The following is a 144,179-nucleotide window of genomic DNA, read 5'->3' as shown; positions in this document are numbered from 1 at the left end:
GTAGGATGACGGGGTGACAAGTGGACTGGATCTTTTATATATTTATTTGCTGCTCCTCCATGTATTCAAGCTTATTACTTACTCTTTCTTTTTGGTCTGATTGGTCTTGTATATTGTAATTGGATTGTAATGATGGCCTGTGTGCCTCTGATTTCATACTGTGGCCTAGCCCCTGGATTTTTCCTCACTTCTATAGCTCTGACATATTCCGCAGCACTGTACAGACATCATCATTACTCACTGTTCCCAATGGGGCTCACAATCTAAGTTCCCTATCAGTGTGTCTTTAGAGTGTTAAATAAAGATTGTAAAAAAAAAATGTCTTGAATAAGTGTTTATGACGTTTTAGTAATTGACTAGAGTTGAGCGAACACCTGGATGTTCGGGTTCGAGAAGTTCGGCCGAACTTCCCGAAAATGTTCGGGTTCGGGATGCGAACCCGATCCGAACTTCGTCCCAAACCCGAACCCCATTGAAGTCAATGGGGACCCAAACTTTTCGGCACTAAAAAGTCTGTAAAACAGCCCAGGAAAGAGCTAGAGGGCTGCAAAAGGCAGCAACATGTAGGTAAATCCCCTGCAAACAAATGTGGATAGGGAAATGAATAAAAATAAAAATAAAATAAATAAAAATTAACCAATATCAATTGGAGAGAGGTCCCATAGCAGAGAATCTGGCTTCACGTCACCCACCACTGTAACAGTCCATTGTCAGATATTTAGGCCCCGGCACCCAGGCAGAGGAGAGAGGCCCCGTAACAGACAATCTGGCTTCATATCAGCAGAGAATCAGACTGCATGTCATAGCAGAGAATCAGGCTTCACGTCAGCCACCACTGCAACAGTCCATTGTCATATATTTAGGCCCCGGCACCCAGGCAGAGGAGAGAGGCCCCGTAACAGACAATCTGGCTTCATATCAGCAGAGAATCAGACTGCATGTCATAGCAGAGAATCAGGCTTCACGTCAGCCACCACTGCAACAGTCCATTGTCATATATTTAGGCCCAGGCAGAGGAGAGAGGTCCCGTAACAGAGAATCTGGCTTCATGTCAGCAGAGAATCAGTCTGCATTTCATAGCAGAGAATCAGGCTTCACGTCAGCCACCACTGTAACAGTCCATTGTCATATATTTAGGCCAAGCACCCAGGCAGAGGAGAGAGGTCCCGTAACAGAGAATCTGGCTTCATGTCAGCAGAGAATCAGTCTTCATGTCATAGCAGAGAATCAGGCTTCACGTCAGCCACCACTGTAACAGTCCATTGTCATATATTTAGGCCCAGGCACCCAGGTAGAGGAGAGAGGTCCCGTAACAGAGAATCTGGCTTCATGTCAGCAGAGAATTAGTCTGCATGTCATAGCAGAGAATCAGGCTTCACGTCACCCAACATTGGAACAGTCCATTGGCATATATTTAGGCCCCGGCACCCAGACAGAGGAGATGTTCATTCAACTTTGGGTTGCCCCACAATATAATGGTAAAATGAAAATAAAAAGAGGATTGAATGAGGAAGTGCCCTGGAGTCCAATAATATATGGTTATGGGGAGGTAGTTAATGTCTAATCTGGACAAGGGACGGACAGGTCCTGTGGGATCCATGCCTGGTTCATTTTTATGAACGTCAGCTTGTCCACATTGGCTGTAGACAGGCGGCTGCGTTTGTCTGTAATGACGCCCCCTGCCGTGCTGAATACACGTTCAGACAAAACGCTGGCCGCCGGGCAGGCCAGCACCTCCAAGGCATAAAAGGCTAGCTCTGGCCACGTGGACAATTTAGAGACCCAGAAGTTGAATGGGGCCGAACCATCAGTCAGTACGTGGAGGGGTGTGCACATGTACTGTTCCACCATGTTAGTGAAATGTTGCCTCCTGCTAACACGTTGCGTATCAGGTGGTGGTGCAGTTAGCTGTGGCGTGTTGACAAAACTTTTCCACATCTCTGCCATGCTAACCCTGCCCTCAGAGGAGCTGGCCGTGACACAGCTGCCTTGGCGACCTCTTGCTCCTCCTCTGCCTTGGCCTTGGGCTTCCACTTGTTCCCCTGTGACATTTGGGAATGCTCTCAGTAGCGCGTCTACCAACGTGCGCTTGTACTCGCGCATCTTCCTATCACGCTCCAGTGCAGGAAGTAAGGTGGGCACATTGTCTTTGTACCGTGGATCCAGCAGGGTGGCAACCCAGTAGTCCGCACACGTTAAAATGTGGGCAACTCTGCTGTCGTTGCGCAGGCACTGCAGCATGTAGTCGCTCATGTGTGCCAGGCTGCCCAGGGGTAAGGACAAGCTGTCCTCTGTGGGAGGCGTATCGTCATTGTCCTGCCTTTCCCCCCAGCCACGCACCAGTGATGGGCCCGAGCTGCGTTGGGTGCCACCCCGCTGTGACCATGCTTCATCCTCATCCTCCTCCACCTCCTCCTCATCCTCGTCCTCCTCGTCCTCCAGTAGTGGGCCCTGGCTGGCCACATTTGTACCTGGCCTCTGCTGTTGCAAAAAACCTCCCTCTGAATCACTTCCAAGAGACTGGCCTGAAAGTGCTAAAAATGACCCCTCTTCCTCCTCCTCCTCCTCCTGGGCCACCTCCTCTTCCATCATCGCCCTAAGTGTTTTCTCAAGGAGACATAGAAGTGGTATTGTAACGCTGATAACGGCGTCATCGCCACTGGCCATGTTGGTGGAGTACTCGAAACAGCGCAACAGGGCACACAGGTCTCGCATGGAGGCCCAGTCATTGGTGGTGAAGTGGTGCTGTTCTGTAGTGCGACTGACCCGTGCATGCTGCAGCTGAAACTCCACTATGGCCTGCTGCTGCTCGCACAGTCTGTCCAGCATGTGCAAGGTGGAGTTCCACCTGGTGGGCACGTCGCATATGAGGCGGTGAGCGGGAAGGCCGAAGTTACGCTGTAGCGCAGACAGGCGAGCAGCAGCAGGATGTGAACGCCGGAAGCGCGAACAGACGGCCCGCACTTTATGCAGCAGCTCTGACATGTCGGGGTAGTTGTGAATGAACTTCTGCACCACCAAATTCAGCACATGCGCCAAGCAAAGGATGTGCGTCAAACCGGCTAGTCCCAGAGCTGCAACGAGATTTCTCCCATTATCGCACACCACCAGGCCGGGCTTGAGGCTCACCGGCAGCAACCACTTGTCGGTCTGTTGTTCTATACCCCGCCACAACTCCTGTGCGGTGTGGGGCCTGTCCCCCAAACATATGAGTTTCAGAATGGCCTGCTGACGTTTACCCCGGGCTGTGCTGAAGTTGGTGGTGAAGGTGTGTGGCTGACTGGATGAGCAGGTGGAAGAAGAGGAGGAGGAAGCTGAGTAGGAGGAGGTGGCAACAGGAGGCAAAGAATGTTGCCCTGCGATCCTTGGCGGCGGAAGGACGTGCGCTAAACAGCTCTCCGCCTGGGGCCCAGCTGCCACTACATTTACCCAGTGTGCAGTTAGGGAGATATAGCGTCCCTGGCCGTGCTTACTGGTCCACGTATCTGTGGTTAGGTGGACCTTGCCACAGATGGCGTTGCGCAGTGCACACTTGATTTTATCGGATACTTGATTGTGCAGGGAAGGCACGGCTCTCTTGGAGAAGTAGTGGCGGCTGGGAACAACATACTGTGGGACAGCAAGCGACATGAGCTGTTTGAAGCTGTCTGTGTCCACCAGCCTAAATGACAGCATTTCATAGGCCAGTAGTTTAGAAATGCTGGCATTCAGGGCCAGGGATCGAGGGTGGCTAGGTGGGAATTTACGCTTTCTCTCAAATGTTTGTGAGATGGAGAGCTGAACGCTGCCGTGTGACATGGTTGAGACGCTTGGTGACGGAGGTGGTGGTGGTGGTACATCCCCTGTTTGCTGGGCGGCAGGTGCCAACGTTCCTCCAGAGGCGGAGGAAGAGGCCGAGGCGGCAGCAGCAGAAGAGGCCGAGGCGGCAGCAGCAGAAGAGGTAGCAGGGGGAGCCTGAGTGACTTCCTTGTTTTTAAGGTGTTTACTCCACTGCAGTTCATGCTTTGCACGCAGGTGCCTGGTCATGCAGGTTGTGCTAAGGTTCAGAACGTTAATGCCTCGCTTCAGGCTCTGATGGCACAGCGTGCAAACCACTCGGGTCTTGTCGTCAGCACATTGTTTGAAGAAGTGCCATGCCAGGGAACTCCTTGAAGCTGCCTTTGGGGTGCTCGGTCCCAGATGGCGGCGGTCAGTAGCAGGCGGAGTCTCTTGGCGGCGGGTGTTCTGCTTTTGCCCACTGCTCCCTCTTTTGCTACGCTGTTGGCTCGGTCTCACCACTGCCTCTTCCTCCGAACTGTGAAAGTCAGTGGCACGACCTTCATTCCATGTGGGGTCTAGGACCTCATCGTCCCCTGCATCGTCTTCCACCCAGTCTTGATCCCTGACCTCCTGTTCAGTCTGCACACTGCAGAAAGACGCAGCAGTTGGCACCTGTGTTTCGTCATCATCAGAGACATGCTGAGGTGGTATTCCCATGTCCTCATCATCAGGAAACATAAGTGGTTGTGCGTCAGTGCATTCTATGTCTTTCACCGCTGGGGAAGGGCTAGGTGGATGCCCTTGGGAAACCCTGCCAGCGGAGTCTTCAAACAGCATAAGAGACTGCTGCATAACTTGAGGCTGAGACAGTTTCCCTGGTATGCATGGGGGTGATGTGACAGACTGATGGGGTTGGTTTTCAGGCGCCATCTGTGCGCTTTCTGCAGAAGACTGGGTGGGAGATAATGTGAACGTGCTGGATCCACTGTCGGCCACCCAATTGACTAATGCCTGTACCTGCTCAGGCCTTACCATCCTTAGAACGGCATTGGGCCCCACCATATATCGCTGTAAATTCTGGCGGCTACTGGGACCTGAGGTAGTTGGTACACTAGGACGTGTGGATGTGGCAGAACGGCCACGTCCTCTCCCAGCACCAGAGGGTCCACTAACACCACCACGACCATGTCCACGTCCGCGTCCCTTACTAGATGTTTTTCTCATTGTTATGGTTCACCACAACAACAAATATATTATTTGGCCCAATGTATTGTATTCAAATTCAGCGGGATATAAATTTGAGGCCTAGTATTTAGGCGCTGGGTGACCGGTATGGATTTAGTGACAGAATTAGACTTGGAAATGCACAGAAGCGTGTGTGTGAAGTTATTCTGAATGACCCAATGTGCACCTTGAATATTATATACCCTTTTTGGGATAGATTTCAAATAGCTCTGATATAGCAGAAACGACTAAATTATGAAATTGCTAAATTGGGAATTGTACTTCAACCCAGAACAAAAAATGTGCTTTGACGGGCACTAAATAACTTTCCCAGCTACAACAGGACAGCGGTAACGAGAGATTTAGCGGGATATAAATTTGAGGCCTAGTATTTAGGCGCTGGGTCACCGGTATGGATTTAGTGACAGAATTAGACTTGGAAATGCACAGAAGCGTGTGTGTGAAGTTATTCTGAATGACCCTATGTGCACCTTCAATATTATATACCCTTTTAGGGATAGATTTCAAATAGCTCTGATATAGCAGAAACCACTAAATTATGAAATTGCTAAATTGGGAATTGTACTTCAACCCAGAACAAAAAATGTGCTTTGACGGACACTAAATATCTTGCCCAGCAACAACAGTACAGCGGTGGGTAACGAGAGATTTAGAGGGATTTAAATTTGAGGACTAGTATTTAGGCGCTGGGTCACCGGTATGGATTTAGTGACAGAATTAGACTTGGAAATGCACAGAAGCGTGTGTGTGAAGTTATTCTGAATGACCCTATGTGCACCTTCAATATTATATACCCTTTTAGGGATAGATTTCAAATAGCTCTGATATAGCAGAAACCACTAAATTATGAAATTGCTAAATTGGGAATTGTACTTCAACCCAGAACAAAAAATGTGCTTTGACGGACACTAAATATCTTGCCCAGCAACAACAGTACAGCGGTGGGTAACGAGAGATTTAGAGGGATTTAAATTTGAGGCCTAGTATTTAGGCGCTGGGTCACCGGTATGGATTTAGTGACAGAATTAGACTTGGAAATGCACAGAAGCGTGTGTGTGAAGTTATTCTGAATGACCCTATGTGCACCTTCAATATTATATACCCTTTTAGGGATAGATTTCAAATAGCTCTGATATAGCAGAAACCACTAAATTATGAAATTGCTAAATTGGGAATTGTACTTCAACCCAGAACAAAAAATGTGCTTTGACGGACACTAAATATCTTGCCCAGCAACAACAGTACAGCGGTGGGTAACGAGAGATTTAGAGGGATTTAAATTTGAGGCCTAGTATTTAGGCGCTGGGTCACCGGTATGGATTTAGTGACAGAATTAGACTTGGAAATGCACAGAAGCGTGTGTGTGAAGTTATTCTGAATGACCCTATGTGCACCTTCAATATTATATACCCTTTTAGGGATAGATTTCAAATAGCTCTGATATAGCAGAAACCACTAAATTATGAAATTGCTAAATTGGGAATTGTACTTCAACCCAGAACAAAAAATGTGCTTTGACGGACACTAAATATCTTGCCCAGCAACAACAGTACAGCGGTGGGTAACGAGAGATTTAGAGGGATTTAAATTTGAGGCCTAGTATTTAGGCGCTGGGTCACCGGTATGGATTTAGTGACAGAATTAGACTTGGAAATGCACAGAAGCGTGTGTGTGAAGTTATTCTGAATGACCCTATGTGCACCTTCAATATTATATACCCTTTTAGGGATAGATTTCAAATAGCTCTGATATAGCAGAAACCACTAAATTATGAAATTGCTAAATTGGGAATTGTACTTCAACCCAGAACAAAAAATGTGCTTTGACGGACACTAAATATCTTGCCCAGCAACAACAGTACAGCGGTGGGTAACGAGAGATTTAGAGGGATTTAAATTTGAGGCCTAGTATTTAGGCGCTGGGTCACCGGTATGGATTTAGTGACAGAATTAGACTTGGAAATGCACAGAAGCGTGTGTGTGAAGTTATTCTGAATGACCCTATGTGCACCTTCAATATTATATACCCTTTTAGGGATAGATTTCAAATAGCTCTGATATAGCAGAAACCACTAAATTATGAAATTGCTAAATTGGGAATTGTACTTCAACCCAGAACAAAAAATGTGCTTTGACGGACACTAAATATCTTGCCCAGCAACAACAGTACAGCGGTGGGTAACGAGAGATTTAGAGGGATTTAAATTTGAGGCCTAGTATTTAGGCGCTGGGTCACCGGTATGGATTTAGTGACAGAATTAGACTTGGAAATGCACAGAAGCGTGTGTGTGAAGTTATTCTGAATGACCCTATGTGCACCTTCAATATTATATACCCTTTTAGGGATAGATTTCAAATAGCTCTGATATAGCAGAAACCACTAAATTATGAAATTGCTAAATTGGGAATTGTACTTCAACCCAGAACAAAAAATGTGCTTTGACGGACACTAAATATCTTGCCCAGCAACAACAGTACAGCGGTGGGTAACGAGAGATTTAGAGGGATTTAAATTTGAGGCCTAGTATTTAGGCGCTGGGTCACCGGTATGGATTTAGTGACAGAATTAGACTTGGAAATGCACAGAAGCGTGTGTGTGAAGTTATTCTGAATGACCCTATGTGCACCTTCAATATTATATACCCTTTTAGGGATAGATTTCAAATAGCTCTGATATAGCAGAAACCACTAAATTATGAAATTGCTAAATTGGGAATTGTACTTCAACCCAGAACAAAAAATGTGCTTTGACGGACACTAAATATCTTGCCCAGCAACAACAGTACAGCGGTGGGTAACGAGAGATTTAGAGGGATTTAAATTTGAGGCCTAGTATTTAGGCGCTGGGTCACCGGTATGGATTTAGTGACAGAATTAGACTTGGAAATACACAGTAGCGGGTGTGTGTGAAGTTATTCTGAATGACCCAATGTGCACCTTCAATATTATATACCCTTTTTGGGATAGATTTCAAATAGCTCTGATATAGCAGGAACCACTAAATTATGAAATGGCTAAATTGGGAATTGTATTTCAACCCAGAACAAGAAATGTGCTTGAACGGACACTAAATAACTCGCCCAGCTACAGCACTAGGGACAGATTTAGCTGGATATAAATTTGAGGCCTAGTATTTAGGCGCTGGGTGACAGGTATGGGTTTAGTGACAGAATTAGACTGGGATATGGCCAAAAAATAAACAGACTATTGCTGGTTAAATGCACTTGGTGTGACAGCTTCACCCTGATGTAGGCTTTAGCCAAAAAACAACCACACCATTGAGGGTTAAATGCACTTGGTGACAGGCGCAGCTTGCCCCTGATTTTGTATATGGCCAAAAAATGAACAGACTATTGCTGGTTAAATGCACTTGGTGTGACAGCTTCACCCTGATGTAGGCTTTAGCCAAAAAACAACCACACCATTGAGGGTTAAATGCACTTGGTGACAGGCGCAGCTTGCCCCTGATTTTGTATATGGCCAAAAAATGAACAGACTATTGCTGGTTAAATGCACTTGGTGTGACAGCTTCACCCTGATGTAGGCTTTAGCCAAAAAACAACCACACCATTGAGGGTTAAATGCACTTGGTCGCAGCTTGTGCTGGCGCACCACAAGACACAAAATGGCCGCCGATCACCCCAGAAAAATGAGACTGACAAACGGTCTGTGCAGCCTAAAAACAGTGAGCAATTGAGGATCAGCAGCTCAATGATCCACAGCTGCAGATCGATCAGTTAATCAAGTCCTTTGGAGGAGTTAATCTGCCTAATCTCGCCCTACTGTCGCAGCCGCAACCTCTCCCTACGCTAATCAGAGCAGAGTGACGGGCGGCGCTATGTGACTCCAGCTTAAATAGAGGCTGGGTCACATGGTGCTCTGGCCAATCACAGCCATGCCAATAGTAGGCATGGCTGTGATGGCCTCTTGGGGCAAGTAGTATGACGCTTGTTGATTGGCTGCTTTGCAGCCTTTCAAAAAGCGCCAAGAAAGCGTCACAAAAGCGCCAAGAAAGCGACGAACACCGAACCCGAACCCGGACTTTTACGAAAATGTCCGGGTTCGGGTCCGTGTCACGGACACCCCAAAATTCGGTACGAACCCGAACTATACAGTTCGAGTTCGCTCATCCCTACTAAATAGTGTAAAAGAAATTGTATTTATTTTTACATCACCATATTCTGACCCCCATAACTTTTTTATACTTATGTCTATTGAGCTGTATGGGGGCTCATTTTTTGCGGAACAATTGGGGATTTTTAAATGAGTTTGACTGTCAATTGCTAATTTCTTATATTGGCCTGCCATCTGGTGGCCAAAATAAGAATTGCAGCATGAATACTATCCTAGTCTGTGAGGCTGATAGTATTCAGAACAACTACTGACAGCCCCATTGCCGGTCACAATAATTAGCCGCAGGTCTCTGCTGTTTGAAACAGCTGAGACCTGCTGGCCATGATGCCTGCTGCACGTACGAGCGGGTGCCATGTTTGCACATCGCCCCAGCGCCGTGCATTTACAGCACTGGTAGAGAGAGGGTTAAAGAATTAAATGAATTTGGGCCAGTGATCTGGCACTGCCAACATATCCCAGCCAGAATTCATTTAACCCCTTAAAAACATCAGTTATTCAAATCAGCGAAAAGTCTGTGTGCCCGCTGTGATGCTAGTTTCCATGCCCAGAACCTGTTGAGGCCAGGCTGAACTCCACTGTATCTGATGCAGGGACGTCGCCCTCTGTATGATGGCAGTGCCAGATCACTGGCCCGAACTCATTTACTTCTTTAAATCGCACTTTTTAAAGTAAGAAAATAAAAATAGACCTATTAGGCATCGCTGCGTCCGTAATGATCTGCTCTATAAAAATTTCTAATGTTCTACTCTACAGGTAAATGCTATAAAAAAAATTAAAAAAAAAGTGTTAAAGTGTTAAATGTTAGATTTGTAATAGCAAGCCATTAAAAAGTACTATGTACCCCAAATGGTACGAATGAAAAACATCGACTCATCCCTCAAGCAGTGAGCCCCCACACAAGACGGCAGAGAAATCAAAATGGTATGGCGGTCAGAAAATGGTGACACAAACAGGATTTATTTTTTTTCAAAAATGCTTTGTGTGAAAGTGGTAAAATGTAAAAAAAAAATTAAAATAAAATGGGCATCCCTGTAATGGTACTGAAAGGCAGAATAAAGGTGTCATCTTTCCAAAGCGGTGTTTACTGCAATAATAAATCTGAAAAAGTAATGGCAGGGTTCTTTATCCTGCTTCCCAAAAACCTAAGTAAAAAGCGATCAACGTTGTATGTTCCCCATAATAGAACCAATGATAAAGCTCCTCTGAGAGAACAATACAATGTGTGGTTGTCAGAAAATGGCTGCACTGATCAATAACGTGGTGTCCGTAAACTGTGGCACTAAAATCTGCCCTCCAAAAACCATATGGCGCTCCTTCTCTTCTGATACCCGCCATGTGCCCATACAACAATTTAAGACTACATCTGGGGAGTTGTCGTGTTCAGAGGAAAATGCTTACCAAAATGTGTGGTGCTTTCTCTCCCTTTACCCCTTGTGAAAATGAAAAATGGGGTCTTATGCAACATTTTATTGGAAGAAATTAACATTTTCATTTTCACTTTCACACCCAAGTGTTTCTAAATTCTATTAAAGGCCTGTGGGGTCAAAGTGATTAGTACACCCCTCAATACATTTTTTTGTTTGGTGTAGTTTTCAAAATGGGGTCACTCTTTGGGGGATTCTACTGTACGGGGTACCTTAGTGTGCCTTAAAATGTTACATTGCACCCAAAAGTAATTCCGGCAAAATCTGCCCTCCAAAAACCATCTGGCGCTCCTTCCCTTTCTGCGCCCTGCCGTGTGCCCACACACCTGGAGTGCTGGAGGTTGCTGACCCCTGTCTTAGGCCATATAGCCTAGGAAAATCTGGAGAAGGAGCGCTGGTGCCTTCTTAAACAGCTGATGGGTGGGGGTCCCGGGTGTCAGACCCCCCTGATCAGATACTGATGACCTGTCCAGAGTTACATAGCGGTGAATGAGCTGACTCCCTTTAACTTTTTGACTTTTTATACCACTTTTAGAAGGTGGGGTGTCCAAAATCACCCCGATACTGACCCTTTTTTTTTATTTATTATTCTCTGTGAAGTTCACTATGGGGAATAAGTGGGGTGGTACTTTTAATCAATCGGTTAAAGGGTTGTGGAAGAATCGTCGGGGGTCTGCCCATTCATCCAGACCTGTAAAGTGAAGAGGACTTACCTGCTTCCCGCTCTTTCTCCAGGCCTGCGATGCTCCGCAGGGATATCTTGATGTCAGCATCCGGTTTGACATCTCCGCAGCCGATCACTGGCTGCAGCGGTGTCCCGATCCCCTTGCATCATGACAAATGGTCACATGACACAATGGGATCTGCTCTCCGCTGCGGCCAGTGATCGGCTGCGGAGATGTCAAACCGGATGCTGACATTGAGATATCCCCGCGGAGCATCGCAGGTCTAGAGAAGGAGCGGGAAGCAGGTAAGTCATCTATCCTTTACAGGTCTGGGCGACTGGGGGCGTTCTGCGTTTTTTATGGCAGATTTCACGCTTGCAACACAAAGGTGAAATGAGCTTTTAAGACATGAGCGCAGCGCGTCTGGATGTGCGCGCCCGTCCAAAATCACATGGGAATATTGATGTGACGGGGCGGCCTCTGACAACTGTAACAAAACCTCAGAACTGGGTGACGTGAGCTCTGTCTCTAAACAAATGTTCCAAGATCTCTGCTTAATTAGGAATTTTGACAGAAGTGAATCTTTTGATAGATGGGGGGCGCCCTCCACCGCCTGGTGACGTGTTCGCACTATGAAGTTGCTGACCGCTGTTATTACACTTCACAGGGTCGATGGCGGTGCCTGAAACGTGCGAGAGATCTGTGTCAGAACCGCCTGGTGCAGATGGCGATCAGTCTCATCATGGGCGTAGTCCTTGGAGGTATCTTTCCTGTTATCGGTGAGACTTTCTATGAATGTTGTACATTACATATCACCTGACACCTATGGAAATTAGCCTGACCACAGCACGTGGCTGCAGTGAGTCCTCCAGAGCGGGAGCTGCTCTTTCTAACAGAGGGGGCCCAGGCAGGAGTTACGATGGTACGGGTAGGAGTGGGACATGGTCCATAGACAGGTTTCTATTACTGACTAACCCCCCCCCCCCCCCGACCTTGTTGCACATCTTGTCCTAAAAATGGGTCACCAATGTAAAGTCCCACCATACTTTGTGCATTTTTCTGCCATCCCAAGATAAGCGTCGCCTGAGGAGGACCCTTACCTGATATTTGTCTCCTAGGCCCCTGCCCTCCTGAATCTCCCTCCTGCCCTAATAAGTGGACGAGGTCTGATGGGAAATGCTACTTTATATCCCAGGAAACCAAGGACTGGAACTCCAGCCTGGAATTCTGCCTATCAGCAGGAGGAGTGCTGCTGACCATGGACGATGAGACGCAGGTAACAGGAGACGTGGGGGGTTGCATGGAGTGATGACACTGCTGGACTCGACAGCCGGTTTCCGATGCTGTATTAGTGGCATTGCTGTGTGTACACATCAGTCTACAGAAGGTTCAGTTAGCGCCACCTTCTGGTGGTCATTTGTAAAGTCCTGCTGTACATCTCCCATCTGTAATTCTTTGTTGGGGGTTGGATATGGTGGCTGCCCTCAGAGCTGCTTGGCCCTTTTTCTGTTGGTGGGGTGGGTTGTTAGATCCTCATGACTGAGTAAGATCTACCTGGTCTCTTTAGTATCTGTGAATTAAGAGGGTCAGATGACCTTGGTTCCGCTTCTGCTCTGGGGGTAAGGGGCATCAGATCTGCTTGGACCATCTTTTGCTTGGTGGGCAGGGTGCATCAGATCTGCTTGGCCTCACCTGTGATGTGGAGAGGGGGGAGGTCAGATTCATTAAGCCTCTGTGGGTTGGGGGGGGGGGGGGTGTCAGAACCACTTGGACCCATTTCTGTTAGGGGGCCAAGAATGGATGAGGGGTGTTACACCACTCTGTATGACACGCTTGTTTTTCTTCACAGAAAGATATAAAGACTTTCTATGACCTGACTGGGGACTACTGGGTCGGCATGAAAAAGGAAAAAGGAGAGTGGAAGCAGATGGATGGTTCGGTGTGGACAGGACCCATAGAGTGAGTGACCATAAGAAGTGAGATGACTGCATCGTCTCGTGGGGTAACTGGCCCATCGCTCCACTTGACCGGCCCTGCTGGGGATAAGGAAGGCAGCACGCGATCTTGATTTGCGAGTGGAGGGAAAACCCTAATCCATGGTGATCATATCCAGTGGCACAATGTTTTGGCCTAAGTGAAACCTTGTCTCACGGGATGTCATCACTGTGGATTAAAGTTTTCCCTCTACTTGGTGATGAAGACCATGTGCTGCCTTCATTTACCTTTTTTGATTCTTCATTCGGAGTCAGTGGACCCGGCTCCATTGGGTGTACACCGGCCATCTCTAGGAGTACGGTCTGATTTGACTGTCTGAATATTTGGGGCTACTGGCGAGTCAGACCAAGGCCTTGTGCACGTGTCCGTGTTCCTGTGTCCATTCTGCAAATTGTACAACATGTCCTGTTCTGGTGTGCAAAATGCGAACCATGGAAGTCAATTGGTCTGTGAAAAAATGTGGACTGCACACGGACTGCATCCGTATTTTGCAGATCTTGAAAGCTGCCATATTGGATCAAGTGCAAATTTTCCAAATGGAAAGGGGGTCATGTAGCATCTCAAAGGGTTAACCCCTTCTCACCCTCATTTAATATGACTTTCCACCGAGCCGCAGTCCAGAACAATAATTAAATTCCCGCTCTGGACTGTAGTGGTCTCTTAAGACTGTATTACACCAGACGATTGTCGGCCAGATCATTGCTGACCAGGAACGCTCATTAGCGATGATCTGCCTGTGTAATACTGCCGCCGATTACCTGATGAATGAGCAATAGCAATCTTTCTGCAGGATTAAAAAAAACGTAATTTGCCGGTGGCAGATCGTGCTAATTGTGGTCTACTGCTGGCAATGATCCTGTATGAGATGGCATTAGCGATCGCTCCTCCCCATACTGTGGAGGAGATCGCTGCATGTAATAGCGGTTTCCTCCACTACGAGCAAGTGATTGCCAGGCAGTAACACTTCCTTTTTTACAATCGCCTAGATGGTCTGCCGGAGTAATACAGCCTCACCAGGAGTGCGTTTCTAGTAGTAGTTTTGGAAAAATATTTTCCACTCCTGATTGGTGATGGATCATGTTGTGTTACTGACCACATCTTCTCCGTCTCTCGTAGGTATGATGATCCCCAGAGGAGCTGCTGCTTGTTGAATTCTGGGAATTATTTGGCCTTAGACTGTACATCTTCTAGATGCTGGATCTGTGTGAAGTCGGTGGGATCAGTAACGCAGGGAGCATAGGCCGTGACCAATCTGTACAGAGACCGGCTGGGATCACTGCAATGACTTCTCATAATGGCCGCGGGGTCGCCTCTCTGTATGCTGACCGGCTGGGATCACTGCACAGTCAATGATTTTAGAGTTAGAAAGCTTATCTTGTCATGTGACACATCTTAAGGAATCGGGCTTTGGAGAGGAGGCAGGACCTCTTCTTTAGACTTTGAGGAGACGGCACATGTCCCCCCCCCCCCCCCATTCTGAGCCCTGACCCTGTTACAGCACTGAGCTCCTTGTAGGATCTGTGATCCAGAGAAATAACTGCACACGTTCTGTACGACCACGAGCTGAGTGCGGTCAAGATTTTATTCGATGAAATGGATTAGATTTTTTTTTATTAGAAGACTTTAACCCATTCATGATATCAGTCTTACATGCTGGGTCTTTAAAGATGGTGCCTGCTCAACAGTTGCCTGGTGCCTGCTATTTTACAATTGTTGAATAGATTTTTAACCCCTCAGAGGCCGTGTTCAATTATGATCACAGCATTTGTGTGCCTTTGCATTGTGCCTTCTAAAGACTTAAGAACTGTGCTGTGGCAGGACTATCTCTCCCTGCTTGTAGCGTACACCGATTCTCCCATAGACTGCAATAGTAAGTTGTAACGGATCTCCTGGCACCCCGACTGGGTACCTCTGTTGATGGATGCTCCTAGTGCTTCCCAAGGACTCCAAGCACTCCCCTCTACACCGTAACCACCACAAGAACAAGGAACAGGAACAGCTTGAGTGTCCATCAGTTACCCAAAAAACAGCCTCAACATGATGAAGGGTAAAACAGGAACTCTTTATTGAACACACAAGCATTGACTTATATACACATTTTCCAACAAGGGTACCACCCCCGTGGACCTGGTTGGGAACTGAGGACATAACATTGCAGCCAAACCTTTACAGTTTAAACACTAAAACTGTACATTCAACAAACACAATGGCATTGCCTGTGACACACTCAATAACAGAATAGGCATTGTCTTTGACGCAATCAACAAAATACAATTCCCAAAACACAATGGGCTCTGCCTGTGATACAATTACCAAACATAATGGGCTAACTTTATCACTCACAGGCAGAAAACACACATTTTTTCCCCAACACACAGAAACCACCTCAAAACGCCCACATATCCCCATAATTTATACATCCATGGATATCTCTGATCTGGGTGAACAACATATCCAAAAATCACCCAGATCTGAACAGGGATTCCCGAATTCCATGGAAGTCACATTTGGCCGACCGTAAGTATGGCTTTCCTGCCCAAAACAGTTCCACAGATTTAGGCTGTGCGGCTGGTCTGTCTTCTCCTTGAAAGTTAGTATATTGGCCATAATCCTGAGGGAAGAGGCTGGCAAACAGTCCCCTCCAAAACCCAGTGGCGAGGTTATTTTTGCCACACATCTCCCCCTCCTAGGGAAGACTACCCAGATACCTGACCTCACACCGGTCGGTACCTGAGTTAGTCTGGCAGCCCACACACAACCAAATACTGGACCTGTTGAATTTGGTAGCCTGTCTCTGTCCAGTGAGTCCACCAAGGTTGTGTTGGTAACTGGTACTCCCGGTCTCTGTGTTGCTCCCTGGCTTGGAGTGGAGGTTGCTTTGTGGGCAGGGATCAGCGGTACTCTGCCCTGGTGCGAGCGCATCAGCTAGGCTAGTCTGTGGGGAGTCAGCCTCTGGACAAGAGGATAAGGGGAGGGCAGAGGCCAACTGCGCTCTGCCCAGATGCCAGCTCTTCTGCTGGGATGGAGTCAGGGAATCCTACCCCCAGGATCTTGTTGCGGATCAGCTGTGGAGAGGAGGGATCGCTTACCTCCTCCTCCTGGCATTCCTGCGGGGTTGGTGGGGGGATCTGTACCGGCTGTCCAGCATCCCTGTAGGTCTGTTGCAGAAACCGCAGTCCCATCTGCCCCATTGGAGTTAGGGGTGCTGTCCCCCTGTGGTTGGGGAGAGAGACCGGTTGTCTCCTCTCCCTTCAAGGTACACTGCCGCTGGGGAATGGAGACGATGCTCTCCTCTCCCTGCAAAACATACTGCCGCTGGGGAGCTGGACCGACAGTCCTTACTTCCTGAAACTCCGGCTGCCTTTGGGGATCTGGGCCGACCGCCCAGCATCCCTGTAGGGCCGGTGGAGAGATCTCTGTCCCATCTCCACCTGCCATATGGGTTTCCCCCCAGGACCAGTCTAGGAGGTCCCCTACCTCCGTAGCTGGTACTGAAGCAGGGGATACTTCAGTCGGGTCTTTCCAGCTGTAGGGTTGTAGGTCTGGGACTGCCACACAGCTCTCTGGCAGTGTATATTGGGGCCAAATTGAGCTGAAGAAGTATTGGTAATCCTGCTCCAGCTCCCACTCTATTGTCACTAGAGATGCCAGGTCTTTTCTCATCTCTCTCGCTGTAGCCCAATCATGCATAGCCTCCCTGTAGTCATAGATATCCCAGAACCGGGACTCTCAAGCATCTCAGAACTCCGGCTCTGCGAAGGACTGAAACAGGCCAGGGCCATCATAATCCTTACCCTCGGGTCGGTCGTGTTCAGCCATCCAGGGTTAGTGCCAAATCACATACCACCAGAGTGCCTGGTAGGCATCAACTAGCCAAAGCTCCTTCCATACCAGGCTTTCGAGTTCTGTCACCCACTCATCCAGGGGCTGCTCTCCCAGAAGGGGCATTCGCATGGCAACTGCTGCTCCTCACTGGGGAGACTTTCGCCCCGCCGATGCTGTATATCTTCTAGGGCCTCGTGCCAGACGCTTTTCCGGACTGCATCCCTCCAGTCCGGGTCATCCTCCTCCTCGTAATGGAACGCTGTCCAAAGACTAGCCGATTCCATCCTGCTGTAGCCAGGGGCGCTTTACGGATACTAGCTTTGCCCTCAATATACTCCATGAACGGTGTCTCCGAGCTGCTTCTCCTCACACTAGGACGTCATCCCACCGCTGCCACCACTGTAACGGATCTCCTGGCCTCCCGACTGAGTACCTCCGTTGATGGATGCTCCTAGTGCTTCCCGAGGACTCCAAGCACTCCGCTCTACACTGTAACCACCACTGGAACAAGGAACAGGAACAGCTCTTACAAGAGCTAGTAGTTATAGCCAGGGGAGTATATAGTGTATAGCATTCCCCTGTGTCGGTCAGTTACCCAAACACCAGCCTCAACATGATGAAGGGTAAAACAGGAACTCTTTATTGAACAAACAAGCATTGACTTGTATACATATTTTCTAACAAGGGTACCACCCCCGTGGACCTGGTTGGGAACTGAGGACATAACATAGCAGCCAATCCTTTACAGTTTTACAGTTTAAACACAAAAACTATACATTCAACAAACACAATGGCATTGTCTGGGACGCAATTAACAAACAATGGCATTGCCTGTGATGCACTCAATAACAGAATAGGCATTGTCTTTGACGCAATCAACAAAATACAATTCCCAAAACACAATGGGCTCTGGCTGTGATACAATTACCAAACATAATGGGCTAACTTAATCACTCACAGGCAGAAAACACACATTTTCCCCTAACACACAGAAACCACCTCAAAACCCCACATATCCCCATAATATATACATCCAATATATTATACATCCATGGATAGCTCTGATCTGGGTGAACAACATATCCAAAAATCGCCCAGATCCGAGCAGGGGTTCCCAAATTCCATGGAAGTCACATTTGCCCGACTGCAAGCATGGCTTTCCTGCCCAAAACAGTTCCACAGATTTAGGCTGTGCGGCCGATCTGTCTTCTCCTTCAAAGTTAGTATGGGCCATAATCCTGAGGCAAGAGGCTGGCAAACAGGCCCCTCCAAAACCCAGTGTCAAGGTTATTTTCGCCACAAGTCATTGCAGTCTATGGTGCAAATGATTGCTTGTTAAAGTCTTCTAGGGGGACTTAAAATAGATGTATAAAAAAAGTTTTAAATATAAAAAATAAAGATCATTATCCTTGCCACATCGCAAAATGCCTGAACTATTAAAATACCCAAGTATTCATCCCGAACTGTATAACCGAAGGGAATCAGAATGGCCGATTTGCCGTTGTTTGGTTGGTTCACCTAGCACAAAAAAATTTAATAAAAAGTGATCAAGAAGTCACACACCCCAAAATGAATGAAAACTACAAGATCAGCACCAAAAAAATTAGCCTTCATGTAGCTCGTTTTAGTGGTCGTGGCGGTCTCAGCGCTCACACTCCTGATGATTGTGAGAGATTTTATTTCTCTATATATACAGCGCCTTGCAAAAGTATTCACCCCCTTGACTTTTTCCGTGTTTTGTTGTCTAACAACCTGGATTTAACATGGATTGTTTTAGGATTTGCATCATGTAATTTACAGAACATGCCCACAACTCTGAAGATTTATTTTATTTTTATTGTGAAGCAAACCACAAGTGGGACAAAATAACAGAAAAAGTCAATGTGCAGAACTATTCACCCCCTAAAGTCAGTACTTTGTAGAGCCACCTTTTGCAGCAATCACAGCTCCAAGTCACTTTGGATAAGTCTCTATGATCTTGCCACATCTCACCACTGGGATTTTTGCCCATTCCTCCCTGCCAAACTGCTCAGTTCCTTCAGGTTGGATGTTTGCGCTTGTGAACAGCAATCTTTAACTCTGACCACGGATTTTCTATTGGATTGAGATCTGGGCTGTGACTCGGCCATTCCAACACATTTACATGTTTCCCCTTAACCACTACAGGACCGCAGTACGCAGGATTGCGTCTTTGCGGCGGCCCTGTTATTCCGAGTGGACGCGCCAGATCCGTGGATCCGCAAAACACATACGGACCTCTGAATGGAGCCTTACAGGGGGGTGATCAATGACAGGGGGTGATCACCCCATATAGACTCCCTGATCACCCCCTGTAAGGCTCCATTCAGACATTTTTTTTGGCACGAGTTAGCGGAAATTGATTTATTTTATTTTATTTCTACTATTTGGGCATTGTAGAACCTCAGGAAACATGACAGGTGCTCAGAAAGTCAGAGCTGCTTCAAAAAGCGGAAATTCACATTTTTGGACCATAGTTTGTAAACGCTATAACTTTTACCCAAACCATTTTTTTTTTTTTTTTACCCATTTTTTTTTTTATCAAAGACATGTAGAACAATAAATTTAGAGAAAAATTTATATATGGATGTCGTTTTTTTGAAAAAATTTACAACTGAAAGTGAAAAATGTCATTTTTTTTTTTTTGCTAAAATTTCGGTAAATTTCGATTAATAACAAAAAAAGTAAAAATGTCAGCAGCAATGAAATACCACCAAATTAAAGCTCTGTTAGTGAGAAGAAAAGGAGGTAAAATTCATTTGGGTGGTAAGTTGCATGACCGAGCAATAAACGGTGAAAGTAGTGTAGTGCAGAATTGTAAAAAGTGGTCTGGTCATTAAGGGTGTTTAAGCTAGGGGAGCTGAGGGGGTTAAACCACTCAAGTGTTGATTTAGCAGTGTGTTTGGGGTCATTGTCCTGCCTCAGATCACACACAGAGTGGTACAGGTTTTGCTGAAGAATATCCCTGTATTTATCACCACCCATCTTTCCCTCCACTCTGACCAGTTTCCCAGTCCCATCCCCCCGAGTATGATGCTGCCACCACCATGTCTCACTGTGGGGATGGTGTTCTTTATGTGACGTGTTGGGTTTTGGGATTTTGGGAGTCTCCCACATGCCTTTCCGCAAACTCACAACGTGCCTCATTGTTTTTAGCTGAAAGTAATGTCTTTCTTCTGGCCACTCGGCCATAAAGTCCAACTATGGAGCGTACGGCTTATTGTCGTCCTATGTACAGATACTCCAGTCTCTGCTGTGGAACTCTGCAGCTCCTCCAGGGTTAACTTAGGTCTCTGTGCTGCCTCTCTGAATAATGTCCTCCTTGCCCGGTCCGTGAGTTTTGGTGGGCGGCCGTCTCTTGGCAGGTTTGCTGTTGTGCCATGTTCTTTCCATTTGGTTATGATAGATTTGATGGTGCTCCTGGGGATCATCAAAGATTTGGATATTTGTTTATAACCTAACCCTGACTTGTACTTCTCAACACCATTGTCCCTTACTTGTTTGGAGAGTTCCCTGGTCTTCATGGCAGTGTTTGGTTAGTGATGTCTCTTGCTTAGGTGTTGCAGGCTCTGGTGTGTGTATATGTAATGACAGATCATGTGACACTTAGATTGCACACAGGTGGACATCATTTCACTAATTATGTGACTTATGAAGGTAATTGGTTGCACCAGAGCTTTTTATGGTCTTTCTAACAAAGAGGGTGAATACATACGCACAGGCCAATTTTCTGTTTTCTATTTCTAAACAATAGTTTTATTTATATATGTTTCTTATTTCACTTCACCAACTTAGACTGTTGTGTTCTGATCCATCACATAAAATTCAGATTAAAAAAACATTGAACTTAAGGCTGTAATGTAACAAAATGCGAAAAAAGTCAAGGGGGGGGTGAATACTTTTTGCAAGGCACTGTATATTATGTGAACATCCTGTATTACTCTTTTCTGTCCACTAGATGGCAGCAAATTAGATAAGAGCCTTGTGTGCATTTCTTTGGTTTTAAGGACACTGTGAGGGGGAAGGGGAAGTTAGGTTGCTATTTTCAAATGTGCTAATGAAACTCAGGGATAAATTTGGCAAGCTACTCCCTTTTTGTCACAGAGCCAATAACCTTTCTTTAACCCCTTAAGGACCGAGGACGTACCGGTACGCCCTATTTCCCGAGTCCTTAAGGAGCGAGGACGTACCGGTACGTCCTGACTTAAAATCTGAATTCCGGCGCCGCGGGGGTTAATCGAAACGGGATTTCGGCTGAAATCATTCAGCCGGCATCCCGTAACAACGCAGGGGGGGGTCATTGGACCCCCCCGTATCGGCGATCGCAGAAAACCGCAGGTCAATTCAGACCTGCGGTTTTCTGCGTTTCCGGTCCATTCGGGTGTCCTGTGACCCGATGAACCGGAAAAAGACTGCGATCGGTGGCGTAATTTTACACCACCAATCGCAGTCCGAGGATTTGCAGAGGCGGAGCTGGCCCTGGTGCTGAACGCCGCTGTCCAGGGTGCTGATTGGTGCAGGGGAGAGAGGCGCGAGATTCAAACTTCCTGCGCTCCTCTCTCCCCTCCTCTTCCTGTCCAGCACCCTGACCGTGCAGCATCGTCCAGCACCAGCTCCTGTGTCCCCCTAAATCGGCATCCATCACCCTCCTGCACCCATCGCCACCCAGGTAGGTTAGGGTCAGTGAGGGAGAGGCACCTTTAGGCAGGGATAGAAGGGAAAAGTTAGAAAAAAAAAAAAAAAAAAAAAGCAAATTTATTCCAAACTTTTTTTTTTCAACTTTCAGACCCCAGACCCCCCCTGCCACTTGCCCCCCCCGCATCCCCCCCACCACCAGCCCCCCCCCCCCCCACCAGCCCCCCCCCCCCACCAACCCCCTCCCCCCACCACCAGACCCTTCCCCCACCACCACTTTTTTTTTTTTTCTGCGTGCGCTGACTGGCCGGCACTTTTTAGCGTCCGTCCACTGTTAGCGCATCGCCCGCCCCACCACCCCACCGACCGCTGATCAGCAAGTTTGAACTTTTTTTTTTTTTTTTTTTCCTAACACTTTTTTTTGCCTGGACTTTTTAGTACGTGAACACCCGTGCCCCCACACACACGCACATAGAATAAAGGTTTACACGCACGCACATACACACGCACACACACACACCCATGGCCCGCCGGGTGTTCTCGGCCGAGGAGGCATATGCCCAGATTGCCTCCGACTCTGAGAGCCCCAGTGAGGATGAGGATGACCCCACGTTCCTTTTGTCATCCGCATCCTCCTCATCATCATCGGATGACGATGAGCCACCAAGGCAGCGGAGACGCCGCCAGGCGGAGCCAGGGGCCACACATGCTAGGGATCCTGTGGCCCACCCTAGTACGAGCCGCCCTGGGGTTCGTACTGGTTTCCCGGCCCACCAAATAAGTTCACCGGAGCCCCCTGCCGATGAACTTAGCTGGTGTCCCCCAGTGGACTTTGAGCCTGAGATTCCGGATTTCGCTGGCAATCCTGGAATCCAGATTCCCACAGTGGGGTTTACTGAAATAGACTTTTTTAGTTTTTTTTTCAGTAACCCACTGGTGAATTTGATGGTGGAGCAGACGAATCTGTACGCCCAACAGTTCGTCGCTCAAAACCCAGGCTCAGTTTTGGCTAGACCCGGTGGCTGGACGCCGGTCAGTGCAGCCGAAATGAGGACATTTTGGGGCCTCGTGCTGCATATGGGTCTAGTCCAAAAACCCAGTGTCAGGCAATACTGGAGTGGGGACGTCCTGTACCAGACCCCACTGTACAGTATGGTCATGATACGTCACCGGTTTGAGGCCATCCGGAAATGTCTGCATTATTCCGATAATGCAGCATGTCCACCCCGAGGTGATCCTGCCTATGACCGGCTGTACAAGATACGGCCGGTCATCGATCACTTTGGGGCCACATTTCAGCAGGCCTACGTACCTGGAAGGGAGGTCGCGGTTGATGAGTCTCTCGTTGCGTTCAAGGGGAGACTCAGTTTCCGCCAATACATTCCCACAAAGCGGGCGAGGTATGGCGTGAAGCTATACAAAATTTGTGAGAGTACCTCAGGGTACACTTACAAATTTCGTGTGTACGAGGGGCGAGATTCCCGGATTCAACCACCAGAATGTCCCCCCACTCTGGGTGTTACCGGGAAACTCGTGTGGGACCTTATGTACCCACTGCTGGATAAGGGTTACCACTTGTACGTGGACAACTTTTATACCAGCATTCCCTTGTTCAGGTCCCTTGCCGCCAGATCCACGTTCGCTTGTGGGACTGTGCGGAAAAATCAACGCGGCCTCCCTGCCTACCCCCTCCAGGTACCTATCCCCAGGGGTGAGACCCGTGCACTTACCAGTGGAAACCTGTTGCTGGTCAGGTATAAGGACAAGAGGGATGTCCTTATGCTGTCCACAATCCACGGTAACAGCACCACCCCAGTCCCTGTGCGAGGTACCGCGGCAACGGTCCTCAAGCCCGATTGTATCGTCGACTACAATCGGTATATGGGAGGAGTTGATCTCTCTGATCAAGTCCTCACGCCATATAACGCCATGCGCAAAACCCGGGCATGGTACAAAAAAGTTGCGGTCTACATGGTGCAGGTTGCCATGTACAACTCTTTTGTACTATCCCGAAGCGCTGGCAGCACAGGGACATTCCTCCAATTCTATGAGGCAGTCCTCAAAGACCTGATCTTTTCGGACCGGGAAAGAGCAGGCCGGAGTACCTCGGGAACTGGAGGCGCCCGGATCGTCCCTGGCCAACACTTTCCAGGTGTGGTCCCCCATACTGGAAAGAAGGGACGAACCCAAAAAAAGTGCAGAGTGTGTCACAAGAGGGGGATACGGAAGGACACCACAACTCAATGTGACACGTGCCCCGATCATCCGGGCCTCTGCATTATCGATTGCTTCAGGGAGTATCACACTTCCATGGAGTACTAAATTTTTATAATCCCCAACAGTTCACTAGAGAACATAAAACACTATGGCTCTCAGACTTTGGAGACACGAAAACAATTTTTCTTTCCCCAAAAAATATTAGTTTTAGTGCAGGCATCCTCAAACTGCGGCCCTCCAGATGTTGTAAAACTATAACTCCCAGCATGCCCAGACAACCTACAGCCATCATCAGGGCATGGTGGGAATTGTAGTTTTACAACATCTGGAGGGCCGCAGTTTTAGGATGCCTGCTTAGTGTCTCCAAAGTCTGAGAGCCATACATATTGGGCATCGTCGCGTGCGTAAAAGTCGTCGCTATAAAAATAACTTTTTACCAAACGCCTCGGATGAACGGTGTTAAAAATATAAAATAAAAACGGTGCCAAAACACCTATTTTTGGGCAAAATTTAAATTTAAATCCATTTTGCCGGTAATAAAGCAAGGGTTAACAGCCAAACAAAACTAAACATTTATTGCCCCAATTATGTAGTTTGCAGAAACACCCCATATGTGGTCGTAAATGGCTATATAGCCGCACGGCAGGGCATAGAACGAAGGGAACTCCATACGGTTTCTGGAAGGCAGATTTTGATGGACAGTTTTTTTTTTTTACACCATGTCCCATTAGAAGCCCCCCCTGATGTAGCCTAGACTAGAAACTCCAAAAAAGTGACCCCATCTAAGAAACTACACCCCTCAAGGTATTCAAAAATTACTTTACAAACTATGTTAACCCTTTAGGTGTTCCACAAAACTAAATAGCGAATGTAGAAACAATTTTAGAATTAAATTTTTTTGTTACATTGCCTCAAAAAAGAGTAATATAGAGCAACCAAAAATCTAATTTACCCCAAAAATTGTCCCAAAACAACAACCACCTTATCCCGTAGTTTCCTAGATGGGGTCACTTTTATGGAGTTTCTACTCTAGGGGTGCATCAGGGGGCTTGAAAGGGTACATGGTGTAAATAAACCAGTCCAGCAAAATCTGCCTTCCAAAAACCGTATGGCGTTCCCCTTCTTCTATGTCCTGCCGTTTAGCCAAACAGTAGTTTACGACCACATTTGGGGTGTTTTTGCAAACTACAGAATCAGGGCAACCCATTTTGAGTTTTGTTTGGCAGTTAACCCTTGTTTTACTCCTGGAAAAAACTGATTATATTGGAAAATTTTCCAAAAAATAGAAATTTCTAAATTGTTTCTCCATCTGCCATTAACTCTTGTGGAACACCTAAAGGGTTAACAAAGTTTGTAAACCCAGTTTTGAATACCTTGAGGGGTGTACTTTCTTAGATGGAGTCACTTTTTTGAAATTTCTATTCTAGGGGTGCAACAGGGGGCTTCAAATGGGACATGGTATAAACAAAACCAGTCCTGCAAAATCTGCCTTCCAAAACCCATATGGTGTTCCCCTCCTTCTATGTGCTACCGTTCGGCCAAACAGTAGTTTACGACCACATATGGGGTGTTTTTGCAAACTACAGAATCAGGGCAACCCATTTTGAGTGTTGTTTGGCAGTTAACCCTTGTTTTACTCCTGGAAAAAATTGATTATATTGGAAAATTTTCCAAAAAATAGAAATTTCAAAATTGTTTCTCCATCTGCCATTAACTCTTGTGGAACACCTAAAGGGTTAACAAAGTTTGTAAACCCAGTTTTGAATACCTTGAGGGGTGTACTTTCTTAGATGGAGTCACTTTTTTGAAATTTCTATTCTAGGGGTGCAACAGGGGGCTTCAAATGGGACATGGTATAAACAAAACCAGTCCTGCAAAATCTGCCTTCCAAAACCCATATGGTGTTCCCCTCCTTCTATGTGCTACCGTTCGGCCAAACAGTAGTTTACGACCACATATGGGGTGTTTTTGCAAACTACAGAATCAGGGCAACCCATTTTGAGTGTTGTTTGGCAGTTAACCCTTGTTTTACTCCTGGAAAAAATTGATTATATTGGAAAATTTTCCAAAAAATAGAAATTTCAAAATTGTTTCTCCATCTGCCATTAACTCTTGTGGAACACCTAAAGGGTTAACAAAGTTTGTAAACCCAGTTTTGAATACCTTGAGGGGTGTACTTTCTTAGATGGAGTCACTTTTTTGAAATTTCTATTCTAGGGGTGCAACAGGGGGCTTCAAATGGGACATGGTATAAACAAAACCAGTCCAGCAAAATCTGCCTTCCAAAACCCATATGGTGTTCCCCTCCTTCTATGTGCTCCCGTTCGGCCAAATAGTAGTTTACGACCACATATGGGGTGTTTCTGTAAACTACAGAATCAGGGCAACCCATTTTGAGTGTTGTTTGGCAGTTAACCCTTGTTTTACTCCTGGAAAAAATTGATTATATTGGAAAATTTTCCAAAAAATAGAAATTTCAAAATTGTTTCTCCATCTGCCATTAACTCTTGTGGAACACCTAAAGGGTTAACAAAGTTTGTAAACCCAGTTTTGAATACCTTGAGGGGTGTACTTTCTTAGATGGAGTCACTTTTTTGAAATTTCTATTCTAGGGGTGCAACAGGGGGCTTCAAATGGGACATGGTATAAACAAAACCAGTCCTGCAAAATCTGCCTTCCAAAACCCATATGGTGTTCCCCTCCTTCTATGTGCTACCGTTCGGCCAAACAGTAGTTTACAACCACATATGGGGTGTTTCTGCAAACTACAGAATCAGGGCAACCCATTTTGAGTGTTGTTTGGCAGTTAACCCTTGTTTTACTCCTGGAAAAAATTGATTATATTGGAAAATTTTCCAAAAAATAGAAATTTCAAAATTGTTTCTCCATCTGCCATCAACTCTTGTGGAAGACCTAAAGGGTTAATGAAGTTTGAAAAAACAGTTTTGAATACCTTGAGGGGTGTAGTTTCTAGAATGGGGTCATTTTTGGGAGGTTTCTATTATCTAAGCCTCACAATATGACTGCAAACCTGAACTGGTCCATAAAAAGTGGGATTTTGAAGATTTCTCAAAAATTTCAAAATTTGCTTCTAAACTTCTAAGCCTTGTAACATCCCCAAAAAATAAAATATCATTCCCAAAATGCTACAAACATGAAGTAGACATATGGGGAATGTAAAGTCATCACAATTTTTGGGGGTATTACTATGTATTACAGAAGTAGAGAAACTGAAACTTTGAAATTTGCTAATTTTTCAAAATTTTTGGTAAAAAATGTATTTTTTATGCAAAAAAATTAACTTTTTTGACCCAATTTTAGCAGTGTCATGAAGTACAATATGTGACGAAAAAACAATCTCAGAACGGCCTGGGTAAGTCGAAGCGTTTTAAAGTTATGAGCACTTAAAGTGACACTGGTCAGATTTGCAAAAAATGGCCTGGTCCTTAAGGTGAAAATGAGCCTGGTCCTTAAGGGGTTAAGGACCACCCTTTTTGTCTACCTCACATCTCCTATATAAGTGTATGGTACTTGAATAAAGCATGGCATATTTTCCACGATACCAGCCTGTATGGTTTCATTGAAAAAGCTGTATGAGCTCATACTTACAATCCTAATTGATTTGGCACCACACAAAGAAGAAGAGAATCGCATGAATTGCGATAATTTGTAGCGATACCCCTTTGTAGCAGAAGGGTTTCACCGCCAGAGACGTCCTTTTCCCAATGGTGAGAGGTGCTGCAGGAACTCCAGGGTCATCCGTGAGGGAAGCAGGAACAGCTCTTACAAGAGCTAGTAAACTGTGATATAGCATTTTCCCCAATAAGAGACAGAACTCAGTATTGAGAGTGAAGATGAACTGCCTTTATTGATGCCACACTTGGCCTTATATGCAAGTCGCCATGCAAGGGGACCTCCCATCTGGACCTGATGGGGAACTGCATGACAAACACACAGACCAATGGAAACAGGACACACAATCCCTGGGCGATAATTAGGTCAGGGAGATAATTAGGTCAGATACAATTACCCAACACAATTAACAAAACACAATAGGCTCTGCCTGTGATACAATTACCAAACATAATGGGCTAACCTAATCACTCACAGGCAGAAAAAAAGGTTTTTAATGCCAAATACATTACAGAAGCCATAAAGTAAAGGGAACAGTGGGCATCCAATGAATAACAGGTGGGAAAATGAATAGTGGTGAAATCCAAAAGGCAGAGTCTGTCACAATGCTCCCTTTTTGTGGAACACCCGGCAGACCCGGATTGACCCTGTTCACAGTCCACAATCCACGGTAACAGCACCACCCCAGTCCCTGTGCGAGGTACCGCGGCAACGGTCCTCAAGCCCGATTGTATCGTCGACTACAATCGGTATATGGGAGGAGTTGATCTCTCTGATCAAGTCCTCACGCCATATAACGCCATGCGCAAAACCCGGGCATGGTACAAAAAAGTTGCGGTCTACATGGTGCAGGTTGCCATGTACAACTCTTTTGTACTATCCCGAAGCGCTGGCAGCACAGGGACATTCCTCCAATTCTATGAGGCAGTCCTCAAAGACCTGATCTTTTCGGACCGGGAAAGAGCAGGCCGGAGTACCTCGGGAACTGGAGGCGCCCGGATCGTCCCTGGCCAACACTTTCCAGGTGTGGTCCCCCATACTGGAAAGAAGGGACGAACCCAAAAAAAGTGCAGAGTGTGTCACAAGAGGGGGATACGGAAGGACACCACAACTCAATGTGACACGTGCCCCGATCATCCGGGCCTCTGCATTATCGATTGCTTCAGGGAGTATCACACTTCCATGGAGTACTAAATTTTTATAATCCCCAACAGTTCACTAGAGAACATAAAACACTATGGCTCTCAGACTTTGGAGACACGAAAACAATTTTTCTTTCCCCAAAAAATATTAGTTTTAGTGCAGGCATCCTCAAACTGCGGCCCTCCAGATGTTGTAAAACTATAACTCCCAGCATGCCCAGACAACCTACAGCCATCATCAGGGCATGGTGGGAATTGTAGTTTTACAACATCTGGAGGGCCGCAGTTTTAGGATGCCTGCTTAGTGTCTCCAAAGTCTGAGAGCCATACATATTGGGCATCGTCGCGTGCGTAAAAGTCGTCGCTATAAAAATAACTTTTTACCAAACGCCTCGGATGAACGGTGTTAAAAATATAAAATAAAAACGGTGCCAAAACACCTATTTTTGGGCAAAATTTAAATTTAAATCCATTTTGCCGGTAATAAAGCAAGGGTTAACAGCCAAACAAAACTAAACATTTATTGCCCCAATTATGTAGTTTGCAGAAACACCCCATATGTGGTCGTAAATGGCTATATAGCCGCACGGCAGGGCATAGAACGAAGGGAACTCCATACGGTTTCTGGAAGGCAGATTTTGATGGACAGTTTTTTTTTTTTACACCATGTCCCATTAGAAGCCCCCCCTGATGTAGCCTAGACTAGAAACTCCAAAAAAGTGACCCCATCTAAGAAACTACACCCCTCAAGGTATTCAAAAATTACTTTACAAACTATGTTAACCCTTTAGGTGTTCCACAAAACTAAATAGCGAATGTAGAAACAATTTTAGAATTAAATTTTTTTGTTACATTGCCTCAAAAAAGAGTAATATAGAGCAACCAAAAATCTAATTTACCCCAAAAATTGTCCCAAAACAACAACCACCTTATCCCGTAGTTTCCTAGATGGGGTCACTTTTATGGAGTTTCTACTCTAGGGGTGCATCAGGGGGCTTGAAAGGGTACATGGTGTAAATAAACCAGTCCAGCAAAATCTGCCTTCCAAAAACCGTATGGCGTTCCCCTTCTTCTATGTCCTGCCGTTTAGCCAAACAGTAGTTTACGACCACATTTGGGGTGTTTTTGCAAACTACAGAATCAGGGCAACCCATTTTGAGTTTTGTTTGGCAGTTAACCCTTGTTTTACTCCTGGAAAAAACTGATTATATTGGAAAATTTTCCAAAAAATAGAAATTTCTAAATTGTTTCTCCATCTGCCATTAACTCTTGTGGAACACCTAAAGGGTTAACAAAGTTTGTAAACCCAGTTTTGAATACCTTGAGGGGTGTACTTTCTTAGATGGAGTCACTTTTTTGAAATTTCTATTCTAGGGGTGCAACAGGGGGCTTCAAATGGGACATGGTATAAACAAAACCAGTCCTGCAAAATCTGCCTTCCAAAACCCATATGGTGTTCCCCTCCTTCTATGTGCTACCGTTCGGCCAAACAGTAGTTTACGACCACATATGGGGTGTTTTTGCAAACTACAGAATCAGGGCAACCCATTTTGAGTGTTGTTTGGCAGTTAACCCTTGTTTTACTCCTGGAAAAAATTGATTATATTGGAAAATTTTCCAAAAAATAGAAATTTCAAAATTGTTTCTCCATCTGCCATTAACTCTTGTGGAACACCTAAAGGGTTAACAAAGTTTGTAAACCCAGTTTTGAATACCTTGAGGGGTGTACTTTCTTAGATGGAGTCACTTTTTTGAAATTTCTATTCTAGGGGTGCAACAGGGGGCTTCAAATGGGACATGGTATAAACAAAACCAGTCCAGCAAAATCTGCCTTCCAAAACCCATATGGTGTTCCCCTCCTTCTATGTGCTCCCGTTCGGCCAAATAGTAGTTTACGACCACATATGGGGTGTTTCTGTAAACTACAGAATCAGGGCAACCCATTTTGAGTGTTGTTTGGCAGTTAACCCTTGTTTTACTCCTGGAAAAAATTGATTATATTGGAAAATTTTCCAAAAAATAGAAATTTCAAAATTGTTTCTCCATCTGCCATTAACTCTTGTGGAACACCTAAAGGGTTAACAAAGTTTGTAAACCCAGTTTTGAATACCTTGAGGGGTGTACTTTCTTAGATGGAGTCACTTTTTTGAAATTTCTATTCTAGGGGTGCAACAGGGGGCTTCAAATGGGACATGGTATAAACAAAACCAGTCCTGCAAAATCTGCCTTCCAAAACCCATATGGTGTTCCCCTCCTTCTATGTGCTACCGTTCGGCCAAACAGTAGTTTACAACCACATATGGGGTGTTTCTGCAAACTACAGAATCAGGGCAACCCATTTTGAGTGTTGTTTGGCAGTTAACCCTTGTTTTACTCCTGGAAAAAATTGATTATATTGGAAAATTTTCCAAAAAATAGAAATTTCAAAATTGTTTCTCCATCTGCCATCAACTCTTGTGGAAGACCTAAAGGGTTAATGAAGTTTGAAAAAACAGTTTTGAATACCTTGAGGGGTGTAGTTTCTAGAATGGGGTCATTTTTGGGAGGTTTCTATTATCTAAGCCTCACAATATGACTGCAAACCTGAACTGGTCCATAAAAAGTGGGATTTTGAAGATTTCTCAAAAATTTCAAAATTTGCTTCTAAACTTCTAAGCCTTGTAACATCCCCAAAAAATAAAATATCATTCCCAAAATGCTACAAACATGAAGTAGACATATGGGGAATGTAAAGTCATCACAATTTTTGGGGGTATTACTATGTATTACAGAAGTAGAGAAACTGAAACTTTGAAATTTGCTAATTTTTCAAAATTTTTGGTAAAAAATGTATTTTTTTATGCAAAAAAATTAACTTTTTTGACCCAATTTTAGCAGTGTCATGAAGTACAATATGTGACGAAAAAACAATCTCAGAACGGCCTGGGTAAGTCGAAGCGTTTTAAAGTTATGAGCACTTAAAGTGACACTGGTCAGATTTGCAAAAAATGGCCTGGTCCTTAAGGTGAAAATGAGCCTGGTCCTTAAGGGGTTAAGGACCACCCTTTTTGTCTACCTCACATCTCCTATATAAGTGTATGGTACTTGAATAAAGCATGGCATATTTTCCACGATACCAGCCTGTATGGTTTCATTGAAAAAGCTGTATGAGCTCATACTTACAATCCTAATTGATTTGGCACCACACAAAGAAGAAGAGAATCGCATGAATTGCGATAATTTGTAGCGATACCCCTTTGTAGCAGAAGGGTTTCACCGCCAGAGACGTCCTTTTCCCAATGGTGAGAGGTGCTGCAGGAACTCCAGGGTCATCCGTGAGGGAAGCAGGAACAGCTCTTACAAGAGCTAGTAAACTGTGATATAGCATTTTCCCCAATAAGAGACAGAACTCAGTATTGAGAGTGAAGATGAACTGCCTTTATTGATGCCACACTTGGCCTTATATGCAAGTCGCCATGCAAGGGGACCTCCCATCTGGACCTGATGGGGAACTGCATGACAAACACACAGACCAATGGAAACAGGACACACAATCCCTGGGCGATAATTAGGTCAGGGAGATAATTAGGTCAGATACAATTACCCAACACAATTAACAAAACACAATAGGCTCTGCCTGTGATACAATTACCAAACATAATGGGCTAACCTAATCACTCACAGGCAGAAAAAAAGGTTTTTAATGCCAAATACATTACAGAAGCCATAAAGTAAAGGGAACAGTGGGCATCCAATGAATAACAGGTGGGAAAATGAATAGTGGTGAAATCCAAAAGGCAGAGTCTGTCACAATGCTCCCTTTTTGTGGAACACCCGGCAGACCCGGATTGACCCTGTTCGGGTAACTTGGGGCTGTCCGGACTCGTATTAAGGGCTGAGTTCTGTTTGCCAGGATAATCCATCTGCATTACAGTTTTGTCTACCGGGACTGTATTGGATTGTAGAATTATATGGCTGCAGGGCAAAGCTACATCTCAACAGTCGTCCATTGTCCCCTGCGACCCGGTTCAGCCATACCAAGGGATTGTGGTCTGTGATCAAGGTGAATTCACGCCCATACAATAATGGAGTACGTTTTTTTAAAGCCCATACCAACGCCAAATATTATTTTTCCATTGCCGCATAGCTCACTTCACAAGGTAAGTTTCCTACTGATATACGCAACAGGGTGCTCCCCTCCATCTTCTCCAACTTGGCTTAGAACTGCTCCCAGTCCGAACATGGAGGCATCTGTGTGCACGATGAAACATTTGTCAGCGGCCGGGGCAGCCAAGACAGGACCATTTACTAAGGCAGTCTTTAGTGCTTTAAAGGCCTTTTCGCAGTCGGGGGACCACAGGACCTGTCTGGGTAGGTTCTTTTTAGTCAAATCAGTCAAGGGTTTGGCCATTGCACTATAGTCTGGGATGAACCGTCTGTAGGACCCTGCGGTCCCCAGGAAGGCCAGTCTTTGGGTCTTAGTACGCGGTGTGGGCCAGTTAGCAACTGCTTCGATCTTGGCAGGCTCTGGTCTCTGTTTCCCACAACCTACCCGATGTCCCAAATACTGGACTTCTGCCGTACCTACATTGCACTTATCTGGTTTCAGTGTCAGGCCGGCGGCCTGAATCTGATCTAATACTGTCCCTACATGCCTTAAGTGTTCTTCCCAGGAGTCACTGTAGACTGCAATGTCATCCAGGTATGCATAGGCAAATTCCTGGATGCCATCAAGAAGTCTATCCACCAAGCATTGGAAAGTGGCCGAAGCGTTTTTCATCCCGAATGGCATGACCTTAAACTGGTACAAGCCAAACAAGGTGACAAAAGCCGACTTGGGGACAGCCTCTTCGGCGAAGGGAATCTGCCAGTACCCCTTGCAGAGGTCGATGGTGGTCAGATGGTATCCCCTGGCGATACAGTCTAGCAGTTCGTCTACTCGGGGCATGGGGTAAGCGTCGGTCACAGTTTTATCATTTAGCCGCCGATAGTTTACGCAGAACCGGGTAGTCTCATCCTTTTTCGGGACTAGGACTACTGGAGATGCCCACGGGCTATCGGACGGCTCAATGACGCCTAACCTCAACATTTCCTGTATCTCCACTCTCATCCCTTTACGGACAGCTTCGGGTATCCGGTAGGGGGGCTGTCTAAGGGGACTTTGCCCGGGAGTTTCTACCTTGTGGCTGGTGAGAAAGGTACAACCGGGTTCTTGGGAAAACGTTTGCCATTTACTCGCTAATAAGTGGAGCATCTGCTCCCTTTCAGTGGGATTTAGTCGGTCCCCTAACTGGACTTGGTGGATGGGGTCACTCTGGGGTTGTCTCTCTAAAAGGTCGGATAAGGGTAAATTGTGTTGGTCATCAGTAGCTGGGGCACATAGGGCTGCTACGTCCTCCTGCCTTTCCTGATATTCTTTTAACATATTTACGTGAAAGGACCGACTTATCCTCTCATCTTTACAGCTAGCAATGACATATGTGGTGTTACATAGTTGCTCTACTACCTTATAGGGACCTTGCCACGCTGCCTGTAGTTTATCGGTCTTGATGGGTTTCAAGACTAACACCTTCTGTCCAATCTGGTATGTACGCTGACGGGCACTCCTATCATACCATATTTTCTGTCGTCCCTGGGCTGCCTGGAGGTTCTCCTTTGCTATCTGGGCTAATTGCTCCATGTGGTCCCTAAGATCTACCATGTACGATACAATGGGACTCCCTTCCCTCTCGGTCTCTCCCTCCCAGTGCTCACGAATCGGATCAAGGGGACCTCGTACCCTTCTCCCATATAACAACTCAAAGGGAGAGAACCCAGTGGATTCCTTCGTTACCTCTCGGTATGCAAACAAGAGGTGCGGTAGGAATCTCTCCCAGTCCCTGTAGGTGTCTGTGAACGTCTTCAACATATGCTTTAGGGTCCCGTTGAAGCACTTACAGAGACCATTGGTCTGGGTGTGATATGGAGAGCTGAACAAGGGCTTAATATCGCAGGTAGTGATGGACGAACATCGGCCCAGACGGTTTGCGAACGCTATCAAATGTTTGCAAACTGCAAGTTTGCGGCGGCCCTCATTCACTTTAAAGGCAGGCGAACCTGGAATACCTTCAGGTCATATTTGCAGCCACCAAATACTTACTAGAAGTGCACAAATCGTCCCACAACATGGACAGTGTCATACCAGATGGATTATTCGAATTTGCGATCTCCATTCATTATTTTTTTCAATGCGAAATATCGGCAATGTAATGTTCGCCTATGCACATGCGCAAAATATGCGCGGCCTACTACAGCAACTGGGTTTCCACCAGACCGAAGTTGGATGCGATCAGAAAAGATGGTTGGCAACAATTTTCGCGACGTTGAGGAAGAATTTCTGATCACTGTAAGTAATTTGACATTAAAGCAGTGTATTTGATTACATTTCATGCATGTTATAACAATCGCTGTATATGCAGATCGAGTGTTTAAAAAAAGCGCCAATGCAAAAATCCCTAATGATGCGATTTATTTTTTCGCTGTACACACTTCACATTTTATAAGGTCTCATGAGATATTAGTGATTGATGCAGTATTGTTGTGAGAACTTGCCACTCCAGTACAGACCCAAAAAATTTGCCAATAGGCATTCACCTGACAGCACACAACTTTGTAGGATTCTGTGGCTGGAGATACATTAGGCGTTCACAGAATAAAAATGTAACTGTCGGGGCCAGTACAGGCCCCAAAAATTAGCCAATAGGCGTTACCTGACAGCAAAGAAGTTTGGATTCAGTGGCTAGAGGTACATTAGGCGTTCACAGGATAAATATGTAACTGTCGGTCAGTACAGGCCACAAAAATTTGGCATTCAACGGACATAAAAGGCCTTTTTATGCTGCTGTATTTACCTAAGACAGGGACCATGATTTGTTCTGGGTGGTGGCGGATATTTGTGGGCTGGCATGAGGAATTTCAATCAAACATGGTCGACTCGTCACATGTGTTGAATTCCTCCGAGATCCATGCCTCATTTATTTTTAGAAATGTGAGGTAGTCCACACTGTCGTTAGCTAGGCGAGTGCGCTTATCGGTCACAATCCCCCCTGCTGCGCTGAACGTCCTTTCGGACAGGACATCGGACGAGGGGCAAGCCCAACAGTTCCATGGCAAATTGGGCCAGCTCTGGCCAGAGGTCAAGCCTGCCCACCTAGTATTCCAGGGGTTCATCGCTTCTCAGAGCGTCCACATTGACCGTTAACACGATGTAGTCGGTCACCTGTTGGTCTAGGCGTTCCCTGAGGCTGGATCCGGAGGGCGGCTGTCGATGGGTTCGCTGCAAGAATGATCTCATATCCGAAGTGACCAACACATCTTCATCTTTGCGCAGTTGGATTGGTACCCGCAACTGTTTCTCTGTGAGTGGAAATTCCTCTGCCAGCGCCCGCAAAAGCAGAATGCAGCATTTCTCGAAGCAAAGGCCTGCAAGTGCTGCATTCTGACAGCTTTCTGTGATGGTGGTAACATTTCCGCCATTTTGGGTTTGTACCGGGGGTCTAAGTACGTTGCCACCCAGTACTGGTCCTTGCCCTTTATGCTTTTTATACGGGGGTCCCTCTTCAAACACTGATGCATGAAGGCCCCCATTTGCACTAAACTGAAAGCGGTGGAGTGGCCTGGCTCCTGCTCATCATCCTGGATAATGTTGTCCTTGTTCTCCTCCCCCATCCACGGACAACACCAGGGATTCCAGAAACGTTTAAAGCATGCTCTTCTTGCTCCTCCTCCGCCCCGGCGCCATCGTTTTCTGACTCCTCCTCAGACTATTGTTGTTGACTTGTCTCAGATGGAGTAGTCCCCCCTGGGAATTCATCCATCCTCCTGCTCCTGCTCCTTGACTGCTTGATCAATGCCACAACGCAATGCATGCTCCAGAAAGAAGGCGTAAGGTACGATGTCTCTGATGGCGCCCTGGCTGCGACTGACCAGTTTGGTGATCTCATCAAATGGCCGCAGAAGTCTGCATGCATTGCGCATGAGCAGCCACTGGCGCGGTGAAAAAAAAACAAGCTCCCCAGAACCTGTCTTGCCGCAGAGTTCGTACAGGTAGTCATTACCTACACGTTTCTGCTGGAACAGCCTATTAAGCATACAGTCATGTGAAAAAATTAGGACACCCTTTGAAAGCATGTGGTTTTTTGTAACATTTTTAATAAAAGGTTATTTCATCTCCGTTTCAACAATACAGAGAGATTAAAGTAATCCAACTAAACAAAGAAAACTGAAGAAAAGTCTTTTCAAGATCTTCTGTAAATGTCATTCTACAAAAATGCCTATTCTAACTGAGGAAAAAGATAGGACACCCTTGCCCCTAATAGCGAGTGTTACCTCCTTTGGCTGAAATAACTGCAGTGAGACGGTTCTTGTAGCCATCTACCAGTCTTCGACATCGGTCTGAGGAAATTTTACCCCACTCCTCAATGCAGAACTTTTTCAGCTGTGAGATGTTTGAGGGGTTTCTTGCACGTACAGCCCTTTTCAAGTCACCCCACAGCATCTCAATGGGATTCAAATCTGGACTTTGACTTGGCCATTCCAGGACTCTCCATTTCTTCTTTTTCAGCCAATCTTTGGTTGATTTACTAGTATGTTTTGGGTCATTGTCATGTTGCATGGTCCAGTTCCGCTTCAGCTTTAATTTTCTAACTGATGGTCTCACATGTTCTTCAAGCACCTTCTGATACACAGTAGAATTCATCGTGGATTCTATGATGGTGAGCTGACCAGGTCCTGCTGCAGCAAAGCAGCCCCAAACCATGACACTTCCACCTCCATGCTTCACAGTTGGTATGAGGTTCTTTTCTTGGAATGCTGTGTTTGGTTTACGCCAAACATGTCCTCTGCTGTTGTGTCCAAATAATTCAATTTTGGACTCATCTGTCCAAAGAACATTATTCCAGAAGTCCTGGTCTTTGTCAACTTTATCTCTGGCAAATGTCAGTCTGGCCTCGATGTTTCTCTTGGAAAGCAAAGGTTTCCTCCTTGCACACCTCCCATGCAAGTTAAACTTGTACAGTCTCTTTCTGATTGTAGAGGCATGTACTTCTACATCAACAGTAGCCAGAGCCTGCTGTAGTTCTCGAGATGACACTTTAGGGTTTTTGGAGACCGCTTTTAGCATCTTGCGGTCTGCTCTTGGGGTGAACTTGCTGGGGCGACCAGTCCTGGGCATGTTGGCAGTTGTTTTGAAAGCCCTCCACTTGTAGACTATCTTCCGGACAGTGGAATGGCTGATTTCAAAATCTTTTGAGATCTTTTTAAATCCCTTCCCAGACTCATAGGCTGCTACAATCTTTTTTCTGAAGTCCTCTGACAGCTCTTTTGCTCTCACCATGGTGCTCACTCTCACTTCAACAGTCAGGAGCACACCAAACTAAATGTCTGAGGTTTAAATAGGGCAAGCCTCATTCAACATGCAGAGTAACGATCTACTAATTATGTGCACCTGGTGTGATATACCTGTGTGAGATCTGAGCCAATTTAAGAGGGAATACATGTGAGGGTGTCCTATCTTTTTCCTCAGTTAGAATAGGCATTTTTGTAGAATGACATTTACAGAAGATCTTGAAAAGACTTTTCTTCAGTTTTCTTTGTTTAGTTGGATTACTTTAATCTCTCTGTATTGTTGAAACGGAGATGAAATAACCTTTTATTAAAAATGTTACAAAAAACCACATGCTTTCAAAGGGTGTCCTAATTTTTTCACATGACTGTATATAAGGTGGAGTTCCAGTGCGTCGGGCTGTCACAAATCAGACGTCTGACGGGTAGGTGTTGTCGCCGCTGAATGTCAGCAAGGCGAGCCATGGCAGTGTAAGATTTTCCTGGCCTGCCGCAAGACGTCCTGGACCACTAAGTTTGCACGGCACGTGTGTCATTTTGCCCTGTTTCAGTGCGCTCAGCAGATTGGCACCGTTATCGCACACCACTTTACCAACTGTCAAATTGAGCGGGGTTAGCCACTGATCTGCCTGTGACCGCAAAGCTGAAAGGAGTGCAGGACCAGTGTGGCTCTTGGCTTCCAGGCACAACAGCCGCAGCACAGCATGGCAACGTCTCACCTGACACTTCGAATAGGTTCTGGGGATCTTGGGAGGCGCATCGGAAGAGACGGTAGCAGCGGAAAAGGAGGAGTCAGCCGAGGAGGAGAGGGAGGATGGAGTAGGAGGAGGAGAAGAAAAGGCAGGCCTGCATGCAATCCGTGGCGGTAACACCAAATGTACACGGGTGCCACTGGTTGCATGCTTGACGGCCGCCAGAAGGTTCACCCAGTGGGCAGTAAAAGTTATGTACCTTCCCTGCCCGTGTTTGCTAGACCACATGTCTGTGGTCAGATGTATCTTGTCACCGACACTGTGTGCCAGAGATACATTCACTTGCCACTGAACGTGGCCATATAGCTCTGGGATGCCCTTCTGAGAGAAATATTTCCTTCCGGGGACCTTCCATTGTGGTGTTCCAATGGCCACAAATTTTCTGAAGGCCTCTGAGTTCACCAGTTTATATGGCAGTAGTTGGCGGGCTAGCAGTTCTGACAAGCCAGCGGTCAGCCGTTGGGCAAGAGTGTTATCCGGCATCATCTTTTTTTCGCTCGAACATTTGGGGCAAGGAAGCCTGCCTTTTGCCAGATGAACGCGACAATGGTACGGTGGAGTGGAGGATAACTGGGAGGGGAAGAGGCAGGATGGTGAGCGCCGGGAGTGTGACTTTGTGGGTTCTGACGGTGTTGCTCCCACTGGGCTCAATGATGGGAGGCCAGGTGCCTTCTTAAGGCGGTCGTCCCTAAGTGAGTGTTGGGCTTACTGCGACTTAAGCGTTGACAGCACAGGCTGCAGATGGCAACACTATTGTCAGCAGTGGACACATTAAAAAAAGCCCACACAGCCATGTGCCGGCGTCCTGGGAGCGCCAGATGTGACCCTGCATAGTGGATGTTTTGTTCCAGATACATTTGTAGTCTGCTTTTTGCCTCCTATGCACTGTAAGTTCTGCCTGCTTCTCCTCCTTTTCCGCCCTATCTGCTGCTCCGTTTCTCCCTCTGAACTCCCATCCTCTTCCTCTCTTGTGGGCACCCACGTGATGTCCATCGACACGTCATCATCGGATTCGTCACCTTCACCACCACTGACATTAGAGATCTCGGAGTAGGCAGCAACAGCGGGGACTACCCTCCTTGGGCTGATCTGGGTACTGTCGTCATACCGCTGGGTGGCGACCGTTGATACCTCCTCTTCCTTATCCGATGCCAAGAATGGCTGCGCATCGGTAAGGTCTTGGAATGTATGGGAAAATAATTCCTCTGACTCGAGCGGAGGGGATATGGTGGTGTCTTTGGGGGTGCACACAACAGAGTGAAGAGGGTGCAGATAGAGAGGATGAGGAGGGTGCAGAAGCGGAAGGCTGAGTGAGCCACTCAACCAAGTCTGGTGCGTCCTTTGACGTAATCGCACGCACCTTCTGAAACTTCCCACTTAGGCTCCGGCCTGGTGCACCTGCCCGACCACTACCACCCCTGTGGAATGGCCTGCCTCTTTCTCTGCCTGTCATTTTCAAAATGACCCTGTGACAAAAGTCCCTATAGAAGAGCAGTATTTGTGGAAGAAGGTGTATCACACCCCTGCCTCAATCAGTTTTTTGGGGGGCAACTGGTAAATCACATCAGTAGAAATTATTTGTTTCAAAAGCGTTTGGCACTCTGTGTGGCTGCAGAACCGCACACAACTGCTGCACAATTCAATTGCACTATAATATACTTTCTAGGTTAGAAAGTATAAGTATATTACACCCCTCAGTATGTCACACCTATCAATAGCACACCTATACCAGTCCTTAAAAGGACTTTTGTGGCCCTATTAGCTAGCGATTTGTGTCCCTAAGGCCGAATGCACACGAGTGTATTACTGTAGTGCAGCGGCAGCATGAAGCGCACAACGTCATAGCAATCAATGAAGCCGTGCGCTTCTGCTCTCTGCAGGAATCCAGGCCGGGATACCACGGACTGCTCACTGCCGCGGAACACGGCCGTGTGCATTCAGCCTAACAGCCTGTCCCTGCTCCACACAGCAACCTCTCCCTACACTGGCAAAAGACTGAATGTAAAATGGCGGCCAGATCAGGTTTATTTATAAGGTAGGGGGTATGTCCATGGGCTGAAACGTCTCAATTGGCTGTCCTCTACCACCCGACGGATGTGTCATGGGTCAAAGTTCTTTACAATGTAAAATAATATGGTGCCGATAAACATCGCCATATGTTCGCATGTTCAGTGAATCGCGAACGAGCGAAGTTCGCCACGAACGACAGCCGGATGAACCGCAAGGCCATCTCTACTCACAGGCTTCCCATAAATGGCGGGTGAGGTCTGCGGTAAACTGCGTCTCTTGGTCAGATATGATTTCTTTTGAGAAACCTACCCTGGTGAATATCCCGACTAGGGCACTGGCCACAGTATCTAACCACTGTAAGAATGTACTGCTTACCGGACTGACTGGGTCTCTTGAGGGGTCCTATTAGGTCAACTGCTATCCGGCTGAATGGCTCCCCAATAACTGGCATAGATAGCAGTTGAGCTTTAGGGTGGTCTCCCCTCTTCCCTACTATTTGACATATATCACAGGTCCTGCAGTAGTGTCGCACATCCTTGGAGACTCCCGGCCAGAAAAAGTGCTGGTTATTCTCCCAGCTGTGCGAGATACTCCCAGGTGTCCTGCTAGTGGAATATCGTGTCCGATTCGCAGAAGCGCCAGTTGGTATTTTTGTGGTACAACCAGCTGCCGTTTCTGTGAAGGGACTGTCCCGTGGCTGCGGGTGACCGACACCCTATATAACTTACCCTGCTCCCACATAAATTTCTCTCCTTCTAACCCTCCCTCCCCCGTCTCTGCCCTATCCCTGTACTTGGTGATGATGTATAGTCTTGTGTACACGCAGTCTTACCCTTCGGGCCTCGATGCGCTTAGCTGGCTAATTCAACAAGGGAGGAAAAAAAGAAGGCATGACACTTTGCCGTGGGCCACAAAGGCCTAGAGAATAAGGCACCTATCCCAGAGACCAATTTCCTAGCACTTATCAAATGGAGAGTCAAGAAAAAGGGAGGGAAGGTAGGGGGATCTCAAGGTTCAAAGGATTCGGACGAGATATAGAGAGTGTGAAGAGAACAAAATTAATAAACGTGAGGAAAAGGTATCTTTGAAAATAAAAGAACATTACCAACCGTGAATTCATAGACTAAGATTTAGGAAAACCCCCAAAGTTACATAAACCAAATAAGTGTTATATAGGAAGATCAAACGCCGGTTTGAAAAGTAAGGTTTTCAGTGCACGTCTGAATGAGTGAAGACTGGGAATCATTTTCAGGGCCAGAGGTAGGTGGTTACAAAATCTGGCCCCTTGAGCCAAAAAGGATCTACCTCCACGTCTGATCTTGTTAACTTGCGGGATGTTAAAATTTGTTACTAGACCTCAATGTCCTCAACGTACGCCGGGGCGTACCTGGTGAATTTACGTCGCAGGTACAAGGGCCCCACACCATGGAATACCCTATGCATAAAGCATCCAATCTTGAACATCACCCGTTGTTGGACGGGGAGCCAGTGCAAGGCATTAAGAGAGGGAGTGATATGCTCTCGGCGGGCAACACCCGGCATTCTGCACAAGTTGAAGTCTATGCAAGTTCGTCTTAGGGAGTCCCATGTACAAGGCATTACAATAGTCCAACTGACTGCTGATCGCTGCTCCGACCAAGGCTTTCCCAAGAGGGGATTCGATGTATTTTAAGATCCTCCTCAGAAGTTTCAGCTGGTAGTGGCAGGTAGTGTTGATCACGAATATTCGAATTTCGAATTTTTATCGCGAATATAGGTACTTCGAAAATTCGCTAATATTTCGAATATAGTGATATATATTCATAATTTCGAATATTTGATTTTTTTTTTTATCAGTACACATGATCCCTCCCTGCTTCTAGCTTGTGGGCCAATGAGAAGGCTGCAGTATATTTGACTTTAGGAGTAGTGTTGTTTGCGAATTTTCATAATGCGAATTTTCATTGCGATTTTTTCAACTTACAACTATTAGACAAAGAAGATTATAGCACTATTTTAGCTAAATTGCTCTAAATTCGTTTTTTTTTTTCGAATATTTGCTATATTGCTATAACTTTGTTTTTTTCGAATATTCGTTATATTCTAAAACAAGAATATATAGCAATATGTCGAATATTCGAAAAAAACGAATATAGAGCAATTTAGCTAATATAGTGCTATCGTTTTTTTTTATATTCGCTATATTGCTATATGTTCTTGTTTTAGAATATTATGAATATTCGAAAAAACTAAGTTATAGCAATATAGAGAATATAAAAAAAAAGAATATAGAGCAATTTAGCTAATATAGTGCTATAATCTTAAAAAAATCGTAGAATATAACAAATATTTGAATTTGCGAATATTTGACGAATTTTCTACAAAATATTTGTGAAATATCGCGAATTCGAATATGACCCCTGCCGCTCATCACTACTCAGGATCTCCCAGTATTCTTTAAGGACTTCCAATACCTCCTCATGTGCTTGATTGTATGTGCCGATGGTTAATCCCTGAAGCCCAATGTTGGATTTGAATCTATCCTGGCATAGCAGGCCTTGTCCTCCAGGATCTGTAGACACATTCCTTTATAGGTATCCGTGTCTAGGATCACCACGTTACCCCCTTTATCAGAGGTTTTTATGACAATGTCTTTGTCATCTTGTCGAGTGCGTAAGGCCTCAGATTCTGCTGAAGTGAGGTTGGTCTTGTCCTGACAGTGTATACGTAACGACCTAAGTCTGTCCGTAACCACTGTTAAGAAGGCGTCAAGTGGAGAGTAGTCATTGGTAGGTGGATTTCTTCTTGAGGGCAATTTCAGTTCAGTAAAGGGGCCAGTACCTATTGCTCTCTGTCCTTCTTCCAGGAGGTCAGCTAGGAGTCTCACATCATTTAGCTCCTCCTCTTCAAAACCCAATTTATGGCACAGATCCCGGTCCATTTAAGTATCCTAATAAACAGGTTGATATCTTTGACCCAGTTAAAGGGATTGAATTTGCAATCCGGGACAAAGGACAGCCCTTTACGTAGCAGCAACCCCATCTCTGTGTCAGTCAAACTACGTTTTGAAATAATAATTATTTGGAGGTCGTCGGTGTGTTTAGTAAGGGTTATGGGCCCTGTGTGTTTCTGAGCTGGGAGTCTGACCCTAGTTGTCCTGTCCCTAAAAAAAACTCCCCTTGAGCCTCTGTCCCCTCTACCTCTATTTGATTGCCAACTTCACCCCCTACCCCTAGTTTTGGAGTTGAGACTGGTGGCTACTGTTGTGTCTGAGTCTGTATCGTACTATGCCAAAACTGTGCCCCAAACTCATAGAAATAAGTACTGAGTGAGTCCTTTGTGGGCATTACGGTTCATAGTCAAGGCTGGATTACAGAGAGGCCAGGCAGGGCCTCCACCAAGCCACCATGATCTGGGAGGCCTCCACCAACCAACCTCCCTGTGACTTTCTATACGAGTAATGTATACAGTGGAGAGGGCCTGGGTATATTCCCTCACCCCTCCTTTTAATTCTTTGCCTAGGGGCTTCCACCAACTTCAGTCCAGCCCTGTTATTCGGTCTTAGACCATCACTGAGTCCTATCACACGTTACCATATTGATCCAGTTCTCTAGATGCAGACTGCAGTGTAAAGAATGGAGGTTTTCTTTCTGGTTGTCATGGTTACAGTCTGGGTCATTCAACTGTGTATACTCGTTTCAAATATATATTTTTTTGCACTAACACAATCTTGCGTGTACTAACCATGTTTAAATCTTGTCTTTTTCCTACATTTTGGCAATACGTTAAGAAAAACAAAGTGTGAACAGGGCTTAATGCTCACCTGTGTAATCCAGTGGATGTCTGATAATCCGGCAGTTACTGGACGATTATCAGCAGAAATTCTGCTCGTGTACCGAGCTCCAGCCTGCTTTACAATTCTGATAGTCCGCTGCCTGCCCTGACCATTGCCAGTTCTCTGTTCTGACCCACTGATGCCAGCCCAGACCTCCAACTTGACTTACAGATACATATGAAATCTGCCTGCCCAGACTTTGGTTTATCTCCTATGAGTATTGGTGCTTCACACCAGTATCTCTGCCCCCTATGGGTCAGCTGTCAACCACATGGAACTACTCCAGGAGGTAGCGCCAGGCTGATTCCCTGCAGCGAAGGCCAGATCCCTGTATATGGGTTAAATGGTGAAAATCTGGGAACCGCCCTTAGGTTTGGCCCAAAGTCAAACTGGATAGATGGCACAGCGGGTCCACGCCCATTGTCCATTACAGCCAGCATCCTAAAGACATTTATATACTATAATGTGTAAGATGTCTACAGTCGTGGCCAAAAGTTTTGAGAATTGCATAAATATTGGAAATTGGAAAAGTTGCTGCTTAAGTTTTTATAATAGCAATTTGCATATACTCCAGAATGTTATGAAGAGTGATCAGATGAATTGCATAGTCCTTCTTTGCCATGAAAATTAACCCAATCCCCAAAAAAACTTTGCGTTGCAGCCATCATGCAGCCATCATTGCGTGCAGCCATCATTGCGTTGCATAAAAATGGCTTCACAGGCAAGGATATTGTGGCTACTAAGATTGCACCTCAATCAACAATTTACAGGATCATCAAGAACTTCAAGAAAAGAGGTTCAATTCTTGTAAAGAAGGCTTCAGGGCGTCCAAGAAAGTCCAGCAAGCGCCAGGATCGTCTCCTAAAGAGGATTCAGCTGCGGGATCGGAGTGCCACCAGTGCAGAGCTTGCTCAGGAATGGCAGCAGGCAGGTGTGAGCGCATCTGCGCGCACAGTGAGGCGAAGACTTTTGGAAGATGGCCTGGTGTCAAAAAGGGCAGCAAAGAAGCCACTTCTCTCCAAAAAAAACATCAGGGACAGATTGATCTTCTGCAGAAAGTATGGTGAATGGACTGCTGAGGACTGGGGCAAAGTCATATTCTCAGATGAAGCCTCTTTCCGATTGTTTGGGGCATCAGGAAAAAGGCTTGTCTGGAGAAGAAAAGGTGAGCGCTACCATCAGTCCTGTGTCATGCCAACAGTAAAGCATCCTGAGACCATTCATGTGTGGGGTTGCTTCTCATCCAAGGGAGTGGACTCACTCACAATTTTGCCCAAAAACACAGCCATGAATAAAGAATGGAACCAAAACACCCTCCAACAGCAACTTCTTCCAACAATCCAACAACAGTTTGGTGAAGAACAATGCATTTTCCAGCACGATGGAGCACCGTGCCATAAGGCAAAAGTGATATTTTGGGTCCATGGCCTGGAAACTCCCCAGATCTTAATCCCATTGAGAACTTGTGGTCAATCCTCAAGAGGCGGGTGGACAAACAAAAACCCACTAATTCTGACAAACTCCAAGAAGTGATTATGAAAGAATGGGTTGCTATCAGTCAGGAATTGGCCCAGAAGTTGATTGAGAGCATGCCCAGTCGAATTGCAGAGGTCCTGAAAAAGAAGGGCCAACACTGCAAATACTGACTCTTTGCATAAATGTCATGTAGTTGTCGATAAAAGCCTTTGAAACGTATGAAGTGCGTCTAATTATATTTCACTACATCACAGAAACAACTGAAACAAAGATCTAAAAGCAGTTTAGCAGCAAACTTTGTGAAAACTAATATTTGTGTCATTCTCAAAACTTTTGGCCACGACTGTATATACTGCCCCAACACCACAGAAAACCCCCAACCAGTGATGGATTGTCGGGTGCATCCATCCTGCTGGCCCTCCATCCACTAAAGAGACTTCACAAGTTCATAAAATACACAACTTCTCTTTATATAATAATGTAATAAAAAAAACGGTGTCTCCATGATAAATCTTCAGCCTGGGGGCCCCGTGTGGCTTCTACACACTTTCAAAATAATCCTTGAGCGGGGCGAACAGATGCCGGATGACCGGGACGCTCCATGACCTTCCCAGGAGCTTCTGTCGGGAGCAGCGGTTCATATCTGAGACAGCCGTATAGTGCGGGGGGAATCCGAAGACCCTACAGGAAGAAGAGTGGATGGACTGACTGGTGGTGATGACTGAGGAGGTTCTGTCCAAATGTTTTTACAAGTTTTATTGTCTACTTTTTATTTTTTTCCACAATTAGAGAAGAGGGAAGGGTCATATGACTGTGGCAGCCAATCAGTATTGTATACTTCGGTCATGTGATGTCTCGATGGACATGATGTCACTTCCTGGAGCACCAGTGATGGGGGAAGAAGCAGATCATCTGATGTAAATGAGAAAAGTTCATTTTATAAGTTCATGTGATGGTAAATAGAATTGATAATGCTGGCATCTCCGGTGGTCTAGTGTACTGGAGGGGTTAATGTCAGCATCCCTGTTGGGGGGGATTAATTCCTGTTTCCCAGGTGGTCTAGTGTACTAGAGGGGTACATGTTACTATTCCTGGTGGTCTAAGGTGCTGAAGGGGTTAATGTCAGCATCCTTGGTGGTCTAATGTACTAGAGGGATTATTGTTAGGATGCCTGGTGGTCTAGGATGCTGAATAAGTTCTATCAGCATCTCTGGTCACTTAGTGTACTGGAGGGGTTAATGTCTTCCTTCCTGGTGGTCTAGGGTGTGTAAAAGGCTAGTATGTTTCCCTTATGGTCTAGTGTCCTAGAGGAATTAAAGGGGTGTTGCAGGAATTTGATATTGATCACTGTCAATTTCAGATCAGCGGGGCTCTGACGCCATGCACCCCCGCCATTCTGTTACTAGAAGAGACCGCCGCGCTCCATGAGAGCTTAGGCCTCTTCCTAGGCCACTGACATCTTGTTCATCGGTCAAGTAAAGGCTGGACTGCAATACCAAGCAGAGCTGCTATCAAACGGATGGCGCTCCGGTGAGTGCTGTGGTCTCTTCAAACAGCTGATCAGGGGGGTGTCGGGAATCGGACTCAGATCTGATATTGACCATCAATATCAAATTCCCAGATAACCCCTTTAATGTTAGCATTCTTGGTGGTCTAGTGTCCTGCTTGCTTTCCCGGTGCCTAGCATATTACAGGGGTTCATTTTATCATTTGTTTCTTTCTACGGTGCAGGAGTGGTTATGTCAGCATCCCTGATGGTCCAAGATGATGAAGGGGTTATTTCCTGCTTCTCTGGTGGCCTTCTCTAATATACTACAGAGGTTAATGACAACATACCTGGTGGTCTAGTATGCTGAAGGAGATAATGCCTACTTCCCTGGTGGTCTAGTGTACTAGAAAGGTTAATGACAACATACCTGGTGGTCTAGTATGCTGAAGGAGATAATGCCTACTTCCCTGGTGGTCTAGTGTACTACAGAGGTTAATGACAACATACCTGGTGGTCTAGTATGCTGAAGGAGATAATGCTTACTTCCCTGGTGGTCTAGTGTACTACAGAGGTTAATGACAACATACCTGGTGGTCTAGTATGCTGAAGAAGATAATCCCTACTTCCCTGGTGGTCATACTAGAGGGGTTAATGCTAGCATTAAATGACTATCAAGCTGGGGAAAGAGAGGACTAGGCGGCTGTGCAGATTGTTATGGAAATGATCTGTGGGGTCAGTTGCCCACCTACCACCTTCCCCCTCATTTTAGATTATAAGGCAGCAAGATTTCTTGGTGAATCTTCTAATCTGAGACCTGATGTTTTCTCTCTATTACTTCTTGAGCAGTTTTCCAAATTCTGCTGGTTGGTCTTTGAGACCAAATTTAGCCCCAACCCATTAGTCGTATGACCCAACAGCAGAGCTCTGCCTTTTGTCCTCCCACGTGCCGCTTTGGATGTGAGAAGAGTATAATATTTTATGCAGTGTGGATCAGTACAAGATAAAGTATTCACAACGTTTCTCAACATTTTATGCAGATTTTGTCCCGTCCGGACACAATCCCCTGTAGGTGAAGGCTCAGGTGCCCGGTCACATTACCTCTCCATCTCCGTGCACCACAGGATGTCCTCCTTCCCATCCATCATGACTGGGAACTCGTGATCCTTTCCCTGACGAAGAGACCAGGGGCTGGTAGTAATGGTTTGTATCTTGGTGAACTGCGGGAGACATTGTAAGGGACACATATATTTATCCATGTGTAGTAATATGTGACAAAAAGGCCCATGTCTGCCTCTACCCAGAAATCCACAGCATCTATAACCTGGTGTAGATTTGTGCTCCAATCAATGCAATTTCTGGTGTAAAAATTCTAAAAGCTCCAAAAACTAAAAATAAATTGCCCCATGTGCTTGTGGCAGGTCCGTAATGTGCCCAAATAAATAGAATATTCCCCACTAGTACTGCTCTGACTGTAAAGAATCTGGATGGATGGAATATCTGATCCCTACTCTGTCTGCTCTAACTGTAAAGAATCCTCCTAGACATTAATAATGCCAATTTTAATAGTTCATATTACAAAAACTCAAGAAGAGGAAATCGCTCCACCGGACTGGGTGGTAGGTGGGTGGATCAAAGCATTGATCCCTACTCTCAGTCTGCTCTCACTGTAAAGAATCCTCTAATTATGAAGTTTTTAGGATCATAAAATTACAAGGATTTCAGAACTGGGAATTGTAATTCCAGACTAGGGGGGGGGGGGGGTGCAATCACTGATCCCTACTCTCAGTCTGCTTTACCCCCTTCTCCCTGTACGCATTTGGGGCCTTGGTGATCAGGCAATTCGTTTTCATTTTTTAATCGTTGTGTTTTAAGAGCTGTAACTTTTTATTTCAATGTCGATGAAGCTGTATGAGGGCTTTTTAATGGCACCATTTTGGGGTACACATGACTTACTGATTAACTTTTATTAACACTTTCTGGGAGGGGATGAGAAAAACAGCAATACTGTCATTGATTGTTTACATTATAAGTTTAGATCAGTGAGATTCCAGCTATACCAAATACATATAGTTTATTTTAAGTTTTATGACTTTTGCACAATAAAAACCTTAAAAAAAGAAAAGAAAAAGGTTTTGCATTGCTGCATCATAAGAACCATAACTTTTTTATTTTTGATTCTACTGAGCTATGTGAGGGCTTGATTTTTGTGGGACGACTTGTATTTTTTTATTTGGTACCATTGTGGGGTACATAACACGGTTTCATTGCTTTTTAGTCTTTTTTTGTGATGAATAGGCAAAAAACAGCAAATCTGGCATTGTTTTTTTTGTTTTGTTTTATTATGGTGTTCACCGTGTGGGATCAGTTATGTGATAATTGTATAGTGAGAGTCGTTACCAAATACATAGAAGTGTTTTTATTTTTGTAATATTTTCCATGGAATATCAATGGAAAATGTGTATTTTTTGAAGATTTCTTTTTTAAATAAAGATTTATTTAACTTTTTTTTTACAACTCATTAGTCCCACAAGGGACCTTTGACATGCAATCCCTTGATCGCTCACATAGTACACGGTACCACTTATGTAGTGCAGTGTACTATATACTGTCAGTGCTACACTGACAGGCACAGCCTAAAAGCATGCACTGCAGGCAGACCCGGGGGCTTTCATTAGGCCCCCAGCCATAGTGTACAGATATTCGCACCACACCATCTATGACCACGGAATCAAAGGGGGTTAAACGGCCTGGATCGGCACTTTGGCAGGGACGGGAGCACAGCTGTCATATGAGAGGCGACCTCTGCTGAGCTCATTCTAGCCGTAAAACGACGAAGGCCTGGAATAAAGCCCAGTATTGACTGCTGTAGAAACACATATCAGTGGTCATTAAGGGGTTAATCTGCTCTAACTGTAAAGAATCTTCAGAATATGTGAAATTCTATATTTAGTATTTGAGAAGAAGGAATCACTCACCGGACTGGATGATCCGGCTGATGGAACCATTGATCCCTACTCTCAATCTGCTCTGCTACCTTATCACTAATACACTGCTATAAAGCTCATCATGTCCTCCACCGTCACATTACTTCTCACCTTCGCGACTCTTCCGGGCTCCAAGCAATCTTGAAGCTTTGTCTTCTCTTGCTCTGTAGCTACTAGAGGCCTAGAACAACAATGGAGTTATTATCTATGGCACGATGGCACGGCTGTAGGTCCAGGTAACCCAACCCTCAGGAGGGAATCCTAATTCTCTTTTTTCTTAGCACCAAGACTTGTGGGAATAGTTCACACCATTAACAGTAGGGGCGCCATTCGGATTTCACCCCTCTTTTTCTAAGAGCAGTTTTGAATAGACAAAAAGAAGAGGTACCTGGATGTTTTTTAACTCAGTTTTAAATCTAGTTGCAGCCATGTCGGTGACCATGTGATCAGCCATGTGACCATTGGGACCAGTACAGTCAGTGGCACTGCTGCTATCTCTATTCCATACACAGGACTCAGCAGCTTGTACGTTAGAACTGAGAAGACCAAGGAGATGAAAACCACCACTATCTACTCTTCAGGTTTCGAGATGGCCGGGCACCTGATTGCCCACCACCCGATCCGTCAGGCATCAATATACATTTCCAAAGGCTTAAGGGTCAGGACCGTGTCCTGTTACTTTATTGTGGCTGGTTAATTTGTTGCTTCCTAACAATAGTGTTACGGACAATGGTTGTGGAACCACTGTGCCAACTAACCAGTTTGACGTTGGACTAGACCTGAGGAAAATCTCTTCTTCCCTTTACATCAGTATCATAGCATTAAATGTGTTGTCTCACTTTAGCAAATGGCATTTATCGTGTAGACAAAGTTACTACAAGGAACTTATTAATGCATCGTTTAAAATAGTCTTCGAAGATGTGAGTCCTTGACTACGTCCCCACACTCAGGGTGGAGATACAATAGACACAGAGTTATTCATTTGGATCTAAAAAAAATAGAGTATGCGCTACATTGACGATGTTTTTTTTGTTTTTTAAGATCTGTGACTAACCTGTTCATGCCAGGCAGGTTCCCCCAGAAGAATCTGGCTCGATGAGCAGCCGATACCACACTTGCATCAATCTTTACAGGATTTGTCTGAAAGAAGAAAACACGTATTATTATTAGCTCATGAGTGACACACCGCTGATATCAGCATAAAGTTGATGACAGGTTCCCTTTAAATAGGAAGTACAATAAAGTAAGTAAAGGTGTAACTGGGATGTGACTGCAGTGGATAACATGATGTGTACGACATGATATATGGTAAATTAATGTTAAAGTGGACCTCTGCTTTTAGTTTAACTTTAACCCAGTCCTACATGCTGCTTACCTCCAGGTGGAGAGAAATAGTTTTTTGGAAACCTTTCTCCATCGCGACCACGTTCTCGAATAACCAGAAGACTGGCCGATTCTCTCCTGTTTTAGGCAACACTTTATTGAGTAATCGTGGAAAGTCAAAAAACAGTTGTCCACTGCCCCCTGGTGGAGATGACCGTAAAAATATTTAGGTCCCTTCCCATAATGTCCTGTATATCACCTTTTATGGGATGAGAAATGTATTCTGATGGTTTACGTACCATAAAGGCCTTTCCGGTGCGGGTTAACCAGAGATAAGTCATTACAAGGACTGCCGCCAATTATCAGATCGAATTGTCCCCATTCTTCAATCTGCAGAAAGATTCACTGTAACGTTAAGGACAGATTCTATAAGATTAGAGAGAGAGAAAGAGGGATCGGGGAGGTATGAAGAATGAGCCCCCATAAAGAACTGGCAGTTGTAATGAGAATGATCTGACGACCATTCTCATAATTGTAATCTGTCCATAAGATCCTGTCGTCCTGGCTCTGCTATGTGGCTTAGTGACGTAGGGAGCCAAGAATGGACAAGAAGGATTCCCTCAGGATTCACCCTGTCTGAGGAAGATGATTACTGGATACCTCAGGTCATTCTCACACTGTAGTCACTTACATTACAAAGGGACAAATAATACCGACACCATATCATATCTATAGTAGATTGTAGATTCACGTGTGAGGACTAATAACAGCTCAAAGCTGAATGTGTATGACAAAGAAGTGCAACGCACAGCACTGCCAGGCGGTATACGAGATTAGAAGGATGTTATATTCCTTTATACAGGCTGTTATACAGGCCGTACACTGACTACTTTACACTGTTATACAGGCTGTACACTGACTACTTTACACTGTTATACAGGCTGTACACTGACTACTTTACACTGTTATACAGGCCGTACACTGACTACTTTACACTGTTATACAGGCCGTACACTGACTACTTTACACTGTTATACAGGCCGTACACTGACTACTTTACACTGTTATACAGGCCGTACACTGACTACTTTACACTGTTATACAGGCCGTACACTGACTACTTTACACTGTTATACAAGCTGTACACTGACTACTTTACACTGTTATACAGGCCGTACACTGACTACTTTACACTGTTATACAGGCTGTACACTGACTACTTTACACTGTTATACAGGCCGTACACTGACTACTTTACACTGTTATACAGGCCGTACACTGACTACTTTACACTGTTATACAGGCTGCACACTGACTACTTTACACTGTTATACAGGCTGTACACTGACTACTTTACACTGTTATACAGGCCGTACACTGACTACTTTACACTGTTATACAGGCCGTACACTGACTACTTTACACTGTTATACAGGCTGTACACTGACTACTTTACACTGTTATACAGGCTGTACACTGACTACTTTACACTGTTATACAGGCCGTACACTGACTACTTTACACTGTTATACAGGCTGTACACTGACTACTTTACACTGTTATACAAGCTGTACGCTGACTACTTTACACTGTTATACAAGCTGTACACTGACTACTTTACACTGTTATACAGGCCTTACACTGACTACTTTACACTGTTATACAGGCCGTACACTGATTACTTTACACTGTTATACAGGCCGTACACTGACTACTTTACACTGTTATACAGGCCGTACACTGACTACTTTACACTGTTATACAGGCCGTACACCATGGATGTCAAACTCATGGCCCTCCAGATGTTGCAAAACTACAACTCCCATCATTCCCTGATAGCTGTAGTATGCCCAGGCATGATGGGAGTTGTAGTTTTGCAACAGCTGGAGGGCCACGAGTTTGACATCCCTGCCGTACACTGACTACTTTATACTGTTATACAGGCTGTACACTGACTACTTTACACTGTTATACAGGCCGTACACTGACTACTTTACACTGTTATACAGGCCATACACTGACTACTTTACACTGTTATACAGGCTGTACACTGACTACTTTACACTGTTATACAGGCCGTACACTGACTACTTTACACTGTTATACAGGCCGTACACTGACTACTTTACACTGTTATACAAGCTGTACACTGACTACTTTACACTGTTATACAGGCTGTACACTGACTACTTTACACTGTTATACAGGCCATACACTGACTACTTTACACTGTTATACAGGCTGTACACTGACTACTTTACACTGTTATACAGGCCGTACACTGACTACTTTACACTGTTATACAGGCCGTACACTGACTACTTTACACTGTTATACAGGCTGTACACTGACTACTTTACACTGTTATACAGGCCGTACACTGACTACTTTACACTGTTATACAGGCCGTACACTGACTACTTTACACTGTTATACAGGCTGTACACTGACTACTTTACACTGTTATACAGGCTGTACACTGACTACTTTACACTGTTATACAGGCCGTACACTGACTACTTTACACTGTTATACAGGCTGTACACTGACTACTTTACACTGTTATACAAGCTGTACGCTGACTACTTTACACTGTTATACAAGCTGTACACTGACTACTTTACACTGTTATACAGGCCTTACACTGACTACTTTACACTGTTATACAGGCCGTACACTGATTACTTTACACTGTTATACAGGCCGTACACTGACTACTTTACACTGTTATACAGGCCGTACACTGACTACTTTACACTGTTATACAGGCCGTACACCATGGATGTCAAACTCATGGCCCTCCAGATGTTGCAAAACTACAACTCCCATCATTCCCTGATAGCTGTAGTATGCCCAGGCATGATGGGAGTTGTATTTTTGCAACAGCTGGAGGGCCACGAGTTTGACATCCCTGCCGTACACTGACTACTTTATACTGTTATACAGGCTGTACACTGACTACTTTACACTGTTATACAGGCCGTACACTGACTACTTTACACTGTTATACAGGCCATACACTGACTACTTTACACTGTTATACAGGCTGTACACTGACTACTTTACACTGTTATACAGGCCGTACACTGACTACTTTACACTGTTATACAGGCCATACACTGACTACTTTACACTGTTATACAGGCTGTACACTGACTACTTTACACTGTTATACAGGCCATACACTGACTACTTTACACTGTTATACAAGCTGTACACTGACTACTTTACACTGTTATACAGGCTGTACACTGACTACTTTACACTGTTATACAGGCCGTACACTGACTACTTTACACTGTTATACAGGCCGTACACTGACTACTTTATAGTGTTATACAGGCCATACACTGACTACTTTACACTGTTATACAGGCTGTACACTGACTACTTTACACTGTTATACAGGCCATACACTGACTACTTTACACTGTTATACAAGCTGTACACTGACTACTTTACACTGTTATACAGGCCATACACTGACTACTTTACACAGTTATACAAGCCTTACACTGACTACTTTATACTGTTATACAGGCCGTACACTGACTACTTTACACTGTTATACAGGCTGTACACTGACTACTTTACACTGTTATACAGGCTGTACACTGACTACTTTACACTGTTATACAGGCTGTACACTGACTACTTTACACTGTTATACAGGCCGTACACTGACTACTTTACACTGTTATACAGGCTGTACACTGACTACTTTACACTGTTATACAGGCTGTACACTGACTACTTTACACTGTTATACAGGCCGTACACTGACTACTTTACACTGTTATACAGGCCGTACACTGACTACTTTACACTGTTATACAGGCTGTACACTGACTACTTTACACTGTTATACAGGCTGTACACTGACTACTTTACACTGTTATACAGGCTGTACACTGACTACTTTACACAGTTATACAGGCTGTACACTGACTACTTTACACTGTTATACAGGCTGTACACTGACTACTTTACACTGTTATACAGGCTGTACACTGACTACTTTACACTGTTATACAGGCCGTACACTGACTACTTTACACTGTTATACAGGCCGTACACTGACTACTTTACACTGTTATACAGGCCGTACACTGACTACTTTACACTGTTATACAGGCCGTACACTGACTACTTTACACTGTTATACAGGCCGTACACTGACTACACTGTTATACAGGCTGTACACTGACTACTTTACACTGTTATACAAGCTGTACACTGACTACTTTACACTGTTATACAAGCCGTACACTGACTACTTTACACTGTTATACAAGCAGTACACTGACTACTTTACACTGTTATACAGGCCGTACACTGACTACTTTACACTGTTATACAGGCCGTACACTGACTACTTTACACTGTTATACAGGCTGTACACTGACTAATTTACACTGTTATACAGGCCGTACACTGACTACTTTACACTGTTATACAGGCCGTACACTGACTACTTTACACTGTTATACAGGCCGTACACTGACTACTTTACACTGTTATACAGGCTGCACACTGACTACTTTACACTGTTATACAGGCCGTAGACTGACTACTTTACACTGTTATACAGGCTGTACACTGACTACTTTACACTGTTATACAAGCTGTACACTGACTACTTTACACTGTTATACAGGCTGTACACTGACTACTTTACACTGTTATACAGGCTGTACACTGACTACTTTACACTGTTATACAGGCCGTACACTGACTACTTTACACTGTTATACAGGCTGTACACTGACTACTTTACCCTGTTATACAGGCTGTACACTGACTACTTTACACTGTTATACAGGCCGTACACTGACTACTTTACACTGTTATACAGGCCGTACACTGACTACTTTACACTGTTATACAAGCTGTACACTGACTACTTTACACTGTTATACAGGCTGTACACTGACTACTTTACACTGTTATACAGGCTGTACACTGACTACACTGTTATACAGGCTGTACACTGACTACTTTACACTGTTATACAGGCTGTACACTGACTACACTGTTATACAGGCCATACACTGACTACTTTACACTGTTATACAAGCTGTACACTGACTACTTTACACTGTTATACAGGCTGTACACTGACTACTTTATACTGTTATACAGGCTGTACACTGACTACTTTACACTGTTATACAGGCCGTACACTGACTACTTTACACTGTTATACAGGCCGTACACCATGGATGTCAAACTCATGGCCCTCCAGATGTTGCAAAACTACAACTCCCATCATTCCCTGATAGCTGTAGTATGCCCAGGCATGATGGGAGTTGTAGTTTTGCAACAGCTGGAGGGCCACGAGTTTGACATCCCTGCCGTACACTGACTACTTTATACTGTTATACAGGCTGTACACTGACTACTTTACACTGTTATACAGGCCGTACACTGACTGCTTTACACTGTTATACAGGCTGTACACTGACTACTTTACACTGTTATACAGGCTGTACACTGACTACTTTACAGTGTTATACAGGCTGTACACTGACCTCTGCGAGGGGTGCACTGACTTCTGCGAGGGGGTTTACTGACTTCTGTGAGGGGTGCACTGACTTACAGTACAGACCAAAAGTTTGGACACACCTTCTCATTCAAAGAGTTTTCTTTATTTTCATGACTATGAAAATTGTAGATTCACACTGAAGGCATCAAAAATATTAATTAACACATGTGGAATTATATACATAACAAAAAAGTGTGAAACAACTGAAAATATGTCATATTCTAGGTTCTTCACAGTAGCCACCTTTTGCTTTGATTACTGCTTTGCACACTCTTGGCATTCTCTTGATGAGCTTCAAGAGGTAGTCACCTGAAATGGTTTTCACTTCACAGGTGTGCCCTGTCAGGTTTAATAAGTGGGATTTCTTGCCTTATAAATGGGGTTGGGACCATCAGTTGCGTTGTGGAGAAGTCAGGTGGATACACAGCTGATAGTCCTACTGAATAGACTGTTAGAATTTGTATTATGGCAAGAAAAAAGCAGCTAAGTAAAGAAAAACGAGTGGCCATCATTACTTTAAGAAATGAAGCTCAGTCAGTCCGAAAAATTGGGAAAACTTTGAAAGTGTCCCCAAGCGCAGTCACAAAAACCATCAAGCGCTACAAAGAAACTGGCTCACATGCGGACCGCCCCAGGAAAGGAAGACCAAGAGTCACCTCTGCTGCGGAGGAGAAGTTCATCTGAGTCACCAGCCTCAGAAATCGCAGGTTAACAGCAGCTCAGATTAGAGACCAGGTCAATGCCACACAGAGTTCTAGCAGCAGACACATCTCTAGAACAACTGTTAAGAGGAGACTGTGTGAATCAGGCCTTCATGGTAGAATATCTGCTAGGAAACCACTGCTAAGGACAGGCAACAAGCAGAAGAGACTTGTTTGGGCTAAAGAACACAAGGAATGGACAATAGACCAGTGGAAATCTGTGCTTTGGTCTGATGAGTCCAAATTTGAGATCTTTGGTTCCAACCACCGTGTCTTTGTGCGACGCAGAAAAGGTGAACGGATGGACTCTACATGCCTGGTTCCCACCGTGAAGCATGGAGGAGGAGGTGTGATGGTGTGGGGGTGCTTTGCTGGTGACACTGTTGGGGATTTATTCCAAATTGAAGGCATACTGAACCAGCATGGCCACCACAGCATCTTGCAGCGGCATGCTATTCCATCCAGTTTGCGTTTAGTTGGGCCATCATTTATTTTTCAACAGGACAATGACCCCAAACACACCTCCAGGCTGTGTAAGGGCTATTTGACCATGAAGGAGAGTGATGGGGTGCTGCGCCAGATGACCTGGCCTCCACAGTCACCGGACCTGAACCCAATTAAGATGGTTTGGGGTGAGCTGGACCGCAGAGTGAAGGCAAAAGGGCCAACAAGTGTTAAGCATCTCTGGGAACTCCTTCAAGACTGTTGGAAGACCATTTCAGATGACTACCTCTTGAAGCTCATCAAGAGAATGCCAAGAGTGTGCAAAGCAGTAATCAAAGCAAAAGGTGGCTACTTTGAAGAACCTAGAATATGACATATTTTCAGTTGTTTCACACTTTTTTGTTATGTATATAATTCCACATGTGTTAATTCATAGTTTTGATGCCTTCAGTGCGAATCTACAATTTTCATAGTCATGAAAATAAAGAAAACTCTTTGAATGAGAAGGTGTGTCCAAACTTTTGGTCTGTACTGTATGTGAGGGGTGCACTGACCTATGTGAGGGGTGCACTGACTTCTGTGAGGGGGTGCACTGACCTATGTGAGGGGTGCACTGACTTCTGTGAGGGGTGCACTGACTTCTATGAGGGGTGCACTGACTTCTATGAGGGGTGCACTGACTTCTGTGAGGGGTGCACTGACTTATGTGAGATATATTCTTCTACATTCAGGTCAGATTATAGTGAGTCGCCTCCACTCTTCTATAAGTTACTATGAAGGTTTGTCGCTCACCTGTCTCCTGGTTATGTTCTGTATGTCGCCCACATAGACGATCTGCCCTGGATGGCGTACCCGTCCTATCGTGATGGCGTCCTCACACACCTCTGACGCCACATATTTTTCGACGTTGATTCTAAGCTTTTTGAGAACCAGTAATCCTGGGCGTCGTGTAGGAGAAATACAAGAAGTGAGGAGTTTTCCGGAGTCAAAACCACAATAAAGCTCCTGAATCCCCCCCCCCCCCCCCCTCTATGACCTCCAGCTTGTCTCCATCATGATACCGCCTGTCACATACCTGTCTGCCCTTTCCAACACAAACGGCACACTCCTGAAATACTCTGTGCTGCTGGGGACCCTGCTCGTTCCACCTTGTAACTCTTGTAAGTCCACAATCTTCAACAAGATCAGTACACTCCTCTCCTGAAATACTCTGCACTGCTGAGGAATCCTGCTCCTTTCACTCTCAGTGTGTGATATGCTACTCATCTTTAAAGAAGTCTTCGTGCAGACTTCCTGAAACTCTCTGCACTGCTGTGGCCAGCTGCCATTCAGTTTACCTGTTGCAATGCCATCAAAGAGGGACAGTACTCTGATTGGCTTCCTCCTGTCTGCAGGCAGTGGGGGGTAAAGCGGTGGCGGGTCCTGTAACATGTATAATGCAGAAATATTGTATAATAATCTCCATTAGCGCTGCAGCGGCCTCGTGTATGGGGCCCTGTGGCCCCCGGTGCACTCACATAGTCCTGGTCGTGGGTGTTGGACAGCAGGTTCTGCAGGTGGCGGGGCCAGTCCTCCCGTCTCTGCAGTAAGTCATGGACGCGCTCCTCTCTGCACATGTAGCAGCTCCAGGGATCCTCATCTATGGCGGCCTGAGAGGTTCCTCGTCCCACCAACAAGTCTACGCATTCCACACAGAAACACCTGGGACATAACGGGGGAGATGTTGGGGGTTATTCTTCAATTTTTCTTCACAGGAGTGAAAAATGCCAACAATCCGGATACAACCGGCAAAATCTGCAGACACTGAACGTGTAGAAGGTGCTGCGAAGCCTTCCGCTCGTCCCTGGCAGATCCTGACACGATCCATATCGCTGGTGCGGAAGAGACCTCTAAGTCCAGTCATGGCCAAGTCTCTTCCTACCCACCGATGCGGCTATGTTAATAAAACTGTCGCACGGCCCCATGCATCAATGACGAACGAGTGAAGCGCCGTAGAAAATAGACCAAATGTGTGACTAATTCTGCCAGAAAAAAGGCACAGATACATAAAAACATACACGACCCCTAAACCACGACCCCAAAGTCAGTGGAACCAGGAAAAAGAGACAAAAAAACAGGCGCAAAACGAGTAAAAAATAGAGTCTGACGAAAAAAACGCAAATAGGCGCAAATATCCATAATAAATGACCCCCCCCTTGTTTCTTCTTGCGCCTCGTCATACAGTAAATGAAGCTGATATGAGGCAGTTCATGAGCCTCAGGCCTCTTACACACGACCGAATGTAGTTTCCAGTCCGCAAAAAATACGGATGACGTCTGTGTGCATTCCGTATTATGCAGAACAGAACAGCCGGCCCCTAATAGAACAGAGCTATCCTTGTCCGTAATGTGGACAATAATAGGACATGTTCTGTTTTTTTATGCAGAACGGAAAGATGGAAAAACGGAAACGGAATGCACACCGAGTACCTTTTTTTTTTTTGCGGACCCATTGAAATGAATGGTTCCGTATACGGTCCGCCAAAAAAACCTGGAACGGAAACAGAAGGAAAATGTTTGTGTGCAAGAGGCCTTACAGAAAAACTACCCCCGCCCCAGGCTAGCCTGGCCTTTGGCCTCCATGTGTCCCTGTTTCCAGGACAGAGTCCCAGCTCCGACCCTCCCAACTGTCAAAAACCTTTCATCACCGGCCACGTGACCTAATATTGTTGCGCAGCCGGTCAAAAAGGGGACTATTTATATGTCTAAAATAATCACAAGTCCCTTGAAAAATGACCGTATGTGCAGTCTCTTCTCTGGTGCAGTCAGTGTGTGCAGTCTCTTCTCTGGTGCAGTCAGTGTGTGCAGTCTCTTTCTCCTGTGCAGTCTCTCCTCTGGTGCAGTCAGTGTGTGCAGTCTCTTTCTCCTGTGCAGTCTCTCCTCTGGTGCAGTCAGTGTGTGCAGTCTCTTCTCTGGTGCAGTCAGTGTGTGCAGTCTCTTTCTCCTGTGCAGTCTCTCCTCTGGTGCAGTCAGTGTGTGCAGTCTCTTTCTCCTGTGCAGTCTCTTCTCTGGTGCAGTCAGTGTGTGCAGTCTCTTCTTTGGTGCAGTCAGCGTGTGCAGTCTCTTTCTCCTGTGCAGTCTCTATCTCCTGTGCAGTCAGTGTGTGCAGTCTCTTTCTCCTGTGCAGTCAGTGTGTGCAGTCTCTTTCTCCTGTGCAGTCTCTTTCTCCTGTGCAGTCTCTTTCTCCTGTGCAGTCAGTGTGTGCAGTCTCTTTCTCCTGTGCAGTCAGTGTGTGCAGTCTCTTTCTCCTGTGCAGTCAGTGTGTGCAGTCTCCATCTCCTGTGCAGTCAGTGTGTGCAGTCTCCATCTCCTGTGCAGTCAGTGTGTGCAGTCTCCATCTCCTGTGCAGTCAGTATGTGCAGTCTCTATCTCCTGTGCAGTCAGTATGTGCAGTCTCTTTCCCCTGTGCAGTCTCTTCCTCCTGTGCAGTCAGTGTGTGCAGTCTCTATCTCCTGTGCAGTCAGTGTGTGCAGTCTCTTCCTCCTGTGCAGTCAGTGTGTGCAGTCTCTATCTCCTGTGCAGTCAGTGTGTGCAGTCTCTATCTCCTGGGCAGTCAGTGTGTGCAGTCTCTATCTCCTGTGCAGTCAGTGTGTGCAGTCTCTTCCTCCTGTGCAGTCAGTGTGTGCAGTCTCTATCTCCTGTGCAGTTAGTGTGTGCAGTCTCTATCTCCTGGGCAGTCAGTGTGTGCAGTCTCTATCTCCTGTGCAGTCAGTGTGTGCAGTCTCTTTCTCCTGTGCAGTCAGTATGTGCAGTCTCTTCCTCCTGTGCAGTCAGTGTGTGCAGTCTCTATCTCCTGTGCAGTCAGTGTGTGCAGTCTCTTTCCCCTGTGCAGTCTCTTCCTCCTGTTTGGTCCCTGCCAGCAGTCTTTTTCTTCTGTGCGCTTGCTGTATGCATTCTCTTGCTCCTCTGAGGTCACTGTGGACAGTCTCTTCCTCCCGCGTGCAGTCTCTTTTTCTCGTAGTCTTGTCTCTCTGCAGTGCAGACTTCACCTGACTACAGTTTTGGGAAGTAACTTTCTGACACCTTTCACTGTCATCTATATTAACTCTCCTGTGACTGTTTCTTCTGTTTCTGGGTCCTCCATAAGCCCCTCCCTTTCCGTCTCCACCCTCCCTGGCCCCTCCCCTTTTGACTCCACCCTCCCTGGCCCCTCTCATTCGGTCTCCACCCTCCCTGGCCCCTCCCCTTTTGACTCCACCCTCCCTGGCCCCTCCCTTTCTGTCTCCACCCTCCCTGGCCCCTCCCCATCTCTCTCCGCCCTCCCTGGCCCCTCTCATTCGGTCTCCACCCTCCCTGGCCCCTCCCCTTTTGACTCCACCCTCCCTGGCCCCTCCCTTTCTGTCTCCACCCTCCCTGGCCCCTCCCCTTTTGTCTCCACCCTCCCTGGCCCCTCCTCATCTCTCTCCACCCTCCCTGGCCCCTCCCTTTCTGTCTCCACCCTCCCTGGCCTCTCCCCATCTCTCTCCACCCTCCCTGGCCCCTCCCCTCACATGGCTGGATGTTTGCAGAGTGTGACACGTGATTTGGTGACAGAACTTTCACCATGGATGTGTCAGACCGGGCCGGGGCCTCATCTACAGTCTGTAGGTAATGCTGGGAGGTGTAGTCCAGGGTGACATCAGCGAGGGGGTAGCTTGCTTCTCCTCCTATTCTGTAGCTCAGCGGTCCCCAACCGCCGGGCCGTGGCCTAGGACCGGGACCTGGAGGATGGTTTGCCGGGCCACGGCGATCAGGGCAATCTTTAACGCTGTACTAATGAAGCCCTTCCATTATGGAAGCGCTTCATTAGTACAGAGGGACCAGGAAGCGGTGAAGGATCTGTACTCACCGCTTCCTGGTCCACAGCTCGGCTATCGGCTGTGCAGGGCTGCGCACAGCGTGAGGTCGCTCTGTGATCTCACACCGTGCGCCGCTATACACAGCCGACAGCAGAATGAAGAGGATCGCGATGGTGACCAGGAGCAGGAGAGGTAAGTGTTTATTTTAATTTTATTTAATTTGCACTAGGTGCTGATGGCTGACCCGGGGGACATTGGGCAGACATGAGGGGCTAACATGAGGGGCTGACATATGGCTGACATGAGGGGCTGATGGCTGACATGGGGGGCTTATGGCTGACATGGGGGGCTTATGGCTTACATGGGAGGCTTATGGCTGACATGGGAGGCTTATGGCTGACATGGGGGGCTTATGGCTGACATGGGGGGCTTATGGCTGACATGGGGGGCTTATGGCTGACATGGGGGCTGATGGCTGACATGGCGGGCTTATGGCTGACATGGGGGGCTTATGGCTTACATGGGAGGCTTATGGCTGACATGGGAGGCTTATGGCTGACATGGGGGGCTTATGGCTGACATGGGAGGCTTATGGCTGACATGGGGGGCTTATGGCTGACATGGGGGGCTTATGGCTGACATGGGGGGCTTATGGCTGACATGGGGGGCTTATGGCTGACATGGGGGGCTGATGACTGACATGGGGGCTGATGGCTGACATAAGGGGCTGATGGCTGACATGGGGGGCTGATGGCTGACATAAGGGGCTTATGGCTGACATGGGGGGCTGATAGATGGCTAAAGGTTTGGGGGTTGATCTGAGCCATTGGGGGTCTGATCTGAGGTCTGATTAACATTGGGGGTCTGATTGCTGGTCTGACCTGAGGTGTAATGAAAAATATTTTTTTCTTATTGTTCTCCTCTAAAACCTAGGTGCGTCTTATAGGGCGAAAAATACGGTACAGTGCAGCAGAGACCAGTGCATCAGAGACCAGTGCAGCAGAGACCAGTGCAGCAGAGACCAGTGCAGCAGAGACCAGTGCAGTAGAGACCATAGTCAGTTTACATAGTCGTTATATAGTGTTATATATTTTATTATGCACCTTGTGTTTTGTTATGCGCGTGAATCAGTCAGCCCCCCCCACCCGGTCCCTGGGAAAATTGTCTTGCATGAAACTGGTCCTTGGTGCAAAAAAGGCTGGGGACCACTGCTGTAGCTGCTGCCTGAGACATGACTGCAGGAGAGGAGACATCATGTGACCCAACATCTTATCTCTACCTGTGATCTGAGCTCCCACAATGCACTGGTCTCCGGTAACGGCAGAATTATGAACGCAGCTCTGGATAACTATCATTTTATGCAGATTCATCTTCTAAGTGGAGTAAAGATGTAACTTATGTTGTCACAAATTTTCTGCTTTTTTGCATCAATGATTTTCTTTCCTGGGAAACTTTTCTTGGTGACGGAGCGCTGCACATTGTGTGTGCATTCACTGTGAAAGAAGTTCCGCTTCAAATTCCATTAGGAGCCATTATCCATTATGGCCAGCGGGTGGCAGTAAAGCACCTCTTTACATTGTAGTAGTCTATAGAAAAATTAGGCTCTATTGCCACCTGCTGGCCAGAACAGGCACTACCTCCATTTTGAATCTTACAGTACCCTGTGCTCTGTAGTAACATGTCATTTTCTGCTAGGAGTCTGAACATGGACGTGTGTCCTTCTAGTGTCCACTGTCGTGTATTCCTGCATTTCACTCACCTCCAGCAGCTCCTGTTACTGCACATCAGAATCTCCTCCCCGGAGCAGCATATGCTGCAGTAACTCTGCCGCCCGTCCTCACCGACATGATACCCCCAGCTCAGGAACCAGCTCTACATGGGGGGGACAGAGGACAGATAGTCGTTATATGAGGATGGGCTCGGGACCAGAACTCATCTATCCCCCTCATACCACCTGATAACCTTTAAATTATTAATATTTGAAAGCTCCATTAATTCCATGGTGCTCTCCATGAATATATTAGATGAAGCTCCATGTCAGTGCAGTGAGATAATTACCTTGCATCTGCTGCACAGGCCCCCAACAAAGAGGGGGTGCAGGTCACTGATACTGAGGTCTCCACAGGCAAGGCAAAAATCTAGAAGAAACAGAAGAAGCAGTGTCAAGATAGAGAGGCCCTCACCATTAAACATAGAAAACTATTGTCTATCAGAGACTGAGACAACCAGACTTCCAGGATAGGACCACGTAGCATCTACCCCAGGGATGGCCACCTAGCTTTCCCAGAGTCCTTAACGGTGAATCTTAATTGCTGTGCGACATCTCCTGTTCCTGTAAATATATGATCTACCTAGAGACAGAGAGACACTGCTGTATCATCTATCTCCAGCAGAGGGAGCCTGGACAGAATGTGTGCAAAGAACACTGCTCCAGTGTGTGCAGGTGTGTGCTGAGGATACTGCTCCAGTATGTGCATGTGTGTGCAGGGAACATTGCTCCAGTGTGTGCAGGTGTGTGCCGAGGACAGTGCTCCAGTATGTGCATGTGGGTGCAGGGAACACTGCTCCAGTGTGTGCATGTGTGTGCCGAGGACACTGCTCCATTATATGCATGTGTGTGCAGGGAACATTGCTCCAGTGTGTGCATGTGTGTGCCGAGGACACTGCTCGAGTATGTGCATGTGTGTGCTGATGACACTGCTTCAGTATGTGCATGTGTGTGCAGGGAACATTGCTCCAGTGTGTGCATGTGTGTGCAGGGAACATTGCTCCAGTGTGTGCATGTGTGTGCAAAGAACACTGATCCAGTGTGTGCATGTGTGTGCCGAGGACAGTGCTCCAGTATGTGCATGTGTTTGCAGGGAACATTGCTCCAGTGTGTGCATGTGTTTGCAGGGAACATTGCTCCAGTGTGTGCATGTGTGTGCCGAGGATTCTGCTCCGGTGTGTGCATGTGTGTGCAGGGAACATTGCTCCAGTGTGTGCATGTGTGTGCCGAGGACAGTGCTCCAGTATGTGCATGTGTTTGCAGGGAACATTGCTCCAGTGTGTGCATGTGTGTGCCAAGGACAGTGCTCCAGTGTGTGCATGTGTGTGCAGAGAACACTGCTCCAGTATGTGCAGGTGTGTGCCGAGGACACTGCTCCAGTATGTGCATGTGTGTGCAGGGAACATTGCTCCAGTGTGTGCATGTGTGTGCAAAGAACACTGATCCAGTGTGTGCACATGTGCAAAGAACACCGCTCCAGTGTGTGCACGTGTGCAGAGATCACTATTTTAGTGTGTGCATGTGTGTGCAGGGAATATTGCTCCAGTATGTGCATGTGTGCAGAGATCACTGATCCAGTGTGTGCATGTATGCAGAGATCACCGCTCCGGTGTGTGCATGTGTCTGCAAAGAACACTGATCCAGTATGTGCACGTGTGGGCCGAGGACACTGCTCCAGTATGTGCATGTGTTTGCAGGGAGCATCGCTTCAGTATGTGCACGTGTGTGCAAAGAACACTGATCCAGTGTGTGCATGTTTGCAAAGATCACTGCTCCAGTGTGTGCATGTTTGCCAAGATCACCACTCCAGTGTGTGCATGTGTGCAGAGATCACTGCTCCAGTGTGTGCATGTTTGCCAAGATCACCACTCCAGTGTGTGCATGTGTGCAGAGATCACTGCTCCAGTGTGTGCATGTGTGCAGAGATCACTGCTCCAGTGTGTGCATGTGTGCAGAGATCACAGCTCCAGTGTGTGCATGTGTACAGAGATCACTGCTCCAGTGTGTGCATGTGTGCAGAGATCACTGCTCCAGTGTGTGCATGTGTGCAGAGATCACTGCTCCAGTGTGTGCATGTGTGCAGAGATCACTGCTCCAGTGTGTGCATGTGTGCAGAGATCACTGCTCCAGTGTGTGCATGTGTGAAGAGATCACAGCTCCAGTGTGTGCATGTGTGCAGAGATTACTGCTCCAGTGTGTGCATGTGTGCAGAGATCACTGCTCCAGTGTGTGCATGTGTGCAGAGATCACTGCTCCAGTGTGTGCATGTGTGAAGAGATCACAGCTCCAGTGTGTGCATGTGTGCAGAGATCACTGCTCCAGTGTTTGCATGTGTGCAGAGATCACTGCTCCAGTGTGTGCATGTGTGCAGAGATCACAGCTCCAGTGTGTGCATGTGTGCAGAGATCACTGCTCCAGTGTGTGCATGTGTGCAGAGATCACTGCTCCAGTGTGTGCGTGTGTGCAGAGATCACAGCTCCAGCGTGTGCATGTGTGCAGAGATCACTGCTCCAGTGTGTGCATGTGTCTGCAGGGAACACTTATCCACAGAACTCTTGTGTACGTTCAAGAGTTCCCCCCATGCCAAATTCTTGACCTAACCCCTTCCCTCCAGCCAGGGTGTAACTTAACCAGCATGCACTTTCTATAATACCGGTGTCTTCTAATGTGGCACAAAGGTCTTTGGGCCCCTTAAGGCTTCTGGGCCCAGTAGCGACTGCCACATCTGCACCCACTATAGCTATGCTCCTGAGTGTGTGCAGAGAACACTGCTCCAGTGTGTGCACATGTGTGCAGAGACCTCTCAGAGTTGGACCCAGGTACCATAGAAGAACCAGAACAACAACAGGAGAAATTATGACCTTGTGGTCCCAATGCAGAGTATCAGAACCGGTTGGCAGGAAGTACAAACCACAGTGCTGATGGAGAACAGGGGAATCCTCCGGACAGTCATCTCCGGTGGAGGCCACCGGCTGTATACAGAGGCTAAACACACTATTGTCCTCACAGCAGAGACTGATCAAGCAGGGTATTATCCTGACTGCCCCTGAGAGGGAGGTAAAGACTGTTTTAGCTGCCCCCAGCCCATCACATGTCACATCTGTATTCCACCTTCACTTCAGCAAAGAAAAGTTACCGTAATCGCACCCAGTCTGTCTGTCTGCCCGCACCTTACATGACTAAGATCTGAGATACACAGACACGTCTGCACTCGGCGTCGCGTATGTTCTGACTTCCGCTCTGTTATTAAGTTTGGCCGGACTAGGGCGCAGCTAAGGGTAGGCCAGCATGATTAGGTTTGGTTGTAGGGTCTTGGTGGTTAAGGGGTTAAGGTATTTGAAATGAATGGTGGGGTGGGGGGCGTTGCTTTAGTGGGGAGGAGGCTGGGGGGCTATTTATGGGGGTGTAGTAAGGCGAGGGGTGCCATTTTGTGGAAAGAAAAACTCCCACCCTCCCGTATATTGGAAGTAGTGGGGGGGGGGGGGGGGGCGGTGAGATAGTGGAGTGAATCAAACCAGGTTTTGTGGATGGTCAAAGGCGGTTTTGTTTGATAACGATAATATTAATTTTAATGGTAATAAGGCAATAAGAGGCAGTTATGGGGGATGTTTGTTGATGGTGGGGAAAAAGGTATGCCATGGCAGTCGAGGCGGTAGGAGGTACTGGAAGCTAGGACTACGGATCGGTATTTGAGGTTGAGAGGGCCCCTTATGGTGGGGGCTGGACTCTCATGGTGGGGCTTACCTGTTCGGTTTGGCAAGCCGTCCACCACCGGGTGTCTCCGAGCTTGTATAATGCGGCTGGAGGCAAGGTGGATTTGCAGTGTGGTTGTGTAAGTGGACAATTTGGGGCTTCCAGGACCTCCTTCGTCTGCGGTTATGTTATTTATGTTATGTATTTATATTAATAATAAATGGCTGCTGTGGCCAATTAAATCCATTTGATGAGTGGTGTGGTTATTTTGGGGGGATAATGGTGGGTAGACGGGTATGGGGAATGGTGGGATTAAGAGGTGGGTGAGACCTGGAGTATCAACCAATACCTTAATCATGTTGTCACACAGTCTGCTGGACAGAGTTGCAGACAAGAAGCTACAGAGGTTCTTCTCATTACTACAGATGGTTCCTTACCTTCCATGTGTCTCATCTCCTGCCTCACCTCATCGAAGAGAGCTTCTGAAAGACATAAAGAACCTGGATCGGTGCCCATGTTATACCAGGATATGTGCCAACATTATAATCAGTGCCCATGTTATAATCTGTGCCCATGTTATAGCAGAATATGTGCCAACTAGAGATGAGTGAACCAGTCGAGATTTTTTTCGGGTCTGATTTGCAGAATGTTTGAAAAAGTTCAGTTCGGACGTGAATCAATTAGATTCCAATTGCCCTGAAAGTCGGTATATAACTCCCTTTTAGGAAATTTTTTTGTTCATTTTGGATAAGTTTCTTCCCCCCCCTAGGCTTTTGGACACAATGGCAGCAATAGTAAATGATGTCTGAGGGACACTGACATACATAGCTGGGGGGAAATGCACGTTTGACGGCGGTAACATACGGCGTGTTTAATATCACACCGCGCCGCCACATGTGTTCTGCTTTCTCACATTCCTATGTTTCCAAAAACTGTCCCTTATTGGGGGCAGATGATGGTTAAACACACACACAGCTTGGGGAGGGGGGGGAGCAATTGTCTAAAAATTATGCCTTCACAGGGTCAGAATGGTGCCTACACGACACGCACAAGTGCTGATTGTCAGAAAAAAAAGTTTCTCATTATGAACGAGCCTAAAATAATTCTCCCTTTTATTTGGGAGCAGCAGCAGTGCAGTGTAGATGTGGAAAGGGTATGCTATGGATATAGTGGCATGCGGCTGCAATGGTGGCCGTCTATAGGTAGTAGTAGTAATGGTAGTAGTGGCAATAGTGGTAGTAGTAGTATTAGTGATAGTGGCGGTAGATGCTTTGCATAAATGGTGGTTGCAGTCGGGGATTAACAGGGAAGAGCAGCAGCCATATGGTACATGTTGTCAGAAAGGCAGCAGCATGATGGAAGATGATGGTCGGCAGGTTGCAGTAGTTGCTCGATGGAGGTGGCAGCAGCCATACAGAACGTGGTAGTAGTTAGGCAGACAGACAGGGGGGAAGGGGGAATGTGAGGGATCTCCCTCTCAGACACACTGTTGGCAGGCGTCTGTCAACCGCAAACTGCGACTAGCTGCGTACACAGTGTTTTCTGGTAGTAACGTAATTTGTCCTGCGAGGGGAAAATATTCCCCCATTTTGCTTTGACAGCGAAGGTCTAAAAGCATGGCTATCCAGTAACCATCAGACTGCTTGATGTCAACACTATGCCTGTCACTGCATAGGCAAGCGAGTCTACAGGTTGCCATTCTGGCCAGCATGCCCGAGGAGCCACTTCTTTCCAACTCCACCCCCACTGAGACGATTGGGTGTCGTGGTCAGTGAAACTATCATCATCATCCTCTTTCTCTTCCAACTCCAACGTCTCTACCTCCTCCTTAAGTGACAGCTTGCTGTTCATAGAGATTTATGGGGGTGTAGTAAGGCGAGGGGTGCCATTTTGTGGAAAGAAAAACTCCCACCCACCGTCCCGTATATTGGAAGTAGTGGGGGGGGGGGGGCGGTGAGATAGGGGAGTGAATCAAACCAGGTTTTGTGGATGGTCAAAGGCGGTTTTGTTTGATAACGATAATATTAATTTTAATGGTAATAAGGCAATAAGAGGCAGTTATGGGGGATGTTTGTTGATGGTGGGGAAAAAGGTATGCCATGGCAGTCGAGGCGGTAGGAGGTACTGGAAGCTAGGACTACGGATCGGTATTTGAGGTTGAGAGGGCCCCTTATGGTGGGGGCTGGACTCTCATGGTGGGGCTTACCTGTTCGGTTTGGCAAGCCGTCCACCACCGGGTGTCTCCGAGCTTGTATAATGCGTGTGCAATGTTGAAATTCAGCAGTTTAGCTACAGACCGTTCTGATGCTGCAAGTCTAGGAGAGCGTTCCTCACCACGTGAGAATGGTTGAAAAGAGGGACAGTCTCCTGGACATTGCCAGCACCTTGCCCAAGCCGGTGCAATGTGTTAGGTCATGCAGGGCACATGTGTTATTTCCCACAGGTTCTGGGAGGCCAGGATATTGCACCCAATGTTGCTGACCACCTTGCCCAGTTGGAGTCGGCGAGATGACAGCCAGCGGGATGCTTGCTGCTTGATGTACTTGAGCAACTGCTCGCCAGTGTGGCTACTCTCTCCCAGGCCAATCAGCTCCAACATGGCTGCATCACCAGATCCCGAAGCAGATGTGGCTCTGGCTGTTCTTTGGGAGGTACGTGGCCTCTGCTATTTTTTGCTGCCGGCACCGCTCTTCTCCACTGATGTTGCTTCCTCCTTAGCACCCCGATCCAGCTCCCAGGTCCTGTCCTCACCCTCCCTGCCGCTTTTTTCAGACTGGGAGATATTGTGGTTGGTTCCTGGGGCCCTCCTTCCCTGCTCTGAGTTTTCCCCGACTGCCACTGTCGCTGCCCCATCACCAATGATATGGGTACAGGGGACACTATTACCACCACCACCATCAACACAGGTATGCATGTACAGTACAGACCAAAAGTTTGGACACACCTTCTCATTCAAAGAATTTTCTTTATTTTCATGACTATGAAAATTGTAGATTCACACTGAAGGCATCAAAACTATGAATTAACACATGTGGAATTATATACATAACAAAAAAGTGTGAAACAACTGAAAATATGTCATATTCTAGGTTCTTCAAAGAAGCCACCTTTTGCTTTGATTACTGCTTTGCACACTCTTGGCATTCTCTTGATGAGCTTCAAGAGGTAGTCACCTGAAATAGTCTTCCAACAGTCTTGAAGGAGTTCCCAGAGATGCTTAGCACTTGTTGGCCCTTTTGCCTTCACTCTGTGGTCCAGCTCACCCCAAACCATCTCGATTGGGTTCAGGTCCGGTGACTGTGGAGGCCAGGTCATCTGGCGCAGCACCCCATCACTCTCCTTCATGGTCAAATAGCCCTTACACAGCCTGGAGGTGTGTTTGGGGTCATTGTCCTGTTGAAAAATAAATGATGGTCCAACTAAACGCAAACCGGATGGAATAGCATGCCACTGCAAGATGCTGTGGTAGCCATGCTGGTTCAGTATGCCTTCAATTTTGAATAAATCCCCAACAGTGTCACCAGCAAAGCACCCCCACACCATCACACCTCCTCCTCCATGCTTCACGGTGGGAACCAGGCATGTAGAGTCCATCCGTTCACCTTTTCTGCATCGCACAAAGACACGGTGGTTGGAACCAAAGATCTCAAATTTGGACTCATCAGACCAAAGCACAGATTTCCACTGGTCTAATGTCCATTCCTTGTGTTCTTTAGCCCAAACAAGTCTCTTCTGCTTGTTGCCTGTCCTTAGCAGTGGTTTCCTAGCAGATATTCTACCATGAAGGCCTGATTCACACAGTCTCCTCTTAACAGTTGTTCTAGAGATGTGTCTGCTGCTAGAGCTCTGTGTGGCATTGACCTGGTCTCTAATCTGAGCTGCTGTTAACCTGCGATTTCTGAGGCTGGTGACTCGGATGAACTTATCCTCCGCAGCAGAGGTGACTCTTGGTCTTCCTTTCCTGGGGCGGTCCGCATGTGAGCCAGTTTCTTTGTAGCGCTTGATGGTTTTTGTGACTGCACTTGGGGACACTTTCAAAGTTTTCCCAATTTTTCGGACTGACTGACCTTCATTTCTTAAAGTAATGATGGCCACTTGTTTTTCTTTACTTAGCTGCTTTTTTCTTGCCATAATACAAATTCTAACAGTCTATTCAGTAGGACTATCAGCTGTGTATCCACCTGACTTCTCCACAACGCAACTGATGGTCCCAACCCCATTTATAAGCCAAGAAATCCCACTTATTAAACCTGACAGGGCACACCTGTGAAGTGAAAACCATTTCAGGTGACTACCTCTTGAAGCTCATCAAGAGAATGCCAAGAGTGTGCAAAGCAGTAATCAAAGCAAAAGGTGGCTTCTTTGAAGAACCTAGAATATGACATATTTTCAGTTGTTTCACACTTTTTTGTTATGTATATAATTCCACATATGTTAATTCATAGTTTTGATGCCTTCAGTGTGAATCTACAATTTTCATAGTCATGAAAATAAAGATAACTCTTTGAATGAGAAGGTGTGTCCAAACTTTTGGTCTGTACTGTACCTCCTCCCCAACCTCCTCCTCAGGGCAGCCCAAATGGTGAGGGCTCTCACAACAGTTGTCATCAGGGAGACTCTCTTGACTATCTGACTTAGGATGTGGTGGGGTTTTCTTGCCACTTCTTAGGAAGAAGGAAGGCACCACTCTAGGAATGGGCAGCGAAGACTGAGAGGACTCAACTGAAAGCCTTCTTTGTTCTTTGGCGCTGCAGTGAGGAGGAGCAGGAGAAACACTGTGACCCCTGGCTTCATGGCATGGTGCCGGACTGCTTAAACTGAGAGGAGGAGTGAGCCATCCAAGCCACAATCTCATCCTCTTTCTCCTCAACTATAATGTTGCGTCTTTCCGAAGCCAGCAGGGACAACTGCGGCTTACCACTGCTACTACTTCTGGCCAGATAGTTGGTGCTGCTGCTACCCACATTCTGGCTCTGGGTCTTTCGTTTGGAATCCTCTCGTAGCCCGGACATTTTTGGACCTCTCAGATGTTGTGCACTACCCCGTGTATTGGTGTAGTAAACATTTATATATGCTGCTTAATTAAATTGAACCCCCCAAAAAAATAAAAATAAATTGCAACTGTGTGCAGAAATAAATTAACATTAACGGATGATTAAGGGCCAGGCCTCACGCTCAGTTTTAGGTTATCACTCACAGGTAGACTGCTGCTATACATTGTGTATTAATGCAGTAATTAGGTATATATACCGCTTAATTAAATAGAACGAGTCCCAAAAAAATTTAATATTCATTTCCAACCGTGTGGAAACTGAATATATACATAAACGGACGATTGGGGCCTAACCCTTAATATCACATTAATACTCCCTGGTAAATTGTTACCCTAGCCTGTCTTACCCTAGCCTGTCTACTGTTGTACTGATCACCTATATGGTGGTTTAATTAAATTCAACAAGTCCCCAAAAATTTTAATTGCAACCGTGTGGAGAAATAAATCAATGTTAAAGGATGATTAAGGGCCAGGCCTCACATTCAATTTCTTGCTATCACTCACAGGTAGATTGCTGCCCTACTCTGTGTTTTGTAGTAATCACATATATGCTGGTTTAATTAAATTAACAATCCTCTAAAAAAAAATAATATTCCAACCATGTGGAAATGGAATTCATGGAAACGAACGATTGAGGCCTGACGCTTGATTTATCCATATCACTCACAGGTAGATTGCTGCCTTACCCTGTGTCTTGTAGTAACCACATATATATGCTGGTTTAATTAAATGTAACAATGCCCCAAAAATGTAAATTGCAACTGTGTGAAAATGGAATTCACAAAATTGACGATTGAGGCCCGATGCTCAGTTTCTCGTTATGACTCATAGGTAGATTGCTGCCCTACCCTTTGTCTTGTAGTAATCACATATATATGCTGGTTTAATTAAATTTAACAATCCCCCTAAAAATGTAGATTCCAACCATGTGGACACATAAACACATAAATGGACAAGTGAGGCTTGATGCTCAATTTCATCTTCATACACACAGGTAGATTGATGCCCTACCCTATGACTTGTAGTAATCACAAATATATTCTGTTTTAATTAAATTTAACAATCCCCCCCAAAAAACTGCGACTGTATGAAAACTGAATATATGTAAAAGGACGATTGAGACTTGATGCTCAATTTCACCTTAATACCCACTGGTAGATTTATGCCACACCTTGGGTACTGCTGCAGTAATCACGTATATATGCAGCTTAATTAAATTGAGCCCCCCCCAAAAAATATATAAATTGCGACCGTGTGGAAACTGTATATACATAAACGGACAATTGAGGATTGACACTCAATTTCACCTTAATACACAGGTAAATTGCTACCACACCTTGGGTATTGCTGCAGTAATCACATATATATGCAGCCTAATTAAACTGAACCTCACAAAAAACGAAAGGATTTCTGTGAAAATGAGGGAAAAAATGGATTCCCTTGCAGGTAGCTGCTTTTAAAGTCTGCACTGCAGCAGCTGCAGTCCTACTAGAAGGCACAGCGGCCACAGCTTCACACTCTTTCATCCCTGGCTGACACCTTCCCTGCCTCCCTATTCTACACACGCTATTCTTCAGCTTTTTTGTAATCCTAGCCTTTCCCTTCACTCTCCCTGGCAATAATAATTGATTTCTGACTGTCCCGGATTGAGTTTTCACTGTCCCTGACTCCCTTAGATCATTTTTCTAGCAGACACTGTCACACCCAACCACCCTCATTCACAGCCTAGCACAGAATGACGTTGTGCTCGTTCTGCTAGGGCACCTCCCTGCCTGCTGCAGCACTGATTGGCTCATCCACGCTGTCTGTCAGCCTCGGAGCCAATCAGGGCAAGCCCTCCACCCCACTTCCTCTCAGGGTCATGAGAGACCCCTTCTTCTTTTTCCCTAGTGCTTTTTTTCCCGCCAACATGTGCACTACGTTCCATATTAGTGGATTCGACCAAAAATAACCTGAAAATATTCGGGTTCTTCTGCATTTCGAAAATGGCAGTTTGCTCATCCTTAGTGCCTAATTAATGCCTATGTTATTTCATAAATTGTGCCTATTGTATACCAGAATATCTGCTAATAATATATTATTAGTGCCCATGTTATATTATAATCAGTGCTCATGTTATAATCAATGCCTATGTTACCGTATGTCATAATCAGTGCCCAAATTATATCAGAATATGTGCCAACATTATAATCAGTGCTCATTTTATATCATATTCAGTACCCAGTATGTGATTTGATAATCATTGGCATACCTGGCACCACATACTGGTTTTATATACCAGCCATTGAAATATCTGGTGCCAGACACTTGTTTTATATACCTGCCATTGAAATACCTGGTGCCAGATACTGGTTTTATATACCAGCAATTGACATACCTGGTGCCAGATACTGGTTTTATGGACCAGTCAATGACATACCTGACACCAGATACTGGTTTTAAATAGCAGCCATTGACATACCTGGTGCCAGATGCTGGTTTTATGGACCAGTCAATGACATACCTGACACCAGATACTGGTTTTATAGACCAGTCATGGATATATCTGGCACCAGATACTGGTTTTATAGACCAGTCATGGATATATCTGGCACGAGATACTGGTTTTATAGACCAGTCATCGATATATAACTGGCACCAGATACTGGTTTTATAGACCACTCACTGACATGCTTGGTGACAGGACATTGCTGATGCCCCAGAGAGAGCTGAGATGTTGGTGATGTGAGACGGACAAACCTCGGATCTGCAGATCCCTCATTCTCCTCTCGGCCGCCCCAGGACACGATTCCTCATCAGACACATAAATGTAATCATCTATAGGAGAGAGGAGTAAATCATCCATTAGTGCCACACCTCCCCTACCGCCTGCAGCTGCCTGGATGTAATACATTATTACAGTGCAACATACATTCACTTTGTTGTCCGTTTACAGACTATTAGGCAGATTAGATGAGGAGAGACTAATGAAGACTAAAGCCGGACACATCAGAAGGCTACTGACTGACTGGATGCTGGTTTGGTCGACAGCCGTCTCTCCAAAGGTTGGAACTTATGCTCAATGGGCTTGGAGGAACATGCATGTCTTGAAAAGGACGAGAGGAGAAAGCTGCTGCCAGACCTTTCTGTCCCCTCCAGACCTCTCTGTCTCATCCAGACCTCTCTGCCCCTCGAGACCTCTCTCCTCTCCAGACATCTCTGTCCTCTCCAGACCTCTCTGCTCCCTCCAGACCTCTGTCCTCTTTGGGCCTCTGTCCTCTACAGACCGCTCTGTCCTCTCCAGACCTCTCTATCCTCTCCAGACCTCTCTGTTACCTCCAGACCTGGCTGTCCTCTCCAGACCTCTATCCTCTCCAGACCTTTCTGCCCCCAGCAAAAATATCTGTCCCCTCCAGACCTCTCTGTCCTCTGCAGACCTCTCTGCCCCCTACAAACATCTCTGTCCCTTCCAGACCTCTGTCCTCTCCAGACTTCTCTGTCCTCTACAGACCTCTCTATCCTCTCCAGACCTCTCTACACCTCCAGACATCTCTGTCCCCTCCAGACCTCTGTCCTCTCCAGACCTCTCTGTCCTCTCCAGACCTGGCTGTCCTCTCCAGACCTCTATCCTCTCCAGACCTTTCTGCCCCCTCCAAAAATATCTGTCCCCTCCAGACCTCTCTGTCCTCTCCAGACCTCTCTGCCCCCTACACACATCTCTGTCCCTTCCATACCTCTGTCCTCTCCAGACTTCTCTGTCCTCTACAGACCTCTCTATCCTCTCCAGACCTCTCTACCCCTCCAGACATCTCTGTCCCCTCCAGACCTCTGTCCTCTCCAGATTTCTCTGTCCTCTCTATATCTCTCTGTCCCCTCCAGACCTCTCTGCCTGCTCCAAACCTCTCTGCCCCCTCCAGACCTCTCTGCCCCCTCCAGACCTCTATGTCCCCTCCAGACCTCTCTGACCACTCCAGACCTCTCTGTTCCCTCTGGACCGCTCTATTTTCTCCAGATCTCTGTCCCCTCCAGACCTCTCTGCCCGATCCATACCTCTTTGCCCCCTCCAGACCTTGCTGTCCTCTCTATACCTTTCTGTCCTCTCCAGACCTTTCTGTCCCCTCAAGACCCCTATTTCCAATGCAGACCCTTTTGTCCCCTCAAGAATCCTCTGCCCACACTTTCCCCTCCAGACTCTTCTGTCCTCTTCAGATCTCCCTGTCCCCTCCAGACCTCTCTGACCCCTCTAGACTCCTATGTCCTGTGCAGACTCTTCTGCCCTATTCAGATTCCACTATTAAGACTCCTCTGCCCACACTGTCCTTTCCAGACTTTTCTCTTCCCTCCAGACGCCTCTGTCCCTTACAGACCCCTCTGTCCTCTCCATACTCCTCTGACCCATCGATAATCATCTGTCCCCCCAGACTCTTCCAGTCTAGATGCCTCTGTCTCCTCCAGTCTCCTCTGTCTTCTGCAAACTCCTCTGTCTTCTCCAAACTCTTCTGTCCTCTCAAAACTCTTCTGTCTTCCTCCAGACTCTTCTGTCCCTTTCAGACTCCGTGGCTATCATTGTGATGATGGCACTGTTATGGGGACAATCTGGATGTCATTAATATGGGGGGAACTGTCTGTGGCATTATTATCCATCTCCAGAAGTGCAGGTACAGGTGGTAGGAGCAGTGTCACCAGTGGGATTACAATACACGTGCCCCTTGTCTGTACAGTAGATGGTCTGACATCTTCAGACATCTCTAACTTACCAACAGACTTTGTGTTTCCATTGTCTGACTTATTCAACATCTGTGTATGCTGTCAGTGAATGGAAACATTGTTATAAGAAATCCTCCCTGATGTGATCCCACCTGATACACAATCCTTTTCATTTGTCGTCTTCTCCTTCTCTGAACTTCCAGCAGTAGAATACGACTCATCCTCATCATCATCATCATCGGACACCACATAAATATAACCTGTCACAAAATGAACTTAAAGTGAGCAGAAGATATGGAGGCACTGTGGATGTCACTGTTATGGGGGCGCTGTGGATGTCACTGTTATGGGGGCACTGTGGATGTCACTGTTATGGGGGCACTGTGGATGTCACTGTTATGGGGCACTGTCGATGTCACTGTTATGGGGGCACTGTGGATGTCACTGTAATGGGGGCACTGTGGATGTCACTGTTATGAGGGCGCTGTGGATGTCACTGTTATGGGGGCACTGTGGATGTCACTGTTATGGGGCGCTGTGGATGTCACTGTTATGGGGGCGCTGTGGATGTCACTGTTATGGGGGCGCTGCGGATGTCACTGTTATGGGGGGCGCTGTGGATGTCACTGTTATGGGGCACTGTCGATGTCACTGTTATGGGGGCGCTGTGGATGTCACTGTTATGGGAGCACTGTGGATGTCACTGTTATGGGGGGCACTGTGGATGTCACTGTTATGGGGGGCACTGTGGATGTCACTGTTATGGGGGTGCTGTGGATGTCACTGCTATGGGGGCGCTGTGGATGTCACTGTTATGGGGGCGCTGCGGATGTCACTGTTATGGGAGCGCTGTGGATGTCACTGTTATGGGGGTGCTGTGGATGTCACTGTTATGGGGGCACAGTGGATGTCACTGTTATGGGGGCGCTGTGGATGTTACTGTTATGGGGGCGCTGTGGATGTCACTGTTATGGGGGCGCTGTGGATGTCACTGTTATGGGGGCGCTGTGGATGTCACTGTTATGGAGGCGCTGTGGATGTCACTGTTATGGGGGCACTGTGGATGTCACTGTTATGGGACACTGTGGATGTCACTGTTATGGGAACACTGTGGATGTCACTGTTATGGGGGCACTGTGGATGTCACTGTTATGGGGCACTGTGGATGTCACTGTTATGGGAGCACTGTGGATGTCACTGTTATGGGGGCGCTGTGGATGTCACTGTTATGGAGGCGCTGTGGATGTCACTGTTATGGGGGCACTGTGGATGTCACTGTTATGGGGGCACTGTGGATGTCACTGTTATGGGAGCAATGTGGATGTCACTGTTATGGGGGGCACTGTGGATGTCACTGTTATGGGGGCGCTGTGGATGTCACTGTTATGGGAGCACTGTGGATGTCACTGTTAATGGGGCACTGTGGATGTCACTGTTATGGGGGCGCTGTGGATGTCACTGTTATGGGGGCGCTGTGGATGTCACTGTTATGGGGGCACTGTGGATGTCACTGTTATAGGGGGCACTGTGGATGTCACTGTTATGGGGGCGCTGTGGATGTCACTGTTATGGGGGTACTGTGGATGTCACTGTTATGGGGGTACTGTGGATGTCACTGTTATGGGGGCACTGTGGGTGTCACTGTTATGGGGGCACTGTGGATGTCACTGTTATGGGGGCGCTGTGGATGTCACTGTTATGGGGGTACTGTGGATGTCACTGTTATGGGGGCACTGTGGATGTCACTGTTATGGGGCGCTGTGGATGTCACTGTTATGGAGGCGCTGTGGATGTCACTGTTATGGGGGCACTGTGGATGTCACTGTTATGGGGGCGCTGTGGATGTCACTGTTATGGGGGCGCTGTGGATGTCACTGTTATGGGGGCACTGTGGATGTCACTGTTATGGGAGTGCTGTGGATGTCACTGTTATGGGGGCACTGTGGATGTCACTGTTATGGGGGCACTGTGGATATCACTGTTATGGGGGCACTGTGGATGTCACTGTTATGGGGGCGCTGTGGATGTCACTGTTATGGGGGCACTGTGGATGTCACTGTTATGGGGGCACTGTGGATGTCACTGTTATGGGGGCGCTGTGGATGTCACTGTTATGGAGGCGCTGTGGATGTCACTGTTATGGGGGCGCTGTGGATGTCACTGTTATGGGAGCACTGTGGATGTCACTGTTATGGGGGCGCTGTGGATGTCACTGTTATGGGGGCACTGTGGATGTCACTGTTATGGGGGCACTGTGGACGTCACTGTTATGGAGCACTGTGGACGTCACTGTTATGGAGCACTGTGGACGTCACTGTTATGGGGGCACTGTGGATGTCACTGTAATGGGGGCACTGTGGATGTCACTATTATGGGGGCACTGTGGATGTCACTGTTATGGGGGCACTGTGGATGTCACTGTTATGGGGGCGCTGTGGATGTCACTGTTATGGGGGCACTGTGGATGTAACTGTTATGGGGGCACTGTTGATGTCACTGTTATGGGGGCCTGTGGGTGTCACTGTTATGGGGGCGCTGTGGATGTCACTGTTATGGGGGCACTGTGGATGTCACTGTTATGGGGCGCTGTGGATGTCACTGTTATGGGGGCACTGTGGAGGTCACTGTTATGGCGGCGCTGTGGATGTCACTGTTATGGCGGCGCTGTGGATGTCACTGTTATGGGGGCGCTGTAGATGTCACTGCTATGGGGGCGCTGTGGATGTCACTGTTATGGGGGCACTGTGGATGTAACTGTTATGGGGGCGCTGTGGATGTCACTGTTATGGGGGCGCTGTGGATGTCACCGTTATGGGGGCACTGTGGATGTCACCGTTATAGGGCGCTGTGGATGTCACTGTTATGGGGCACTGTGGATGTCACCGTTATAGGGCGCTGTGGATGTCACTGTTATGGGGCGCTGTGGATGTCACCGTTATAGGGCGCTGTGGATGTCACTGTTATGGGGGCACTGTGGATGTCACTGTTATGGGGGCGCTGTGGATGTCACTGTTAGGGGGGCGCTGTGGATGTCACTGTTATGGGGCGCTGTGGATGTCACCGTTATAGGGCGCTGTGGATGTCACTGTTATGGGAGAATTGTCTTAAGTGTTAGTATCACTGATTGCTGGCAGTGTCTGGAAAAACTGAAAAGGACATTGTCCCTGATATGGATGTACCTGACGTGTGATCTTCATTCACTTTACTCCTCTTCTCTGAGCTTCCAGCAGTAGAATAAGGCTCATCATCATCATCATCATCGGACACCACATAAATGTGGCCTATTAAAATATGAATGTGAGGGGAGCAGAATAGAGATATGGCAATGTGGATTTCACAGTTTTTGGCATTGATATCACTGTTTGCTGTCAGTGGATGGAATTATTTTTTTTTATTGGAATTTGCCCTGATGTGTTTGTACCTGACATATGATCCTCTTCATCCACCTTCCTCTTCCTTAAGCATCCAGTAGAGCACGGCTCATCATCATCATCATCATCGGACTGTATATAAATGTAGCCTGCCATGACATGGACATGAGGTGAGCAGATGAGACACATGATCTCCTTCATCCTAAATCTGCCACTTCCGTGCCCCTATGTAGGAGCAGGGGCCGCATTTTTGGAGTCAAAGAGACACCCTTATTGCTGGGGGTGATAATGACCTAGGAATGTGACATCTGCAGCTTCATATCCCTCATACTGCCATCTATACATCAGGTACAGTCTCCTCCCTTACCCTGGAGGTACTCACCATCATTACTCTCCTTCATCTTCTCTCCAGAGTTCTCATTATCCGACTCCTCAAAGACGTGATCTTAAAACAGAGAACACAGTGGTTGTGAGGACATCTTGCCCTAACAATCCCCCCACCTAAGACCCTCTGAAAACTCTGACAGCTCACTGTATTACATGTGCCTCTATGTGCCCCGGTCCTGGTGGTAACTCTTCTTGTTACTAGGAACATCTTCTAATGACTGACGCCCTAATATCTGATTCTATATCCTCTATCCTCCTCTAGACCTCTCTGCTCCCCCATCCTCTATCCTCTCCAGACCTCTCTGTCCTCTCCAGACCTCTCTGTCCTCTCCAGACCCCTGTTGCTTGCAGACTACTCTGCCCCCCTTCCTGCCTCTATGTCCCATCCAGACTTCCCTGTCGCCTCCAGACCCCTTTATCCCTTCCAGATCTCTCTCACCCCAGATCTCGCTGTCCTCTCCCGACCTCTGTTACCTCCAGACACTTCTATCCCCTCCAGATCTCTGTCACTCCTACATCTCTCTGTCCCTTTCAGATTCCTCTGTCCCCTCCAGACCCATCTATCCCCTCCAGATCTCTGTTACCTCTAGATCCCCAGCCCCCTCCAGGCCTCTATGCCCCCTACAGATCTCTATGTTCCTACAGACTCCTCTGTCCCTCTCTGACCCTTCTAGAAAACTGTCTCTTTAAGATCTTTCTACCTCCCTCCAAACTTTTCGGTCCATTTCAGACCCCTCTATCCTCCTTTAGACCTCTCTGTCCCCATTAGACTTCTCTTCTCCCCCACCCTCTGTCCTCTCCAGGATCCTCTGTCACCTCCAGATCCACCTCCGGCATCCTCCATGCCACAGCTCCAGGGTTCTGTCCATTTTGTTGCACTGTCACCTCCATTCATGGTGCAGCTGTGTATGAAAACATTTCTGCTTAGAAACATCTTGTCCCCCAATGTAAAACATTGCATTACACTGCGACTGTGTATAATACAACACACACCCAACATCAGCCATAATACAACAAAGAAACAGTAATAGAACTCACATAGAGCGCACATATAATAGTACAGCACAAGTACAATAATACAACATATAAATGATACAGCACTGCTACGATAATACAAGGATACAATCATACAACTCACATACAATAATAGGACACATATATAGTAATATAACTATGAACAACATCAACTATAATACAACAAAGATACTTTCTACAGCACATAACTAATGCAATGCAGATACAAATCATACCACACATATATATATAATGATACAAGTACAATACTGCAACTCATATACAATACAAGTCAGCTATAATAACACTGCACATAATAATAAAGCATGGCTACAATAATACAACACAGATAGAATCATATCAGAAAGATACAATAATAGAACTGAGATACTATACATATATAATGATACAACACATAAATGATAACATACAACACATACTGTAACACAATACAAATACTATAATAAGTTACTATAATACTACAACACTTATATAGCACAGGGGCAATAATACAGTATGAGAAGTCAGATACAATAATACAGCTCACAGTTACAGTAACACATAGATAACTATAAAACACACAATAATGCCCAGAGTATATGCAGTGTCACAGCAGGTATATAATGGCACAACACACAATGCTGCTGCACAGATACAGTAATACAGGTGGTATTCTCAGTACTACAGCAGGGATATAATAGGACAGACACAGCAGATGCAGTAACACACAGTTCACATTGATGTGTATGGCTGCACCAGTGACTACTATCATCTCCATATCATTTCTGGGCATTTCTGGTACTTACTTCTCACTCCTCGGGAAGTCGATGCAACAGAAGGAGATTCCACATGTGACCAGCAGAGGGCGCTGTACCTGAGCTCAAAGTAACACCCTGCACTTCCACACAAGACCAGCAGAGGGCGCAGCCTGTTACTGTGCAGACTGCGAGGTAGGTGAGTGCTAGAGAATGTTAGAGACATCTCCTGGGGGCAGCACAGTCCCTGATGTGACCCCATAGTCCTGAGAATCACAGTAATAGTGAATGCTGGGGGTCATCACTGCAAACGGTGCTGGAAATATGGGGCTGCGCTAAATTTCTGGACTGGAACCAGTATGACCATGGGAAGGGTTTGCATTGGGACGCCATCCATGTGGCAGGTGTATCACACGGCCATTACATTATTACATCAAGCTCTACATAGAAGAACAGAACAGATATCTCATAGATAACTCCCATCATCTGCTTCATGGAGCCCACATAGCATTATTACTGTCTGGTTGTCAGAGAACATTACTGGCCTTGAGTTGTCAGATAACATTGCTGTTCTTTAGTAGTCAGGTGACATGACTGATAGTCTTTGGTGGTCAAAAATATTACTGGTCGCAAGTTGTCAGATAAAATCACAGATTTTTAGTTGTCAGATTACATTACGCGTCTCCAGTTGTCAAATAATATCCTTAATTGCAAGTTGCCACATTGGTGATCTCCGGTTATCAGATATAATTACTGCTTTTCACTTGTCAGAAAATATTTCTGGTCTTAGGTTGTCAGGTACTGTAGCATTACTGATATCTGTCTGATAGCATAGCTGGTTGTCAGATAAGATTACTGATCCTTAGTTGTCAGATAACATTACAGGCTCCAGTTGTCAGATAACTTTACAGTTGTCAGATTAAATGATTGGTTTTAAGTTGGAAGATAAATATTTTGTCTTCAGACATCACATGATATAAATGGTCTTCGGTTGTCAGACGGCATGATGTGCCTAGAGTTGCTGCATCATCTTATTGGTTTCTGGTTGTCAGATAAAATTATTGGTCTCCTTTAGTTGTCAGGGTTGGTGGGATGATTTTACATTATACAGACATGGACAAACTGGACTTAAATAACCACTGGAAGAACTTGTGAGAACATCAGGACTTCCAGATACGAGGGATGCCTAGAGGAAAGGTAAGTAAGTGACCCCAGACACAAGGGTGTGGTCAGTAATCCAGAGGCTCCAAATGGGGTTGTCTTCTACTGGACCTTTGGTGTCCATTATTGTCTCAGAGCCCAGAGGATCTTTTGGTTCTCTGGCCGACCAACCTTACTGGTAACCAGATATTTCACCCAGTAGAACCAGTATTGGCCGGTGACTCTCCCAATGAGTCATCCCAGCTGTAAATGCTGCAAATGATGATGGTGCCCCAGATGTGAGCAGGGTATAAGTATATTCAAGGACAAAATATCTGGAACCATAGTGGAAGGTTCATAGATATGATCATAGAGGAAGCGGCTGGACAGGTAACACCAAGAACAGATTATAAAGTAAAAGCAATGAATCTTGTACAATCCTCAGAAGATACATTACCATTCACTAAAGACAACCCTGTTACAATAGAATATTCCACAAAAATGCTGAAAAACATGATATTTTGCTACTGTAATCACCAGTGATTGGCTGTAATCTGTGGAGGACCCTGCAGTGCCTCCACAGGTGAAATTAAGCATTGCACATTGCTGTTCACATCAATGGATTGCATGCAGGTGCTGTGTTCTCCAAAGTGATGGAGATGTTCTTTGTAGACACTATTTGCCACGACTAATTGCTGAAGGTCCATTATAAGAAACCTCACCAACCCCACTGTGAACAGCATTTCTAAGCCTAAAAACTCCTTAAAAAATGTCATGAGGATTTATAGATAACAGCCAAACTAGTAGCATCTTTCCCAAACCTCCATGTCTTGTCCCTGAAAGACCTATAAGCCTGTTGACCCTAAGTTTCCTGAGTTTAATAATCACTGGAGTAAAGTAAAGGCTGACTCATACAGAGGCTTGCCAATGGGCTAACATAACTCCACAGTCTACTCCAGTAGAGACTGTGTGTTGAAGAATCTGCAACTTATGTGTTAGAATATGAAGATCCATGTCCTATCACTAAAGGACCTATAAGTCTGTTGACCCTGAGGTCCCTGGTTTTTAAAATGAAAACTTACTCATTCAGAGGCTTGCCAGTGTGCTAATGTAGCTCTATAAGCCACTCCAGTTGTGACTATTAGTGGTTTCTATCTAGAATTTGCAACCTATTTATCAGAATTTGAATTGAAGACTCGAATATTGGTAAAATGTATAGTTAATAAGATGTGGGAAACACTGTTTAAAGACAATCTTGATCACCAGTGATGTTATAAAGAGCATAGATCATGGGGCTTCAATATAACAGAAGTTCTCCATACATTTTGGATGGCACCTTGGACATCTTTATTTCTTAAGCTATAAATGATGGGGTTCAACATTGGGGTGACTAATGTATAAAACACAGCCAAGAGTTTATCCGATAAGTGCCCTGAGTGTTCAGGCTTCATATACATGATGATGGCCGAGCCATAGAAGAGAATGACTATGATAAGGTGGGACATACACGTGGAGAAAGCCTTGGATCTTCGAGACCGGATCTTCAGGACGGCCAAGATGATGTGACTGTAAGAGTAAAGGATGCACGAAAGAGGAATCAGGAGCAATATGGAACTCCCCGCGAGCTTGACCACATTGAATATGGAAAGGTCAATGCAGGAAAGCTTCATCAATAATGGAGCTTCACAGAAAAAATGGTCAATTGTGGTGAATTCACAATATCTTAGCTGTAACAGAAAGTATATGTCCACAGATGATATGATGCCTCCGATCAACCATGAAGCCCCTATCATTCTAACACAAGTCACTGTCTTCATAATCACACTGTAACGCAAGGGATTGCTGATGGCAACATATCGATCATAAGCCATGAAGGCCAGGAGAACACACTCTGTCCCACCAAGGAGAAGGAAGCCGTACACCTGAATCAAGCAACCGGCATATGAAATACTCTTCTTCACGCTCAAGAAATTGGTGAGCATCTTGGGAATGGTAATGGAAGTGAAACAGATGTCCAGAAAGGATAGATTAGCCAGAAAGATATACATAGAATTGTGTAGACGATGATCATGTCTTACAACCACTATGAGTAGAAGGTTCCCGGCCACGGTGATCATATATAGGATCAAGAAGACCTGGAAGAGCAGAACTTGTACAGTGGGGTCTGTGGAAAATCCGAGAAGAATGAATTCAGTCACTTGGCTGTAATTTCCTCTTTCCATGATGAGTAAAGTCTATTTATCTTGGATCATGTTGTGCCAGAATGGAATCTGCAAAGATCACACATAAGAATGTCTTAGCCATAAAATTAAACACAGAAACCTCTAGAAAGGGTCAAACTGTAAAGAGATTGTCAATTGTAGGACTAGTCTTCGTTGCGTTGGGTAAAAAATCTTCACCCAAAACATCATAACTTGGCTAATGCTGGTCATGCACTAGAGATTTAGATCATTTTATGCCTTTTTATGACATGAATGAACATGACAGATGTTAACTTAAGGTAGAAAGGTTATCCACCATGGTAGATTTTTATGGTAGTTGGGTGCTGTAGTTGAAAAGTCGTCCATGCCAAATGACAGATCTGCAAAGGGAAGCCCAAACCAGTTCACAGATCCTGGCAGAGATTGTGTGGTGATTTGTCATTTTAACTTATGGTAATGGCATCCAAGGAAACGATTTTCACAGACCAACCATGGAAAACATGTCAGAAAATGGTCATCTGAAATCCCTATGTATTTCAAGCTTAAGATTTTAAAAGGGTTTTCCAGGTTCCTCAGCATAGGTCATTAATATTTGATCGGTAAGGGTCTGACACCCCACACCACCACCAATCAGCTATTCCCTGCAGCCTCTGGAGCTGGTACTATCTCTGTGAATGGAACACGAAGCGGACAGCTCTGTTCAAAGTGTACTGGTCATGCAGCTCAGTTCCCATTCACTTCAAAGCCAGCATGAACACAACTTTTTGATCAGAGCTGTGCTTCCGGTTCCAACATGTGAGTATCCGAACACTGTCAGTCATATTACTTTGTAAGGTGAGAGCTGCCACCCCCCTACAGCTGCTAAGCCAAGATGCACCTAGTTCTGGTACAGCCAGATGGTCAGTTTTCCTGATGCAATTTTAGAAGCCAAAACCAGAAGTCTTGCCGCAAGTCCCTGTGGGAGCTTGTGTGGAGGATGGGAGTGGTAGTGGCCCTGATGTAGTGTAGTTGTGTTACGGTGTCCTACCTCAGGCCGTCGTTCTCTGGCATCTGTTGCAGTGAATGTTATAGTACTGAAGAAGGAGGCCAGAGTTGAACATAACAAAGTCCTTTTTACTGGGTGCAACGTAGAACCTTAAAATATAGGCAGTAGCGCAGACTTTAATGCAGTTCTTCTCTGGCAGCACTTGAGGAGGTATTGTGGCAGGTTAGATGGCTGCAGTTCTGTAATTAGATGTTGCTGGTCTTTATCTATAGTTCCTCACTTCACAACAGTGTCTGGAAATGATGTCACAGTTCATTTTGCCAACTTGGATCCCTTGGATATCTTGAGAGTGGGTGCTTTAGGAGCTGCTTTTTCACTCTATGGTAGGAGAGGGATAATTTGGATTCTGCACTTCCTCACAGGCCAAATTATATAATTCTTAGGAGTGTGTGCTCTATGAGCTGCTCCTCACTCTATGGCAGGAGAGGGATTATTTAGGTCTTGCACTTCCTTACAAGGGAAATTATATGGTTCTTGGGAGTGGGTGCTCTATGAGCTGCTTCCTCACTCCCTTACTATATGGACAGGACCTTCCTATCCTCTCTCCACCTAACTCTGACTCTAGATTACTAAACTACACTAGACTTTCCCCTCCTGGCTGTCAGTCAGACAGCCCTCTCTACCAGGAGTGGTGGAACAAGGTGGTTAAACCCAGTTACAGCCAGTCATTGCCAAATAATGTATCACAGAGTGCATGAGGCTCTTAAAACATAACTTTAAATAGCACTGATATAAAAGGATTACATAAAAAAACATCCCAGTCTAAAATTGGGCCAAATCAAACAAAAAATGTGTACACTAGGCGGATAGAGAGGATGGAGGAAACCACCAGTCAGGGATGCTGATATTTCCCTTAAATGTCCCTGCTTACTCCTCAGCACAAAGATGCACCCCAATGGTGGGTACACTTTGTCCATGTGCCTACCCCGAGTGGGCCCTATTGTACCCTACATCTTACTGACGCGTTTTCCCCATATTTGGGTTCCTCAGGAGATAATAGAAAAAGTGGGTATATACTGATATAAGAAATGTAAAAGTTTTTTGATGTAATCCTTTTCTATCAGTACTATTAAACGTTATGTTTTAAGAGCCTCGTGCACTCTGTGATACAATTTTTAAATAGCATGACCAAACATAACAATACCCCCCACTGCTGGATATTGACATACTGATAATGACATTGTACATGTGACATACAGTTGCAAGAAAAAGTATGTGAACCCTTTGGAATGATATGGATTTCTGCACAAATTATTCATAAAATGTGATCTGATCTTCATCTAAGTCACAACAATAGACAATCACAGTCTGCTTAACTAATAACACACAAATAAATAAATGTTTTTATTGAACACACCATGTAAACATTCACAGTGCAGGTGGAAAAAGTATGTGAACCCCTAGACTAATGACATCTCCAAGAGCTAATTGGAGTGAGGTGTCAGCCAACTGGAGTCCAATCAATGAGATGAGATTGGAGGTGTCGGTTACAGCTGCTCTGCCCTATGAAAAACACACACCAGTTCTGGGTTTGCTTTTCACAAGAAGCATTGCCTGATGTGAATGATGTCTCACACAAAAGAGCTCTCAGAAGACCTATGATTAAGAATTGTTGACTTGCATAAAGCTGGAAAGGGTTATAAAAGTATCTCCAAAAGCCTTGCTGTTCATCAGTCCACAGTAAGACAAATTGTCTATAAATGGAGAAAGTTCAGCACTGCTGCTACTCTCCCTAGGAGTGGCCGTCCTGTAAAGATGACTGCAAGAGCACAGCGCAGACTGCTCAATGAGGTGAAGAAGAATCCTAGAGTGTCAGCTAAAGACTTACAAAAGTCTCTGGCATATGCTAACATCCCTGTTAGCGAATCTACAATACGTAAATCACTAAACAAGAATGGATTTCATGGGAGGATACCACAGAGGAAGCCACTGCTGTCCAAAAAAACATTGCTGCACATTTACAGTTTGCACAAGAGCACCTGGATGTTCCACAGCAGTACTGGCAAAATATTCTGTGGACAGATGAAACCAAAGTTGAGTTGTTTGGAAGAAAAACACAACACTATGTGTGGAGAGAAAGAGGCACAGCACACCAACCTCAAAACCTCATCCCAACTGTGAAGTATGGTGGTGGGGGCATCATGGTTTGGGGCTGCTTTGCTGCGTCAGGGCCTGGACGGATTGCTATCATCGAAGGAAAAATGAATTCCCAAGTTTATCAAGACATTTTGCAGGAGAACTTAAGGCCATCTGTCCACCAGCTGAAGCTCAACAGAAGATGGGTGTTGCAACAGGACAACGACCCAAAGCATAGAAGTAAATCAACAACAGAATGGCTTAAACAGAAGAAGATACGCCTTCTGGAGTGGCCCAGTCAGAGTCCTGACCTCAACCCGATTAAGATGTTGTGAAATGACCTCAAGAAAGCGATTCACACCAGACATCCCAAGAATATTGCTGAACTGAAACAGTTCTGTAAAGAGGAATGGTCAAGAATTACTCCTGACCGTTGTGCACGTCTGATCTGCAACTACAGGAAACGTTTGGGTGAAGTTATTGCTGCCAAAGGAGGTTCAACCAGTTATTAAATCCAAGGGTTCACATACTTTTCCCACCTGCACTGTGAATGTTTACATGGTGTGTTCAATAAAAACATGGTAACATTTAATTCTTTGTGTGTTATTAGGTTAAGCAGACTGTGATTGTCTATTGTTGTGACTTAGATAAAGATCAGATCACATTTTATGACCAATTTGTGCAGAAATCCATATATTTCCAAAGGGTTCACATACTTTTTATTGCAACTTTACATAATATTGCATAGAATTCAATATAAAACATATAAAATGCAGTATTTAAAGGGCACAATAGTAATACCCGCAGGTCTGGGTTATTACAGTCTTTTCTGTCCTTTACATTTTCTCTCATTTTATGATCCGCGCCTGATTTTGGCTTCCAAAACTGCATGCAGAAAGCTGACCCTTAAATACCAGTGAGGAGCCCCTGAAGGCCCTGAGATCTGATGAGGCTGTAAAGGGCAGGCGCCTAGATCTCAGACCTGATCTGCCTCTGACTGAGTCAATGGAATGAGCGTTTTCCTTGGTAGAGGAGAATGTCCTGGATAGTGCAGGTGGCCTAGAGGTCTTAACTGCCTCCGGACCGCCTAACGCAGGATCGCGTTCTGGAGGCGGCTCATTCAGGCACAGTCACGCATTGGCGCTTCATCTCGCGAGACACAAGATTTCCTGTGAACGCGTGCACACAGGCACGCGCGTTCACTGGAACTGCAGGTAAGCGAGTGGATCTACAGCCTGCCAGCGGCGATCGTTCGCTGGCAGGCTGTAGATGCGATTTTTTTTAACCCCTAACAGGTATATTAGATGCTGTTTTGATAACAGCGTCTAATATACCTGCTACCTGGTTCTCTGGTGGTCCCTTTTGCTTGGATTGACCACCAGAGGACACAGGCAGCTCTGTAAGTAGCACCAATCACCACACTACACTACACCCCCCCCTGTCACTTATTAACCCCTTATTAACCCCTGATCACCCCATATAGACTCCCTGATCACCCCCCTGTCATTGATCACCCCCTGTAAGGCTCCATTCAGAAGTCCGTATGTGTTTTGTGGATCCGTGGATCCGCAAAACACATACAGCCGTCTGAATGAAGCCTTACAGGGGGGTGATCACCTCATATAGACTCCCTGATCACCCCCCTGTCATTGATCACCCCCCTGTAAGGCTCCATTCAGACATTTTTTTGGCACAAGTTAGCGGAATTTTTATTTTTTTATTTTTCTTACAAAGTCTCATATTTCACTAACTTGTGACAAAAAATAAAATCTCACATGAACTCACCATACCCCTCGCGGAATCCAAATGCGTAACATTTTTTAGACATTTATATTACAGACTTCTTCTCACGCTTTAGGGCCCCTAAAATGCCAGGGCAGTATAAATACCCCACATGTGACCCCATTTCGGAAAGAAGACACCCCAAGGTATTCACTGAGGGGCATATTGAGTCCATGAAAGATTGAAATTTTTGTCCCAAGTTAGCAGAAAGGGAGACTTTGTGAGAAAAAAAAAAAAAAAATCAATTTCCGCTAACTTGTGCCAAAAAAAAACAACTTCTATGAACTCGCCATGCCCCTCACGGAATACCTTGGGGTGTCTTCTTTCCAAAATGGGGGAACATGTGGGGTATTTATACTGCCCTGGCATTTTAGGGGCCCTAAAGCGTGAGAAGAAGTCTGGAATCCAAATGTCTAAAAATGCCCTCCCAAAAGGAATTTGGGCCCCTTTGCGCATCTAGGCTGCAAATAAGTGTCACACATATGGTATCGCTGTACTCAGGAGAAGTAGGGCAATGTATTTTGGGGTGTCTTTTTACATATAGCCATGTACGGCGATACCACATGTGTGACACTTTTTAGCAGCCTTGGTGGGCAAAGGGGCCCACATTCCAAAGAGCACCTTTAGGATCTCACAGGGCATTTTTTTTACACATTTTGATTTCAAACTACTTTTCACGCATTAGGGCCCCTAAAATGCCAGGGCAGTATAACTACCCCACAAGTGACCCCATTTTGGAAATGAGACACCCCAAGGTATTCCGTGAGGGGCATGGCGAGTTTCTAGAATTTTTAATTTTTAGTCACAAGTTAGCGGAAAATTATGATTTTTTTTTCTTTCTTTTATTTTTCTTACAAAGTCTCATATTCCACTAACTTGTGACAAAAAATAAAAACTTCCATGAACTCACTATGCCCATCACAAAATACCTTGGGGTGTCTTCTTTCCAAAATGGGGTCACTTGTGGGGTAGTTATACTGCCCTGGCATTTTAGGGGCCCTAATGCGTGAGAAGTAGTTTGAAATCAAAATGTGTAAAAAATGCCCTGTGAAATCCTAAAGGTGCTCTTTGGAATGTGGGCCCCTTTGCCCACCTAGGCTGCAAAAAAGTGTCACACATGTGGTATCGCCGTACTCAGAAGTTGGGCAATGTGTTTTGGGGTGTCTTTTTACATATACCCATGCTGGGTGAGAGAAATACATTGTCAGTACTGCTGCGCATGCGCACAGGAGTCCTCTCCACTGTGTTTGAGCAGCACAGCACTGTGTGTTTCAGTTCAGCTCTGAGCACTAACAACAGGGGAACGAGGGGGGCAGTAGACTGTCCAGTTACCATGTCAACTGACTGTGGACTATAGAGACAGTCCTGTTACCATGGCAACTGTCTGTGGTATACAGAAACTGTCTTGTTACCATGGCAAATGTGTGTGAAGTGCAGAGACTGTCCTGTTACCATGGAAATTCCTGTGGAGCATAGAGACTATCCTGTGGCTAGTGGTCACCGCCTGTTACACCTGTTGTGTTTGCACTATGAGTGCTGGTACTGTTTCTAGGGTCAACCGCCAGGTACAAGAAAGGTACAAGTACCCTGTGTGTGGGGTAGTGCCCTACGATTGATAAGAAGATTCTATTTGGCTATAAAAAATAGAAAGATCCAATTGGCCTCAAAATTGGTGTATGACACTCTGAGGTCTCATTTGTCTTTCTTTATTTTTTTGCTTTACACAGCAGAAACACAGAGCTAATGTCTGTGATCGGCAATAGCGCTGATCAGAAACATTTAACTTCTCAGGTGCTGTGATCAATTGTGATCAAAAAGTCATACACACTTCAAATGGTATTAATAAAAAGTACAGATCACCCCGCAAAAAATAAGCTCTACTCAGCTCCATAGATGTTACTATAAAAGAAGTTATGGGGGTCAGAATATTATGACGATGAAAAGAAAAAAATATTTTTTCCAAAGTCCTTTATTTTTTTTAAAGTGCATCTGTCAGCAGATTCGTACCTATGACACTGGCTGACCTGTTACATGTGCGCTTGGCAGCCAGGTGTGATGACATTTACACTGACACTGGTCATTTCAATCAAAGTGCAGATGCAGAGAGAGCAGAGCCTCTAGGAGTAATGGTAACGCCCCCGTTGCTCCTGGAGGCTCATTTACATATAGCAAAACTTCATTTTGATCATGGACATGGGACCAACACAGATGCCTTCAGCCAGTGTCATAGCTACAAACCCACAAGAAAAGTATAAATGTGGCATCCCCGTAATTGTACTGACCTGGAGAATGAAGGGAACAGGTCAGTTTTACCACAAATAGAATTTCATAAAAACCTTGCCTCAGCAGTCCTCAGGCTCTCATAGTAACCGAGCAGAGCCCTGCGATTTCACTGCAGGGGGCTTGAATGGTAAGGCAGAGTAAGCCGCGTCCCTCTTCAGTACCTCACAGATGCTGTAATCGCTTTTGAACACGGTATCTTAAGGGATTAAATGACGGAGTTTGGTCTGATTGCCGTTCCCCATCATTGTGGCCGGCACCCACCGTGTATAGAGCTTATTAGCTTATTAGAAGGTTGGCAACAGGTTTTAGAATAAAGGAGCTACCTCCGAGGCAAAAAATACACTGCCGCTGACCCTGGAAGACACTCTTATTGTGCAATTGAAGTTTCTATTAAGTAATTCAATCTACCTGACTAATTATACCTTCCCAATCCCTACCACTGTCCCCGTAAGACCCTAAACTGGCTGTGACAGAAGCATCCTTATCACGTCAGGGGCTGAGCTCAGAAAGGAGTCTCTGCTTGGGGAGGACGGGGAGAAAAAGTAAGATAACCTCGGTGTTCATTACTCTAAGAAGACTGTAAAAAAAACTGATTCTGTTGCACATTTTGCATCCATTTGAGCCATTTCTGTCTGAAAATCGTTTTTTTATACAGGGAAAAAAGTCCTGCATGCAGGACTTTTTTGACTTAAAGGGATGGAAGAACTGTTACGGGCTAAACATCCCTACACCTGTACCCCCTCCCCGTACCCACAAATGACACGGAGACCTTCTTGTGGTAAAACGGGCCGTGGCATAACTTTATTAATCAACATGATCACATGTTTCTTTTAATCAAACAATTATGCATTTCCATAACATATATATAACATATATATATATATACCCAACATAACATGACCACGGCCAACAAACCCGACACTGCAACCCCTTGCATTGTAGAAGGACCCCGGAAGGCAACCAATCAAGCTGTACTCTTACTCATCATTTCCACTTGTATCACCACCTTACCCCTGGCCGCACTCACCGACCCAAGGGCACCAATATTTCTTCGTTCCAGTAAATAACCCTGTAGGACCAGTTTCCCAAACAGGGGCACACAGCGTACAGCTTCAAAAACACATGAGTTGCACATTTTCACATGCAGTGCACCATTTTCACCCTTGAATTACCTACCAGGATCCTTCCCCCTGCCTGCCCAACGTAAAACCACAAACATCTCAACAAAAAAGAGGGAGGGTGGGCGGGAACTTCCCTCAGGCAACTAACTGACCAGATGGACCTCCCACTAAAACCCCTGCACTTTATACTGCCCGGGAAAAGTGCACAATCACCACACCCCTTGCCCTGCACCTGACCTCCCCAGCCCTACAAAATAATTAACCCTTTAATGCCCTTTTGTCTTCCCCCCAAGTCAAGCCGCACTTCACTACGGCTACGCCCCGCTCCGTTGCTTTTCTTCTGTCTAAAATTACGGATTAGAATAGAAAATCTCCCTTAAAGAGATTAAAACAAGGCACACAAAGCCTGGTCACTGACAAGTCTGTTCTTCTCAAGAAAGACTGGTTAGTGTGACCCATGTCTCGAAGACCGGTTATAGAGACAGATGAAACTGGAAAAGGCCAAAGCCCCGGGTGTCCATCGATCCACAGTTAATAACATTATCTATTAATGGGGAAAATTTAGGACTGCTGCTACTCTTCCTACGAGAGGGCATCCTTTTAGGATCACTCCAGAACTCCTACAAATACTCCTACTCCTACTACTCCTTCTCCTCCTGCTATTACTCCTCTTCCTCCTACTATTACTACTACAGCTGGTAGAATAAATAACAATGAACAGAATAAATAACAGCAGGAAGACACTGATACAAAAAGGAGGCTGATACCAGAGGCTGGCACCAGGCCTGATGCCCCGATGATGGCAGTTCCTGTGAGGATGGGTCTTAGATTTCCTTCTGCATATTTCTGGAGCCTGGAGAAAAGCTCCAGAGAACGTGGACACCTTCCATTTATATACTGCAAGTCCAGTGTAAACTCTCATGTTCTCTAAAATTAACCCTTACTCATCCCCATCTGCTGCCAAGAAAATGAAGTCACTGTAATTAATAGAAAAAGTTTCAGATCCCAGTAATTGATCTCCGGGGAGCTGGCACAGAATGCACCAGGTTTTCATGTATGGAATTGAACTTTTTGTGTGACCGACTGTATAGGAGGATCTCACTTTTTATGTACTTTATATATAGTTTGACATCTTAAGTTTTTGCTTATTTTACAGTTTTTATAACATTAGTTCTATAATATTCTTAGTAGATGTGACTTCAGTTCTAATTGTAAATACCAGACATCGGCCATACGTCCCCTCTAACCCCTCTTATCATGTATTCATGGGTCCAGTAAGCTGAGATAGGGGGCACTGTTTACAGGACTACTCACATTGTCCGGCCTCAAGAACATGGCCATATAATCCATGTATGGAGATGTAACATTACATGAAAAAGTAAGTGACTCCTTTGAAGGTACCTGGATTAACTAACCTCCAACTGCGCAATTAAAGACAAACACATTGCACAGTTGCCAACTGTCCCAAATTTGCCAAGACTGTCCCTAATTTACAGAGACAGTCCTGCCACATTCACACTGTCCTGGACTGAAAATGGGTGGGGCTAGCATAAACCCCACCTGCAAATGGGTGTTTCTAGGTTGGGGTGGGGTCGTGGCATTCTGAGTAGCAGAACTTATATGCCCTGATTATACCAACTGAAACGTTGGTAAGTATGACATTGTAACTATAGGAATAACATGTAAGGTGGTGTGGAAGTACACACATCTTGAAAGTGCCACCCCTATCAGGCATTTGAGGGGTGCGGCCACTCCAACACCATATAATCTGGAGTAGGAGACGCTGGTTCTGCTCATTATAATGAGTATGGACTGTAGTGGTGACCTCCGACCAGTAGATGGGGATGTTACACAAAAACTGGACTGCTCTATGGAGAAAGCAGAACAAGGGAATATGCAAGCTCTTCTCTGATGTCAGCCAGAGGAATGAGTCTGCATATAAGGACTAGAGGAGTGTTTTGGCACAAGCCTGCATGGTGTGAACTCACCTCCTTACTGGGGTTGGAAATAGAAAGGCCAGTGAAAGGCCTGCTGCAGCAGGCTAGTATAGTGGGCGAAGAGCCCCTGCTTCAGTGACAAGGGAGCAGACACATGAGAGAGTGCCCCTGCCTGAATGTGGCAGAAGAGTGCCGACAGATGCTTATTTCCCAGGCTGGGATACATCAACGGCAGTGCTGCAGACCATGTCTATGGCTAGGGACGAGTGGCAGAAGAAGGTGGCTTCATAAGAGAGACAGCCTAGGGTACTGCTGAGGATCCTGCAGATGAGATATAGTAGCTGTATTCACAACTGGCTACAGAGACCTAGAAAGTGACTGAAAGCAAAGTGAGAAGATCTAGACCCAGAGAGAGAGAGAGAAATTATAGGGTTTAGTTTGCTGGACCAAAGAGGAGCCAATGCCCTGGTCCATGCTTCAGCTACTTGTCCTGGAAGACAAAGTGTGATGGCTGCAAGCGAGTGGTTACAAAGAAGTGGACACTTGGTAGTCTTAAGGCCTAACATTGCAACTGCAACAGGGAAGTCCCTTTGGAACTAGTTCCAAGACTAGTTTTGTGTTTCTGCAAAAAAAGTCTGGTGCCTCCACCAGCTACTTTCTCACACCATTTGAAAAGAATCCATAAGGTTGCACTCTACCACTGCCTTCCCATAGTGGGTGTCCCATTAAAAAACACACACACACAGTTATGCTGTTCATGTCTTTTATTGACCAGATTGACTAAACACCCACAGTGTAGGAAGAAAAAGTAATAGCCCGAAAGCTTCCCCTTTAGGGGCAAGCATCTCCACCAAATATTTCCCTGTAGCTTGAAATACAATTTACACAACAATGAGGAGGAATTGTGGATCAGTCCTCCCTGCAAATGTGTTTCAGTTCATCAGTGATTCTGGCATATCTTGTATGCACAGCCATTTTCAGGTCATGTCACAGCATCTTCAATAGACTAAGATCAGGACTCTCCAGGTCATTCCACATAAACTCCATAGGGTTAATGTCAGGACCCTCCAGGTCATTCCACATCCTCTCAATAGGGTTAAGGTCAAGACTGTCTTGGTCATTCCATATCATCTCCAAAGGGTTAATGTCAGGACTCTCCAGATGATCCCACAGCATCTGCAGTGACTGGAGGGCGGACCCCTTTGCTTGGGACACACCCAGGTGATGGGGCTCCTGCCTGGTGGTAGTTGAGGTGCCCTTGATATTAGGTGTTGGTTTGTTTGCAGAAACCAGGCCATTTGGCGTAAAAAAAATAAGTCTCTCTTTACTAAAGTGCAGAATAGTAGTAGTAGTAGTAGTACATCCAGTAATAACAAAGCACAGTTCCAAGGCAAATAACACAGTGCAATCCGTCCCCAGTAGCTTATGAACAACAGCAACGATAGGGGTTGTAGTACTTCTCTGTGTCTCTCTCTAAAGTCTCTCTGCTGAAGTTAGGCATGCAGTGAGGTTCTAGTTAAATGCTTCTGTAAACCTCTGGACTGAGAGGTACAGATTAAAGTGTAACCTTTCTACAAACTTTGCACTAATCAGTAGTACAGTGTGCATACAGTATGTAAGAAATAACTCCTGTGCATTCTGAATGTCTAGTTTACAGTTCTGGTATTGATTATACCGCCACACGATGGTGAGTGTATAGCAGTATAGAGTCACACCCAAATTATAACGGAAATTGTATGTGAACTGGGTATCTTAAAACATAGCTTTTACTAAATCATTTAAAATATATATAGCGTACCACTAGGTGAGAAACAACAAAAAATACGACTCCACTGCTTCTGGATCACAATAAAGTGAAGAAAAGGCTGGATCTTACCACGTCTTGTGGGTTCCACATCCAGTGGAGGAAGGTCCTGGTAGTTGGTTATACAGGGACCAAGGTGACCACGGTGCTTGTGTCTGGTGGCATGACATGAACTCCTAGTGTGCCCTATTATTGGGTTCCCTACCTGTAGGAGGGCTAGGGTCTATTCTTTACACCTGCCTAACAGACACGGAGCACCCGCCCCGACAGGGGCGACCCCATACGGAACATTTCCCTCAGTATGGGCCTAGTACTGCAATTTACCCTGTTTACATGCCATGTTTCAGTCTTGTTTGTCAGACATCATCAGGGGACTTCACACAGTATTCAGGGATAAACTAAAGACAAAATTACAAAAATACACTAAGTATTGGTCACTTATACTTCTGAGTGCCAGATGTCAATTAGCAAAAAGAAACTCAGATTAGTTACTTACTGGAATCGAAGGTGGTTTAGCTCCGTATTCTCAATATCAATATGGATAATGAGTAAGTCATATCCATGCTGAATCAAGGGAAGTGTCCCATATCAGCCTGTGTCTCACCTCAAATAGTGGTGATTTGGGTGAGCAACTAATAGTAGTCACCCCCCCTCCTTATATTCCTCCACTGCCAGTAGGTTTACGCCCCCCGATCAACTGCCTCACCTGTCTGTAGCGGCATGAGTACCTGTCTCTGCCTGTGGAATGCACGCCACTCGCGTGCGCTCCACCAGACCGGAAGCTGGGATCATGTGGTGCGGGCTCACCGGAAGTGAGGTAGGGACCTGCGTCTGAGCGTCGCCCGTTGCTTGGCAACGTCACAGCTCACACACACTGGGCCCGTTAATGCTGCAAATGATAATTTGCCTGCTGTTAAACAAATGCTGAATCGCTATATTGCATTTAATTTGCCAGGATCGCCAAATACATTAAGAGACGCCAGACAGTTTAGCACACCCAGAATAGTCGAAGAGGTTTTTATCCTATAGGCCATACGATGGGGCTTATATTCCATATTCACTCTGGGTAAACCATATCATAGGTGAACATGTATCCAAACCCTCAATTATTAGTTATCTGTCAGTGATACTATGTGACAAGGTGCCAATCCATACCCCCTTTGGAATGCATCCATTATAATTCCCCTGCCCATATACCTCTTAGGGCAGATGAGCATAAAGGGAAATACAACAGTCAGTACACTCATGTGTGGGGATGGACGGTGCAACAGACAGTACATTGGTGTATGGGGATACAGCACCGGGTCACCATATGATTCCCTAAATAATTATCCAACCTCTGTAGGGTGCCATCACAACCTTTCTTTATATGAAGCAACTATAGTTCTGTTGCTCATTTAAGCCAGTGGGGTGGACGGTCTTAAGATAAAAAATCCACTTTGCCTCACACTGGAGGATCCTCTTATCTACATCCCCCCGTCTCACCCCCGGCTCGATCCTTTCAATGCCCATGAAAGAAAGACACTCCGTTCTCCCTCCATGTTCAGTAATAACATGTTGAGATACAGATGTGTCTCTTCCATTTTTTATGTCACCCAGGTGTTCTCCTATCCTCCTCCTGAGTTCTCTGGTGGTTTTTCCCACATATTCTTTTCCACAGTCACATGTGATCTTATAAACTACTCCCATAGTTTTACAATTAATGAAGTCATTGACCGTATATGTTTTTCCGGTATTATTACTCCTAAAAGTGTTTTCCTTGGTCATAAAGGGACATGCCACGCATCCTCCACATCTAAAGTTGCCATGAATACCTCTTTCGAGCCACGTTTTCTTGGTGGCAGCTGGTGTATAGTGACTGTGCACCATGAGGTCACGGACACTCCTGCCCCGCCTGTAAGTGATGCTGGGGTGTTCCTTTATGACCCCGCAAATATCTGGATCCATCCGAAATACGTGCCAGTGTTTGGAAATAATATCCCTGATTGCAGAGGAACAGCCATTGTACGTGCTGATAAGGCGAATCTCTCTATTCTCCTGTGACTTATCCATACTAGGTGCTTCTTTTTTGGGGGTAAGAAGGGACACCAGCCTACCAGGCGGCCCTCAATCGGGACCATGTGTCCCTTCTTACCCCCAAGAAAGAAGCACCTAGTATGGATAAGTCACAGGAGAATAGAGAGATTCGCCTTATCAGCACGTACAATGGCTGTTCCTCTGCAATCAGGGATATTATTTCCAAACACTGGCACGTATTTCGGATGGATCCAGATATTTGCGGGGTCATAAAGGAACACCCCAGCATCACTTACAGGCGGGGCAGGAGTGTCCGTGACCTCATGGTGCACAGTCACTATACACCAGCTGCCACCAAGAAAACGTGGCTCGAAAGAGGTATTCATGGCAACTTTAGATGTGGAGGATGCGTGGCATGTCCCTTTATGACCAAGGAAAACACTTTTAGGAGTAATAATACCGGAAAAACATATACGGTCAATGACTTCATTAATTGTAAAACTATGGGAGTAGTTTATAAGATCACATGTGACTGTGGAAAAGAATATGTGGGAAAAACCACCAGAGAACTCAGGAGGAGGATAGGAGAACACCTGGGTGACATAAAAAATGGAAGAGACACATCTGTATCTCAACATGTTATTACTGAACATGGAGGGAGAACGGAGTGTCTTTCTTTCATGGGCATTGAAAGGATCGAGCCGGGGGTGAGACGGGGGGATGTAGATAAGAGGATCCTCCAGTGTGAGGCAAAGTGGATTTTTTATCTTAAGACCGTCCACCCCACTGGCTTAAATGAGCAACAGAACTATAGTTGCTTCATATAAAGAAAGGTTGTGATGGCACCCTACAGAGGTTGGATAATTATTTAGGGAATCATATGGTGACCCGGTGCTGTATCCCCATACACCAATGTACTGTCTGTTGCACCGTCCATCCCCACACATGAGTGTACTGACTGTTGTATTTCCCTTTATGCTCATCTGCCCTAAGAGGTATATGGGCAGGGGAATTATAATGGATGCATTCCAAAGGGGGTATGAATTGGCACCTTGTCACATAGTATCACTGACAGATAACTAATAATTGAGGGTTTGGATACATGTTCACCTATGATATGGTTTACCCAGAGTGAATATGGAATATAAGCCCCATCGTATGGCCTATAGGATAAAAACCTCTTCGACTATTCTGGGTGTGCTAAACTGTCTGGCGTCTCTTAATGTATTTGGCGATCCTGGCAAATTAAATCCAATATAGCGATTCAGCATTTGTTTAACAGCAGGCAAATTATCATTTGCAGCATTAACGGGCCCAGTGTGTGTGAGCTGTGACGTTGCCAAGCAACGGGCGACGCTCAGACGCAGGTCCCTACCTCACTTCCGGTGAGCCCGCACCACATGATCCCAGCTTCCGGTCTGGTGGAGCGCACGCGAGTGGCGTGCATTCCACAGGCAGAGACAGGTACTCATGCCGCTACAGACAGGTGAGGCAGTTGATCGGGGGGCGTAAACCTACTGGCAGTGGAGGAATATAAGGAGGGGGGGTGACTACTATTAGTTGCTCACCCAAATCACCACTATTTGAGGTGAGACACAGGCTGATATGGGAAACTTCCCTTGATTCAGCATGGATATGACTTACTCATTATCCATATTGATATTGAGAATACGGAGCTAAACCACCTTCGATTCCAGTAAGTAACTAATCTGAGTTTCTTTTTGCTAATTGACATCTGGCACTCAGAAGTATAAGTGACCAATACTTAGTGTATTTTTGTAATTTTGTCTTTAGTTTATCCCTGAATACTGTGTGAAGTCCCCTGATGATGTCTGACAAACAAGACTGAAACATGGCATGTAAACAGGGTAAATTGCAGTACTAGGCCCATACTGAGGGAAATGTTCCGTATGGGGTTGCCCCTGTCGGGGCGGGTGCTCCGTGTCTGTTAGACAGGTGTAAAGAATAGACCCTAGCCCTCCTACAGGTAGGGAACCCAATAATAGGGCACACTAGGAGTTCATGTCATGCCACCAGACACAAGCACCGTGGTCACCTTGGTCCCTGTATAACCAACTACCAGGACCTTCCTCCACTGGATGTGGAACCCACAAGACGTGGTAAGATCCAGCCTTTTCTTCACTTTATTGTGATCCAGAAACAGTGGAGTCGTATTTTTGTTGTTTCTCACCTAGTGGTATGCTATGTATATTTTAAATGATTTAGTAAAAGCTATGTTTTAAGATACCCAGTTCACATACAATTTACGTTAGTTTACAGTTCTCCCAGAGATGGTGGGTGGAGACCAGCTTCTATCCACTGCACACAGAAAGTAGAGGGGAATCTGCTTCCTAACAAACCTTCTCTTAATCACTCTGAAGCAGCCCCAGGATCATGGAGGGCATTACAGAGAAGCACTGAACTGTATGATTGTGGATGAATCACTTGTGCTGATATATAACCTTCCTATTTAGCTGCAGCAGTTTATCTTGCTGTGCCTGTCTCCTCAGCTCCTGTTCACTCCTTCCCATAGACTTGTATTGACACGTGTAATATAAACACTCTGTGAGCTGCTACCATCTTGTATAGATTTAAATCTTTTTAATGAGAAAAAAAGTCACAGAATTACCACCATTCTAAAATATAACCTTTAATTGTTTTTAAATAAAAGTCAATACACCCTTATCTATTCAAAAATCAAATAAATACGAAAAAAAAAAAAAAAAATTCAAAAAGTAAGGTCTAGTGGTAGAACCCTTCTGAGGCTAATGGGGAAGGGATAGAGTAGGTTTGTTGGGCCTATAGGGAAGAAAATCCCTGACTCTGGCCCTGATGTAGAAATTCCTACCTATATACGGAATAGCCGCCCTGATAAGGGCGATCCCGTCTCTCGTGCCTCCTAGTGACCCTGAAGGACCCTAGCGGGGGAGGATAAACAGAGGTTGATAACCCTGATTAGAGACCTATACTAAAGTACACAAAATAATAAATAGAACAACAAAAGTACCCAAAAATAAGTGACAGTGAATTATCCAAGAGAAGAAGTGGATATATAAAATAATAGAGATGTTCAATACCGTCCCGTGCTGGGAAGGTATTTCATGCTACACTGTGGTATTTGTTTGGCACTGCTATGGAGATATTTTGTGCTGCACTGTGGTATTTGTTTTGTACTGCTGAGGAGGTATTTTGTGTTGCCCTGTGGTATTTGGCACTGTTGTGGAGGTACTGTGTCCTGCACTACGGTGTTTGGCACTGCTGGGGAGGAATTTTATGCTGTACTGTGGTGTTTGGAACTGCTGTGAAGTTAGGAGTTGCTGGAAGGGGCTATGATGTGCACTGGAGGGGGTATTTGGTTTGAAATGCTAGGGGTAATATCGGGGCTTTTTAGTTATTTGCTGTTGAGATCTTGGCATCATCATGGATTTGCTCAGGAGAAACAAATTTAAAAATTGTAAATAAAAATGGTCAAAAAACAAACAAAACATTTTCATTTCCTCCACCACCCCAAAAATGTATTGAAACTCAACCAATAAACTAAATGTCTCCATAATGGTGCTACAAGTCGTCCTGCAAAAACCAAGCCCTCATTTTGCTGTACTGGCATGACCTGTAGATTAACATCTTAATCTATATGTATAATATCTAAAAGTGAAAATGTGTTTGTCGTTCTTCACGTTCCTCTTAACCAAACTTGGTACAGTGGTTAAGATCCAGCTAAAAATACTGGGGGGTTGTCAAGTCCAGCTGACAGGGTTCTGGAAGGCTCTAGTAAAGTAATGTGTTTTTGATGTAGCGTGCATTATGTATTCACTCAGGGGCGTAGCTATAGGGGAAGCAGGGGAAGTGGCTGCTTTGGGGCCCTGACCCAGAAGGGGCCCATCTAGGAGGAGGAGGACTAAAGGATTTGGTCAGGGCTCCCTCAACAGTATTACACAATTAAATTAGATACAGGAACAGTAAAGACAGTGCAAAAAACGGATGGAACAGCAGCCGGCCCTGGTCTGAGAGAGCGATCTTTACTAGCCACAGGAGTGGGGGCAGCATGAAAGGAAGGGGTTGCAAAAAAATTACTGGGGGAGGGGGGCCCCATTCAAAAATTTGCTGTGGGGCCCAGTCATTTCTAGCTACGCCACTGTATACACTAATGTAACTGTATCTGCTGAGGCACTGCTTCTCATTGCCTCTCATTTCCCCTGCATTTCAGTCTGCCTCCCATCTCCTTGCATGTGCTGTGTAAAACACAAACTCTTACTGAGATCCACCAATCACAGCATAGCTTTAATTTTACAACACTGTAGACCTATGTTTATTAACACGTGGATCTCCAGCTGTTGCAAAACTTCAACTCCAATCGGGCCCTTATGGTTGCAGGCTGTTGGGGCATGGTAGGAGTTGTGCAACAGCTGGGGAGCCACAGGTTGGTAATGATAGGTCTACACTATTCTTATAAGCACTGCAGTAAAATGAAAGCTCTCCTGTGATTGGTTGATATGGGCAAAATAAAAACTGTGCTACGACTTGTTGCAATGGGCAACAAGCAAGCAGGGAGATAAGAGGCAGACTGAATTGCAGGGAGATGTAAGATGCAACAGACTGTATGTAAAGGGACACTCTCAAAACAGATGTTTCCTCTGTGAAATGGGAACTTGAGGCTAGTAGCAGGTTTTCAAAGGTTGCAGTCGTGATCAAAGTGTTAAGTCAGTCACATGCATTTAATACAATTTCGTCGAACGATCTATCCCAACTCCCAGCTCCCCATATACATACATGCTCAGCTGAACCCGTATGCATATTTAGTGGGGGGAGAGGAGAAAAGCTTATCTCCTGGGAGAGCAAAAGGATCAGCCAAAAATATTCACTTTATCTGATCTTTCTCTCCCCCAACATCATCTGTCAGGGGAGAGTCAGGAGCTCTCCATACACATTGAACTGTTGTCCGAACCCACCGAGAACAGCGAGTTCAGCCAACAATACACTAATGTGTATGGGGGGGGGGGGCCTTTAGAGAATTTTTTTTAAATGTTAGATGTTTTCTTTACCTTTCTGATTAGACAAAAGATAACAATGAGTATTTCGAGGAAAGAAATGGCATTAGAAAATATTTACATACATACAGTTGAAATCAGAAGTTTCCATACACTATATAAAAAGACACATCTGCATGTTTTTCTCAATATCTGACATGAAATCAGAATAAACCTTTCCTGTTTTGGTCAATTAATATTACTATATACCAGAATAATGAGAGAGAGAATGTTTTAAGGCATTTTTATTGCTTTCTGCAAAGTCAAAAGTTTACATACATTTCATTAATACTTTGTACCATTGCCCTTAAACTGTATGACTTGGGTCAAACATTTCTCACAATACTTGGTTGGAATTTGGGCCCATTCCTCCTGACAAAACTGGTGTAACTGAGCCATGTTTGTTGGTCGCCTTGCTCGCACCTGTCTTTTCAGCTTTGCCCATACATTTTCAATAGGATTGAGATCAGGGCTTTGTGATGGCCACAAAACATTAACTTTGTTATCTTTAAGCCACTTTGTAACCAGTTTGGCAGCATGCTTCGGGTCATTGTCCATTTGGAAGACCCATTTCCGCCCAAGCTTTAACTTCCTGGCTGATGTTGCTTCAGTATTTCCACAAAATCTTCTTTTCTCATGATGCCATTTATTTTGTGAAGTGCACCAGTCCCTCCTGCAGCAAAACCACCCCACAACATGATGCTGCCACCCCCGTGTTTCACAGTTGGGATGGTGTTCTTAGGCTTCCAAGCTTCTCCCTTTTTCCTCCAAACGTAACGATGGTCATTATGGCCAAAAATTTAATTTTAGTTTCGTCAGACCACAGGACGTCTCCAAAAATGTAGGTCTTTGTTCCTGTCTGCATTTGCAAACATGAATCTGTCTTTTTTATGTTTATTTTGGAGTAATGGCTTCTTCCATGCAGAGTGGTCTTTCAGCCCATGTTGATCCAGTACTTGTTTAACTGTAGATATTGACACAATCTTACCAGCTTCCGCCATCATCTTCACAAGGTCTTTTGCTTTTGTTCCTGGGTTGAAATGCACATGTCGGACCGAAGCACGTTCATCTCTGGGACACAGAACCCGTCTCCTTCCTGAGCGGTATGATGGCTGGACATTCCCATCTTGTTTGTACTTGCTTATAATTGTTTGTACAGATGAACGAGGCACCTTCAGATATCTTGAAATTGCACCCAAGGTTGAGCCAGACTTGTGCAGGTCCACAATTCTCTTCCTGATTCAGGTGTGCATTTAAATACATCCAAAGGTGTGTCTCTAATTAACTCAGATGTTGCCAACAAACCTAACAGAAGCTTCCAAACACATGACATCATCATATGGGCAGTCCAGAATTGTTTAAAGGCATAGTAATCTTAGTGTATGTAAACTTTTGACATTGCAGAAAGTAATAAAAATGCCTTAAAACATTCTCTCTCATTATTCTGGCATTTGGAAAATAATAATAATTATGGTATTCCTAATTGACCAAAAACAGGAAAGGTGTATTCTGATTTAATGTCAGATATTGAGAAAAACATGCATATGTGTCTTTTTATACAGTGTATGTAAACTTCTGGTTTCAACTGTAGATGTTCACCTGGGCAATGCTGGGTATATGCGCTAATGTGGTTTAAAATGCAGAGCACGTGTGAAGAACACTGGGAAATGCTGTTTAATGGCTACCTAGACCACCACTGATGTTATAAGGAGAATATGTTGTGAGGCTTAAACAGATCGGCAGATCTCCATAAATGTTGGATGGCCCCTTGAACATCTTTATTTCTTAAGCTATAAATGATAGGGTTCAACATTGGGGTGACTGATGAATAAAACACAGCTAAGAGTTTATCTGATAAGTGCCCCGAACGTTCAGGAGTCATATATATGATGATGGCCAAGCCATAGAAGAAAATTACTATGATAAGGTGGGACATGCATGTGGATAAAGCCTTGTATCTTCGAGACCGGATCTTCAGGACGGCCAAGATTATGTGAGTGTAGGAGTAAAGGATGCAAGTGAGAGGAACCAGGAGCAATATGGAACCCCCAACTAGCTTAATAACACTGAGCACCAAATGTTCACTGCAAGAAAGCTCCATCAATGATGGAGCTTCACAGAAGAAGTGGTCAATTGTGGTGAATTCACAATATTCTAGCTGATATATAAAGTATATGTCCACAGATGATATGATGCCTCCAGTCAACCATGAAGCCTCTATCATTCTAATACAAGTCACTGTCTTCATAATCACACTGTAACGCAATGGATTGCTGATGGCAACATATCGATCATAAGCCATGAAGGCCAGGAGAACACACTCCGTCTCACCAAGGAAAAGGAAGCCATGCACCTGAATCAAGCAACCGGAATATGAAATACTCTTCTTCTCTCTCAAAAAATTGCTGAGCATGTTGGGAATGGTAATGGAAGTGAGGCAGATGTCCAGAAAGGATAGATTAGCCAGAAAGATATACATAGACTTGTGTAGACGATGATCATGTCTTACAGCCACTATTAGCAGAAGGTTCCCGGCCACTGTGGACATATACAGGATCAAGAAGATCTGGAAGAGCAGAACCTGTACAGTAGGGTCTGTGGAAAATCCGAGAAGAATGAATTCGGTGACTTGGCTGTAATTTCCTCTTTCCATGATGAGTAAAGTCTATTTATCTTGGATAATGTTGGATCAGAGAGAAATCTGCAAATATCACAGCTGTATAAGAATGTCATAGTAATAAAATGAGACACAGAAACCATCAAAAACTGTAGAATGGGTTTACATTTAAAAAGATTGTCTATTATAGAATTACTCTTTGTTGCCAGCTAGGTAAGAAATCTCCACCCAACACATCATACTGTAGTCATACACATGTTAGTCATACGGTATACTACAGATTTAGACAATTTCTCCCACTATCCTCTCTTAAGATAGTGGTAGCATAAACAAATGTGACAGATCTGAAGGCAGATGTTTATCAAAAATTTGATCCTTCATAATTTTTTTTTTGGTAGTTGAGTATTGTAGGTAAAAAATTGTTCATACCAAACAACAGATCTACTTTTCGTCAATGGAAGTTCAGATAAGACCACAGGTCTTGACATAGATTGATCAGCAATTTATCGTTTTAACTTATGACATTGTCATCCAAGACACTGACCTTCACAAGCCAACCATCGAAGTCAAGTCCAAAAATGGCTATCTGAAAACCTTAATGTATGGTGATCTTAAAATGAGAAGTTTTTTTGCTTCACCATTACCTGGCTATGGAGCTCTATGCACCTGGAACACGATTAATACATTCTTGTTATATAAGACATTATACTATGCATAGTTTCCTGTTTAACCCAAATTGTACATGATATTTCCTCTCATAGAAGTCACCTATGGTTACATTACAAATATGGTCTCCAAGCTGTGTTTCTCTTTATAGAAACTATAACTTACAGAATTACATAAGGGGGTGCTCTGATGATAAATGCCAGAGTCACCTATTCACTCCCGTTTTGCAAATTACAGCCAGGTCCATAAGTATTGGGACGTCAACACAACTGTAACATTTTTGGCTCTATACACCACCACAACAAGATGTGCTTTAACTGCAGACTGTCAGCTTTAATTTGAGGGTATTTACATCCAAATCAGGTGAACAGCGCAGGAATTACAATAGTTTGCATATGTGCCTCCCACTTGTTTAGATACCAAAAGTAAGGGGACAATTGGCTTCTCAGCTGTTCCATGGTCGGGTGTGTGTTATTCCCTCATTATCCCAATTACAATGAGCATATAAAAGGTCCAGAGTTCATTTCAGGTGTGCTATTTGCATTTGGAATCTGTTGCTGTCAACTCTCAAGATGAGATCCAAAGAGCTGTCACTATCAGTGAAGCAAGCCATCATTAGGCTGAAAAAGCAAAACAATCCCATCAGAGAGATAGCAAAAACATTAGGCGTGGCCAAAACAACTGTTTGGAAAATTCTTAAACAGAAGGAATGCACTGGTGAGCTCAGCAACACCAAAAGACCCGGAAGACCACGGAAAACAACTGTGATGGATGACCGAAGAATTCTTTCCATGGTGAAAAAAACACCCTTCACAACAGTTGGCCAGATCAAGAACACTCTCCAAGAGGTCGGTGTATGTGTGTCAAAGTCAACAATCAAGAGAAGACTTCGCCAGAGTGAATACAGAGGGTTCACCACAAGATGTAAACCATTGGTGAGCCTCAAAAACAGGAAGGAACAGATTAGAGTTTGCCAAATGACATCTAAAAAAGCCTTCACAGTTCTGGAACAACATCCTATGGACAGATGAGACCAAGATCAACTTTTACTAGAGTGATGGGAAGAGAAGAGTATGGAGAAGGAAAGGAACTGCTCAGGATCCTAAGCATACCACCTCATTAGTGAAGCATGGTGGTGGTAGTGTCATGGCGTGGGCATGTATGGCTGCCAATGGAACTGGTTCTCTTGTATTTATTGATGATGTGACTGCTGACAAAAGCAGCAGGATGAATTCTGAAGTGTTTCGGGCAATATTATCTGCTCATATTCAGCCAAATGCTTCAGAACTCATTGGACGGCGCTTCACAGTGCGGATGGACAATGACCCAAAGTATACTGTAAAAGCAACCAAAGAGTTTTTTAAGAGAAAGAAGTGGAATGTTATGCAATGGCCAAGTCAATAACCTGACCTGAATCCAATTGAGCATGCATTTCACTGTCTGTCTTAAAGCCTGACAGAAGCAGTGAGAACATGTTGGGAGTTGTACTCTTCCAACAAATGGAAAGCTACATATTTTCTTGGAAAGACCAACATCATGTAGGGATCACTGTCCAGGTTAGTTCTGTGAAGATCGGGTTGGTTGGGAAACATGTTGGACATGCTACATAGAGATGTGTAAATTGGGTCAGAAAAAACACAAAACAGACTAGGAACATCTATCACACCTAGAACTTTAATTTAATGTGCAGCTCACCTATGACAATGAAAAACGTTTGTACAGTTATGTGGCTGGGGCGGCTCCCTGGAAATTCAGTGCCAGCAGTATAGGCCCTAAACCTCAACACATAAAGCACACTAGGGTCGAATTCATAGGAAGCCAATTTGCATTTCAGTATATTTTTGGTGTGTGTGAGAAACATAGAAACTCCATGCAGATGTTGTCCCTGAGACACCATTAATACTATTGCCAATGATATCACTAATGCTCTCTCCACTAGGTGTCCAGTAGTTGGTGGATCGAAAGCCTGGATCACCCCGGTACCTTCAGCAATCAGAATAAAATACAGACAAATTAAAGTGCTCCACTTTCAAGATCACACACTGAAAAGTATGTAGCGTATTAGCAACGCAGTGATTGAATATCAGAGGTGAAAAAAAGATCAGTGTGAAACATAACACTGAGACAGGTGTGATGATGGTGCCACACACTGACATGGAGATATTAGGTTTAGGTAGGTTAGTAGATGGAGAAAAGATTCAGTTTAAGATATAGAGAGGACATGATGTTAGGGACTGCAGGCACAGTCACTGGAGGACATGATGTTAGAGACAGCAGACACTGTCACTGGAGGAGATTTATGTTAGAGACAGTGGACTGACAATAACTGGAGGACATAATGTTAGAGACAGCAGACACTGTCACTGGAGGACATGATGTTAGAGACAGCAGACAGACAGTAACTGGAGGACATGATGTTAGAGACAGAGGACAGTCACTGGAGGACATGATGTTAGAGACAGTGAACAGACAGTGGTATAATGTATATAAGGATGAGGGGGCACACTCATAAGAAGAACACTTATAGGATGATGTAAACTAAATTTAATAGACAATAAAAACAAACCCCTAAAATACACATAAAACATACATCAAAAATTATAATAAAATTTGGATATGCGATATGCAGCAATCAAATGCAATGCTAACACCAGAATAACGCCAATGTCCCACTGGTAGATGTAACAATTGCTGTCGTGTTATTAGTACACGATATGGTGGTAATATGACCTATAGTATTCCATTTGGGAATTTATGGCGTCAAACTTATTGATAATAGGTGTCCCTCACTATAGATGTAGCACTCTAGCCCCTTAGAGCTGATGTTATAGAGCCCACACCATGCTATGTCTCAGGACAATGTTCCAACTGGAGATTAGGTATCTCAGCGTTAAAGTCCTGTGCCTTTGAATACGTATGGCACTCCGTTCACTTAAGATGTTAATAGTGATCCGGATCAGATGTCAAAGTCCAGTATATAAGTTATACAGAGATGCGTGTATACCCTCCAAGTTACTTACTAGTTCTCCGCCGCTGTGTCTTTCTATTCTTACCCCTTCTTGCTGCGTAGCTGCAGCGCTGATCTCCCAGGTAGCCGTACACGGCCGTGGCGTCCCACGTGACCTGGTCTCTGGGGTTCCGGGTAGACGCTTGGATGTGACGTCACTAGTATGCGGCAGTAACTTTGGTAATGGAGGTCAATCACTTTCGTTTTAAGATCACTGATGTTCTTCGATCTTTGTTGGTATCCAGCTTCTTTTGTATGTTGTTAGGAATCCACGCTCACTCTGATATGCCAGACGCGTTTCAAGGTATTACACCTCTTCCTCAGTGGCCACCGAGTGAGTGGATTCTCACTCCTTATATATCCTATTATTCCACCCACCAATTAGTTGTGCCTATTCTAATACATGGGTGGATTTGATCGCCGTTTTTCTTCCATAAAAGACATTCACAATTACAAATATGATAAAAATATAAATAACAATATTCCCATATGGCTTAAAACATGCTCGAGATGATCTGTAGGTAACCTATATGGTCAGGACTTAATTTTTACAAAAACCGCATTGAAACCGCATCAATGTGAATTATGTCACATGCGGTTTTTGCATTTTTATATCTAGCAAGATCCAATGGATCCTATCTAGGTCAATAAACTCAAAAACGCATATATTTATATTTATTATTTAATGCGTTTTTGTGTTTCTTTGCTCTTGTTTCCTTAGTATACTCATTCAAAAATGAGTATACTAAGGAAACAAGAGCAAAGAAACACAAAAACGCATTAAATAATAATATAAATATATGCGTTTTTGAGTTTATTGACCTAGATAGGATCCATTGGATCTTGCTAGATATAAAAATGCAAAAACCGCATGTGACATAATTCACATTGATGCGGTTTCAATGCGGTTTTTGTAAAAATTAAGTCCTGACCATATAGGTTACCTACAGATCATCTCGAGCATGTTTTAAGCCATATGGGAATATTGTTATTTATATTTTTATCATATTTGTAATTGTGAATGTCTTTTATGGAAGAAAAACGGCGATCAAATCCACCCCATGTATTAGAATAGGCACAACTAATTGGTGGGTGGAATAATAGGATATATAAGGAGTGAGAATCCACTCACTCGGTGGCCACTGAGGAAGAGGTGTAATACCTTGAAACGCGTCTGGCATATCAGAGTGAGCGTGGATTCCTAACAACATACAAAAGAAGCTGGATACCAACAAAGATCGAAGAACATCAGTGATCTTAAAACGAAAGTGATTGACCTCCATTACCAAAGTTACTGCCGCATACTAGTGACGTCACATCCAAGCGTCTACCCGGAACCCCAGAGACCAGGTCACGTGGGACGCCACGGCCGTGTACGGCTACCTGGGAGATCAGCGCTGCAGCTACGCAGCAAGAAGGGGTAAGAATAGAAAGACACAGCGGCGGAGAACTAGTAAGTAACTTGGAGGGTATACACGCATCTCTGTATAACTTATATACTGGACTTTGACATCTGATCCGGATCACTATTAACATCTTAAGTGAACGGAGTGCCATACGTATTCAAAGGCACAGGACTTTAACGCTGAGATACCTAATCTCCAGTTGGAACATTGTCCTGAGACATAGCATGGTGGGGGCTCTATAACATCAGCTCTAAGGGGCTAGAGTGCTACATCTATAGTGAGGGACACCTATTATCAATAAGTTTGACGCCATAAATTCCCAAATCGAATACTATAGGTCATATTACCACCATATCGTGTACTAATAACACAACAGCAATTGTTACATCTACCAGTGGGACATTGGCGTTATTCTGGTGTTAGCATTGCATTTGATTGCTGCATATCGCATATCCAAATTTTATTATAATTTTTGATGTATGTTTTATGTGTATTTTAGGGGTTTGTTTTTATTGTCTATTAAATTTAGTTTACATCATCCTATAAGTGTTCTTCTTATGAGTGTGCCCCCTCATCCTTATATACATTATACCATTTTCTTTGGTCCTGAGGGTAGGACCTGAGGGTGAGCACCTCTCCATACAAATTAATAGTGAGCCGCTGTATTCTTTTTACAGTGAACAGACAGTCACTAGTGTTCTGTAGTACAGCATGGGGGATGTCACAGGATGAAGTTTATAGCTGGGTATCATCAGCATAGAGATGATACTGAAAACCAAATCTGATGATAGTCTGTCCAATAGGGGATGTGTAGAGAGAAAAGAGGAGAGGACATAGGACTGAAACCTGAGGAACCTCAATAGCAAAGAGGGAGAGGAGAAGAAGCAAAAGAAAGAGCGTCCAGAGGGATAGGAAGAAAACCAAAGAGAGAGCAGGGTCCTTAAATCCAACAGATTGGAGCATTTACCAAGTAGGTAAATGGTGGTCTACAGTGTCAAATACTGCAGAAAGATAGAGGAGAATTAGTAGAGAGTAGTCACCGTTGCATTTAGCTATCAGAAGGTTGTTTGTCACTTTTGTACGGGAAGTTTCTGTAGAATGTGAAAACTAGATTGTAAGGGGCATAGAGAGAGTTAACAGCCAAGAGTAAATGGGGCATTGAAGAAGTTTAGAGATGAAGGGGAGATTGAAGGTCAATAATTAATACTGTGACTACTACCAATAATAACACCACTGCCCTCAGTACTAATAGTACGACCACTACTAATAACACTAATATGATCATTACTAAGAATACTACAAATATGACTGATAAAACTACAATTAATTTCACAACTACTACTAAAGTTAATGTGACTAGTACTTCTAAAAATGGCACCACTGCATGTATCGCAATGTCTACTGCATTAATACAATGACTAAAGCTATTAAGCTAATATTACTATGAATACTACTGCTGACACCAGCTCTAATGCTACTAGGAGTATTATGGATATTACTTCTAATAATAACACCAATACTACAGTAATACTATTACTACTGCTAATCACACTAGTCCTATCACTACCCGGGTCAGGACATGGCATTTTGCCCTAGGTAGAAAAGATAATCTAGAAAGAGATGAGAAAGAACCTATGGGTAAAAGCAAAAGATGTACAGAAGACCCCACAAACCCCATAAAACCCTCTCTTCATGTGTCCAGTATTAGAGAAACCCTGAATACGAATGGTGTTCATGGAAGGACACCCAAAGGAAGCCACTGCTGTCCAAAAAAAAAAAAAAAAAAACTATCAGGGCCTCACATAGAAACATAGAAACATAGAATGTGTCGGCAGATAAGAACCATTTGGCCCATCTAGTCTGCCCAATATATCTGAATCCTATGAATAGCCCCGGCCCTATCTTATATGAAGGATGGCCTTATGCCTATCCCATGCATGCTTAAACTCCTTCACTGTATTTGCCGCTACCACTTCTGCAGGAAGGCTATTCCATGCATCCACTACCCTCTCAGTAAAGTAATACTTCCTTATATTACTTTTAAACCTTTGCCCCTCTAATTTAAAACTGTGTCCTCTTGTGGTAGTTTTTCTTCTTTTAAATATGCTCTCCTCCTTTACCGAGTTGATTCCCTTTATGTATTTAAAAGTTTCTATCATATCCCCTCGGTCTCTTCTTTCTTCCAAGCTATACATATTAAGGTCTTTTAACCTTTCCTGGTAAGTTTTATCCTGCAATCCATGTACTAGTTTAGTAGCTCTTCTCTGAACTCTCTCTAGAGTATCTATATCCTTCTGGAGATATGGCCTCCAGTACTGCGCACAATACTCCAAGTGAGGTCTCACTAGTGATCTGTACAGCGGCATAAGCACTTCACTCTTTCTACTCACACTAGTTAATGTTTGTTCTAGAATGGACAAACCTATAGAGATGCTGTGACATGACCTGATGGGGGATGTCTGACACATGGCATCCCAGAGCTGATGATCTAAAGAGACATTTGCTTGGAGGAATGGTCCAAAATTCCTCCTCAACACTGTGCAACTCCTATCTAGCTGCACAAAATGCTTGGTGGAGGTGATTTCTGCTAAAAGGGAATCTACAAGCTATTGAATTCAAGGGTTCACTTACTTTTTTCCCTGCACATTGGATAATAATAGGCATGAACATTATCGATTTCTCCATAAACTACTACTACAAAGTGTTCTGATTTTTCTCTAAGTCACAATTATAGATGAACACAATTTGTGTTTGTCTATAATTGGGTCCTAGAGAACAATCAGATCACATAGTATTCGTAGTCCATGCTGAAATCCGGGTCTCTACAAAGGGTTCACTTACTTTTCTTGCTATTGCAGATACAGTGGGATGCGAAAGTTTGGGCAACCTTGTTAATCGTCATGATTTTCCTGTATAAATCGTTGGTTGTTACGATAAAAAATGTCAGTTAAATATATCATATAGGAGACACACACAGTGATATTTGAGAAGTGAAATGAAGTTTATTGGATTTACAGAAAGTGTGCTATAATTGTTTAAACAAAATTAGGCAGGTGCATACATTTGGGCACTGTTGTCATTTTATTGATTCCAAAACCTTTAGAACTAATTATTGGAACTCAAATTGGCTTGGTAAGCTCAGTGACCCCTGACCTACATACACAGGTGAATCCAATTATGAGAAAGAGTATTTAAGGGGGTCAATGGTAAGTTTCCCTCCTCTTTTTTGAGGAGCAACACGGGGGTCTCAAAACAACTCTCAAATGACCTGAAGACAAAGATTGTTCACCGTCATGGTTTAGGGGAAGGACACAGAAAGCTGTCTCAGAGATTTCCGCCGTCTGTTTCCACAGTTAGGAACATATTGAGGAAATGGAAGACCGCAGGCTCAGTTCAAGTTAAGGCTCGAAGTGGCAGACCAAGAAAAATCTCGGATAGACAGAAGCAACGAATGGTGAGAACAGTCAGAGTCAACCCACAGACCAGCACCAAAGACCTACAGCATCATGTTGCTGCAGATGGAGTCACTGTGCATCGTTCAACCATTCGGCGCACGTTACACAAGGAGATGCTGTATGCGAGAGTGATGCAGAGGAAGCCTTTTCTCCGCCCGCTTGAGGTGGGCTAAAGCACATTTGGACAAGCCAGCTTAATTTTGGAATAAGGTGCTGTGGACTGATGAAACTAAAATTGAGTTATTTGGCCATATCAAGGGGCGTTATGCATGGAGGAAAAAGAACACAGCATTCCAAGAAAAACACCTGCTACCTGCAGTAAAATATGGTGGTGGTTCCATCATGCTGTGGGGCTGTGTGGCCAGGACAGGGACTGGGAATCTTGTCAAAGTTGAGGGACGCATGGATTCCACTCAGTATCAGCAGATTCTGGAGACCAATGTCCAGGAATCAGTGACAAAGCTGAAGCTGCGCCGGGGCTGGATCTTTCAACAAGACAACGACCCTAAACACTGCTCAAAATCCACTAAGGCATTTATGCAGAGGAACAAGTACAATGTTCTGGAATGGCCATCTCAGTCCCCAGACCTGAATATAATGGGAAATCTGTGGTGTGACTTAAAGAGAGCTGTCCATGCTCGGAAGCCATCAAACCTGAATGAACTAAAGATGTTTTGTAAAGAGGAATGGTCCAAAATACCTTCAACCAGAATCCAGACTCTCATTGGAACCTACAGGAAGTGTTTAGAGGCTGTAATTTCTGCAAAAGGAGGATCTACTAAATATTGATTTCATTTCTTTCTTGTGGTGCCCAAATTTATGCACCTGCCTAATTTTGTTTAAACAATTATAGCACACTTTCTGTAAATCCAATAAACTTCATTTCACTTCTCAAATATCACTGTGTGTGTCTCCTATATGATATATTTAACTGACATTTTTTATCGTAACAACCAACGATTTATACAGGAAAATCATGACGATTAACAAGGGTGCCCAAACTTTTGCATCCCACTGTAACTACTATGAGTATTATAATTAATCATACTAATATTGTCATAATATTAATGTCACAACTTCTCCTGCTACTGATCTCCTTCTACATTCAGTCCATTAATAATTACCTACATAGGTCCCTGTTATTCCATCTAGAAGATAACAGCAGGAAGACACGGATACATAAAGGAGGCTGATACCAGAGAACAGAGGCTGGCACCAGGCCTGATGCCCCAATGATGGAAGCTCCTGTAATCATGGGTGTTAGATTTCCTTCTGCATAATCCTGGAGCCTGGAGAAAAGCTCCAGAGAACGTGGACACCCTCCCTTTATATACTGTAAGTCCAGTGTAGATTTTCATGTTCTCTAATATTAACCCTTATTCTTCCCCATCTTCTTCCAAGAAAACGAAGTCACTGTAATTAGCAGAACAAGTTTTAGATCCCAGTAATTAATCTTGGGGGACTTGGCACAGAATGTCCGACACTCCTCCTAACGTGTAAAGGCTGAGTAGAAGCTCTCTACGAGGATCTCACTTTATTTGTACTTTATATATATTTTGTCATTTTAAATTTTAGCTTTATATACATATGTTAAAAATTAATTCTATAATATTCTTAGTAACTCAAAACTTTAAAACCCATATGAGACGTCAGCTATACGTGTAAATAGCAGACATAGCCCATATGCCTTCTTTAAGTCCAGTATCAGTACATGTCTTTTCCTGAGCAAACATCCAGAAAAAGTAAGTGAAACTTTGAATGTGTAACAACAGGTTGCTGTCCGTTGATGTTCTCCTACTTACTGCCACGGTCCTGGGCTCTGGGTATGGTGGTAATCAGCTGCTGGTGTATCACCATTTACCGCCGCAGTACTTAGTTGTGTCCTTGAAGGCATAGTCCTTCCTGGAATATGCTCCACGGTTTCTTTCCAGCCCTAGGCCCAGCATGCCTTCCATTATGTTCCCTGAAGCACTTCTTTAAGGGTTGGTGTGCGTCACTTTCTGTGATTTATGGGTTTAGCATAAGTGACCATGCTGACCAATCCTAGCCCTCCTGCACCTATATAAAGTGGTCCAGCCCCCTTCCCTGGTGCCTGAGCGTCAAAGGTCCTTGGTCACCAAAGTTTCTGTTATCTGTGCTTGTGTTCCTGTATACCTGACCCGTGCTTGTGTTTCTGGACTCCTACTACCTATTTGATCCTTACCAGCACTGCCTGAACTCTCCTGTTGCTGATCTGGATTGCCTGACCTGTACCTGTGCTGCCTGCACTGACCCATTGCTTGTTTGACTTCGCCTCTTCCTCATCCTTTGGTCCTGCACTGTCACTCCTGGTTACAACTTGGCCTGCTGACTACGACTGTACCTCTGGTACCTTGCTCTGGTACCTCCTGGTCCGCCTGGACCAGCTGCCTCATATGCCAACCCTCCTAAAGAGGTAGTGACCTGGTGTTCCCCTTGGGAAAGTCTATCCCCACCATTAGGGGTACTGCAAAAAATGAGGGATTCACTTACACAACATTCTTAGAGGAGGTAGGACACATGGCACAGTGGGTTCACACCTGCTGGTTCGTGACAGAATTTATTAACTTGTAGCTCCTGAGAGACAAAAAAAGGCTGATACCACTATTAAGATTGAGGGTGATCAAGTTACCAGACTAAGAGACTGTGAGCCAAGCAAATGTAAAAAGGAGGGCATGGAATGAAATGTGAGCAGCGCAACATATAATTACAACAGCTCTACTCAGTGGAAAAATCTGTACAGTACAAAAACATATAAAGGCCAAAATAAGCCTCAAAGTCATCAACACCCCCCAAATAAACCGCTTAACCGCCTACACTACCCCTCATATAATAGAAAACAAGTGCCCAACCAGAGTAGTAAAAGATATAGCCACATTAGCACAACCAACTTTCATTAACAGAAATACACACACCAGTACCAAAAATGTGTAAATAGGTAATAACAATGCTATTAGATGCTGCCATATTCAAATAAATAGCAGTGAGTTTAAAAAAGCAAATACATTACAAAATCATTATAATAACTTTTATTTCTGTAAATGCAAATACACTGGAAACACTACACATTCATTTCAAATCAAACCAATAAAACAATTTCTCCAGTTTGTGTTAATCCTTTACAGAAAGTAAAGAAAAAGTAATATTAGGCTGTTCAAAAAAGCAGCTCTAGCATTTTTCTTGAAAAAAAAATTATGTACCTCTATTTTTCGCCCTATAAGACTCACTGGCCCATAAGACGCACATAGGTTTTAGAGGAACACAATAAGAAAAAAATATTTTTCATTAGACCTCAGCTCACAGCCCCAATCAGACCCCCAATGTTAATAAGTTCCAGCAAATACCGATATCCACCTCAGTACATATGAGTCATTCAAAATATATCAAACTAAGTCCAGCAAAAAGTAAGACCCTTAAAAACACACTTTAATTCATCGAATTAAAAAATAAACCTAAAGTTTCCCAATACATTATTCTAATGATGGTCAACCTGTGATGGCCCTGCAGTGTCCCTTAGCCCAGAGACAGCCCCTAAAGGTGGAGACTCTCTGTCCTCGTACCTATCCTGCCAATAACCCTAATTGGCCCTCATGGGTCCCTGTACCCCAACGTGTTTCCCCCACTTCTGGGTTCCTCAGGGGGACAATATCTCATAAGGTGGCTCATTCAATATGCGCCACCATCAGGGTTATACATAACAAAGGTATAGATACATAAAAAAAAATAATTATAATGTATATAGATAAATAAATATACTGCACCAGCAACCATTGATCATAGGGGGCGGTATTGGTAAGACATGACATCAAGATTAGATGTAAACCAGTCCCCACAATGGAGATCCACTAGGGAACAATAGCTGGGACAGTTCGCAAACGCGATCACGTGAAAGTGATCAAATGTTCGCAAACCGCAAGTTCGCTGTGGGCCCCATTTACTTTAATGGCAGTCGAACCTGGAAAACCTTTAGGTCATATTTGCAGCCACCAAATACTTACTAGAAGTGCACAAATAGTCCCACAACATGGACAGTGACAAACTAGAGGGGGATAAATGACAAAAATTCCCATGAAAAAAATATGTATTTTAATCAAGGGTCATTTTTATGCGTCTTAAAGGGAAATTCTAAAAAATGGGCCCTGCTGGAGGCAAATTTTTATTTTATTTTAGGCCACGGGAGTATGGGCCCTAAAAATTAGGCATTCACCTGACATAAAAGAACAAGTGATTATGTGGCTCGAGGTACATTTTGCGGTCGATGGATAAAAATGTTACTGTACTACTGGCTGGAGGTACATTAGGCCGTCACCGTATAACTATTTTACTAGAGAATCTTGCTGGATTAGAAGGATTCATGGACTCGAATCCCGACCTCATTTTCAAAATTCGAATCGGACGAATCCCAGGCATAGTCATCTATATCACTGTCCTCAGCGATACAGATGCCTTGCCTGTGCTGCAGCAGGAGAGAGAGATGAATCTATGCTGGGACTCGCCCTCACGACCTTCTGTATCAGAGGCAAGGCACTTATTAGAGCTGTATAGCTACTGACTGAAAACATATGAGACTTCTACTGTAGACTCTGTTAGCTGTTCTAGCCAGTGCACATCTACACACATGACAGCTGCCCCAACACACCCAGCTCTGCTATCTCTCTATATGACAGCTGCCCCAGCACACTTTGCTCTGCTATATCTGTATATGACAGCTGCCCCAGCACACTTAGCTCTGCTATATCTGTATATAACAGCTGCCCCAGCACACTCAGCTCTGCTATATCTCTATATATGATAGCTTCCCCAGCACACCCAGCTCTGCTACATCTATACACATGACAGCTGCCCCAGCACACTCAGCTCTACTATATCTCTATATATATGACAGCTGCCCCAGCATACTCAGCTCTGCTATATCTCTATATATATGACAGCTGCCCCAGCACACTCAGCTCTGCTATATCTAAATATCTGTAAGTATTACTATATAGTAGATAGATATAACGATACGTATAACGCTGAGTGTGCTGGGGCAGCTGTCATGTGTATAGATGTAGCAAAGCTGGGTGTGCTGGGGTAGCTGTTATGTGTATAAATGTAGAAGAGCTGGGTATGCTGGGGAAGCTGTCATGTGTATAGATGTAGCAGAGCTGGGCGTGCTGGGGAAGCTATCATATATAGCGATATAGCAGCGCTGAGTGTGCTGGGGCAGCTGTCATGTGTATAGATGTAGCAGAGCTGGGTGTGCTGGGGCAGCTGTTATGTGTATAGATGTAGCAGTGCTGAGTGTGCTGGGGCAGCTGTCATGTGTATGGATGTACACTAGCTATCAAAGCTATAACAGAGTCTACAGTAGAAGTCTCATATTTTTTCAGGGAGAGGCTATGCAGCTCTTGTAGCTGTGAGTAAGTGCCTTGCCTCTAATGCGGAAGGTCGCGGGTTCAAGTCCCAGCAGAAACTTTTCTGAAATACACAAGCACTGACTCCATATACAGACATACAGCGCGGGACACAGGCCGGAAGAGGCTGCATCGCATCGCTGACATGGAGGTAAGTAAGTTTTTTTTTATACCGGACTGTTACTGCCACATTGGGGGAGCAGGAGGCACTTGATACTGGCACATGGGGGGGGTTTGGCACCTGATACTGGTACATGGGGGGAGGTTGGCACTTGGTACTGGCACATGGGCACATGGGGGGAAGGAGAGAGGCACTTGATACTGGCACATTGGGGGGGGTGGCACTATGATACTGGCACATTGGGGGGAGACGGCACTATGATACTGGCACATGGGGGGGTTGGCACTATGATACTGGCACATGGGGGGGCAGGGGGGAAGAAGAGAGGCACTTGATGCTGGCACATTGGGAGTGGGAGATGGCACTATGATACTGGCACATGGGGGGCAGGGGGGAAGAAGAGAGGCACTTGATGCTGGCACATTGGGAGTGGGAGATGGCACTATGATACTGGCACATGGGGGGGAAGGAGAGAGGCACTTGATATTGGAAGATTGGGGGGAAGATGGCACTATGATACTGTCGACATGGGGGAAGGAGAGAGGCAGTTGATACTGGCACATGGGGGGGGCGCCTAAGGGGACACTTACTGGCACATTATTGGGGGGTATTATAGGGGTCCCTTTTTACTGGCACATTATTGGGGTACATTATTGGGTCCTTTTTTACTGGCACATTATTGCGGGGCACTATGGGGGCATCTACTGAGGCCACAAAGAAGGGGTATTTTATATGGGGGGGGGGCTCTGTGTGGTACTACTATTATCAGGGGGTTTATCTGTTTCTGCAGTATTGTATTGGGGAGCACAGCGGCACAGTATAGTGGTAGGATGATTTGTCCAGAAGATGCGAGGATGATGGAAAAGTAGTAAACTAAGATTTTTTTTTTGCAGAGACGAAAAATTGCTGAAAACTGGAGGTCTGATCTGAAGGTCTGAAAGGAGAAGATGAGGAAAGAGAACATCTACGTCAAAGAGACATCACTGGATGTAAGAGGTATGTGCGCAGTATTACCCTGTATTTCCAATTTTTTTCGAATCCAAATCCGAATACTTTGTTGAAAAAGTAAGGACTATATTAACCGCCTCCCGACCGCTGTACGCACGGATGCGTCCGGGAGGCGGTTGATTTATTCCTCCTGGACGCATCCGTGTGTCATCTCGCGAGAGGCGAGATTTCCTGTGAACGCGCGCACACAGGCGCGCGTGTTCACAGGAACGGAAGGTAAGCGAGTGGATCTCCAGCCTGCCAGCGGCGATCGTTCGCTGGCAGGCTGGAGATGCGATTTTTTTAACCCCTAACAGGTATATTAGACGCTGTTTTGATAACAGCATCTAATATACCTGCTACCTGGTCCTCTGGTGGTCCCTTTTGCTTGGATCGACCACCAGAGGACACAGGTAGCTCAGTAAAGTACCACCAAACACCACTACACTACACTACACCCCCCCTGTCACTTATTAACCCTTTATGAACCCCTGATCACCCATGATCACCCCATATAGACTCCCTGATCACCCCCCTGTCATTGATCACCCCCCCGTAAGGCTCCATTCAGACGTCCGTATGATTTTTACGGATCCACGGATACATGGATCGGATCCGCAAAACACATACGGATGTCTGAATGGAGCCTTACAGGGGGGTGATCAATGACACGGGGGTGATCACCCATATAGACTCCCTGATCACCCCCCTGTCATTGATCACCCCCCTGTAAGGCTCCATTCAGACGTCCGTATGATTTTTACGGATCCACGGATACATGGATCGGATCCGCAAAACATATACGGACATCTGAATGGAGCCTTACAGGGGGGTGATCAATTTCAGGGGGGTGATCACCCCATATAGACTCCCTGATCACCCCCCCTGTCATTGATTACCCCCCTGTAAGGCTCCATTCAGACGTCCGCATGATTTTTACGGATCCATGGATACATGGATCGGATCCGCAAAACACATACGGACGTCTGAATGGAGCCTTACAGGGGGGTGATCACCCATATAGACTCCCTGATCACCCCCCTGTCATTGATCACCCCCCTGTCATTGATCACCCCCCTGTAAGGCTCCATTCAGACGTCTGTATAATTTTTACGGATCCACGGATACATGGATCGGATCCGCAAAACACATACAGACGTCTGAATGGAGCCTTACAGGGGGGTGATCAATGACAGGGGGGTGATCACCCCATATAGACTCCCTGATCACCCCCCTGTCATTGATCACCCCCCTGTAAGGCTCCATTCAGACGTCCGTATGATTTTTACAGATCCACGGATACATGGATCGGATCCGCAAAACACATACGGACGTCTGAATGGAGCCTTACAGGGGGGTGATCACCCATATAGACTCCCTGATCACCCCCCTGTCATTGATCACCCCCCTGTAAGGCTCCATTCAGACGTCCGTATGATTTTTACAGATCCACGGATACATGGATCGGATCCGCAAAACACATACGGGCGTCTGAATGGAGCCTCACAGGGGGGTGATCAATGACAGGGGGGGGTGATCAATGACAGGGGGTGATCAGGGAGTCTATATGGGGTGATTACACCCCTGTCATTGATCACCCCCCTGTAAGGCTTCATTCAGACATTAGCGGAAATTTTTTTATTTATTTTTTTCTTCCAAAGTCTCATATTCCACTAACTTGTGTCAAAAAATAAAATCTTACATGAACTCACCATACCCCTCACGGAATCCAAATGCGTAAATTTTTTTAGACATTTATATTCCAGACTTCTTCTCACGCTTTAGGGCCCCTAAAATGCCAGGGCAGTATAAATACCCCACATGTGACCCCATTTCGGAAAGAAGACACCCCAAGGTATTCCGTGAGGGGCATATTGAGTCCATGAAAGATTTACATATTTGTCCCAAGTTAGCGGAAAGGGAGACTTTGTGAGAAAAAAAAAATAAAAAATCAATTTCCGCTAACTTGTGCCAAAAAAGAAAATTTCTATGAACTCGCCATGCCCCTCATTGAATACCTTGGGGTGTCTTCTTTACAAAATGGGGTCATATGTGGGGTATTTATACTGCCCTGGCTTTTTAGGGGCCCGAAAGCGTGAGAAGAAGTCTGGGATCCAAATGTCTAAAAATGCCCTTTGGGCCCCCTTTGCGCATCTAGGCTGCAAAAAAGTGTCACACATGTGGTATCGCCGTACTCAGGAGAAGTTGGGTAATGTGTTTTGGGGTGTCATTTTACATATACCCATGCTGGGTGAGATAAATATCTTAAATAAAAAAATGGGAAAAGTTGTCTTTTGCCAAGATATTTGTCTCACCCAGCATGGGTATATGTAAAATGACACCCCAAAACACATTCCCCAACTTCTCCTGAGTATGGCGATACCACATGTGTGACACTTTTTTGCAGCCTAGGTGGGCAAAGGGGTACACATTCCAAAGAGCACCTTTCGGATTTCACTGGTCATTTTTTACAGATTTTGATTTCAAACTTCTTCTCACGCATCTGGGCCCCTAAAATGCCAGGGCAGTATAACTACCCCAGAAATGACCCCATTTTGGAAAGAAGACACCCCAAGGTATTTTGTGATGGGCATAGTGAGTTCCTAGAATTTTTAATTTTTTGTCACAAGTTAGTGGAATATGAGACTTTGTAAGAAAAAAAAATATAAAAAAATAAATCATCATTTTCCGCTAACTTGTGACTAGAGTTGAGCGAACACCTGGATGTTCAGGTTCGAGAAGTTCGGCCGAACTTCCCGGAAATGTTCGGGTTCGGGATCCGAACCCGATCCGAACTTCGTCCCGAACCCGAACCCCATTGAAGTCAATGGGGACCCGAACTTTTCGGCACTAAAACGGCTGTAAAACAGCCCAGGAAAGGGCTAGAGGGCTGCAAAAGGCAGCAACATGTAGGTAAATCCCCTGCAAACAAATGTGGATAGGGAAATGAATTAAAATAAAAATTAAATAAATAAAAATTAACCAAAATCAATTGGAGAGAGGTCCCATAGCAGAGAATCTGGCTTCCCGTCACCCACCACTGGAACAGTCCATTCTCAGATATTTAGGCCCCGGCACCCAGGCAGAGGAGAGAGGTCCCGTAACAGACAATCTGGCTTCATGTCAGCAGAGAATCAGTCTTCATGTCATAGCAGAGAATCAGGCTTCACGTCACCCACCACTGTAAGAGTCCATTTTCATAAATTTAGGCCCAGCACCCAGGCAGAGGAGAGAGGTCCCATAACAGACAATCTGGCTTCATGTCAGCAGAGAATCAGTCTGCATGTCATAGCAGAGAATCAGGCTTCACGTCACCCACCACTGCAACAGTCCATTGTCATAAATTTAGGCCCAGCACACACACAGGCAGAGGAGGGAGGTCCCGTAACAGAGGATCTGGCTTCATGTCAGCAGAGAATTAGTCTGCATGTCATAGCAGAAAATGAGGCTTCACGTCAGCCACCACTGCAACAGTCCATTGGCATATATTTAGGCCCAGCACCCAGGCAGAGGAGAGAGGTCCCATAACAGACAATCTGGCTTCATGTCAGCAGAGAATCAGTCTTCATGTCATAGCAGAGAATCAGGCTTCACGTCACCCACCACTGCAACAGTCCATTGTCATAAATTTAGGCCCAGCACCCAGGCAGAGGAGAGAGGTCCCGTAACAGACAATCTGGCTTCATGTCAGCAGAGAATTAGTCTGCATGTCATAGCAGAGAATGAGGCTTCACGTCAGCCACCACTGCAACAGTCCATTGGCATATATTTAGGCCCAGCACCCAGGCAAAGGAGAGAGGTCCCGTAACAGACAATCTGGCTTCATGTCAGCAGAGAATCAGTCTTCATGTCATTGCAGAGAATCAGGCTTCACGTCACCCACCACTGCAACAGTCCATTGTCATAAATTTAGGCCCAGCACCCAGGCAGAGGAGAGAGGTCCCGTAACAGACAATCTGGCTTCATGTCAGCAGAGAATTAGTCTGCATGTCATAGCAGAGAATGAGGCTTCACGTCAGCCACCACTGCAACAGTCCATTGGCATATATTTAGGCCCAGCACCCAGGCAGAGGAGAGAGGTCCCGTAACAGACAATCTGGCTTCATGTCAGCAGAGAATCAGTCTTCATATCATAGCAGAGAATCAGGCTTCACGTCAGCCACCAGTGCAACAGTCCATTGGCATATATTTAGGCCCAGCACACAGGCAGATGAGAGAGGTCCCGTAACAGAGGATCTGGCTTCATGTCAGCAGAGAATTAGTCTGCATGTCATAGCAGAGAATGAGGCTTCACGTCAGCCACCACTGCAACAGTCCATTGGCATATATTTAGGCCCAGCACCCAGGCAGAGGAGAGAGGTCCCGTAACAGACAATCTGGCTTCATGTCAGCAGAGAATCAGTCTTCATGTCATAGCAGAGAATCAGGCTTCACGTCACCCACCACTGTAAGAGTCCATTTTCATAAATTTAGGCCCAGCACCCAGGCAGAGGAGAGAGGTCCCATAACAGAGGATCTGGCTTCATGTCAGCAGAGAATCAGTCTGCATGTCATAGCAGAGAATCAGGCTTCACGTCACCCACCACTGCAACAGTCCATTGTCATAAATTTAGGCCCAGCACCCAGGCAGAGGAGAGAGGTCCCGTAACAGACAATCTGGCTTCATGTCAGCAGAGAATTAGTCTGCATGTCATAGCAGAGAATGAGGCTTCACGTCAGCCACCACTGCAACAGTCCATTGGCATATATTTAGGCCCAGCACCCAGGCAGAGGAGAGAGGTCCCGTAACAGACAATCTGGCTTCATGTCAGCAGAGAATCAGTCTTCATGTCATAGCAGAGAATCAGGCTTCACGTCACCCACCACTGCAACAGTCCATTGTCATAAATTTGGGCCCAGCACCCAGGCAGAGGAGAGAGGTCCCGTAACAGAGGATCTGGTTTCATGTCAGCAGAGAATCAGTCTGCATGTCATAGCAGAGAATCAGGCTTCACGTCACCCAACATTGGAACAGTCCATTGGCATATATTTAGGCCCTGGCACCCAGACAGAGGAGAGGTTCATTCAACTTTGGGTAGCCTCGCAATATAATGGTAAAATGAAAATAAAAATAGGATTGAATGAGGAAGTGCCCTGGAGTCCAATAATATATGGTTAAGGGGAGGTAGTTAATGTCTAATCTGGACAAGGGACGGACAGGTCCTGTGGGATCCATGCCTGGTTCATTTTTATGAACGTCAGCTTGTCCACATTGGCTGTAGACAGGCGGCTGCGTTTGTCTGTAATGACGCCCCCTGCCGTGCTGAATACACGTTCAGACAAAACGCTGGCCGCCGGGCAGGCCAGCACCTCCAAGGCATAAAAGGCTAGCTCTGGCCACGTGGACAATTTAGAGACCCAGAAGTTGAATGGGGCCGAACCATCAGTCAGTACGTGGAGGGGTGTGCACACGTACTGTTCCACCATTTTAGTGAAATGTTGCCTCCTGCTAACACGTTGCGTATCAGGTGGTGGTGCAGTTAGCTGTGGCGTGTTGACAAAAGTTTTCCACATCTCTGCCATGCTAACCCTGCCCTCAGAGGAGCTGGCCGTGACACAGCTGCCTTGGCGACCTCTTGCTCCTCCTCTGCCTTGGCCTTGGGCTTCCACTTGTTCCCCTGTGACATTTGGGAATGCTCTCAGTAGCGCGTCTACCAACGTGCGCTTGTACTCGCGCATCTTCCTATCACGCTCCAGTGCAGGAAGTAAGGTGGGCACATTGTCTTTGTAGCGTGGATCCAGCAGGGTGGCAACCCAGTAGTCCGCACAGGTTAAAATGTGGGCAACTCTGCTGTCGTTGCGCAGGCACTGCAGCATGTAGTCGCTCATGTGTGCAGGCTGCCCAGGGGTAAGGACAAGCTGTCCTCTGTGGGAGGCGTATCGTCATCGTCCTGCCTTTCCCCCCAGCCACGCACCAGTGATGGACCCGAGCTGCGTTGGGTGCCACCCCGCTGTGACCATGCTTCATCCTCATCCTCCTCCACCTCCTCCTCATCCTCGTCCTCCTCGTCCTCCAGTAGTGGGGCCTGGCTGGCCACATTTGTACCTGGCCTCTGCTGTTGCAAAAAACCTCCCTCTGAGTCACTTCGAAGAGACTGGCCTGAAAGTGCTAAAAATGACCCCTCTTCCTCCTCCTCCTCCTCCTGGGCCACCTCCTCTTCCATCATCGCCCTAAGTGTTTTCTCAAGGAGACATAGAAGTGGTATTGTAACGCTGATAATGGCGTCATCGCCACTGGCCATGTTGGTGGAGTACTCGAAACAGCGCAACAGGGCACACAGGTCTCGCATGGAGGCCCAGTCATTGGTGGTGAAGTGGTGCTGTTCTGTAGTGCGACTGACCCGTGCGTGCTGCAGCTGAAACTCCACTATGGCCTGCTGCTGCTCGCACAGTCTGTCCAGCATGTGCAAGGTGGAGTTCCACCTGGTGGGCACGTCGCATATGAGGCGGTGAGCGGGAAGGCCGAAGTTACGCTGTAGCGCAGACAGGCGAGCAGCGGCAGGATGTGAACGCCGGAAGCGCGAACAGACGGCCCGCACTTTATGCAGCAGCTCTGACATGTCGGGGTAGTTGTGAATGAACTTCTGCACCACCAAATTCAGCACATGCGCCAAGCAAGGGATGTGCGTCAAATTGGCTAGTCCCAGAGCTGCAACGAGATTTCGCCCATTATCACACACCACCAGGCCGGGCTTGAGGCTCACCGGCAGCAACCACTCGTCGGTCTGTTGTTCTATACCCCGCCACAACTCCTGTGCGGTGTGGGGCCTGTCCTCCAAACATATGAGTTTCAGAATGGCCTGCTGACGTTTACCCCGGGCTGTGCTGAAGTTGGTGGTGAAGGTGTGTGGCTGACTGGATGAGCAGGTGGAAGAAGAGGAGGAGGAAGCCGAGAAGGAGGAGGTGGCAACAGGAGGCAAAGAATGTTGCCCTGCGATCCTTGGCGGCGGAAGGACGTGCGCCAAACAGCTCTCCGCCTGGGGCCCAGCTGCCACTACATTTACCCAGTGTGCAGTTAGGGAGATATAGCGTCCCTGGCCGTGCTTACTGGTCCACGTATCTGTGGTTAGGTGGACCTTGCTACAGATGGCGTTGCGCAGTGCACACTTGATTTTATCGGATACTTGGTTGTGCAGGGAAGGCACGGCTCTCTTGGAGAAGTAGTGGCGGCTGGGAACAACATACTGTGGGACAGCAAGCGACATGAGCTGTTTGAAGCTGTCTGTGTCCACCAGCCTAAATTACAGCATTTCATAGGCCAGTAGTTTAGAAATGCTGGCATTCAGGGCCAGGGATCGAGGGTGGCTAGGTGGGAATTTACGCTTTCTCTCAAATGTTTGTGAGATGAAGAGCTGAACGCTGCCATGTGACATGGTTGAGACGCTTGGTGACGGAGGTGGTGGTGGTGTTGGTGGTACATCCCCTGTTTGCTGGGCGGCAGGTGCCAACGATCCTCCAGAGGAGGAGGAAGAGGCCGAGGCGGCAGCAGCAGAAGAGGCCGAGGCGGCAGCAGCAGAAGAGGTAGCAGGGGGAGCCTGAGTGACTTCCTTGGTTTTAAGGTGTTTACTCCACTGCAGTTCATGCTTTGCATGCAGGTGCCTGGTCATGCAGGTTGTGCTCAGGTTCAGAACGTTAATGCCTCGCTTCAGGCTCTGATGGCACAGCGTGCAAACCACTCGGGTCTTGTCGTCAGCACATTGTTTGAAGAAGTGCCATGCCAGGGAACTCCTTGAAGCTGCCTTTGGGGTGCTCGGTCCCAGATGGCAGCGGTCAGTAGCAGGCGGAGTCTCTTGGCGGCGGGTGTTCTGCTTTTGCCCACTGCTCCCTCTTTTGCTACGCTGTTGGCTTGGTCTCACCACTGCCTCTTCCTCCGAACTGTGAAAGTCAGTGGCACGACCTTCATTCCATGTGGGGTCTAGGACCTCATCGTCCCCTGCATCGTCTTCCACCCAGTCTTGATCCCTGACCTCCTGTTCAGTCTGCACACTGCAGAAAGACGCAGCAGTTGGCACCTGTGTTTCGTCATCATCAGAGACATGCTGAGGTGGTATTCCCATGTCCTCATCATCAGGAAACATAAGTGGTTGTGCGTCAGTGCATTCTATGTCTTTCACCGCTGGGGAAGGGCTAGGTGGATGCCCTTGGGAAACCCTGCCAGCGGAGTCTTCAAACAGCATAAGAGACTGCTGCATAACTTGAGGCTGAGACAGTTTCCCTTGTATGCATGGGGGTAATGTGACAGACTGATGGGGTTGGTTTTCAGGCGCCATCTGTGCGCTTTCTGCAGAAGACTGGGTGGGAGATAATGTGAACGTGCTGGATCCACTGTCGGCCACCCAATTGACTAATGCCTGTACCTGCTCAGGCCTTACCATCCTTAGAACGGCATTGGGCCCCACCATATATCGCTGTAAATTCTGGCGGCTACTGGGACCTGAGGTAGTTGGTACACTAGGACGTGTGGATGTGGCAGAACGGCCACGTCCTCTCCCAGCACCAGAGGGTCCACTAACACACCACGACCATGTCCACGTCCGCGTCCCTTACTAGATGTTTTCCTCATTGTTATGGTTCACCACAACAACAAAAATATTATTTGGCCCAATGTATTGTATTCAAATTCAGCGGGATATAAATTTGAGGCCTAGTATTTAGGCGCTGGGTGACCGGTATGGATTTAGTGACAGAATTAGACTTGGAAATGCACAGTAGCGTGTGTGTGAAGTTATTCTGAATGACCCTATGTGCACCTTGAATATTATATACCCTTTTAGGGATAGATTTCAAATAGCTCTGATATAGCAGAAACCACTAAATTATGAAATTGCTAAATTGGGAATTGTATTTCAACCCAGAACAAGAAATGTGCTTTGACGGACACTAAATAACTTTCCCATCCACAACAGTACAGCAGTAACGAGAGATTTAGCGGGATATAAATTTGAGGCCTAGTATTTAGGCGCTGGGTGACCGGTATGGATTTAGTGACAGAATTAGACTGGGATATGGCTGGTTAAATGCACTTGGTGTGACAGCTTGACCAACCACACTACTGAGGGTTAAATGCACTTGGTGACGGGGGCAGCTTGCCCCTGATGTAGTATATGGCCAAAAAATGAACAGACAATTGCTGGTTAAATGCACTTGGTGTGACAGCTTCACCCTGATGTAGGCTTTAGCCAAAAACAACCACACCATTGAGGGTTAAATGCACTTGGTGACAGGCGCAGCTTGCCCCTGATGTAGTATATGGCCAAAAAATTAACAGACTATTGCTGGTTAAATGCACTTGGTGTGACAGCTTGACCAACCACACTACTGAGGGTTAAATGCACTTGGTGACGGGCGCAGCTTGCCCCTGATGTAGTATATGGCCAAAAAATAAACAGACTATTGCTGGTTAAATGCACTTGGTGTGACAGCTTCACTCTGATGTAGGCTTTAGCCAAAAAACAACCACACCATTGAGGGTTAAATGCACTTGGTGACAGGCGCAGCTTGCCCCTGATGTAGTATATGGCCAAAAAATAAACAGACTATTGCTGGTTAAATGCACTTGGTGTGACAGCTTCACCCTGATGTAGGCTTTAGCCAAAAAACAACCACACCATTGAGGGTTAAATGCACTTGGTGACGGGCGCAGCTTGCCCCTGATGTAGTATATGGCCAAAAAATGAGCAGACTATTGCTGGTTAAATGCACTTGGTGACAGGCGCTGCTTGCCCCTGATTTAGTATATGGCCAAAAAATAACCACACTATTGCTGGTTAAATGCACTTGGTGTGACAGCTTGACCAACCACACTACTGAGGGTTAAATGCACTTGGTGACGGGCGCAGCTTGCCCCTGATGTAGTATATGGCCAAAAAATAAACAGACTATTGCTGGTTAAATGCACTTGGTGTGACAGCTTCACCCTGATGTAGGCTTTAGCCAAAAAACAACCACACCATTGAGGGTTAAATGCACTTGGTCGCAGCTTGGATGCACTTGGTCGCAGCACCGCACAAGACACAAAATGGCCGCCGATCACCCCAGAAAAAAGTGACTGACAAACGGTCTGGGCAGCCTAAAACAGTGAGCAATTGAGTATCAGCAGCTCAATGATCCACAGCTGCAGATCGATCAATTAATCAAGTCCTTTGGAGGAGTTAATCTGCCTAATCTCGCCCTACTGTCGCAGCCGCAACCTCTCCCTACGCTAATCAGAGCAGAGTGACGGGCGGCGCTATGTGACTCCAGCTTAAATAGAGGCTGGGTCACATGGTGCTCTGGCCAATCACAGCCATGCCAATAGTAGGCATGGCTGTGATGGCCTCTTGGGGCAAGTAGTATGACGCTTGTTGATTGGCTGCTTTGCAGCCTTTCAAAAAGTGCCAAGAAAGCGTCACAAAAGCGCCAAGAAAGCGACGAACACCGAACCCGAACCCGGACTTTTACGAAAATGTTCGGGTCCGTGTCACGGACACCCCAAAATTCGGTACGAACCCGAACTATACAGTTCGAGTTCGCTCATCCCTACTTGTGACAAAAAATAGAAAGTTCTATGAACTCACTATGCCCATCAGCGAATACCTTAGGGTGTCTACTTTCCGAAATGGGGTCATTTGTGGGGTGTTTGTACTGTCTGGGCATTGTAGAACCTCAGGAAACATGACAGGTGCTCAGAAAGTCAGAGTTGCTTCAAAAAGCGGAAATTCACATTTTTGTACCATAGTTTGTAAACGCTATAACTTTTACCCAAACCATTTTTTTTTTTGCCCAAACATATTTTTTTTTATCAAAGACATGTAGAGCAATAAATTTAGCGAAAAATGTATATATGGATGTCGTTTTTTTAACTGAAAGTTAAATTTCGATTAATAACAAAAAAGTAAAAATGTCAGCAGCAATGAAATACCACCAAATGAAAGCTCTATTAGTGAGAAGAAAAGGAGGTAAAATTTATTTGGGTGGTAAGTTGCATGACCGAGCAATAAACGGTGAAAGTAGTGTAGTGCAGAAGTGTAAAAAGTGGCCTGGTCATTAAGGGTGTTTCAGCCAGGGGGGTTGAAGTGGTTAAAAGAATATTGAGTTAGGATCACTTTGTTTCTTACACAATTCTTATGTACAGGATTCGTAGGATTCGAGAGGATTCGTAGGATTCGAGATTCGAAAGATTCTAGAGATTCGAGAACCTTTTCGGATTCTAAAAAAATTGGATTCGTCCCACCTCTAAATTTTACTGTTGGCCAGTTAGATTACAGGCCCCAAAAATTATGCATTCACCGTACAAAAAAGATCAAGTGATTATGTGGTTGGAGGTATATTAGACGGTCATTGGATAACAATTTTACTGTAGGCCAGTACAAATCCATGTCAAATACATATGTTTAAAAGAACTAAAAATATAAAATTGGTTAAAAACATCGGTAACGAATTCCCCCTCTTGAATAAACCCCAAATGATAATAGGTGAAAATCAATAACACTTGGTCGTCACAGGTGTTGAATTCCTTCGAGGCCCCAACAATTAGGCATTCACTGTACAGAAAAGATCAAGTGATTATGTGGCTGGAGGTATATTAGACGGTCACTGGATAACAATTTTACTGCAGGCCAGTGAAGTACTGACCCCAAACATTAGGCATTCACAATACAAAAAAGAACAAGTGATTATGTGGCTGGAGGTACATTAGACTGTCATTGGATATCAATTTTACTGCAGGCCAGTGGAGTACAGGCCCCAAACATTAGGCATTCACCGGACAGAAAAGATCAAGTGATTATGTGGCTGGAGGTATATTAGATGGTCAGTGGATAACAATTTTACTCCAGTGAAGTACAGGCCCCAAACATTAGGCACTCACCGTACAGAAAAGATCAAGTGATTATCTGGCTGGAGGTATATTAGAAAGTCATTAGATAACGATTTTACTGTAGTCCAGTACAAATAACAAGTAGGCATTTACCGTACAGAAAAGATCAAGTGATTATGTGGCTGGAGGTATATTAGACGGTCATTGAACAACAATTTTACTGCAGGCCAGTGGAGTACAGGCCACAAACATTAGGCATTCACTGGACAGAAAAGCCTTTTATGCTGCTGTATTTACATAAGACAGGGACCATTCTTTGTTCTGGGTGGTGGCGGATATGTGTGGGCTGGCATGAGGAAATTGAATTAAAAGTGATCGTCATAGGTGTTGAATTCCTCCAAGATCCATGCCTCATTCATTTTAAGAAATGTGAGGTAGTCCACACTGTCGACTTATCGGTCACGATCCCGCCTGCTGTGCTTAATGTTCTTTCAAACAGGATACTCGACGAAGGGCAAGCCAAGAGTTCCATGGCAATTTGTACCAGCTCTGGCCACAGGTCAAGCCTGCACACCCAGTAGTCCAGGGGTTCCTCGCTTCTCAAAGCGTCCACATTGGCCGTTAACCTGCTGTAATCGGACACTTGTCGGTCTAGGCGTTCCCTGAGGCAGGATCTAGAGGGCGTCTGTACAACACATCTTCAAACCGCCCTCTTCTTGCATGCGCGGTAGGATTGGTACCCACACCTGTTTCTCTGTGGGTGGAAATTCCTCTGCCAGCACCCGCAACAGCAGAATGCAGCATCTCTCACAGCAAGGCCTGGAAATTCTGCATTCTGACAGCCCTCTGTGATGCTGGTAACATGTCCGCCATTTTGTGTTTGTACCAGGGGTCTAATTACGCTGCCACCCAGTACAGGCCCTTGCCCTTTATGCTTTTTATACGGGTTTCTCTTCAAACACTGAAGCATGAAGGCCCCATTTGCACTAAATTGGAAGCGGTGGAGAGCACTGGCTCCTGCTTATCGCCAAGGAGAATTTTGTCCTCGGTCTCTTCCCCCCAGCCACGGAGAACACCAGGGATCCCCAAAAAGTTTAAAGCATGCTGTTTTTTCTCCCCCTCCTCCCCCGAGCCACCATCCTCCTCTGACTCCTATTCAGACTCCTGCTGACTTGTCTCAGATGGAGTAGCCCCCGGTGGGAATTCATTCAGCATTGCGACTTCCTCATCTTCCAGCTCCTGTTCCTCCACGGCTTGATCAATGACACGACGCAATGCATGCTCCAGAAAGAAGGCATCAGATACGATGTCACTGATGGCGCCCTGGCTGTGACTGACCAGCTTGGTGATTGCATCAAATTGCCGCAGAAGTCTGCATGCGTCGTGCATATTTGGCAACGAATCGCTGCACAACTAAGTTTAGGATGTGTGCCATGCACGGCATGTGTGTCATTTTGCTCTGTTTCAGCGCACTCAGCAGATTGGCACCGTTGTCGCACACCACTTTACCAACTGTCAAATTAAGGGGATTAGCCACTGATCGGCCTGTGACTGCAGAGCTGAAAGCAGTGCAGTTCCGGTGTGTGGCTCTTGGCTTCCAGGCACAACAGCCGCAGCACAGCATGGCAACGTCTCACCTGGCACGTCGAATAAGTTCTGGGGAGCTTGGGGGGTGTAGCGGAAGAGGCTGTAGCAGTGGAGAAGGAGGAGTCAGCTGAGGAGGAGAGGGAGGATGGATTAGGAGGAGGAGAAGAGGCAGGCATGCATGCAATCCGTGGCGGTAACACCAAATCCACACGGTTGCCACGGGTTGCATAGCCGTCAGAAGGTTCACCCAGTGGGCAGTAAAAGTTATGTACCTTCCCTGCCCGTGTTTGCTAGACAACGTGTCTGTGGTCAGATGTATCTTGGCACCGACACTGTGTGCCAGAGATACATTCACTTGCCACTGAACATGGCCATATAGCTCTGGGATGCCCTTCTGGGAGAAATATTTCCTTCTGGGGATCTTCCATTGCAGTGTGCCAATGGGAACAATTTATATGGCAGTAGTTGGCGGGCTAGCAGTTCTGACAAGCCAGCGGCACAGTGGAAGATGGAGTGAAGGACAAATGGGAGGAGAGAGGAGAAGGAGAAGAGGCAGGACGTGGAGCGCCTGGAGTGTGGCTTTGTGGGTTCTGACAGTGTTGCTCCCACTGGGCTCGGTGATGGGAATGGAATGGATGGGAAAATAATTCCTCTGACTCGAGTAGAGGGGCTGTGGTGGTGGTGGTGTTATTGGGGGTGCACACAGTAGAGTGTGAGGAGAGTGCAGATACAGAGGATGAGGAGGGTGCAGAAGCAGAAGGCTGAGTGAGCCACTCAACCAACTCTGGTGTGTCCTTTGACATAATCGCATGCACCTTTTCCAACTTCCCACTTAAGCTCCGGCCTGGTGCACCTGCCAAACCCCTACCACCCCTGCGGAATGGCCTGCCTCTTCCTCTGACTGTCATTTTCAAAATGACCCTGTGACAAAGTCCCTACAGAAGAGCAGTATTTGTGGAAGTCGGTGTATTCCAGGCCTCAATCTATATTTGGTGGAAGCCGGTATATCAATCCCTTCTATCAGTATTTTGTGGAAACAGGTACATAGAACCCCTTAATGAGTATTCGCTGGAAGCTGGTATATCAAACTTCTTAATCAATATCTGGTGGAATCTGGTGTATTACAGGCCTCAATCTATATTTTTTGGAAGCCGGTATTTCAATCCCCTCTATCAGTATATTGTGGAAACAGGTATATAGAACCCCTTAATGAGTATATGGTGGAAGCTGGTATATCAAACCCTTTAATCAATATTTGGTGGAAGCCGGTGTATCGCAGGCCTCAATCTATATTTAGTGGAAGCCGGTATATCAATCCCCTCTATCAGTGTTTTGTGGAAACAGGTATATAGAACCCCTTAATGAGTATATGGTGGAAGCTGGTATATCAAACCCTTTAATCAATATTTGGTGGAAGCCGGTGTATCACAGGCCTCAATCTATATTTGGTGGAAGCCGGTATATCAATCCCCTCTATCAGTATATTGTGGAAACAGGTATATAGAACCCCTTAATGAGTATTTGGTGGAAGCAGGTATATCAATCACCTCTATCAGTATTTTGTGGAAACAGGTATATAGAATCCCTTAATGAGTATTTGCTGGAAGGTGGTATATCAAACCCCTTAATCAATATTTGGTGGAAGCCGGTGTATCGCAGGCCTCAATCTATATTTGGTAGAAGCCGGTATATCAATCCCCTCTATCAGTATTTTGTGGAAACAGGTATATAGAACCCCTTAATGAGTATTTGCTGGAAGGTGTTATATCAAACCCCTTAATCAATATTTGGTGGAAGCCAGTGTATCACAGTCCTCAATTAATATTTTGTGGAAGCTGGTATATCACACCCCTCAATCAGTATTTTGTGGAAGCCGATATATATCAAATCCCTTAATCAGTATTTTGTGGAAGCAGGTATATCGCACCCCTTAATAAGTTTTTTTTTGGGGCAACAGGTATATCACACCAGTTGCAATTAGTTATTCCAATAGCATTTGTCACTCTATCTAGCTGCGGTGTCTCAGCAGAACCGCACACAACTGCTGCACAATACAAATGCATTATAATATACTTTCTATGTTAGAATGTATATTAAAGGTATATAACACCCCTCAACCATTTTTTATTTGGGGGGGGGGGGGCAACAGGTATATCACACCAGTTGCAATTAGTTATTCCAATAGCGTTTGTCCCTCTATCTAGCTGCGGTATTGCAGCAGAACCGCACACAACTGCTGCACAATACAAATGTACTATAATATACGTTCTATGTAAGAAAGTATAAGTATATTACACCCCTCAGTAAGTCGCACCTATCGATAGCACACCTATACCAGTCCTTAAAAGGACTTTTGTGGCCCTATTAGTTAGCGTCATGGGTCAAAGTTCGGCACAATGCAAAAGAATATAGCGCCAGCGGACATCGCCTCATGTTCACATGTTCGGCGAACAGCGAACGAGCAAAGTTCACCGCAAAACTAACACCAGGCGAACCGCAAGGCCATCTCTATGTCGTGGACTCTCCCAAGCTATTCAGGTTTCCGTCTCCTCTGGTATGCTGTGCCATCGTGGCACAGCATTCCAGAAGAGGCGGAAACCTGGGTAGCTTGGGAGAGTCCACGCATTTATAGGCTATCATTACCTGGTGGATCTCCATTGTAGGGATTGGTTTACATCTAATCTTGATGTCATGTCTTACCAATACCGCCCCTAATGATAAATGGTTGCTAGTGCAGTATATTGATTTATTTATATACATTATAAAAAATGTTTTAATGTATCTATACCTTTGTTATGTATAACCATGATGGTGGCGCATATTGAATCAGCCACCTTATGAGATATTGTCCACCTGAGGAACCCAGAAGGGGAAGAAACGCGTTGGTATACAGGGACCAATGAGGGTCAATTAGGGTTGTTGGCAAAATAGGTACGAGGACATAGAGTCTCCACCTTTAGGGCCGTCTCTGGGCTAAGGGACACTGTAGGGTCATCACAGAGAAAGTTTTTTTCCACACAAGTGTTCCTATGCTGATGTATCTCTGAGTTACCATCCTGGTGTATAGTATATACCATCCTGGTGTATAGTAAATGAGGTTTCAAATTGACAATCATTATAATAATGTATTGGGAAACTTTAGGTTTATTTTTATACTGATTGAGGGGTGCTATATACCTGTTTCTGCCCAATACTGATTGAGGGGTGCCATATACCTTCTTACAAAAAATACTGATTGAGGGGTGCTATTTCTAAATACCTTCCTCCACCAAATACTGATTGAGGGGTGTAATACCCCATTTTTAGCCAAATACTGATTACCAGCATCACAGAGGGCTGTCAGAATGCAGCATTTCCAGGCCTTGCTGCAAGAGATTCTGCATTCTGCTGTTGCGGGCACTGGTAGAGGAATTTCCACCCACAGCAAAACAGGTGCGGGTACCAATCCTACCGCGTCTGCAAAAATAAGGCAGTTTGAAGATGTGTTGGTCACTTTGGATATGAGATCATTCTTGCAACCAACCCATCGACAGCCGCCCTCCAGATCCAGCCTCAGGGAATGCCTAGACCGACAGGTGTCCGACTACATCGGGTTAACAGCCGATGTGAACGCTCTGAGAAGCGAGGAACCCATTGGGTGTGCAGGCTTGACCTGTGGCCAGAGCTGGCACAATTTTCCATGGAACTCTTGGCTTGCCCTTCGTCAAGTGTCCTGTCCGAAAGGACATTCAGCACAGCAGGGGGGATTGTGATCGATAAGTGCACTTGCCTAGCTCACAAAAGTGTGGACTACCTCACATTTGTAAAAAATGAATGAGGCATGGATCTTGGAGGAATTCAACACCTGTGATGACCACGTGTAATTAAATTTCCTCATGCCAGCCCACACATTTCCGCCACCACCCAGAAGAAAGAATGGTCCTTGCCTTATCTATAAACAGCGGCATAAAAGGCCTTTCATGTCAGGTGAATGCCTATTGCCTAATTTTTGGGGCCTGTACTGGCCGACAGTTACATTTTTATCCTGTGACCGCCTAATGTACCTCCAGCCACAGAATCCAAAGTTCTTTTTCTGTCAGGTGAATGCCTATTGCCCAATTTTTGGGGCCTATACTGGCTGACAATTACATATTTATCCTGTCATAAAGAGAATACTCCAGTACTGTGCGTCAAAGTTTGTTTATTTGAGATGCGGCATTGTAACAACGTGACGTTTCGGCCAGAAAGGCCTTTATCAAACTAGTGCCGCTGTCAGGAAAGGCGCCAATGTGTGCTGCAATGTGAAGTTATAGCGTGTATCCACACGCTGGATGGCAACGTACTTGCTGCTTTTCCAGGCCTTGCTGCAAGAGATTCTGCATTCTGCTGTTGCGGGCACTGGTAGAGGAATTTCCACCCACAGCGAAACAGGGGTGGAGATTCTGCATTCTGGTATAAGCTTATATACCACCTAATGCACCTCCAGCCACAGAATCCAAAGTTCTTTGCTGTCAGGTTAATGCCTATTACCAGAACTATCTTCTGTTGGAAATCAGGTGTTTGGCTGCATTTAAAAGAACTGCCATATCCCCACCATCACTCAGAAGTCACAGCCTATGTGAGGCAGCGCGACCCTTTTGCTGAAATAATGGAACACCAAATGACATACAACAAACACCCAGTACATCACACACCATATTCAAAACAAGTGAGGAAAGGTAAAGGGATAGAAACAAAGGGAAGACAAGGGGATGACATTGCAGATGACATCGATGTCAAACTAGGATGGCCCTCAGATAGCATCCGGGAAAGGAGCAAGCTCCTTCTCAAAGGCAGACAAAGCAATTATCTCTGTCTTATAGCAATCGTATAAGAAGAGACCTGAGACCACACCAAGCTCCACCTTGTTCACACCTTAACCCCGTGCACACCAGAAAGGAAGGGCAACATCCTTAAAGGGAAAACACACACGCATGCAATACAACATGTTGCCACCGGCAACCAGCATGCACGGCGAAAGTGTCACAGCAAACTGCCTCCAAGCCGTGACATGAGCTGACCCTGTAATACATTATATGGGAGGGCATTGTAACGGGACCCCTTTAACCCAAATGAGTAGCTCCGTACTGTCCCAAGATCATGTCATTCGAACATCCAGAACCATGCGATCCTAATGTCCCCTTTTCTTCAGAGAAGACACCACACACCTCTGGTTCATGTGAACTCAGAACATAAACTGATTTATTGAGGTAAAACAACAGTTTTCATATCCCCCTCCCCAAGATGTGAGGGATAACAAAAGTTTTGAATCCCCCCTCTCTCATGGCAGGTCACATGACATTATCACATTCCGTTGCCCTTATAAGGCTTTACAGGTAGACAACCTTAAGCACATTTGTTAATCTGTTGTTGCCGGGCAGAGTCTCCTCAGGGGATGGTGGACACAGTTACAGCCCTTATTCTGCATAGGGGAAGAGATGATAGGATTTCTGCACAGTTCATGACACACAACCATGGCACTTGCTCTCCTGATGTAGCAAGCTGACCCTGTAAAATATTGTAGGTGAGGGCCTGCAGGTGAGCTGACCCTGTAAAACATTATATGAGAGGGCCTGCAGGTGAGCTGACCCTCTAAAAGGTTGTAGGTGAGGGCCTACAGGTGAGCTGACCATGTAAAACATTATATGCGAGGGCCTGCAGGTAAGCTGACCCTGTAAAAGATTGTAGGTGAGGGCCTGCAGGTAATCTCACCCTGTAAAACATTATATGCGAGGACCTCCAGGTGAGCTGACCATGTAAAACATTAAATGCAAGGGCATTATATGCGACAAATAAGCATGTTGATATGATGGAAGAGGAGGAGGAGGATGAGAAAAGGATGATTCAACCATATACCCTTTTTTGTGGTGGAAAGGGTGCATGGGAATACCTTCCTCTGGTGGAGTCGAGAATTCGTGCCATGTGTCCAGCTTGGACACCCAGTTATTGTAAGGCACTGAGGGATCATTGAGGACACTGACACAGTCTGCTATGTACTCTTTCACCATCTTCCAAAATTTTTCCCTCCTTGTGAAAGTAGGCCGCGCATCAGGGAGTGTTGCCCTGCCTCTGTTGGAATTGCTGTGTGTTCCCATTGTCTCCCCTCCTCGGTTGCCCAAGAAACTACAGACTCTGCCGCCAGCGTTGTCAGATTGAAATTTTTGGAGCAATTTTTCAACAAGGACCTTCTGGTATTGCACTGTTTTGCTTGTCCTCTCCACCAGAGGAAAAAGAGATGAGAAGTTCTCTTTGTAGCGGGGGTCGAGAAGGGTGAACAACCAGTAATCCGTGTTGTCTAAAATGCGTATAATGTGCGGGTCGCGGGAAAGGCAGCATAACATGAAGTCAGCCATGTGTGCCAGAGTACCAACAGGCAAGACTTCGCTGTCGTCATCAGAAGGATGACTCTCAATCTCCTCATCCTCTTCCTCCTCTTCTGCCCTAGGCAAATTGGGGTAGGTTTTCAGAAACCGCTGAACCACTAAGTTTAAGACGTGGGCT

General features: G+C 45.4%; 3 protein-coding genes across 3 annotated transcripts; all 3 read right to left on the bottom strand.

Moving 5' to 3' along the window:
• Nucleotides 1-46,642: 46,642 nt before the first annotated feature.
• Nucleotides 46,643-84,358, bottom strand: LOC122935196 (DNA (cytosine-5)-methyltransferase 3A-like). Its single transcript, XM_044290959.1, has 18 exons — nt 84,184-84,358; nt 82,359-82,421; nt 82,027-82,125; nt 81,785-81,886; nt 78,758-78,865; nt 76,659-76,736; nt 69,304-69,345; nt 65,464-65,543; nt 65,165-65,277; nt 60,107-60,290; nt 59,927-60,011; nt 59,382-59,527; nt 52,199-52,289; nt 51,952-52,100; nt 51,631-51,716; nt 50,688-50,757; nt 48,691-48,809; nt 46,643-46,784 (listed from the first exon to the last, which is right to left on the bottom strand). Exons 1-18 carry the CDS (start codon nt 84,356-84,358, stop codon nt 46,643-46,645), a joined length of 1,932 nt encoding a protein of 643 aa, XP_044146894.1.
• A 2,185-nt stretch (nt 84,359-86,543) lies between these two features.
• LOC122935195 (olfactory receptor 2D2-like) lies at nt 86,544-109,144 on the bottom strand. Its single transcript, XM_044290958.1, has 2 exons — nt 109,074-109,144; nt 86,544-87,542 (listed from the first exon to the last, which is right to left on the bottom strand). The coding sequence occupies exon 2, from the start codon at nt 87,492-87,494 to the stop codon at nt 86,544-86,546; it is 951 nt and encodes a 316-aa protein (XP_044146893.1). The 5' UTR covers nt 87,495-87,542; nt 109,074-109,144.
• Nucleotides 108,267-109,217, bottom strand: LOC122935194 (olfactory receptor 2D2-like). The gene has a single exon (XM_044290956.1). It carries the CDS (start codon nt 109,215-109,217, stop codon nt 108,267-108,269), a length of 951 nt encoding a protein of 316 aa, XP_044146891.1.
• Between the last annotated feature and the right edge of the window lie 34,962 nt (nt 109,218-144,179).

The sequence above is a fragment of the Bufo gargarizans genome, chromosome 4 (genome assembly GCF_014858855.1).
Source record: "Bufo gargarizans isolate SCDJY-AF-19 chromosome 4, ASM1485885v1, whole genome shotgun sequence".
Lineage (NCBI taxonomy): Eukaryota > Metazoa > Chordata > Amphibia > Anura > Bufonidae > Bufo > Bufo gargarizans.
The sequence above is the reverse complement of the archived record's forward strand: the minus strand, read 5'-3'. Positions and strand labels throughout refer to the sequence as shown.

What these genes read in the sequence shown, in the direction of transcription:
- LOC122935196 (XM_044290959.1), bottom strand. Translation starts at nt 84,358, where the DNA reads ATGTCTCTAACATTCTCTAGCACTCACCTACCTCGCAGTCTGCACAGT. An exon ending in TGAAGAGGATCATATGTCAG is followed by an intron (nt 81,887 to 82,026) that starts GTACAAACACAT and finishes ATATTTTAATAG; the next exon opens with GCCACATTTATGTGGTGTCC. An exon ending in AGTAACAGGAGCTGCTGGAG is followed by an intron (nt 60,291 to 65,164) that starts GTGAGTGAAATG and finishes GTTATGTCCCAG; the next exon opens with GTGTTTCTGTGTGGAATGCG.
- LOC122935195 (XM_044290958.1), bottom strand. Translation starts at nt 87,494, where the DNA reads ATGGAAAGAGGAAATTACAGCCAAGTGACTGAATTCATTCTTCTCGGA.
- LOC122935194 (XM_044290956.1), bottom strand. Translation starts at nt 109,217, where the DNA reads ATGGAAAGAGGAAATTACAGCCAAGTCACCGAATTCATTCTTCTCGGA.